This window comes from Lissotriton helveticus, chromosome 5_1 (genome assembly GCF_964261635.1).
Source record: "Lissotriton helveticus chromosome 5_1, aLisHel1.1, whole genome shotgun sequence".
Taxonomy (NCBI): domain Eukaryota; kingdom Metazoa; phylum Chordata; class Amphibia; order Caudata; family Salamandridae; genus Lissotriton; species Lissotriton helveticus.
In genome coordinates, this window is record NC_136065.1 from 1,714,509,313 (window position 1) to 1,714,653,491 (window position 144,179).

Here is a 144,179-nt window from a genome sequence, read left to right on the forward strand (position 1 = left end):
GCCAAAATGGTATTACATCTAATGCACCATTCACAAGCTGGTGCAAACAGCGCATATCACCAGTTTACCAGCGATAGCAGACTCAAAAAGCATTGTCACAGATGACCCCGGCAAATATCGGTAATGAGATGCAGAGTAGGCGTTCCCATGCAAAAAGCAGCAAACACACCACTTTGCTACTTTCTCAACCACCAGCAAGATCGGCAAAGAGAATACAAAACAGGAAATAAGGTGCTTTAGCACCAGGAAGTTTAGACCTGCTCTGACCTGGTGTAGAGTCGGACTATAACCTGGAACATGAAAGGGAGCCCAGCCAAAACAGCCACACCTAAATGACAACAGATGCAATGGTGCCAACAATCATGCAGCTCGGACACCCAACAGTGCCCCAAAACCCCCGCCACAAGCCCCTTGTCCGCCATCCACCCTGTGACCCCGACAAACAAATGTGACAGCAACCTTCCGAAATCTGGAACATAACAAATCGGCTGATGTTGCACAATTATAATAAAAAAGATGAATGTGAGGTTGGACAAATGAGAATCACAGTCATCTATGGATTTACATATAAAACATTTTATTTAAACAAAACAACAAAATAAAAGTAGGTACAGCCATGGCGTGTCATCCCTCGACAATTTGTGAATCACATCCTGCAAGCCAAAAAGCAAGATGAGATTCTGCGCCATGCGCCCATCAAAAGGGAGAGCGAGAGAGAGAAAGAGAGAAAGAGTGAGAAAGGGACGAAGAGAGAGAAAAAAAGAAAAAGAGAGATAGGAATACAGAGAGAAAGGGAGAAAGAGTGTGAGAGAGAGGAAGAAGGAGAGAAAGAGTGAGAGAGAGAGGAAGAGAGAGAAACATAGAAACAGTGTGAGAGAGAGGAAGAGAGAGAGAAAGAGTGTGAGAGAGAGAAAAGAAGAGATGGAGAGGGAGAGTGAGAGTGAGTGCGGACACAGTGGACAAAACCCTCACAGCTCACCTTTCTGCCACTGGTGTGTCTCCAACCATATGCCAGGATATAGTGCAGCCCTCAAGCTCACTCATCTGAAACATAGTATAGAATGAGTAATGGCAGAGTACATGCAACTGCACACGCCTAAATCGCTGTCCTGCCCCTGTGTACCCGGGATGCTGCACCCATCCACTCCCTCTGCCCAGAAGTATCTGCCTGCCCCTGCACACCCGGGCTGCTATAACCACATCCACTCCCACCGCCAAGAGGTGACTGCCCACCCCGGCGCAAACAAGCCTCTCTGCTCACCTTCTGCCACAGTGTGTGTCCAAGAGGGCCCACCACGTGCCAAAGCAACCTCTTCAGCTGTGGCGTACACGCGGTCCAGCCGAGCTCAAAATTTAAATCAGGTCTTGATTGCCAGAATGGTGTATGGAGGCCACGCATCATCGCAGACTGCACACCCGCTCAGCTATCATGGCACTAATTCAGTGGAACTGAAGTCATCGCCACATGGTGGGAGGCCTGTGTCGGGGGGGTCGACAATCTGTGAATCACAGCCTGCGAGACAAAAAGCAATGCGAGACAAAAAGCAAGATAAGATTGTTCGTCATGCGCCCATTAAAGGAGAGAGAGAGAGAAAGAGTGAGGGAGAGGAAGAGCAAGAGAAAGAAAAAGAGGAAGAGAGGAAGACAGAGAGAAAGAGAGAAAGAGTGAGAGAGAGAGGAAGTGAGAAACAGTGAGAGAGAGAAAGAGTGCGAGAGAGAGGAAGAGAGAGGAAGAGAGAGAGAAAGAGAGAAAGAGTGTTAGAGAGAGAAAGGAAGAGCTGAAGAGGGAGTGAGTACCGACACTGCGGACAAAACCCTCACAGCTAACCTTTCCGCCACCGGTGTGTCTCCAACCAGGTGCCGGGACATACTGCAGCCCTCAAGCTCACTCATCTGAAACATGGTATAGAATCAGTAATGGCAGAGTACACACAACTTCACACGCTTAACTTGCTGTCCCGCCCCTGTTCTCCCAGGCTGCTGCACCCCTTCCACTCCCACTGCCCAAAGGTGTCTGCCTGCCCTTGCACACCCAGGCTGCTACAACCCATCCACTCCCGCCTCCCAGAGGTGTCAGCCTGCCCCTGCACATCCAGGCTTCTGCACACCATCCACTCCCACCGCCCAGAGGTGACTGCCCGCCCCTGCACAAACAAACCTCTCTGCTCACCTTCTGCCACTGGCGTGTGTCCAAGAGGGTCCACCATGTGCCGAAGCAACCTCCTCAGCTGTGGCGTACACACGGTCCAGCCGAGGTCACAATTCAAATCGGGTCTTGATTGCCAGAATGGTGTATGGAGGCCACGCATCATTCCAGGCTGCACACCCGCTCAGCTCTGGTGGCACTAACACAGTGGAACTCAAGTCATCGCCACGTGGCGGGAGGCCCGTATCAGGGGGGGTCGACAATCTGTGAATCACAGTCTGAAATACAAAAAGCAAGATAAGACTGTTCGTCATGTGCCCATCAAAGGAGAGAGAAAGAGTGAGAGAAAGGAAGCATGAGAGAAGGAAAGAGTGAGAGAGAGAGAGAGAGAGAGAAAGGAAGAGATGGAGAGGGACAGTGAGTGCCGATACTGCGGACAAAACCCTCCCAGCTCACCTTTCTACCACTGGTGTGTCTCCAACCATGTGCTGAGGCATACTATAGCCCTCAAGCTCACTCATCTGAAACATAGTATAGAATCAGTAGTGACTGAGTACATTCAACTGCACACACCTAAAGTGCTGTGCCGCCCCTGCGCATCCAGGCTGCTGCACCCCATCCACTGCCGCCACCCAGAGGTGTCTGCCTGCTCCTGCGCACCCAGGCTGCTGCACCCTATCCACTCCCACTGCCCAGAGATATCTGCCCACCACTGCTCACCTAGGCTGCTGCACACCATCCACTCCCACCGCCCAGAGGTGACTGCCTGCCGCTACGCAAACAAGCCTCTCTGCTCACCTTCCGCCACTGCTGTGTGTCCAAGAGGGCCCACCATGTTCCCAAGCAACCTCCTCAGCAGTAGCGTACACGTGGTCCAGCCAAGCTCACAATTCAAATTGGGTCTTGATTGCCAGGCTGGTGTATCAAGGCCACGCATCATTGCAGGCTGCACACCCGCTCAGATCTGGTGGCACTAACTCAGTGGAACTCAAGTCCTCACCACGTGGCGGGAGACCTGGTTGGGCAAAGTGCCTCAGCTGCCACCAACTCTGTGTACTTCAAGTCATGGGAGAGAATGGAAATGGCCTCCAGCACCTGCGCCCGGCCCTTTTTATTGGTGTGGGTGTTAAACAGCCAAGAGGGAGTGGCTGTGACATTCTGACAACTAGACCTGATATCAGCAGATCACTACAGGGGAGACCTGGTACATGTAGCATTGTCGTTCCTCCCTGTAAATGTAAGTGGAGTGGGTTGGCCTGGCGTATGCCAGTCCTGCATGAGGTTGTGAACAATGACTCCGGAGCTCTGGGCGTGTTTCCGTCCTGGGCTGTATGAGGAATCAACTGATGGGGCTGTCTCTGTTGTAGTGTTGCCACCATGCGGGCCGCAGGGGCCAATGTTTTACCATGTGACCCAAGTCCCACAACATGGCCAAAAGGGAAGGTAGGGGGAATCACTGACCCTAATATTCATCCATACTACCACACAAGAAAGATCGTGGACATGACATATCTGTGTGGATTTGGAAGTTTATTGCACATTCATGGGATTCTTGCAGCTGTAGCAATACAGGGCAATGCAAAGCCTACATTTCAGTTTTGGGGCTAGGCTCCACCAACATATGTACTTATCCAATCACTTCGCCTATCTCCAAGCACTTATACATTCACTATACACTCTCCTTGCAGTACTCTAATGGTCCAGTCTGTACCTATGTACTTATACAAGGACCAACACAGTCACATACCCAAAGTTTTCACCACTGCCAGAGGTAACATGGTTGCGTGTGCTGTCCACAGCACAATGTAATGTGATAGGGCCCAGGGGCAGCATCATGCATACATAATAAATGTAGGAGAGTAGGATCTGCTTACTATGGTTACCCCCACTTTTTGCTGTGTTTCACTGATTTATTGACTTTAGTCTGGCTGGGGCTCTGCTAACCAGGACCCCAGCCTAGCTGCTTCCTCTCTAAATTGATTGCATGTACATTAGGTGCACTCCAAATTGGTTACTGGGTTACATTTGTGAGTCCCTAGTATATGGTACCTTAGGTACCAAGGGCATAGGTACCTCAGAGGCCTACCAGGGGCTGAAGCATGTATTATGCCACCCCTGGGAAGCCTTCCAAAATGACACCACAGGTCTGCTACTGCAGCCTGGGTAAGGTGGTGCTTGCACCTCTTACTTAGATATAGTATACCTATATCTACCTTTTAAAACAGACACATATAAACCTATAAGTCACTCCTATGGCAGGCCTTGACAATCCTGGAGGCAGAGTGATTGGTATTGTGTGAGAGGGTGCCCTAGTATGAACTAAGCCCCTCTGCAGCTTTTGGACTCCCTTCCTTTTAGCTGTTCTGTGATACAGCCATACCATATACTCTTAAGAACATTACAACCCCACGGTTAATGCCAACTTTGGAATGGCTGTATCAAAGCATGTAATGTTTGGTGTCAAACAATTTGGAATACTACCCCCCCCCCACCAGTTCTGGCGGCGGGGGTAGCATTCCACCCTTCTAGAGGGAGAAGACATGTCTACCCGGTAAAAGTTAAACAGAGCCCCAGCATCACAAAATGGATGGACAAAACTCTGGCAGGGGAGGCCTGGGCAATAGGTTTCCAGTCACAGGGAGGTGCAACCACCTCCCATACAGGATATAGTATATGGGGGCAGGGTGGTTGCTTTCAGTGAATGCTTGTCAGTCAGTGCCTGGGGCACCCAAGGTGTCCCCATGCATTTCCAAGTTCAAACCGGATGCTGGGGCACTCAGCCCCAGCTCTGGTATGAAACTGGACAAAGGGGAAGGGGTGTAACCACCCCCTCCCCAGGTCCTCCCATAGGTGGGATCTTAGAGTTAGTCCAACCCCTAAACTTAATATAAGTATAGGAACCCAGTCCCTAGGATTTTGGATTATCCTGGACGAAACTCTGCAATACATATCTTGGACCTTCTACATTCTATTTCAACTAAAAGACTGAAGAAATCTCCCTTGGTGTCAAGGAGTGACTCCCCGTTCACACAGGCACCAAAGAAGCATCTTGCCGGTCTGCATTTTCGAGGCGCCCGCCGGATCCCAAAGAATCTGCGACACAGGACACAGACTTACAGACATCTCTGAGGCCAACACGAGATCCTAGCAAAGCTGAGACCTGTAGCCAATATGAGAGGAGTGGGACCGGAACTCCTGGACATCCAGCACATTTGCTAGCGCATCAATTTCCCAAGCTGTCCCAAAGTTGTGCATTGGGCTACTTGTAGGTCAAGCCCTGAGAACCTTTTGCACTGAAGCTTGTGGGCCTACACTCCACGAGTGTTCCGTGGGCCCACTTCCTGCATATCTGCTCAAGGCCCCTTCGCAATCCCTGGTCCATCAGCTTGTGGAAAAGTAAGTTTTGCCATGTTCTGTGTCCCTACGTGTTCCCCATGATTATGTCATATGTGCATGATCGATATGCATGTATTCCCTTCTGATTGATTAAAGACGCAATTACAGTTGTATCCATCTCTAGTATGCCAGTTTCCAGTTTTCGTGAATACAACGAATATCAGGCCTATGTAAAGCTACGTTGCCACGTTTCACAGTGTGCACGTTAATTCATTGAATTATCCCCGTTTCTAGGCCTCAAAAGGGCCCGGACTCAGTTTCAGCTCCTGTTTCCTGAACCCTCTCCGAGGAGCGATACAGCCCCCACCTGTATCCCTGACCCTTAGCTTACTTTCATGCCTCACAGTGCCCGGCTCGGCCTGGCTCTGCCTCCAGTCTGCCAAGAGTATGTTATGTTTCTAGTTATCAGTCCAGCCCTCCTTCTCTGCATTCCTAAGCTACTGAATCGCATCAATAGTTTCCGTCATGGTCTAGCCTTTATGTCTCCATGTAAGAGAAATACTGTATTAATATTCATAGAATATTCCCCGCACACGCACTACATATAGGATTATGTATGCACCAGTCTTAATGTCTGTTAGCCTTTGCTCTGTTAACTTTTGGATTCTATCAACATGTTCTCTAAACACTAGATACTAGATATGCTTAGGTACATGTCGCTCTGACTCTCCAGACTTTAGTCTCCTCTTCTAGCGCAGAAGTCATAGCCCCCCAGTTCTCCCTAGTAACACGTCATTGTCAGTTTGCGCGCACCACTAGGTTAGAGGTCCCAGCTGCTCAGGTAGCCCCCTCCATGTTTCCGCCCCGTTTATGACATATTCTGTTACGGTTACATCACATGTCTATGTATACGCCCTGTTTACGCCTTCTTGTTGCATCAGTCATGCCTTATCTTTCGCGACTGCTAAAAGTTCCGCCTACTGCTACGCCTACTGCATTGAATACCATGTATTTTGTTTAACTATATATACCAATGTACTGTTATTAAACGGGAGCGCTCATCCTTTGTTCCTGCCCCCGGCAGCTGCCATCCCATTCCCGTACAGGCTGTCCTGTTCTTGTCCTTTATGCTTAATTAAAGCCTGTATACTCTAGCTACCTCGTATCTTGACTCTTATTTATTGAGCTATCTATTTGTATGAGTATCCTGAAAAATAGCACAGGTAATTAATTATTTATTTACCACATAATGGCGCCCGAACAGGGACTTGCCCTTTCCCCAAGCGCCGGAAAAGCCACGCAGGCCCCCTGATCCTCTGCAGCCGTGACGGAACCATACCGTGCACGTGCAGATATTTCTGCTTCAAGTATCCCTCAGGCCCACGGAGGAGTTGGAGGTTGCGGTCCAGCGTCCAGACGAGGCGGTGGAGGAACGCGGCGAGTCCCGACCAGAGCCCAAGCCGAGAGTCCAAGGTCCGAGGTATCCGGAGGCCCACCCGTAACAGAAGTCCGAAGTTCGTCCGTCCGTCGTCGTAGCAGTCCAGTCCAGTCCGAGGCCTTCCGTTCTTGCTGCCCGGTGAGTACCGTTGCTGGGGTAGTATCTAGACAGGGTCAATTAATTTGTCTCTGGTCCGTGGGTTTGGGTATGCAGATCCAACACGAAGTGTCCACTTAGGTGGATGCGGGTCCTGACGTGTCTCTTTACGAGACCGGTAAGTTCGTACTGTTTCAGCAGTGCATCTAGTCATTCTAGTCAGTTCTGTTCTCGAGAAAATTCATGTATTCTGTTTTCAGTATTTCAGGTAGTATTCTGTCCGAACCGTTATTTTTAAATGTTATTCCATGTGTTTTCAATGTCGTGGTATGAATGAATTGTTCTTTCAAGTTATTATTGTGTTTATTGTGTATTGTATTGTGTCCAGACTCCAGTCCAGTCATGCCTCTGTTCTCCAAGTTACGTCAGTTAAAAACTAGAAAAGGTCTGCTCGAAGAAGCAGTTCCTGTCCCGCCTAGGGACAGTCCAGGTCATTTTATGTATCAGAAGCATGGCATAAGTGCCATATTATATCTAGATTTATGGGTGGAATACACCAAACAATTAGAGGAAAAGTATAGATGGCCCGTATCAGGTACGTGGGATGCCGAGTGCATCATGCGAGTAGAAGAAGTATTATGGAAAAAGAAAGCCAGACAGTCCCAGAAAGATGCCATCGAGTTATGGCGCAAAGAATCTCATAAAAGAACAGAGAAAGAAATCAGAAAGTCAGAATTAAGTAGAGAATCCTTAGAAAGAGCCCAAGAAAGGGAATTGATCGAAGTAGGTGAACGAGTTAAAGCCGAACAGTCAGACAGACAGAGAAATGCCCTCATTAAGGGTATGTATCCTCTTCTTGCCGAGGGCTTGCCAAAAGCAACCCCGGAAGCACCATGTAATTTTCCGCCGCCATTAGTTCCGATTAAGCTACGTCACAAACCGACCGCAGCTGATATTTTTCTCTCGTCCTATTTGGACGACACAGTCCCAGAATATGCAAATCCTGCTCCGCCAGCTCCTGTAAATAATGTAATTCCTGCTCTTCCAGCCACCGGGGCACCTGTTACAGTACCTGTTACGGTACCCCCGGTCCAGCCCATAGTACAAGTTCCCGCTACATCAGTCACTCTACCAGCACGAAGAGTATCAGTCGACGATTCCAGTTTGGGGGCCGCGGGAGGAGGTCCTCCAGGTACCCCGCCGCCAAATAAACGTATAGGGTTAGTCGAGTTACATGAACGTGCGTTACAGCGTACGCCCAAATATCAGTCCGTCGCAGACATCAGGCGAGCTCTTACCGAATGCTGTTATGATCCAGTCCCTGGCGAGGATAATATGGTTTTATATTCATTGCGTGTAAGACGGGTGACCGAGTATCTGGCCACCCTACCGAATATGAAAGAAGATTTAGACAGAATGTATCGCTTCATCCGTACAGGAGAAGATCCAGAAAGTGTTGGCGAAATCATGTCTCTCAGAAAAGCTGAGACCCAGCTCATGCTATTAAAGTTTCTAATTCATTGTTTAATAAGGGAACAAGATTATCCGACTAAAGATCCGACCGAAATGAAAGTTCTGACAAGGTGGAGTGATAATATAGCCGAGGGTAAACACAGGACCATCAGTAGTATAGAGAGTATGTACAAGAAAATACGTAAAGAAATAATAAGGTTACACGAACAACGCAAAGAAGCACTAGTAAGCGAGAAAGAAAGTAACTCTGATACCGAAGAAGTAGAAGACGAGAATACCGCCAGAATAGCGTATGTAGGTAAATCTAGATTTCCAGACCGACATTCACGCCTAGAACACAAGAAAGTCTTTCATCTTCCAGCACCAGAACAAGGTTCTCTAGAACAAGTATTTCAAGCTACCGATCACATTCTGAAATCACGAATCGGTTATAGTGAATTTAGTACCATGCATGAACAAGAACTAGCCCGATCAGCAGTCCGATGGATTACTGATTCTACCACTTTTCCAGACGAAATAGTGGCACAAATGTTTCTGAAACTGCCCCCAGCCGAGCAGCGACTGGTGGGTATGTATATGATCCAGCACCTCATTACATTGTATGAGGGACAACATTCTGATCCAGGTCCGTTACATGATATCCTGAACGAGTTACTCCAGTATAAATGGAAAGGTTTAGGTACAGATTTGATTAGTGTCATTCTAGAACAGCGCCACAAATATAGAACGTTTCTGAACCCGCATTTTGTTCACGTCTCACCTCCAGAAAGTAAACCATTTTACATAGATAGACAGCATCCGTTACGAGAAGTGCATCCAGTTAGGACACCGGATGGTGAAATGCAACGAGTATTTGTTTACACTCCAGTCACAAAGATGGAACTCTTAGAGATGAAGAAATTAATTCCCTGTCACGACAAAGATCCAGCAGGGTTCCATCGAGAATTAAAAGACATGCTCCGTATGGGAGAATACACGTATCCAGATATTATTAAAATGTTAAAGGTTCTGTTGCCCGCAGGGGTATATGAGAAACTCAAGGAAAAAGAATGGGAGGTGGGAGAGAAAAAGATCGATTGGGCAGTTCTAGAAGCTGAAGATAAGATACGAGTACCAGGTACCGGTCTCGGGGACAAATGTAAAGAATTACCAGAGTTATTGATCCAAGTTTTGCCTAGGTTATTAGCCACGAAAAAGGAAGATTGGGATGCAATTTCAGCATGCAAACAGAAACAGGATGAAGACACTAGTGATTTTTATTCTAGATTCGATAAATGTTTTATTATCAACAGTGGTTTAAAGATAGGTAGCGAGTCATACCCTCATCTTTTTGTTACTAAACTAGTCGAGAATTCAAGTCCACAAGTTAAAAATCGAGTTTTGAAAGTCGAAAGTACTTGGCAAGCTAGTACCCCGTCCCAGATGTTACAGATGCTTCAGTATCACCAGAATAGAATCAGGGAAGAGCAAGAACACGAAAGAAGACGTATGAAAGACACGAAAATGAAAGTACTAGTTGCACAATCTGTCCCACAAGACAGTCAGAAAAGGGGTCCGAATCAAGCCAGTCATCCTGCAGCTCCCGTTAAAGGGACATGCAATTATTGTAAACAGCCAGGTCATTTTATAAACGAGTGTGCAGTTCTGAAACACAACATAGCCACTGGTAAGACTAAAGAAAGACCACGTCCGCCTAGACAAGAACAAGTTCCACAGACTTCTCAGTCACCACAGAATGCACAACAGACAGTTCCAGCACCGCAGCCTATCGCTGCAACACAGCATGTTACACAGCAGATGTACCAGTATGCCCAGACAGAGTATCCAGAGTATCAACCATATTCATGAAACAGCCTAGAGAGGGAGGTAGGCTTGCCTCTCATCGAGATACCTGTAGATCAAGAGGGTCCCTATGTACACAGTCAAGTATTAGGGAAAGACAGAAAGTTTTTGATTGATACAGGGGCAAGTAGGACTACTATCAGTCATGACGAGGTTCCAGGGGCTCCGCTCTCAGGCTCTAGAAATGTATCCCTTGGATTTTCAGGAAAGCCTATTGTAAACGAGATATCAAAGCCAGTTACTCTAGAAGTTGGTCCATTGTCCCGAACTACTGATTTGTTACTTACGAAGTCATGTCCCGAAAATTTGTTAGGTATTAAAACATTGAAAGAATTAGGTGCAGTTATTTGCTGTTCCCCAGAGGGAATACGCTTGTTTTTGAGGGATTTTAAAGGTCACTATGTATTACGAGATTTTGATCCAAGATTGTCTAATGTACCGCAGCATTTATGGGCGCAAGGTCCAAGTGATGTAGGTTTTATGCGAATCACACCCCATCGTGTGACTCTCAAGCAAGGTATAGTCCTGCCACGAATCAGACAGTACAGATTGCCACCTGAGGCTGTAGCAGCCTTATCCAAAATTATTGACGAGCTCATTGCTCAAGGAGTGGTTGTAGAAACTGACTCCAATGTATGTAATTCTCCTATCATTCCAGTCATGAAACGTACTGATCCAAATGCACCTCCAGTATATCGATTAGTGATTGACCTTCGAGAACTTAATAAATGTATCATACCCCAGTATCCAGTAGTCCCAGATATTTCATCTCTGTTGACAGCTATTGATTCTGAAGCTATATTTTTTACAGTAATAGACCTCAAGAATGCATTTTTCAGTGTTCCGATTCATCCAGATAGCCTGTACCTTTTCGGTTTTTGTTTAAATGGAAGGAGCTATAAATTCACACGAGCTCCTCAAGGTTTCACAGAAAGTCCTAGCATTTACAGTCAAGCACTCAAAAGACAACTAGACAATATTCACATGCCAACTGACACTGCCCTGCTCCAGTATGTCGATGATCTACTGATCACAGCCCGTTCTGAACGTGATTGCGAGCGAGCGTCACTTACAGTTCTGTATTTCCTAGCCGAGATGGGGCACAAGGTGTCCCCTTCGAAGCTCCAGTTCTGTGTCCAGCAAGTGATCTACTTAGGCCACTTACTGTCCAAGTGGGGTAGGCAGTTGACACCAGACCGTATCCAGTTAATAGCGAGTCTTCCACAGCCCAAGACACAGAAGGAGGTACGTGCTTTTATCGGCCTGACTTCTTACTGCAGACAATGGATTCCTCAGTATGCATTTCTAGCAAAGCCACTGATACAGTTAACGACACAGGAGGCAGCCGTATCGACTGTTCTCCCTTGGACATCTGAACATACACTTAGTTTTAATGAGTTAAAGAAAGCTTTATGCCAAGCACCTGTTCTAGCTACACCGAACTACAGTAAGCCTTTTACACTTTTTGTCACAGAACGTGATGGTACTGCATTATCTGTTCTCACACAAGATCAAGCCGGACAGTACAAGCCTTGTGCTTATTTTTCGAGCACATTAGATCCAGTAGCCAAGGCTTTGCATGCGTGCCTCAAGTCAGTTGCAGCCACAGCTCTAGCAATCAGAAAAAAAGGTATCCATAGTATTAGGACACTCCCTGACAGTACAAGTTCCACACTCCGTGGAAGTTCTTTTAAACCAAACCCAGACTCAGCACTTGACAATTGCACGTTTAACAGGTTATGAACTGACATTGTTCCAGCCACACATAGAAATCAGACGCTGCAACGTTCTAAATCCTGCTACACTGTTACCGTCAGTTACTTCAAATCCTGTCACACATGACTGTGTGGAAGTCATTAACACTATGACTAAGCCAAGACAAGACCTGACAGACATTGCATTACCTAATCCCGACCTGACACTTTATGTGGATGGTTCATGTATGAGAACTAGTACAGGAGAACTAGTAGCCGCGTATGCAGTGACTACTGACACTGAAGTTATTGAAACACACCGTATTGACACCCTGTCTGCTCAAGCAGCAGAGCTAGTTGCTCTGACCCAAGCCTGCATACGTGCCAAGAACCTGAAAGTAAACATATATACAGATTCACGTTATGCATTCGGAGTTGTACACGACTTCGGAGTGCTCTGGCAGGAGAGAGGTTTCATGACTTCTCATGGAACCAAGATTCAGCATGGTCTCCTCATTCAAGCTCTGTTAGATGCAATACATTTACCGACAGCTATCGCTATCATGAAGTGCAAAGCACATACGAAAGTTACTGACATTATTTCCCAAGGTAATGATCTAGCAGATCGAACAGCCAAGCTCACAGCTCAGACACCAGACATTCCAGTTAACAAGACACAGACATCCACTCTAGATCCGACTACATGTATGACAGTTAAGGACCCTACACAAGATGTCATAGACATACAGTTACATGCTACTCCTGAAGAAATCAAGAAATGGTCCGAACAAGGAGGGGTCCAGACAGATCAGGGATGGGTGACGAAGGGAAAAGCCACATGGTTTCTCCCCGACTCTATGGTTCAAGTCATTATCAATACAGCACATAGTCCAGCACATCTAGGAGAAAAAGCTATGTTAGACAGTATCCAGAACCTTTGGTTTAACAAGCATTTACGAGCTGCAGCCAAGCAGAAAGTCCGTACTTGTATGATATGTTGCCAGTTCAATCCAGGTAAAAGTGTCCCGGTGGAACAAGGTGGATTCCAGCCCCCTGACCACCCTTTTGAAGTCCTCCAGATGGATTATATTCAGATGGAGCGATGTCGAGGTTTCAAGTATGTCCTTGTAGTTGTATGCGCTTTGTCCAGGTGGACAGAAGCATATCCAGTTCCAGATTATACAGCAGCGACCACTGCCAAGCAGTTGGTTCGTGAATTCTTCCCCCGTTATGGACTCCCTAGGGTCGTGTATTCTGATAACGGCCAGCCATTCTCATCTGAGTTAATGAAGCATGTTTCCCTCTTGTTAGGGTACCAGTGGAAGTTCCATTGTGTACGCCATCCAGAAGCAGCCGGTCTCGTAGAGAGACATAATCAGACCTTGAAAATCCGTATTGCCAAGACATGTCAAGAGAAAGGTGTAGACTGGCTAGTTGCCCTGCCAGTTGCTTTATTCTTTATGCGCATGGTCGCACATTCCAGATCAGGTCTGTCTCCTTATGAGGTCGTATTCGGCCGCCCCCCAAATATGTGGGGTACACCTAGACCCCGCAGTATTACAGATGTTTCAAGTAATATGCTGACAGATTACCTAGCTTCCTTGATGTCTGCCCTACACTCTTGTCGTTCACAGGTTGCCGCCGCATTTCCAGACAATACTGAAGTGAAACCGCATGAGGTCATCCCCGGGGATTTCGTTTTGATAAGGAACTTTGATCGTTCAAGTCCGCTGGAGCCCCGTTGGAAGCAACCTCAACTAGTCCTCTTGACCACCCGTACGGCCGTGAAGTTGGAAGGCCGTAAGGGTTGGGTCCACCTGTCTCACGTCAAGAAATTTCATGGACTCCGTAACAAAACTTTTGCCACGAACATTTGCAAGGATTGTTCCTTTTCTAAAGACTGCCTGAAACCAGACTCTAATCCAGACACTGATTCAAATCCCGAATTGACAGTTCCTCTGTTAGAGAAAACTCCGCAGCAGGAGTCTAAATTAAAACTCCGGTCTAGTAAAATAAGTCAGCCAGTTTAATTGTCTAAGTCCCCCTCGGGTGAAACGGTTAGACAGGTATCTGACATGTATGAGATAGACCCCCATAGTGAGAGAGTTAGTCAAAACTCTATTCGATGTATCGTTTTTCTAAGTTTTCTATTGTTTCTAAGTTTGATGGTTACCTGCACAAGTTATGCATTTCATTTATGTTTTCCAATTTCTCATGTAAATATGTTTTCTAATGCTACAGTAGAGCACACGTTTAGTGATCTGCCTCCTCACGAGTTATCCTATCGTCTTGCTATGCGTAATAACACGTTTATACGAATGTTGCATTATTCACACCAGACCAGCAATGCTACTAATTGTTGGGTGTGTGGTCGACTCCCCCCTTTCCAGACACCGAAGGGAGTTCTGCCACTCTTTCCTTATCCGTTTTCACATAATGGTTCGTGTGGAGCATGGTCCATGTTAACGTCATCTTCAAATGATATGTCCTTTCTGAATAGAACATGTTTTCCAGACAAGCAAGGTCTCTCCCATAGAACAGGGTTAGATCTAGAAAATGAAGTTTATAATTTGGGTAATTATTCTTCGAATTTTATGGTCCTGAATGTTCAGTCTGATACTACTCCAGACTTACCTGCTATTTCAGTACTACCAGTCAAAGGCGAATTATGTGTCAGAAATAATGGTTCCGTACATGTAGGACATAGTGATTGTACTACTACTGTCGAGTATAGTGACAGTGGGAAATCTATTTTCAAAGCCTCACGTCATTCTTATTTTGTTTGTGGTCAGACCGCATATGTTCGTTTGCCCCTCGACTGGGAGGGAACATGTTACATTGCCTTCCTACTGCCACCAGTTTTTCTAGCCCCATCTGATTATCACAGAAACACACATCTAGTACACGTTAGACATAGAAGGGAGATTGAGTCCCCAATTGTCGATCAAACTGAAACTGCTCTAGAACAGTATACAGATTCCAATAGAGGTTTCTTTTTCTTTATAGGCCCTGTCCAGAATAGTAAGTCAATCCGTAGATTAACCAGAACCCTTGAAGCAGTAGTGAATGAGACTACTTCTGCTCTAGGTAATTTAACCGAAGAGCAATCTGCTATGAGATTTGTCGTGCTCCAAAATCGTCTCGTTCTTGACGTCATACTGGCCGATAGAGGAGGAGCATGTAGAGTCATCGGATCTAGTTGCTGCATTTTCATTCCTAATAACGCGCCGTCTGTTTATTCAGCTATAACTAGACTTCATAAAATTGCCCATCAGTTACACCATAATCCAGGCACCTGGACATGGTCCGGTTGGCTCTGGAGTATAATTTCTGCCTGGGGATGGAAAGTATTGTCATTTCTAGGTATTGCAGTAGCGATCATATTCAGTTGCTGCCTCTGTATACAATGTGGCCCTGCGATTTGCGGCATTTGTGCTACCTCTTGTATTCCTAGTCCCAAGTCCCGCTCTAAGTCCCGTTCCAAGACAATTCGAGACGAGCAAATGATGCTGTATGAAATGATAGATGGTATCATGAATATAGATGTTTCCTGATGGAAACGTAGTGACAAGGAGGGAATGTGGAAAAGTAAATTTTGCCATGTTCTGTGTCCCTACGTGTTCCCCATGATTATGTCATATGTGCATGATCGATATGCATGTATTCCCTTCTGATTGATTAAAGACGCAATTACAGTTGTATCCATCTCTAGTATGCCAGTTTCCAGTTTTCGTGAATACAACGAATATCAGGCCTATGTAAAGCTACGTTGCCACGTTTCACAGTGTGCACGTTAATTCATTGAATTATCCCCGTTTCTAGGCCTCAAAAGGGCCCGGACTCAGTTTCAGCTCCTGTTTCCTGAACCCTCTCCGAGGAGCGATACAGCCCCCACCTGTATCCCTGACCCTTAGCTTACTTTCATGCCTCACAGTGCCCGGCTCGGCCTGGCTCTGCCTCCAGTCTGCCAAGAGTATGTTATGTTTCTAGTTATCAGTCCAGCCCTCCTTCTCTGCATTCCTAAGCTACTGAATCGCATCAATAGTTTCCGTCATGGTCTAGCCTTTATGTCTCCATGTAAGAGAAATACTGTATTAATATTCATAGAATATTCCCCGCACACGCACTACATATAGGATTATGTATGCACCAGTCTTAATGTCTGTTAGCCTTTGCTCTGCTAACTTTTGGATTCTATCAACATGTTCTCTAAACACTAGATACTAGATATGCTTAGGTACATGTCGCTCTGACTCTCCAGACTTTAGTCTCCTCTTCTAGCGCAGAAGTCATAGCCCCCCAGTTCTCCCTAGTAACACGTCATTGTCAGTTTGCGCGCACCACTAGGTTAGAGGTCCCAGCTGCTCAGGTAGCCCCCTCCATGTTTCCGCCCCGTTTATGACATATTCTGTTACGGTTACATCACATGTCTATGTATACGCCCTGTTTACGCCTTCTTGTTGCATCAGTCATGCCTTATCTTTCGCGACTGCTAAAAGTTCCGCCTACTGCTATGCCTACTGCATTGAATACCATGTATTTTGTTTAACTATGTATACCAATGTACTGTTATTAAACGGGAGCGCTCATCCTTTGTTCCTGCCCCCGGCAGCTGCCACCCCATTCCCGTACAGGCTGTCCTGTTCTTGTCCTTTATGCTTAATTAAAGCCTGTATACTCTAGCTACCTCGTATCTTGACTCTTATTTATTGAGCTATCTATTTGTATGAGTATCCTGAAAAATAGCACAGGTAATTAATTATTTATTTACCACAAGCTGGTGGATCCCCATGAAGGAAACTCCTTTGTTTCTTGGGTTTTCCTGGTTGCTCCAGAAGTGCCCTGACTACCCTCCAAAGGGTGAGTCCCTCAGACCTCTTCTTTTACTTAGCATCTTTTACTTAACATTGTCTTTTACTTCGCATGCTTTTACTTAGCATGCCTTTACTTCGCATATGCCTTTACTCAGCATATGCCGTTACTTCACGGGATAAGAGTGGATCCATGGTTGATGGTGAAGAGAGGGACTATGGGCAGAGATAGGTAAGTGGGGCAGTGTAGTTAGGGTAGTGTAGTAGTGAATGTGTATTGTAGGGTGTAGTGTTTTAGTGTTTAGGCAGGGGCGTAGCTAGAGCTTGTGGTGCCCCGCGCTATCCTTCAGATTGCTGCCCCCCTTCGGGGGTGCTGGGGAAAAAGGACGGAGAGCACCTGAAAGAGGTCCGAGAGACACGTAGTATCGCTGCTAATAGTTACTTCGATCATGCAAGTTACATGCACATACATGACACGGTCCAGGGCTAGACAGCCCCTGTCCCCAAAATAGTGCTGCCTGGGGCGGAGCGCCCCCACCTAGCTACGCCACGGAAGGAAAAGCAGAAGGAAATCCAAAACTTACATCAGTTCTACCTAACCTGTTTGTGACATCTCAGTCATAACATCACATGTTGTGCAGGACCCTTGTCTCCTGTCCCCTGTCTGCCCCGTCCATGACCTCAGCAATGTCTGCAGACCGGTCCACCACACTGGGTTTGACCACGATTCCCCTGGCAGCACCTTCAGGATACTACAGGTGAGTCCAATGCGCCTGATTACTAGACTAACTTCAGTTCTGCAGTTCGGGCAGTACGATGCCTGCAGTGGAAGCCTTCTCACTCCACCCAAGCCCCCCATGAGAACTCAGTAGAAGCCATACCACGTGCCCATCCCACTACCCACTACCCCGCCTGCAGCACAGTAGGACACTTCAAGGAAACGGGTCCTATCCGGGGGTGTCAGGCGCCATAGCTGATTCACCCACCGTCATCAGGAAGTGGTGGTAGGGGTGCCAACAATCCGTGCATTTTCGTCACATTCTGAAGCATTCCAACCAAGTGCATGCAGAGACAGACACATAACTACATACCTTACAGCTGGCTATCACATCACGTCATACTTGTCAACAAAAGACAACACATAAAATACATTACAGTGAGCATCCCTCATAAAGATACACTGTGTAGCTGGCTATGAGGGGTGACTAAACCAGTATGAACCAAAGCATGGTACGTAAAACATCACTGAGCCTAACTCTGCCTTAGACGCTGAAACCAATGACGCCAGCCTGGGCCTCAACGCTGGACCGAGTTCAAAACCAGAGCACTTTTATTGGGAGTCCGAAATTGAATTCACACTCCACAGCCCTCCACAAGGTCATACAAAGCACGCCTTTATTCTTTTTTGGAATCTGAAACCTTCCAACCTCCGGCTGATACTGACAATGAAGATGAACCCTATGATGGAGAGACAATTGTTTTGGATTTATTTGATGCTAATGGCCTGGAAAACTCTTGAGATACTGTCCATTCTTCGCCCAACCAGGCTATGGTATAGAAGAGTCCACCTTCTTGGTCACAGTGATTAGGAGGGCGACAGAAGTTTTAGACTTAACCCTGCCCATGGCAGAAGTAAAAATAAATGTCCTGACCGAGGTGCTCAATCCAGGCCAAACAAGTCAATAACCTCCTCTTCTGTTTAATTAAGCCCTTGCACACATGCTGGTGTGCACCTGGCCCATGCCAGGATCTTTCCGTGTGGTAAATTGATTAATGGCAAAATGGCATAGACCTGCTCCTGGAATTCCAGACTTTCAGTTCAAACACCCAACTACAGAGATCTTTGTGGCACAGGCATCTTCTCGTCGACATAACACTAATGCATTCCCCACAACCCCTCCCCCCTCCAAAAGACCATCAAAGCGCATGGAGATATTTGCAAGCGTATGGTTTCTACCAACAGCCTTGACCTCAGGTCCAGCAATACTAATTGCCTCCTGGGCAGGTACGTGCTTGCACTGTGGGACAGAGTGATGCCAGCTGTCCCAGCAGAAATACGGCCAAACTTACAACCTTGGATGGTCAATACGCAGCAAACTACTCTACCTGTACTGACCTGGCTATGACTGACTTTATTTATTTATTTATGCATTTTTATATAGCGCTGACTTTACCCGAAGGCGTCAGAGCGCTTCACAATAGGAACAGTAATGATACATGAGGAGAAAATTACAAGTGAACAAATTACAAAAGCAGACGTTAAGTTAGTAAGAGTGACAATTGTGAGCAAACAAAATACATTAGGTAGCAAACAGTGCATTACAGGAGGCAAAAGTGACAAGTGTGCAGGTTACAAGAGAAAACAAAGTACAATTCGAGGTATAATACTGCAATATATGCTAGACACTCAGGCACAAGAAAAACAGTTACCTAGGCAATGGTGGCACTTGTGCAAGCATCAAAAGCAAACAAAATGTGAGAGGTAGCAAACAGTGGCTCTGGACCTAATTGAATGTAGAGGATGAAGTAGAGTCCTACCCAAGGGGATGCACCCACACCCCTCCTCCAGGCAGGAGTAAGTACTCCCACCTCTATGATAATAAAAGTCTGGGCGCTTGCAGAATTTCAAGGACGGAGTCCACTTCTAATAATATTTGTCAGCCCGAGCCCAGGCACGAATGTTACTGGAGGCTGGCAACTGCAACTTCTTAACTTTGTCAGCATGCGTTTAGGAGGATGATGGCTAAAATGGGGGTAAAGAAAAGCACACCGTGCAGTACCGAGTCCTTGTGGACTGTCTAGGAAACGGTGATTACCGTATCCGACAAGATCCGACACCAAGGCGTTCAGAAGTTAATAAATGCAATATTTATTGCCAGTTCTGACAATTTGGTAATAGGAATGACAAACGATGCGCTGTTTATTGCACCTGACAATTACAGAAGGCAATAAACAGCGCATCGTTTGTCATTCCGATTCCTGCTGAAATAGGTGTGTGAGTGTGTGCAGGGATTGCAACTTAACTGACTGTTGTTACCTGGATGTCAGTGGCATAGCGTGGTGCTTCGACACCATGCCTGTATTCGCTCCACGGCAGCACGCCCTCTCCCTGGCTGCACAGGAAGTAGTGGGCTGCTCAGACGTCACGCGCTGGAGCGTTTTGCAAGCAGGTCACGTCATGTGCGTAGGGCTTGCACGTCAAACGACGGCCGCGCGGCACTGGCCCGTTGCGGTCGCCTTTATAATTTATTTGGGTACACTGACTGACAGTAGTGTCAGTCAGTGTACCCAAATAAATTATAAAGGCGGCCGCAAAGGCCAGTGCCGCGCGCCCGCCACCGCCCTCAAAGTAGTGCCGCCTGGGGCGGACCGCCCCCACCGCACCCCCCAAGATACGCTAGTGTGTTTAGGGTAGTGTTGTAGTGTATGTGTAGTGTAGGGGGTAGTGTTTTAGGGTTTAGGGTAGTGTTGTAGTGTATGTGTAGTGTAGGGGGTAGTGTTTTAGGATTTAGGGAAGTGTTGTAGTGTATGTGTAGTGTAGGGTAGTGTTTTAGGGTTTAGGGTAGTGTTGTAGTGTATGTGTAGTGTAGGGTGTAGTGTTTTAGGGTTTAGGGTAGTGGTGTAGTGTATGTGTAGTGTAGGGGTAGTGTTTTAGGGTTTAGGGTAGTGTTGTAGTGTATGTGTAGTGTAGGGTAGTGTTTTAGGGCAGTGCTGTAGTGTATGTGTAGTGTAGGGGGTAGTGTCTTAGTGTTTAGGGTAGTGTTGTAGTGTATGTGTAGTGTAGGGTAGTTTTTTAGGGTTTAGGGTAGTGTTGTAGTGTATGTGTAGTGTAGGGGGTGATGTTTTAGAGTTTAGGGTAGTTTTGTTGTGTATGTGTAGTGTAGGGTAGTGTTTTAGGGTTTAGGGTAATGTTGTAGTGTATGTGTAGTGTAGGTGGTATTGTTTTAGGGTTTAGGGTAGTGTTGTAGTGTATGTGTAGTGTAGGGTAGTGTTTTAGGGTTTAGGGTAGTGTTGTAGTGTATGTGTAGTGTAGGGGTAGTGTTTTACGGTTTAGGGTAGAGTTGTAGTGTATGTGTAGTGTAGGGTAGTGATTTAGGGTTTAGGGTAGTGTTGTAGTGTATGTGTAGTATAGAGGGTAGTGTTTTAGGGTTTAGGGTAGTGTAGTAGTGTATGTGTAGTGTAGGGTAGTGTTTTAGGGTTTAGGGTAGTGGTGTAGTGTATGTGTAGTGCAGGGTAGTGTTTAGGGTGTAGGGTAGTGTTGTTGTGTATGTGTAGTGTAGGGGATAGTGTTTTAAGGTTTAGGGTAGTGTTGTAGTCTACGTGTAGTGTAGGGTAGTGTTTTAGGGTTAGGGTTGTGTTGTAGTGTATGTGCAGTGTAGGGGGTAGTGTTTTAGGGTTTAGGGTAGTTTTGTAGTGTATGTGTAGTGTAGGGGAAGTGTTTTAGGGTTTAGGGTAGTGTTGTAGTGTATGTGTAGTGTAGGGGAAGTGTTTTAGGGTTTAGGGTAGTGATGTAGTGTATGTGTAGTGTAGGGTAGTGTTTTAGGGTTTTGGGAAGTGTAGGGGCGTGGAGGGTAGTGTTGGGAAAAAAATAAAAATAGAATCTTTTTGCGTAGTACAATACTGCGAAGTAATGTACTGCTAAGTAATGCCAATTTAATGCTTTTATTTCATTTTGCGAAGTAATGGTATGCGTAATAAAATACTGCTAAGTAAAGGCATTTGCGAAGTAAAAACTTTGTAGAAAAGACATGCTAAGTAATAGCATGCTAAGTAACGTCATACATTCGTTCACCACAGCTACCACTAGGATAGCTTTCTATAAGGTTGTCTTTAACCTACCATCAATAAGGGGTCATTTGGACTGGTACAAGGTGCCCACTGGAATAGTGGACAGCATATGCCAGGCCAACATCTCACATTGGGGTGCAGCGTGTGGGATTCCAGCTTGCATTGTTTTACCAGATAATGTCAAGTGCTGATCATTTGAAAAACCACTAAAGGTACCATAGGTACATATAATACAAGCTTAAAACACAGTAAGTTCTACTGAACTTAGAGTTGCGGGTCAAGGGCTTAGCACACCCTTTCTACAACTCAAGAGAGTCCAGTAGGTACCCAACTAGAGTAGGTAGTGCATACACCACACCTCACTAGTTATGTCTTCAGGGGCAGGACCTAGTGTGTCCTTGCCAGATGTCAGTAAATTACAGACTTCCAAATATGACACATTCCCTTTTTCAGAGTTAAGGGCTCTGTGTACTATGAGGAAACTGAAGACTGTCAAAGAGGTATTGCTCTTAGATGACCTGAAGAAGGCTTCAGATCCTGTAAGGGTAGACATTGGGTTGGGAGCAGCAGATGAGGATGATCCTAGTGGTCCAATCCCACAGGATTCAGACTCTGATGCTGACCAGGAAGTTGACAATGAACTAGACCTGGAGAACCCAGCTCCTACTGGAGATGAGGAAGGCCAAAGAGGCCCTCTCATTGTCCCCCCAGGAAGAGATGATGGTGTGCCCAGAATACCAAGATCACCTGCGGTGGAATCTAATCATTGTGGCACATCTATAGGGACCTTCTCATATGAGAGCTACCTCCCAGGAGAAGAGGGAGTATCAGGTGAGAATGGAAGAGGCTCAACTGAGAATAAGGAGACAAAAAGTAGCGTTAGAAAAGGAGACCCTAGAGCTTCAAAGAGCAAGAAACAAGATGGGGCTAGAGCCCCCTGGTGGCAGCAACTTCCCTAGTGGTAGGGAAAGGTCTTATGACCATAGAAACTGTTAGATTTCAGGGTCTCTAGTTGGCACAGGTAGGTACTTGGGACAAATAGGGACCCTGGCCTCTAGTCAGAGTAAAGGGGATACACTCTTTAGATAACCCCTGCTCACCCCCTTGGTAGCTTGGCGCGAGCAGACAGGCTCCTCAAAGGCAATGTGTAAAGTATTTGTACCAACACTCACAGTAACACAGTGAAAACACCACAGATGGACTCCACACCAGTTTAGAAAAATAATAGTATTTAATCTAAACTAAACAAGACCAAAACGACAAAAAATCAACATACACAGTTCAAGAATATGATTTCAAAAGAGTACTTATGGTTGCGTTAAAATAATCCACGTTGCGTCACGTTTTAGCCAAAAGTACCTTTAGATGCGACAAAGGTTCAAAGTGAAAGCTGCAGCGTTGAAAAACAAGCGATGTGTCATTCCTGAGACCCTGGGGAGGCGATGCGACAACCCCGCTGGACGCAGCGGGCGTGTTGCGGTGACTCCGGTCTGTATGGGGAGGGATGAGATACCTTGTGTGGATTCCGGTGCGCAGGTTTTGTAGGAAGTATCTCGCAAAGGTACGATGCGGCGATCTTCGGGATGTCGACGATCTCAGGTGTGGCGGCGATGTGCAGTGCAGCGTCGATCTTCTCCTCTTGCGGCCCCTCGATGCGATGGTTCTGTGACGGCTCTCGCAGCGCCCTGCGATGATCTCGATCTTCGCGGCGGCGGGAAATTCCTCGCAATGTCGGGGATGCGCTCTGCAAGCGAGCGATGCATGAAACATTGCAGAAAATCTTAGTTTCTTCTTGTCCAGCTTCCCAAACATCATGTACAACATCCAGAGGCACCACAACTGGCTCAAGCAATCTAGGAAGGACAGAACTCTCTCAGTAGAGTTCAGAGGGGAAGCTGGTGGTGAAGTCTTTTTGTTCCTGGGACTTCCTAACAGGGAGCCAGCTCAGCTCAGGCCCTTGGAGATCTCTACAAGCAAGGGGACACAGCACAAAAGGAAAGTACTTCCCCTCTCCTTGGCAGCAAAGCAACTGCAGGTCAGCCCACAAAACACAGCAGAGCAGTCCTTCCTCTTCAGTATTCCAGCTTTCTACTTGGCAGAGGTTCCTTCTTGATTCCAGGATGATCTAATTTTCTGTAGTCTGGGGTCCTAAACTTATATCCCTAAAAGTCTTTGTTCCCTTTGTGCAGGAGGGCTCTGAGCCCGGCGGATCCAGTTCTGGGTGTTCCTTGAGCACTTTGTTTTCCTTGCTTCTCCTTTCCTTTCAGAGAGAGGGGCAGGCTCGTCAGCTGCCCAGCAGGAGGTAGAGCTAGCATTGTGGAAGGCTGGCACAGTTCAATTCAGGCCCAGGTGCTATCCCCTCTCACCACTCTAGATGCAGATGGCGCTATTCAGCCTAGGGATGGCCAACTCAGCCTCTGGGAGCCACTCAGCCCCTGCCACTCACAAACCAGTCAGTCAATTCACAAACAGGCCAAGGCACACAGAAAGGTCAGACAAGAGAACTACCACTTTCTAAAAAGAGCTGTTCTCAAACACAGGATTTAAAAAACACATTTCCTAAAAGATGTGTTATTAAATTCTGAGTTCAGGGATACCAGACTTTTATGTCCTATGGGAAGATATGCAGGTAACCACTGTACACAGCATTCCCCATTATAGCCTATGGGCAAGATAGCCATACAGCAGTGATAAACAAAAATGGCTGTAAATCATTTACGGAGCATGTCAACCACACTGGTACATGCTTTACCTCTCAAATACACTGCACCTTGCTCAGGGGGGTACCTCGGGCCTTCCATAGGGGTGTCCAATGTGTACAGAAAGGGAAGGGTTAGGCCTGGTCAGTGGGGACACTGTCCAGGTTGACATGGCAGTTTGCAGACTGAACACAGGCCCTGCGGTGGCAGGCCTGAGACACCACTTTAGGGATACTATTTTGGTTGGCACAATCAGTGCTGCAGGCCCACTAGTAGCATTTGAATCCCCAGCCCTGGGACACTCAGTTCATTTAACTAGGGACTTATTGGTAATACAAATATGCCAATCATGGATAACCAATTACAATAATAATTTACACAGAGAGCATATGCAATTTAGCACTGAGCAGCAATGGTAAAGTGCCCAGAGTCCTATTGCCAACAACCACAGGTCAGGAAAAATAAAGGAGGAAGAAGCAAAAAGTTTGGGGATAACCCTGCAAAAAGGGCCATTTCCCTCAGAAACCGTAACAAGATTGTCTCTCCCTATCAGACAGGGGATGACATCCACAAATGGATAACTGCACTGGAGAGGGCCTGCAAAGTACAGAATGTACCCCAGGAGCAGTGGGCCGCAATCTTGTGGCTTTCCTTTGCAAACAAAGGAAGAGACAAGCTCCTCACTGTCAGAGAAGAGGATACTGATGATTACAAAGTCCTGAAGAGTGCTCTGATAGATGGGTTTGGCTGGCTTAACCACCGAGCAGTATAGAATACAGTTCAGAGATACCCAAAAGGCACGGACTCAGGACTGGGTTGACTTTGTAGATTGTGCTACTAAGGCTCTGGAGGGCTGGTTATTGGGCAGAAAAGTTTGTGACTATACAGGATTGTATAATATGATCATGAGGGAGCAGATCCTTAATAACTGTCAAAATCAGCTATTGCATCAGCACCTGGTAGACTTTGATCTGACCTCTCCCCAAGAATTGGAAAAGAAGGCAGAAAAATGGGTCAGAACCAGGGTGAAGCAGAAGGTACAGAACCAAGGTGGTGACCAAAAGAAGCAAGATCAAAAAGGTAGGGAGAAGGGTAAAGACCAGAAGTCTTCACAAGGTCCCCAAAAAGCTTCTAATGGTGGGAATCCCTAATCTTCCAAATAGAAAGAAGGCCCAAGAAAACCATGGTGTAAAGTCTGTAAACAAAATAGCCATTGGACCAGTGACTGCACCAAAAAGGATGCAGCACCAGCCACCATTGCCCCTAAGGGGTACAAAAGGGGGTGGTGATGGATGGAACATCTGAACCAATCAAACACTCACACCCAGTCAACAGATCTGGGTTTAATCCATCACCGTTCTTTAGCCCACTACGCCACCCCAGTTCAGACATGGCCATATGCAAATCAGCCTGACCCTGTGCCTCATGGGAACAGTCCAGCCCGAACTGCCAAGCTATGCCTTCCCTGGACCGGAAACACGCTTCCGAGGACTGGTTTCTGGCATTTCAGCCGTCTTCAGACCAGCTTGCTTGAATCCAGTGGCAAAGTGAGGAAGGGACTCACGTCTGAGCATACCCTGCCAACTTATGGACCAGGTGCCTTCCAATGAAAGGAGCAGTAGGGTTAAGGCAGTGCCTTCCCCCCTGACTCAGAGTGATGATCACTCTATTGAGGGAGATGATTGTGAGCCTGAAGAAGGAACTGTCTAAGTGGAGCTTGAGCCTGATTAGGTTGAGTTCTTGGGGACAGGGGGCCCTTCCAGGGCAGATCTGAGTCATCTCTTTAACCCCTCAGACAGCAAGCTTCCGCTGAGGCTGCTGGGAATGCTAGTGAAAGAGTGGGGATTGACATTGTTGGCCCGATGGATCCTCAGACAGCATTTGGGCACAGGTTTATCCTAGTGGTAGAGGATCATGCCACAAGGTACCCAGAAGCTATTCCCATTAGGACCACTGGAGCACCTGTTGTGGCAAGAGCCCTCTTGGGAGTGTTTTCTAGTATCTGGCAGAGGTGCATACTTTATGTCTAGCTACTTGACTACAATGTGGAAGGAATGTGGAGTGAACTATACATTCACCACACCCTATCATCCACAGTGCAATGGTTTAGTTGAAAGGTTCATCAAAACCTTAGAGGGTATGATTAAGGGTCTCCCAGAAAAGCTCAAGCAGAGATGGGACATCCTGCTACCCTACTTTTTGTTTGCATACAGGGGGTTCCTCAGAAGGGGGTTGGCTGCAGTCCGTTTGAACTTCTGTTTGGGCACCCTGTCAGAGGACCACTCTGTCCGGTGAAGGAGGGATGGGATTTACCTCTCAAACCCCCTAAACAGGACATTGTGGACTATGTACTTGGTCTCTGCTCCAGGATGGCCGGGTACATGAAAAAGGCAACTAAAAACCTTGAGGCTAGTCAGGAATTACAGAAAGCCTGGCATGACCAAAAGGCTGTACTGACTGTTTACCAGCCAGGACAAAAAGTGTGGGTGTTGGAACCTGTGGCCCCAGCAGCTCTCCAAGACAAGTGGAGTGGACCCCACACTATTGTTAAACGAAAGGGAGAGGTTACCTATTTGGTAGATCTTGGAACTCCCCAAGCCCCCATAGGGTGCTTCATGTCAACAGATTGAAACCATATGTTGACAGGGCAGACATGGGCTTGCTAATGGCTACTGATGAAGGACAGGAGGAAGAGAGTGACCCTCTCCCAGACCTGCTCTCTCAGAACCCTGATAATGGATCAGTTGTTGAAGTAGCCTTGGCAGGCAGCCTCACTGATCAGCAGCAAACTGATTGCAGACACGTTCTAAAACAGTTCAGACATATGTTTTCCCGGACTCCAAGTTAGACTAACTGGTGCACTCATGAAGTGGACAATAGGGACAGTCTGCCTGTTAAAAGTAAGATTTACAGGCAACCTGATTATGTCAGGAAATGTATCAAGACAGTAGTCTAGAAAATGTTGGAACTGGGAGTTGTTGAACCCTCAGATAGCCCTTGGGCCAGTCCAGTGATCTTGGTACCAAAACCTCACACCCAGGGTGGTAAGAGAGAGATGAGGTTTTGTGTAGACTATAGAGGTCTCAATGCAGTTGATGGAGCAAGGATTCGCACATGAAGAGACTTGCTTGTACTCATGAACCTCGAAAAACGTTAATAAAGTAACCAACATGTTTGTTTTTACTAATTTTGCATATTTTACAACAATATTGGGTGTCCGAGTGAAACTTGCTTATGTGTTGAATAATCCTAATACGCTTGCATTTAATATGGCTGCTGCTACGCGAGGTTTCTACTGCGCATGCGTCTGTCATACTCACGTGACATGACGTATTCATTATTTTGGAGGGAAGCTGCAGCTTCTGCGCACTAGTGCTAATATGGCTGCTCTATGTTTTCACATGCTAGAAGCTTGCACTGCTGTTTTCGGCAAACTGTTCGTTCTGCCTAATCCTAATGCTATAGTTAAAATTAAGATCATGGGTATAGAGTAGAAATACACGGTATACAGTGTATTCATTTATTCTGTGTCCTAATAATGTTTCTTTCTACTTTTCATATATCGTAATCTTTGGGCTTGGGGGACGTTGTTACTCCATTTTGAAAGTCCTTCTGCGCATGACAAGCTCCAGAGAAAAGCTGAAGTCATTTGTCATTGAAACCAAGCCAAAGACAGTTACAGCCAAGATGTGTCTGGGAAACTGAACACTCACCTTGCAAGAGAAAGCTAAACTGTACCCGTTGTATTAGAAATGTATTAAATGTTAAATTCTCCAATGTTGGGTGGAATAAAGATGTCATGAGAAAATAAATTAATGGGCGGGAACATAAAATTAATATTCAACACTGAAGTATCAAAGTTTGGTGTGGTGTGACAACCTCTCCTCCTCCTTTGTCCAATCGAAATTGGGGATCCTTCCACTTGCAACATTGGGGGGTGGTACACTGACCTGGAAAATAGTATAACTAGCGTAGGTTTAAATTGTCTGACTTGTCCGAATAGCCGACCTGTCACTGACCCAACGCACTCAATAGGTGACTAAGAGCAGAGGGCTGCGGAGCACTCTGTCATAAGCTTCGCGGACCCAATCGGGGTCTGGGAAGTTGAGGTGCTGGCGGAGCACTTTGTCGGTAAAATTGATAACCCAATCGGGGTTCTGAATGTTAGCTGCAGAGAGGGAGTAGTGCAGGCGTTGCAACTGAACTGCGGGTGCTGGTCTTAACCTTTGGTGGACTGGTCCTGTTCCAAATCTGGATTATCTTGTCCTGATTCTGACCTGCACCTGCTGACCTACTGGCAACTGCAACTTTCGGGGTGCCCTAGTATGAGCTGAGCCCCTCTGCAGCTTTCTGAATCCCTTCCTTATAGCTGTTCTGTGATACAGCCATACCATACACTCTGTGTATGGCAACTGCAACTTTCGGGGTTTCTGTCCCTAACTGACCCGTGGCCAGGGTTGGTCTTCACACCATTCTAGGTAAATATAAATCTGTGTGGGTATCGTCGTTATATTACTGTTTGTCCCCTTCTTTACCTTCCCTAAAAATTGACAAAAGCTTTGATTGCATATGTTTCTTTTTTCTTACCCTTCCCTTTTTATGATAAAATCGTCATTTGATTTAATAGTGTGTTCCATTTTCTTACCTTCCCTATAGTTATATGCTCAAACTATTTTCCGTGATTGCATATTATGTTCCCTCTTCCTACCCATCCTTTGATAATTGCTTAAAGCTGTGTTATTTAGCATGCTCCATTTCTTTACCTACCCTTAGACAAATGATGCATGTTTGTTTAAATTTTAATAGCATGTTCCCTGTTCTTACCTTCCCTTTACATTGCTAAATGATTGGCATAATATATCTATTGCATAGCTATACATTATTTCTGATTTTCGTTATTGAAAGTCTTATTGTGTTCAATCTGTGGATCATGACCATTGATGAAGTTTAGATAAAGAGTTTAAAACTTTCCCGAGGCTGTGGTTATTATATGAGTGCATATGTTATTTGCTACCTAATTGATTCTAACTCCCTGATTCAATAGGTTACAGGTACCAGTGACAAGGATTGGTAAGTCAATGGTATAGGACCTCGTAGGTAAAATATCTGGCAGTTAGAGCATAGGTTACCTGATTTTAGAAATGTTAATTGATTATGGGCCCAGGTAAATATGGTAAATTTATAGTCGGGTGACCTGCGCGCTCAATCACAGTCACTAGGACTGATGCCAATCCAATTTCAAGAGCAGATGAGCTTATAGACACTTTGGTCTCAGCCAGTTTCTCAGCACATTTGATCTAACAGCTTGCTACTGGCAGATCAGACTAGCTGATGATGCAAAGCCAAAGACAGCATTCACAACCCCATGTGGACATTATCAATTTGTGGTAATGTCCTTTGGTCTGAAGAATGCATCTGCCACTTTTCAAAGGTTGGTGAATACAGTCCTAACAGGCCTGGAAGACAACTGTGCAGCTTATCTTGATGATATTGCTGTGTTTAGCTCCACCTGGAAGGATCACCTGGTCCCCCTGAGAAATGTTTTGGAGGCTCTGCAAAAGGCAGGCCTAACTATCAAGACTACTAAGTGCCAGATAGGGCAGAGTCAGGTTGTGTACCTGGTCTACCTTGAAGGTGGAGGTCAGGTTCAACCATTTCAGAGCAAAATCCAGACCATCAAGGACTGGATTGTTCCCACTACCCAGACTCGGGTCAGAGCTTTCTTGGGCCTGACTGGATACTATAGAACGTTTGTCAAGGGGTATGGATCCATTGTGACACCCCTGAATTACTTAACTTTTTGCCTATACTTTCCCCTGAGGCGGAAGCCGGGGGCTCTATACTCTTTCTCTGTTCATTGCTACTTTCACGATCCTGATTAGAAAAGGACTTGCATTTTAACTATTGTATATATTTTAACCGTCCAATTTTAACTTGCACTCCCCTGTACTTCGGCGTGAGATTTGTGTCGCACCGAAGCCGCCAACACCTCTTTCTTGCACGGCGCAGCCGATTTCAGGGCTGACACCGTGACTTGACCCACCTCAGCCGCCATCTTGCAGGGAGGAAAGGGTGGCGGTACAGTTGTTGAACGCCTGCCGCCCTCCCAGCACATTTAAGGGACGCATTGCACAACCGCAGTGACATTTGCCTATACTTTCCCCTGAGGCGGAAGCCGGGGGCTCTATACTCTTTCTCTGTTCATTGCTACTTTCACGATCCTGATTAGAGAAGGACTTGCATTTTAACTATTGTATATATTTTAACCGTCCAATTTTAACTTGCACTCCCCTGTACTTCGGCGCGAGATTTGCGTCGCACCGAAGCCGCCAACACCTCTTTCTTGCACGGCGCAGTCGATTTCAGGGCTGACACTGTGACTTGACCCACCTCAGCCGCCATCTTGCAGGGAGGAAAGGGTGGCGGTACAGTTGTTGGACGCCTCCCGCCCTCCTAGCACATTTAATGGACGCATTGCACAACCGCAGTGACATTTGCCTATACTTTCCCCTGAGGCGGAAGCCGGGGGCTCTATACTCTTTCTCTGTTCATTGCTACTTTCACGATCCTGATTAGAGAAGGACTTGCATTTTAACTATTGTATATATTTTAACCGTCCAATTTTAACTTGCACTCCCCTGTACTTCGGCGCGGGATTTCCGTCGCACCGAAGCCGCCAACACCTCTTTCTTGCACCGCGCAGCCGATTTCAGGGCTGACACCGTGACTTGACCCACCTCAGCCGCCATCTTGCAGGGAGGAAAGGGTGGCGGTACAGTTGTTGGACGCCTCCCACCCTCCTCAACACCTCCCACCCTCCAACATATATAAAAACACTAGACCGACCCGTCCGCAGCGGGCGCGCCAAAGGCAAGCCCGTCTGCGCCCGTCCGCGTCGGGACTGGGCCTAGGGCCATGACCCCTGGCCAGGCTCTGACTGATCACTATCCTGTCTATTCCCGTACATCTTTGATGGAGCTCCGATGCCCCCCCACTTCCCGTTGCATAGTGCATGATCCATCACTAGTATCAAGCAATGTTACTTCTACATGCCCGCACTGCAACAGTGAGATACCTATAAATAACACCAAACTTCACTCTAAATCACAAACCAATTTTAAAGAAGTTAATATTTTCATGGCACTCATTAACGCGCGGTCACTGTGCAAGCACAGTCAGGAAATAGCGGATCTTATTACGGATAATATTTTGGATGTCCATTTTATCACGGAAACCTGGACAGATGACTCGTCAGATCCCGACCTAGCGATCGCAGTACCTCAGGGTTACAAAGCCTACCGACAGGACAGGGTAAGAAAAAAGGGAGGCGGGCTTGTTCTTATAGCTAGGGAAGAGTTCGCAGTCAGAACTTTACCCATTCCAGTTACCTCATGTGAAGCCTTGCAGTTCGGTATTAAGCTCACTGCCCTCTCTAATTTTAAGGGAGTACTCTTATACCGACCTCCAGGAACAAAGCCAGGTTTTCTTGCCAATCTAAGCACTATACTGGAATCACTAGCCACCGAAGAGTCCTTCACAGTCTGGGTGATATGAATTTTCTCCTAGAACAAGATAATGATAAGGATACTTGTGCCCTCATTTCAGACCTGGAAACACTGGGTCTCAGACAACTGGTTACATCCCCTACCCATCAGGCGGGACACACCTTAGACGGTATCTTCTCCAATGTCGAGAGCTTCCATATATTAAATATTTTACCTATGCCTTGGACCGACCACTATGCCCTATTTAGTAAAATTACAATCAATGAACCCGCAAGTAAGAAAATTACTATCCACGCCCCGGGCTCCTTTAAAGTATGGAAGAACATAAATCAGACAGAATTAACAAAACAGCTGGACTGTACACGTCCCTCTCTGTCTATTGAACCCAACACTGCAACTCGACAATTTCAGGATTGGCTAGGCCACGCCACTAATCTTCTAGTACCCGCTAAATTCCAATCCAGGAACAGAACCACACCGACCACCCCGTGGTATACAGAGGAACTAAGAATGCAAAAAACACTTAGTAGGACTAGGAAAAGGCATTGGAGAAGAACCTATGATACAGAGAGTAAGACCAAATATAAAGAATCACTGGCCGTTTACAAAGCGATGATGATTGATGCTAAAAAAACATTCTTTTCGGAGCAAATTGAAAAAGCAAAAAATTCAAGCAGGCAATTATACGATATCACTAAAACTTTGTCAGGTAATGCTCTGGATCTTACCCCTCCCCCTTCTCAACTACTTTGCGATGCACTGGCCAACTTCTTTTTCTCTAAAGTAGACGATATCTACCAAGCTTTTACCTCAAAAACCAACACGACTATAGCGTCTCCTTATGATCTGCCTTCGGGAAATGCATTCACCAGGTTCAAAGCTCTCATGATTGACCAAACAAATATTATTGTCTCCTTGATTAAAACGGGATCTGCATTAGATCCTTGTCCTTTTTCAGTTCTTCTACCAGTGATGGACACTATCATCCTGGTCATTACTCAAGTTTGCAACTTCATATTGGGTTCTGATACATATCCGGATTCCCTAAAAAATACCCTGCTGAAACCACTATTGAAGAAACCTAGTCTGGACAAAGATGAACTAAAAAATTACAGGCCTATAGCAAGTCTCCCTTTTTTAGCCAAAGTGGCTGAAAAAGCCATGAATCAACAACTATCAGAGCATGTAGAGAAACATCGATTATTGGACGATACACAATTCGGTTTCCGCAAGTACCACGGTACTGAAACCGCCTTAATCAAAGCCGCAGACGATGTCAGAGCAATTCGAGACCAGGGAGGGACAGCAATCATGGTACTGCTGGATCTATCGGCGGCTTTCGACGCGGTCGACCATAAGATCTTGGTCGACCGTGTCGGAAAGATGGGCATTCCCCATACAGCTAGAGCTTTGCTCGCATCCTTTCTGGCTGATAGAACACAGGCTGTCACCCTGGGGCCATACCAATCCGCCAAGCTCTCGTTACCATGTGGGGTTCCTCAAGGCTCATCTCTAAGTCCGACACTATTTATTATCTATGTGTCGGACCTTGCTAATGTTATCAAAGCACATGGGATGAGTCTAACCTCCTATGCTGACGATACGCAATTAGTTCTGGCTATCAAAGGTGACGGATGTAAGGTGGCAAAACGCTTTAAAAATGGAATGCTAGAAATCGGAGAGTGGATGACATCTAATTGCCTTAAGTTGAACTCTAAAAAGACGGAGGTGGTCATTTTTGGACCCATCTTACCAGGTTGGTCAGCAGCCTGGTGGCCACCAGCCTTTGGAGCCCCTCCCAGCCCGGCCTCAAAGGTCAGGAATCTGGGAGTAACTTTTGACGAGGGTCTCAACTTTGTGGCACATGCAAACAAAATAGCGGCCACAGCCCACTATCAACTAAGAATGATCAGGAAAATTAGCCCGTTTCTGCCAGATGCAGCCGCTAAAACACTGGTCAGTTCTTTAGTTTTATCGTCCCTTGACTACTGCAATGGCCTATTCCTAAACGCCCAGCTCAGGGTAACTAATATGTTACAGACGATACAGAATGCAGCAGAACGTCTGCTCTCTAAAACACCTACGTTTTCGGCCATAGCGGACACAATTAAGAAATACCACTGGCTGACGATCCGGAATCAGATCAAGTTCAAATCACTTTGTATAGTGTACAAGGCACTCAACAACCAAGGACCGCATTTTCTCAAGGACCAGCTGATACCCTATAAACCTGCTAGACAGCTCCGATACTCCACTCTTAACCAACTAGTGGTCCCACGTTACAAAACAGTTTCCTGGGGTGACCGCCGATTCCTAGTTGCGGCACCTAAATTATGGAACACCCTGCCTCAACACATCAGGTTAAGCCCCTCACTCTTGCAATTTCGCAGGAGATTGAAGACTTGGCTTTGTAATCAGTAGTACTGACTCATAAACCTTCCGGAGCCATGAATATCTAGGGGAAGTTATGCGAATAGTCTAGTGCCGAGACGCCTAAGGGTATTCGTTCGCGCTCAATAAATGGCAAAAATAAAATAAATAAATATATAAATAAATGAATAAAATAACTTCTAAAAGGATGTCTAAGAAAGTCCAGTGGACAGTAAACTGTCAAAAGGCATTAGATGACCTAAAGCAGGCCATGTGCACTGCACCAATTCTGCAAAGTCCTAGACCATAAGCCCCTCTTATGGCTAAAACAGATGAAGGTTGAAAACTCCAAACTTTTAAGGTGGTCCATTTCCCTACAGGGGATGGACTATACACTGGAACATAGACCTGGGAGTAACCATGCCGATGCAGATGGACTCTCCAGATATTTCTACTTAGAACATGAAGACTCAACTGGTCAAGGTTAGTTTAATGTCCCTGCGTTTGTGGAGGAGGAGTTGTGTAGGAGAGTAGGATCTGCTTACTATGGTTATCCCCACTTTTTGCTGTGTTTCACAGATTTATCGACTTTAGTCTGGCTGGGGCCCAGCTAACCAGGACCCCAGCCTAGCTGCTTCCTCTCTAAACTGATTGCATGTACATTAGGTACACTCCAGATTGATTACTGGGTTAGCCTTGTGAGTCCCTAGTACATAGTACCTTAGGTACCAAGGGCATAGGTACCCCAGAGGCCTACCAGGGGCTGAAGCATGTATTATGCCACCCCTGGTAAGCCTTCCAAAATGACACCACAGGTTTGCTACTGCAGCATGGGTAAGGTGGTGCTTGCACCTCTTACTTAGATATAGTATACCTATAGGTACCTTTTAAAACAGACACATATAAACCTATAAGTCACTTCTATGGCAGGCCTTGACAATCCTGGAGACAGAGTGCTTGGTTTTGTGTGTGAGTGTGCCCTAGTATGAGCTGAGCCCCTCTGCAGCTTGCAGAATCCCTTCCTTATAGCTGTTCTGTGATACAGCCATACCATACACTCTTAAGTGCATTATAACCCTACGGTTAATGCCAACTTTGGAATGGCTGCATCAAAACATGTTGTGCTTGGTGTCAAACACTTTGAAATACTACCCCCCCCCAGTTCTGGTGGGGGGTAGCATCCCACCCTTCTAGAGGGATAAGACATGTACACACTGGTCTACCCGGTGAAAGTTAAACAGAGCCCCAGCATCACAAAATGGATGCTGCTGCCACAGACACAAGTCTGACCTCCTGCTGCTGGATGAAACTCCGGCAGGGGAGGCCTGGACAATAGGTTTCCTGTCACAGGGAGGTGTAACCACCTCCCCAGACAGGCTTTAGAGTTTTGCGTGAATGCTTTTCAGACAGTGCCTGGGGCACACAAGGTGTCCATATGCATTTACCAGTTCAAACCGGTTGCTGGGGCAATCATCCCCAGCTCTGGCACAAAACTGGACATAGGGGAAAGGGGTGTAACCACCCCTTCCCAAGGTCCTCCAATTGGTGGGACCTTAGAGTTAGTCCAACCCCTAAACTTAGTATAAGTACAGGAACCCAGTCCATAGGACTTTATATTATCCTGAACGTAAATCTGCAATATTTATCTTGGAGCTTCAACATTCTATATTGACCTGAAGACTGAAGAATTCACCCTTGTGGTCAAAGAGTGACTCCCCTGTTCAAACAGGCACCAAAGAAGCATCTTGCCGGTCTGCATTTTTTAGGCTTCCCCCAGATCCCGAAAAATCTGTGACACAGGACACAGACTTCCAGACATCTCTGAGGCCGACACGAGACCCCAGCAAAGCTGAGACCTGTAGCCAATAAGAGAGACGTGAGACCGGAACTCCTGGACATCCAACACATTAGCTAGTGCAACAACTTCCTGAGCTTTCCCAAAGTTGTGCATTGGGCTACTTGTAGTCCAAGCCCTGAGCACCTTTTTCACCGAAGCTTGTGGGCCTACACTCCACAAGTGTTCCTTGGGCCTGATTCCTGCATTTCTGCTCATGGCCCCTTTGCAATCCCCGGTCCGTTGACTGGTGGGTCCCCATGAAGAAATCTCCTTTGTTTCTTGGGCTTTCCTGGATGCTCCAGACGTGCTCTGACTCCCCTCCAAAGTGTATGTCCCTCAAACCTTGCTGGTCTTGACCGAAGCCAATCTTTGTATTCTGTGTGAGTTGCTGTTGCCAAGGCTTGTTAGGTCCAATCTGGATACTGACGCTGCAGCACTCGACATCCGACGTGGGACAGCTTGAATCCTGCTCCTGGTTGTCGTCGACGCCTCCTGGTCCTCGTGGCTGAAGAGTCAAGCTTCACCTACATCACCTGAAAACACCTGACATCGGCCGGCTTCTCCTTGTTTTTGCCTCCCTGGTCACTGCCTAGTGACCCTGACTCTGTCCCCTCTGCTTTCATGTTCTTCAGATCTCTGATTCACCCTTTGATCCATCCGGACACTCTTCATCTGGTCGCCTGTGTTAGGAACTGGCCTAGAAGTCCTCCTTCTCCTACCATGTACACAACACCCATGTGACGGGCCGGGCGGGGTTAAAAGGGTTGTTTTCCCTGTACCCGGTGCTCGTTATCTTGAATTGTGGTTCCTGGTTCGTGCTGGGAGCTGTTTGTTGTACTAAAGGATCCTTGCTGCATTCACGAGCTCGTGGCATTTTCCCATTTTGTTGGCTCCTGTTAATCCCTGTAGGTTCCTGTTAGTCCCAAACCTTCCCCCCCCCCCCCTTTCCTAGCTCCCCCCTGTTTTCTTGCTTCCCCTGACTTTTTGTTTAGTTTATTAGTGTTTGGGTCCCTGAGGATTAGTTGTTTGTTCGTCTTGTCTTGTTGTGTGTTAGACATCACGTTTTTTACTTTGGGGTGATTTTTATCCCGGCTGGGATTAAGAGGTGCTGGGGCTCCGGCGCTTCTTGTGGAACTTGGGTGATCCGGCTGGATTGTCCGGTTGTTCCTGCTGATTAATTATTGGTCCCGGTGACGCTAACGCTGTTCCGCACTTCCGCCTCTTGTGCAGGCTGTCCATCTCTTTGTGCGGAGGCGGAGTGCTGGTTTGGGCGTTTCCGGGTTTTGGAGAGAACACAACGGAGCGTTTGTGTTGTGCTACGAGTAGATCCTATTTTGCCCTGATTTTGATCCTATTCCAGGCGGCATGTTAGGGCGTTACAAAATTCCACAATTGTAAGGAGGTTTTTTTAGTCGTTCTAACGACTTTTTCCTCCTTTTATCATTATCCCCCATTTTGGTCTTTGGTTACCTGTGACAATTATCCCTGCCGTCCAGCCCACCCTCCCACCTTCTTTGATCCCGGACCTTTGATATTGCTCTCCTGCATAGTACTTGCTGGCTTTGGAATTATACTCCAGGACGGAGTACTCCACCCTGCGACTATTACAAGTAACGGTGGTAAGGAGGAGTGTCATAGGGTGGTGTGTGGGTGCATGAGGGGAGAAAAAGGGTTTCTTGTTTGTGTCCACATCGCTGATATCTGCTTTTTGTGTGCAGACACTGTTCCAGACTGTTCCTTGTGATAAAGTACGTGGAGTGACGTGGTCCCTGCAGTAGGACCTTTTTCCTCGGAGAGACGATCTGGGATTCCTTGTCTGTCCTTCCCTTATTCCCGCCCCCTGTCCCTTACTATTCTGTTGGCTCATGGTACTATTCATGGTATGTGCCACGGAGTGGTAGGTTCAGAGGAACGGGGCTATCTTCGCTCCTGCAGTGTATGGGCATAGCTGATCAGGAACTAACAGAATAACGAGCCCACGTAATAATTGCACTGCCTGAGCGACGATGGATGAGGACGGGGGGGCTACGGCTGGTACTACTCCCACTTTGCAAGATGTCATGGGTGCTTTGACTGCCCTTCAAAGCCAGATTCATGAGTTGCGACAAGAGAACGTGGCTATGAAGCAAGAGGTTGGGGCACTACTTAGTAGGGAAAGAGTACAGCTTAGGACTCCTCAGGCCCAGGTGATACATCCAGCCACCTTTCAATATTCTGGTGGGCAGGGGCAGGGAGCTAGTGGGGGGGTACCGGTGGCGGTTACCGTGAATACTCCGGTTCCGGTCCCTTTGGCACCACCTGAAAGATTTGTAGGGGATAGCGCCAAATTTGGCACATTCATGAATCAATGTCAACTGCACTTTATGTGCAAACCTACTGCTTTCCCAAATGATTCGGCCAAAGTGGCGTTCACAATTTCATACTTGGCTGGTACAGCGGCACAATGGGCTATACCTCTCGTAGACAGGGATGATCCGGTATTAACAAACTATCCTGCATTTAAGGAACTAATGCGTGGTTTGTTTGCAAAGCACGCCTTTATGCAGGCAAGTGACGCGGAATTGTTGAAGTTAAGACAAGGGCGCCAGGATTTATTGACATATATATCCACCTTTAATCGCTTGGTGTCAGAGACACATTGGCCCGAAGATAAGAGGACTTCTTTATTTTATCAGGGACTGTCCGAAGATCTGAAGGACATAGTCTCACAGGTCGTAGACCCCCCTACTGACTGTGCGGCTTTTATTGACCTCGTAGTTAAACTTAATCATCGCCTAGCAGAGAGACGGGGAGAGAAAAGCCGTTATCAGCCAAGGGGAGGGTTTGTGAGACCTGATCATAAGTCCTTGGGAGCAGGAGAGACAAAGAGTGTGTCTGAACCCATGGAGATAGGTGGAGTAAGGGGGCCTTTGTCTGATGAGGAGAAGAAACGAAGAAGAGAGATGGGTCTTTGTTTATACTGTGGCCAGGGGGGGCATTTTGCAAGGGAATGTCCCGTGAAACCCTCTGGAACCTCTTATGGAAAGAGAGTGGCCTGTTTGTATTATGAAGGGATGGACCATCAGTACAGTGTACTTGGAGCAGTAGATAAGGCCCCTAGGCACTTCATAATTAATGCTCATTTGGCGCTGTACAGCGGAAAAGTGCCGGTATCGGTTTTGTTGGATTCAGGGGCTACAGGCAATTTCCTTGACATTACGTTGGCTAAGAAATTGAATGTTCCATGTTGTGTAAAGGACCAGCCGGAACCTGTGCGGGCGATTGATGGCACTGAACTGACATCAGGTTCTATTACGAAAAGGACGGTACCGTTGTGTCTGGTGTGCGAGAATGGGCATTCAGAGATGGTGTGTTTTGACCTCATCGATGCTCCCTCTTTCGGGATGGTTTTGGGTGTGCCGTGGCTGCAGGAGCACAATCCCAGGATAGATTGGGTACAAAGGCTAGTGTCTCTTGATTCCTCGTATTGTTTGAAGCACTGCTATAAAGATGCAGGTGAAAAGGAGTTGTCGTTGTCCTGTGCTGCTACTGGCATGGACACAGTGCCTTTGCAATATCAGGAGTTCAGGGAGGTATTTGATGTAGAAGAGGCGCAGGGTTTGCCCCCACATAGATCATTCGATTGTAAGATCGATCTTATTCCCGGGGCACCTCTTCCGTGTAGTAGAGTTTATGCTCTCTCTGAGCCGGAGGAGTTGCACTTGAAGGTGTATCTTGATGAGATGCTACGTCAGGGGTTTATTCGTCCATCGTGTTCGCCCGTCTCTTCGGCTATCTTTTTCATCCCGAAGAAGGAAGGCACTTTGCGGGCGTGTGTGGATTACCGCACGCTAAATAAAGCCACTGTCAAGAATAAATACCCGCTTCCACTCATCCCCGTGTTACTAGATCAGCTGCGCAGTGCAAGGGTGTTCACTAAGTTGGACTTGCGTGGCGCCTACCATCTGGTGCGTGTGCGAACTGGGGATGAGTGGAAAACTGCTTTTAAAACAAAATATGGCCTTTATGAATACTGTGTGATGCCGTTCGGGCTATGTAATGCGCCGGCGGCATTCCAGTATTTCATAAATGAGGTGTTGCGGGAGTTCTTGGATCAGAGCGTGATTGTGTATCTAGATGATATACTGATCTTTTCTGAGACAGTGGCCGAGCATTACCACCATGTGGTTCAGGTTCTGCGCAAGTTGCGGGAGCACCATCTTTACGCGAAACTGTCAAAATGCCAGTTTAGTACTACTCAAGTAGAGTTTCTGGGATTTGTGGTGTCTGCTGGAGGGGTGCGGATGGATCCGCGAAAGATCGAGGCCATTATCACCTGGCCTGTTCCAACGTCCGTAAAACACATACAGGTGTTGTTGGGGTTCGCCAATTTCTACAGGCGTTTTATCTCGCACTTCTCTGACATTGTGGCTCCCCTGACACAGCTGCTACGTAAAGGGGTATCCTTTGAGTGGTCTCCAGAGGCGCAGGGGGCGTTTCGGCGGTTGTTGGGGGCATTTACATCGGCACCCGTGTTGATCCATCCAGATCCGGCTCTACCCTTTTATGTGGAGACGGACGCGTCTCTTTGTGCAGTAGGTGGAGTGCTGTCCCAGAGAGCGGCCGAGACAGGATGTATGCACCCTATCGCCTACTTCTCTAAGACCCTACTGCCTGCAGAGCGCAATTATACGGTGGCTGAAAGGGAGCTATTAGCAGTTAAGTTGTCCTTTGAGGAATGGAGGCATTATCTGTGGGGGGCACGACACACCGTTACCATCTACACGGATCATAAGAATCTTGAGTTCTTCCGTTCGGCGCGAGCCTTGACGCCACGCCAAATGCGGTGGGTTCTTTTTTTTAATGAGTTTGACTTCATCATTACGTATAGACCAGCAGCGCAGCAGGTTAAATCTGACGCCTTGTCCCGTATCCATGTGGATCCCAAAGAGCTATCTCAGGAAAAAGAGAGTAGGCCTATGATACCTGAGGACAGGATTGTTGGGGCTGTGGAAAGCGAGACGTTTACTACATTAGTTAAGCGTCAACTGCGTGAGATGGATCTTACACCCTGGTTGATTTTGCCTCAGGCATCAGTTCGGGATGGATTGTTGTATTATGAGGATCGGTTGTTTGTTCCCCCTGTTTTGAGGAGTCAGGTCATGGAGTGGTGTCATTCATCTGCCTTGGTGGCACACCCTGGAACCCCTAAGACTAAGGAGATGTGTACGAGATGGTTTTGGTGGGATTCATTGGCCAAGGATGTAAAGGGATATGTTGAGGCTTGTCCGGTATGTGCCATCAGTAAGCCTTCACATAGCAAACCATCGGGTTTGTTGCAGCCTTTGGAGGTTCCCCCTTCCCCTTGGCACACCATTAGTATGGATTTCGTGACCGATCTTCCGTCTGTTTCTGGGTTTACTGCCATATTGGTGGTGGTCGACTTGTTTACAAAGATGGCTCATTTCATTCCCCTTCCGAAGATCCCTACAGCTCGGGAAATGGCTTTGGTTTTTATGTCCTCCATTGTGCGAATCCATGGGTTGCCTTCTGCGGTCGTGACAGACAGGGGGGCTCAGTTTGTTTCACATTTTTGGAAGGAATTGTGTTCAGTGTTGCGGGTGGACGTCAGATTGTCATCCGCGTATCATCCACAATCTGACGGACAGACCGAACGCACCAATCAGACCATGGAACAGTACCTTCGGTGTTTAACGACATCACTGGCTTGTGATTGGGTTATGGCTCTTCCTATTGCTGAGTTCGCGTATAACAACAGTCAGCACTCAGCCTTGGGGATGACACCCTTTTACTGTTCATTAGGTTACCATCCCAGGGCGGTGGCAATTCAGCCTACGGGACGTGTGCCAGCCATAGATGATGTTTGTGACCGTCTGGGCAAGATATGGGCGATTGCCCGGGAGCAGTTGTTGACAGCTAAGGCTGCTATGAAGTTGCAGGCGGACAAACATCGTGTCCCTGCACCTGGGTATCAAGTTGGAGACCAGGTATGGGTAGCAACAAAGAACTTGAGGCTTGGGGGATCCCGTAAATTACAACCTAGGTATGCAGGACCGTTCCCGATCATACAGATTATAAATCCTGTTGCCATGAAATTAGCTCTGCCCGGAGATTATATGGTTCATCCAGTATTTCATACGTCCCTGTTGAAGCCCTATATACCATCTTCACAGGTCCTACCACCTCCTCCCCCTGTAATAGTGGACGGACAGAAAGAGTACGAGGTTCGGGCTATCCTGGATTCGGAAAGGCGAAAGGGGCGTCTTTTCTATTTGATAGACTGGAAAGGGTATGCCCCCGAGGACCGTACATGGGAGCCGGCTGGGGGAGTGCACTCTCCTCGCCTGATCCGTATGTTCCATCGGCAACATCCGTCTAAGCCCTGCCCAGTGGGGAGGATCGTTGGGAGGGGGTACTGTTAGGAACTGGCCTAGAAGTCCTCCTTCTCCTACCATGTACACAACACCCATGTGACGGGCCGGGCGGGGTTAAAAGGGTTGTTTTCCCTGTACCCGGTGCTCGTTATCTTGAATTGTGGTTCCTGGTTCGTGCTGGGAGCTGTTTGTTGTACTAAAGGATCCTTGCTGCATTCACGAGCTCGTGGCATTTTCCCATTTTGTTGGCTCCTGTTAATCCCTGTAGGTTCCTGTTAGTCCCAAACCTTCCCCCCCCCCCCCCCTTTCCTAGCTCCCCCCTGTTTTCTTGCTTCCCCTGACTTTTTGTTTAGTTTATTAGTGTTTGGGTCCCTGAGGATTAGTTGTTTGTTCGTCTTGTCTTGTTGTGTGTTAGACATCACGTTTTTTACTTTGGGGTGATTTTTATCCCGGCTGGGATTAAGAGGTGCTGGGGCTCCGGCGCTTCTTGTGGAACTTGGGTGATCCGGCTGGATTGTCCGGTTGTTCCTGCTGATTAATTATTGGTCCCGGTGACGCTAACGCTGTTCCGCACTTCCGCCTCTTGTGCAGGCTGTCCATCTCTTTGTGCGGAGGCGGAGTGCTGGTTTGGGCGTTTCCGGGTTTTGGAGAGAACACAACGGAGCGTTTGTGTTGTGCTACGAGTAGATCCTATTTTGCCCTGATTTTGATCCTATTCCAGGCGGCATGTTAGGGCGTTACAAAATTCCACAATTGTAAGGAGGTTTTTTTAGTCGTTCTAACGACTTTTTCCTCCTTTTATCATTATCCCCCATTTTGGTCTTTGGTTACCTGTGACAATTATCCCTGCCGTCCAGCCCACCCTCCCACCTTCTTTGATCCCGGACCTTTGATATTGCTCTCCTGCATAGTACTTGCTGGCTTTGGAATTATACTCCAGGACGGAGTACTCCACCCTGCGACTATTACAAGTAACGGTGGTAAGGAGGAGTGTCATAGGGTGGTGTGTGGGTGCATGAGGGGAGAAAAAGGGTTTCTTGTTTGTGTCCACATCGCTGATATCTGCTTTTTGTGTGCAGACACTGTTCCAGACTGTTCCTTGTGATAAAGTACGTGGAGTGACGTGGTCCCTGCAGTAGGACCTTTTTCCTCGGAGAGACGATCTGGGATTCCTTGTCTGTCCTTCCCTTATTCCCGCCCCCTGTCCCTTACTATTCTGTTGGCTCATGGTACTATTCATGGTATGTGCCACGGAGTGGTAGGTTCAGAGGAACGGGGCTATCTTCGCTCCTGCAGTGTATGGGCATAGCTGATCAGGAACTAACAGCCTGCAGCACTTCTTTGAAGCTCTCCAGAGGAAACGATGAAGAAACCCGACACGAAAGGACACCTATGCACCTGACTTCCCTGGTTGAGGTAACACGAGTACTTCAGTGCTCCTGTGGGTCTTGACTCTCGAAGTGTCCAGTACTGAAGGGGTCTGTTCCTAGTCCACTCCGCAGTGCCCTTAATCTTTAAAGATCTAATGGCGACTTTCTACATAGAAGTCAATGGTGATTCTTGGCTGTGTTTAGACACTGCATGCGCCCCCTGTGGGTCTCCTGTGTCCCTGCCTTGGGTGGTTCCTGGTTGCCCCAGCGGTTCTACAGGCCCTAGGCCTTGCTTCTATCACTCTTGTGGCTCTTATACCACTTTCTTAGTATATGGTTTTTGAGGCCCCTAGGGCAAAGCGTATACTGTGCTAATTTACTGTGTGCTATTTAAGTATGGATTTGAACTTTTACCTCTAGCCTCATAAAGAGACTAGAGGGGTGTGTTTAGAATAAATCCATATATTTTATATATATAACTGGTGTGGTTCTCCTTTCATTTGATCATTCATGAGATTATAGATGGTAAAAGAAGCTGCTTTACATTCCTTCAAGACTTAGCCTGAAGGCTGCTCTCCACAGCTACCACTAGCATAGCTTTCTATAAGGTTGTCTTTAACCTACCATCAGTAAGGGGCCGTTTGGACTGGTACAAGGTGCCCACTGGAATAGTGGACATCATATGCCAGGCCAACTTCTCACAATGAACACACGGACACAGTTAAATAGATAGTGGAACGAGGTACGGGCATGTGTGCTTGGCCCCTTATTATTACCAGGGTCACATGTCCAGTGACGTCTGTGCTGGATGCTTATGGGGTGAGTGTAAGCCAGCCCTCAGGGAATAGTTAGTGCTGGCAAAAAGTACAACAGTAATTATCGGACTTGTGCTGCACTAAGGAAGGGGCACCAGATGTGAAATAATACACAAAAGATTCTATCATACAGGGTCCATGACTTGTGGTGCACTGAGGTAGGGGCAGCAGATCTGAAATCATACACAAAAGTTTCTATCAAAAAGAGCCCATGAGTTGTGGTGCACTGAGGTAGGGGCATCAGAAGCATTCAGTGTGCGCACAGCCAGCGATGATGTGTGTTCTGGGAGGGCCGCACTGCTAGCAATGTCTGTTGCCTACTGGACTGTGTCATTTACAATCACAACTCGGTCTGAATCGTGAGCCCTGCTGTCCGCAGTGTAGATCGAACGCAGTAGTCAGCACAGACATCGAGGAATGCTTTTTGTCTCTTTCTCTTGAAAAAATCTGAGGACATAGAGTACAATTATCTCTGCAATTAATAAATCAAGACTGAATTTGAATTCTGAGCCCTGCTGACTGCAGTGTAGGCGTATGGAACAAAATATGAAATATATATGGGATACATTGTTGAAATATTCAATCTTCTGAGTACAATCTTGTAGTACGATATTTTGATGCTCGAATCTGTACTGGTCGTTTGTCGTATCATCTACCTTTTCCGGGGCGGAAGAGCTGTGGAAAACAATGAGCTTCCATTCTTCTTTCCCAAACACTCATGGGAGTCCCCTTCGCTTTCTTCATTATGATTAATTGAATAGTATTTCCAATCACTTCCTTTGAATGTTAAGGATGTACACTATAATGTTCATAAATTTCTTCACTTTGGAGATGTCCACTTTTTCAATTTGGCCACTTGAAATTTCGCTATCATCAACTAAATCGATTTCTTCTTCTTCAACATACACATTTCTGTAGTAAACATTGTTTTATGTGAGATATAACAGAGCCTTTTGCCCTTTGCTGACATCTACCAATTATTGCCATATTTTCTGACTCTTCGTAGGAACACCATTAACTAGAATAACTACAGGTTCAGTTTCCTCTTTCTCTACACAGATTGTTTCAAGATTTAAAAAAAATCTAAAGGTAAATACACAACTCTTCCTTTTAAGCCTCTTTGTAAATCTGATGGAGGCAGCTTACCTGTTTTAGGCTCTATACGAACAATAGCCAGAAACAGGTGTACTTTTGCCTAATGAATTCTGCCTCAATAAGGCCACATGGCGGTGACTTGTGGTGCACTGAGTTAGGGGCGAAGCCAGATGATGCGTGGTGTGGGGGGCTGCACTGGTAGCAATGTCTGTTGCCGGTAAACATCCTTTACAACGCAACTTTTACCACGCAGTGCCTTTACGATACAACTTTTACATTGCAAACCATTACAACGCAATGCGCTGGGGGGTGCTCTAGGATAGGGAATAGGTTTAATGTACTATCCAACACCTTCCCTACTATCCACGGGGACTGGAGTTGGAATAGTAAATTAAACTATTCACTATCCGGCGCCCAAAAGCACTATGCGTTGTAAAGGTATTCGTTGTAAATACCGCGTTGTAAAGGCATGCGATGTAAAAGCATGCGTTGTAATGCCTATATCCTCTGTTGCCTAATGCACTGCATCATCTGCAATTGCAACTCTATCTGAACTGTCAGACCTCCTGACCACAGTGTAGACCAGAGGCAGCGGTCAGCAAGGTCCAAGAGTCACGTGGCATTCACTTGAGCTGCACAGTTAGTGGCATCTGAGGCACTCAGCGTATGCGTATGCGCAGCCAGCGAAGATGCGTGGTCTTGGTGGGCCGCACTGGGAGCAATGTTTTTTGCCTACTGGAATGCGTCATCTGTAATCATGACTCAATCTGACTCAATCTGAATTGTGAGCCCTGTTGTCCGCAGTGTAGATCGAAGGCCATAGTCAGCAAAGACATCAAGGAATGCTTTTTGTCACTTCCTCTTGACAAAATCCGAGGACATAGAGTACAGTTTACTCTACAATTAACAAATCAAAACTGAATTTGAACTGTGAGCTCTGCTGTCTGTAGTATTGACTGCCATTAGCAAACCTACTGGACTCTTCAATTATGAATGAAGACTGAATTTTAATTGTGAGCCCTGATGACCGCAGTGTAGGCAGCGGTCAGCAAAGGCCCACAGCCACATGGCGTTGAGTTGAGCTGCACGGTTAGTGGCACCTGAAGCAACCAGCGTGTCCAGGGCCTGCGATGATGCGTGGTCCGGGCGGGCTGCACTGGTAGCAATGTCTTTTGTCTAATGAATTCTGCCTTAATAAGGCTACGTGGCGATGACTTGTGGTGCACTGAGTTAGTGGCACCGGAAGCACTCAGCGTGTGCAAACCCTGCGATGATGCGCGGTCCGGCGGCCGCATTGGTAGCAATGTCTTTTGTCTAATGAATTCTGCCTTAATAAGGCTATATGGCGATGACTAGTGGTGCACTGAGTTAGTAGCACCTGAAGCAACTAGCGTGTGCGCAGCATTCAATGATGCGTGGTCAAGGCGGGCCACACTGGTAGTAATATCTTTTGTCAAATGAAGTCTGCCTAAATAAGGCTACATGGCGATGACTTGTGGTGCACTGAATTAGTGGCACCTGAAGCACTCAGCGTGTGTGCATCCTGCGATAATGCATGGTCCGGGCGGGCCGCACTGGTAGCAATGTCTTTTGTCTAAAGAATTCTGCCTTAATAAGGCTACGTGGTGATGACTTGTGGTGCACTGAGTTAGTGGCACTTGAAGCACTCAGCTTGTGCACACCCAGTAATGATGCGTGGACTGGGCGGGCTGCACTGGGAGCAATGTCTGTTGCCTACTGGACTGCGTCATCTGCAATCACGACTCGATCTGAATTGTGAGCCCTGCTGTCCGCAGTGTACATTGAAGGCAGTAGTCTGTACAGACAAAACTCTGCATGCTGTGCCATTGGGTTCACAGGGGGCCTGTGTCGAGGTGGCTGCGGTCACATAAGCGGTCTCGTGGCAGGGTGTGGGCTGCAGCTCTGGCAGATGCATTGGCCTTCTCAGAAGTGAACCACACCCAGAGCCCTAGCCTATTGATAGACACTCCTACGCTGGAGTGGCATACGTTGGACCAGCCTACTCCGCTTCTGCTTCCGCTTACAGGGGGGGATGACACAGCTACATGACCGAGATATTCCCCACTGCCTGAGGTAACATGGTTGCATCCACTATTCACAACACGACAAGCACACATGGAGAGGTCTGTGCTCTGCATAGTGAGGTCTGTCCAGTACATCACTGCTACACTTGGCATTGTGTGTATTGTTATTGATGGGTGACTTGCATCCTTCACACATACTCGGTTGCCACATCTCCCAAAATTCAGCTATGTTTGGCTGAGGGGCCATGCCGTTTTGGGATGGTCCGCTGTCTTGTTCTGCGCTGCCTTGGTGGTAGTAGGGGGGGTGGTCCAGGGGGGAGGTCCTGGGGTGGTAGCGGTGGGTGTTGTGGCCTTCTTGGGTGTCGGAGCTGCATGATCAGTAGCTCTATGACATGTGTTGTTCTTCAGATGTGACTATGGGCTGGACTCCCTTTCATACAGTATGTAGTTCTCCTGTTTTACACCAGTAAAAGGCAGATGTTAAATTCTTACTGCTAATGCGGCTATTCCCCTGTTTTTGGATCGCATCACAGATTTGTCTGGTCTTTGAAAATATCGGGAAGTGGTGTTTTGTGTTATTTTTGCACGACAACGCTTACTCTGCATATCATTAGCGTTAGTTGTCGCTCTCGGTTGTGGCGATTTTTTGGGTGGAGGCTATCACTGGAAAACTGATGATATCAGCAATTTTCACCAGGTTGAGGATGGGATGATAATTTAAAATCACAGAAAAAACCATAGGTTTAATGAAAATTATAATTAGAAATTAGCATTTTTGCATTTAAAAAACCTTTGAAATTCACTGAAAAATCTATAGGTTTTAGGCACGTTATAGTTAGAAATTAGCATTTTAGAAACCTTAGAAATTTACTGAAAAAAACATAGGTTTCAGGAACGTTATAGTTATTGGACATTATTCTTGTACAAAACCATGGAAATGTCCCCGTTTTAGTTAGTTCAGCTCACTATATCTCGCGCACTCGCAATGCACTGCCGATGACGTCACATATTACATCATTCATGACATGGTCAGTGACATCACTGATGACATCTCTGCAAATCAGCAGGGATGCGCCAGTAAACTAGTGACATGTAAAACCACCCTTGAGCCACCACAGATGCGCCGCATTTACAATGCGGTGCGCCACGGCTCACGGATAGACAGATGCGTGTCGTATCTGCTGGCGTAAGGTTGGCGCAGTGCAGGAGTCGTGTTGCGGGCGCAACACAACTCCAGCACTGTTCCAAACAGGCCCTTCTTTAACAATGTATGTCACTCCTTATGCCTGCTTAGAGCAGGTGCAAGGTTTTGACACAGTGGCGTCGGAAAAGTGACTCAGTGAAAGCTTGTAGATTTCACTCAGGCCCTTTTCGAGGCTTTCCTGTGACGTAACGCACACACTGCGATGGTACGCCCACATTATACTTGACGCAGGTATGATGTGGTGTAGGGGTTTACTGTGTGACGCATCTCCCTAGATGTGTCACATTGTATATCTGTCACAGCGTGGTGCTTGCTTTACGCTGCGTCACATAAGTGACTCAGGGGCGGTGCAAATGTGTTGCACCGGGCTCGTAAATCTGCCCCACAGTCTTGATTTTTATACCATCATGTCCGACAGTTCACCTCACTCTAAAACAGCCCTTACTAATATCTTCTTAGAATTTGCACTCATCAATTGTTTTTAGTCTCCTCAAACCAGGCTATAATATATTTCTTTGCTATGCTGTATAAAGTGCTCTTCCACGCAGCGCACAAGGTTTTGATGTGTTGCATCAAGCACCTAAATAAATGAATAAATAACTAAACGAATAAATAAATAGGTAAAGTGCTGTCACAATAGGTATGCTTTTGAGTGCTCCCATGAAACATAAATCCATAGAAGGAGTAGTGATGCATTGCTGCCTCCTTATTAATTACCAGTTTCCATCTCCTGTCCAAATTCTAATAACACAATTTCATGCATCGGCTAATTGTAGAATCACTAATGAAGTATTGCAGTCATTACACTCCAGAGATACTCACTCCCCACAGGGCAGTTACAATGAAGCCAGAGCACCCAGAGGGTTTATTTACCCAGCGCTGGGCACCTGCCAAGAATATAATTAGGGCTGCCCAACCTGGAGCACCACATTCCCATTCTGGAAAGCAGCATTCTCCGTGTGCCTTAACAAGATAAGTGGGGTTTCTATTTCAATAAACACGTCGTGTGTAAGTTCTGCGGTTACAGTCATTCCTGTGTGGTCTCTGGCACAGAATCCAGACCATACTCAGTGTGAGGTTCCCCTCTGAGACTCATCAGAAACCAGACGCCGTCTCACTGCAGCTCTTGTTGCATCCTCAACGTGAGCGTGAGGTGCCTTTTTATGAGGTAAATAGTCAGCAATAAAATGACAGAAATCAAATACTTGACTTCTGGACAGGAAGAAGTGACGTATTGCATCTCTCGTAAATGTTGGGCGTTCCTTTAATTTAGCAGGGGCTGGTGTGTTCATTAACATCCTGTGCAGCCGTGAGCATGACTAGTTTTTTCATGGTTTTCAGGCATTAGAAGACTTTGCCAGTTTGATCCGCTTCCTCTGTTGATCACAGATTCTAGGTGTACCTCTTTCATAGCCTCTGTGTGGTAACCTCCTGGTTCTGTTCAGTTGAGCTCAGTAGTTCTCTTTAATTTGTGTACAATATCTCTGCCTTTAAATGATATGACATGGACGCAGTTTACACATGCAATCTTATACACGTTATAATGTTATAATGTAATGTTTATGGCTTTGATGCCCTTCTTTCTTGAGAAGCATAAACATATTCAACCAGTTATGAACACGAGCATGTACGAAACATTATTTCTAAATTCATGCACTCAGGGAAATACATTGATAGCATACTGATTAAGAAGGAGCTGCAACTGTCTCTTCCACTGACACAGGGAATTAAACAAACTTGGAATACGTGAAAAGCAATTTTAGTGGCAGTGGGGGGCCGTTCTGCCTCCCGATAATACCACAGCAGATAGGAGACACTTAGATATTTAATTCAGGCAGTTGGTAATGTCTCAATGGATTAAACTCGATGGATAATCGTCAATTGGCGTCGGTAATGACATCAACAACATAGGCAACTCATGCAATGCAAGAACAATTTGATGCTGAGGCCATTATAATCCAGATTACACCTATATTCAAGCAGTACATCACATACAGCAGTCTGTTGTACTTTGTCAGTATATGTGGCGAATATTTTATTCTATACAAAGTGAGTCTCGGTCCTCCAGAGAGCAGAGTGGATTGCTTGAAGTCAGCATCCAGCAAATAGATTTTGTCATCAGCAAACATGCTAAATATTCCATCTGGTATAGTGATTGTAAAGGTATTGTACTACATCAGATTGACGAATATTCATAACCTCCTTTATTGGTGTGTGTTGGACTGTCACTCGCATCTGTTTGCCGTATGCCATCAAATAACTGCGATTCACTACTCCTTATGGACTGTAAAAGTTTAACATCTGCAAAATGAAGCAGGAGATGGTTTGTGAAGGTGCAAAAACAGAGACACCTACTAATGTTGACCTGGGGTGATTACATTTTAATAGGCTATTATACATCCATGTGCGTATGTATTTGGTATTTATCTGTATAGTGCCCCATATGATTTTGTGGTGGGGTTGTGCCTGTACTACCTTTGTGGGGTAACCCCACACATAATAATTTTGGGCATTTAGTAGGCTACAAAAGCCACTGTGAAGGCTTTTACGTGGTTTAGTCAATACGATGTAAGTGCAGACTTGTGTTTTCTTTGCATGGGGTAGGCATTACATTGGTGAAGCAGAGGCATTCCCATGCATCCACCTATGTATTCTGAGGAAAATCTAGATTTACAAAAACTTGCAAACCTGGGTTTTCGCCAAAACGGTGCACCTACCCAACCGGGGTATCAAAAGGAGACACATCTTCTGCTCTTTACTCCCTGTTTCTATGTGTGCTGCATTCTTCAGTGCACAAAGTGGATTGTGCCCGTAAGGATTGCATATGTGCAGGAAGGAATTCCTTAACACAGGCACCCACAAGCACCCTTGCACTTTGGTACAAGGGTGCCTGCATTGGCACCAGGCAGCACTTAGTTTGCCAGCACAAGGAAAAAGCAGAAATGCTCCATATCTTTGTAAATAGTGAGGAATTGTACTCTCCGACTTCCATGCAACACAGTGCAGCAAGTTGTGTGAATTAATAGTAAATATGTCACCTACGGCCTAATTACAGCCTTTGGTGGGGTGGAGACAGGTGGCATGCCTCCGCCTGCTCCTGCACCACCAAACCTCACGACCGCCTGCCCACCAGATTAAGAGTAAAATAGTGTTCTGGTGGGTGGTGTGGCACTCCTGCAGCAGTGCAGTTTAAAGGCTCATATGTGAGCCTCAAACTGCACCAATGCGGTCAGCCAGTTCACATTCCTGCAGGGCATGGATTGTGCAGTCCATGCCGTACAGGAATGGGGTGCATGCACACATGGTAGCAAAACCATGGAGTAAGAACCTCAATGAGACCACTGGTGGCGAGGATAGTCTTTTTATGCTTGATGGGGGCGCAGGGCACCAGCAAGCGTATTGTGGCCCTCAGACCTCCGTGCTACTGCCAGGTATTTCTGATCCCTTGTGGTTGTGGTGGTGGCATCACGGTCCAACAGCCCAACTTATAATCCAGCAGTCGGACCACCGGTGCAGCAGTGGCCGGACCACCACCAATGTACCACTGTGGGTTTGGTAGTCCTCGGACCAGTAAACTCATATATAGGCCTTTAGTGTTTATGTAACCTAGCTAGAGACCAACAGAGCACTGTACCTTATGTGTGATGTTGGCAGATCATCAAGATCATGTACATTAATTGGAATTTATAAAATTATATTTTACATAGTTTGACTAGCTGTGAGTACCTTCACAGCACAGGCCATGGCATCCACCAGATAAGTGGAACAGCCTGCATTCAACCACAGTCTAAAATAATGGCCCTCTTCTTCTTCTCACTACTTTTCATATCCCTCTTGTTTGATGGTAGATTTTAATTCTGTCTGTTCCAAGAAGAATTACTCCGAGATTCCATAGTACTGTAGATGAGAGTGTTGCTTCCTTGTGGAATTTTCTTCCATTGACAGCTTTGGATAAAATACATAAATGGACCTAGTTTTTTAGAAATGCATCCACTTTGAAAAAATGTGGATGTATTGGCTTTGCCAGTGCTTTTTCCTTTTTGATATTCAGTGGACAACATAGAGGCATGTCTTTCCTCAACTTGAACTCTGCTCTATTTATAGTAGCATGCGTGTGGAATATACACATGTTATAGTGTGTGGGAATCACACGTTATAGATATCATTTTTTGTTTTGGCATTCAATACTGAAAAAGCAGCCACCAATATATTTGGAGCTTTATAAACTTTTGGGGACATATGTATGAAGCATTTTTAAGGTTCACAGAATCGGGCAAATTGCTACCACAAAAATGCTTTTTGATGCATAAACACCACACTGAATTATTGAAACTTTAATGGCTTTATGCTTTGAGACCTTTAGTGATGCTGATATATGTACATTACCTATTATGCGATTTTTAAATTATTTGATTTTATGAATTTTCACAAGCTAGAGCTTTTTTATCCATGTCTTATTTATAAAAAGGCACAGGATGAAGGTCAGAGCATAGACATTCCTTACCTGACGTTGCAACATGTGGGGGCCTCAATATTGAAATAGCAACTGGGTCTGGGATATGACCTACATGTATCCCATATAGGCGGTATACATAGCTCCACAAACAATTTAACACACATGACCCTGCACTTGAAGTACACAATACGCACTACTCGCAAAATTATTTACTGACCTGGACAACTGCACACTCACGGGGAAGATACTTACCCCACATCGTTACATCAGGAGAGCCGCGATCAGTGCGTCTTGTGGATTTCTGGCTCTTCTTGCACTAAACATTGGATTCTGGTCAAAGAATAAAAGACAACTCATTCTTTCACTCTCTTTGTTGATTCGAACATTTAGATATGAATTACAAAATACAGAAAATAGAGAATTTTTCTGTCCCCGAAGAAGTCCCAAGAGGGATGAAACACGTTGGCAGTCTTGTCTATTATGCATCTGTATTTTAAAGAAAGTGTTTATGGTTTAAAATAATAAAGACATCGTTTTCTACAATCAAAATCACAGCCTCTTTGCTCTTTCCTTTGGGAAGCGATCCATTTATAATCTATTTTGTTTCAAAGTATGAACAATAATCTCCTTTATAAATAGTGTATTTGTGTTCTTTGAGTGCAGGGTCATCTGTGTTAACATTATTTATATAAAGTCAATTGATGATGAAATATTTTAATTTGATCTGTCAAGAAACTTTGAAACTTTGAAACACCAAATTGTGATTCAACCGAATAGCAGTTTGGATTTAACCCCTTCCATGCTGATGACGTCTGCCGGCCGTCATGCATCACGGTCGGCGTGTGCTGATGACGGCTGGGGGCCGTCATGAACCCGCCCACTGTTTAAAAGTGACACACAGGCGCAGAATTGCGGCCGCGCCCAAGGGGTTAAAAAACGTTATTCGAAAGGGGCATGTTTACGGCGTTCCTTCCAAATCCTGATTTGAAATAATATGTATTCATGTTTTGCAACTGAATTATGGTAACAGAGCATTCCTTTTTTACTACTGACAGGTAGCAGTAAACATTCGAATCTGGTAGGGGATTCACCAGGGGACCCCCTTCCCTTTGACAATGTTAACAAAAATATTTTTAAGAGTAAGCAGTGGTCGCATGGACCACTACGTCCTCTTAAAAAAATAAAACAAAAATGTAAACGTTTTCTTTTTTTCTTTTGAAACACCTCCATTTTTCCTTCAAGGTTAACGGACTGTATTTCAAGGACAAAAAAAGTGCTTTATTTAAAATCAATTGCAAACAAGTGGTCTACTGACCCCAGCAGGCCACCCTTCCTATGACGGTTAGCAGGTGTAATGGCTGCAAACCGCAACCTAACTCAATAATAATCATGAGGTATGTCAATTTGTGACCAACCACTAATCGCTATTTCAAAAATAAAATATGCATACGTTAGGAATGGCAATTTCCTGACTGCGATTTACAGAAAATTGCAATTAGGAAATCACTATTCCTTTTTTTTTCCTAAACCTTTTCAATCACGTGCCTCCCCCCTACCCTCCCTACACCCACTCCCCGACACATAAAACATCATAATAGGCATTCAATGATGAGTAGTCTATTACAGATATTCAATGTCTAATATATTGAGAATGGAAAAATAACAGTGTAAAGAAGAGAAGAAAAAAGAAAAAGACACAAAGAAAAAGAGAAGAGAATGAAGAGAAAGCTGAGAAAGAATGGCTGATAAAAGTAAACATAACAATACAATATAGCTTATAACATTCAAGCTTATTTATGGCGTCAGCAGTGTGGATACGAGAATGTCTCCGCTAAAATCAAGCGACCTCAAACCTTATTGTGAGTACACTAAGTATCCCTCAGAATATCCGTGAAAAATAGCAAGAACTATTATTTGAATGGCCAAGCCCCTATTAAGTCTATCTATCTAAGCCAAGCGGATACCGGTTGCCAGATAGAAAGACCCTTTTTTTTCCCTATTACCCATTTTGGAGAACACAGCATTTTCCAATTTACAAGTAGAAGTCAATCAAGCTAGCCAGTGGAAGAAATTGAGGGTTAGGGTCCTTCCATGATGACGGAGAATGGTCATAGCTACAAAGATAAGTGAGCCCAGTTCTTTCTACTGACTTTGTCTTGCGTGCCTAATAAAACAGTTGGGGTGTTAGTTGAATTTCCTGTGATAGGACTTTACTAAAGAAGTGTTCTATCTGACCCAGTAGATTAATTTGGTAATTTGTGGACAAGTAGCGAACATATGGATCGAGTCCTGCCCCCGTTCCCCATTTACCAACTCTGCCCGGTGTAATATATAAGAAAAAAGCGGTCTTAAAAAATTGTGCCTGCAGTTTAGCTGATAGCAAGTCAATTCTGGCTGATTGCACAGCTTGGTTAAATGTATTAAAAGAGATATTTAGCTTTCTTTACCATTTATTAGCAGTGGCAAGCATATCGTCAGGCATCAAACTAACTAATTTAGTATACATGTATCCGATCTTGGGCAGGGTGGAGTTTTATATTTGATCAATGAGGTCTACTCTAGAAAAGCCAGCTGTTCCCGCGGTCTTATGGGATAGAAAGTCTCTTTAGCCATGTACTTAAAAGACTGATATTCTCCCAATTGAAATTTAGTTTTCAGGACACAAAAGGATTTAATACCATCAGTGGTTATCAAGTCTCCCATTTTCAATATAACTGCTAAATGCCATACAGGTATGTAGGAAGCGTCGAATATCGATGGTAAATTGGGGTTGTTGTTAAAAGTGTAGTAATTTAAACTATCCAGCCCAAAAGTGTTCCGTACATTGGAGAAGATTTTGTAGGCATTCATTAAGGTCTTACATCTTACCCGTTTGTAGTAGCCAAAGGAGAGCTGCTTCCAGAGGCATCCAATTGTCTCTTCCCTCAGGAGCAGTTGATAGGGTGATGGTAAGCCTATAACTGGGGCATGTAGATGTTCTTGTAGCAGCTCTGCCCTATATTGCCTAGCGGCTGCCCAATAATAGAATCTCAGATTAGGTAGCGCCCAGCCGCCCCTCTCTCGGGGAAGAGAAAGCAGTTTAAAGGTTCGTCTTGGCCAGGAATATGCCCAGATAAACTGAGAAAGAATATGATCGAATTTTTGTAGCACTGTTTTACTCATCTCCTAGGGGATGGCTCTAAAAAAATAGAGCAGTCTAGCGAAATAATTTATTTTAATGACATTGCATCTCCCTACAATGGTAAGATGCAAGGTATTTAGCCGTTTAAATGCCAGTTTGGTTTCAGTAACTAACAAGGTCAGATTTTTCTCTACTATTAGGTCGGTATCAGCCGGTAAAGTGACTCCCAGATATTTCGCAGACTGTACTACCCGGGTCTCTGCCCAGCCAATTTGAATATTATTATTAATCTGAGGTTTACCATTGTTAAGGGCATATCCTGATATTTCCCCACATTTGTTGGCCTCCAGTTCTAAAGCATTAATGGCACTAACAGGATCAGGGGGGACCACAGTCAGGTCACCGGGGTAAGCCATGATTTTGGTATCTAGCCCAAATCTGCTTACCACTCAAATAGTTTGATTGTTTTCTATAACCTTTAAAAAAGTGTCTATATATAGAGCGAATAGCAGAGGTAACACAGACAACCTTTGTGGCTTCCCCGTGAGATTTTAATCTGCTCCGTCACAGTACCATTAACCAATACATTAGCTGTAGGGTTACTATAGAGAGCTTGAATGGCTTGTATTGCTTTCGGTCCAAAGCACATTTTCCCTATGACAGCCCAAAGGAATAACCAGGAGACCAGGAGACCTGATCAAACGCTTTCTCAGCGTCTAGTAGAATTAGTGAGATTGGGTCTCTTGTTACTTGAGTTGCATACAATAAAGTGATAGCTCTACAAATATGTTTGGTCGTACTCTTTTTAGGGATAAACCTCTGTTGCCACTGCGAAACCAGACTCTATTCTCAATGATAATCTTGTAGCAAATACGTTGGCATACATTTTGGAGTCATAGTTAATTAGGGTGATTGGTCGATATGATCCCATTTCTAGAGGAGATTTATCTTTATTTGGGAATATAACTATCTTGGCATTAGGCCAAGAATCCAGAGGGGGTGCACCAGTGTAATAAGGACTCCACCAGTGTAATAAGGATGTTTTTAATCTGAGGGGCAAATATTTTATAAAACTCCACCGGTATGTGGTCTGCACCAGTTGCCTTCCTATTCGGAAGATTTCATAGGGCTTTAGCTATCTCTTCCTATCCGGAGGGTTCCTCAAATTGGTCATGGCCATCGTGACTAAGTGCCGCCAGGGTTTTCTGCTCTAGATATGCCAGACTTTCCTCCTCTCTCAGTTTTGATGTCCCTATGTTGTCTTCTGAGTAGAGCTTCTGGTAGAAATCACAAAATGCATTACGGATCTTACTTGCATCTTTTGTGGTCTCACCAGAGCAAAGCTGAATTACCTGAATTTCGCTAGCAGACACCTGTTGTCTAATTCTGAGAGCAAATTGATGGGCGATGTTATCATCACAGTTGTGTATTTTTTCCCTAGCAGAAACCCATTTCTTAGCAATTTTCTCCGCAAATATGGACCCTATTTCTGCCTTACTAGCTATTACTTCTAACTGAGCATTTTCAAATTCAGCCCCTAGATTGACTGCTAGGATTAGTTTTTCCTCTGCTTTTTTTCATTTTGGCATGTGCCCTTGCTAGCTGTGCTTTGTCTTTTTTGTTCTGTCTTATGAAATGCCGCGGGGTCTCACCTCGAATGCCCACCTTTGTTGAGTCCCATAGGGTTCTCACTGCTGCTGATCCTATATTGATTTTTAAAAACTCTTTGATCCACCCTTGCATATGTAAACGGTAAACCTCATCATACAATAACGCTTTCTCAAAACTCCAATTCCAGGTTCCCTTCCTAAGCCATAACCCATTGATGTTTTGAATAAGAGCGTTGTCATCTGACATAAATCGTGGGGCCATCTCAATAGAGCAGTTTTGGAGTTTTGATATAAACACAAAAAATGATCTAGTGTAGCAAGTAAGAGGTGTGTGGCTGGCAAGTATGTGCACCCCAATAGAGTGGGCTTTAAAATGGCCCAGACGTCACTTAGTCCATGTGTTTGTATTAAGTTAAGTAGGACCTGATAGACTTTGGGCTTCCTGCCTGTATAGGGCCAATGATCGGTTGCCTTCCAATTGCTGGGTAAATTGATATTTAGATCCCCAGAGATTACCAGACGTAGCGGCCAGTGGGAAAGTTCTCCCGAGATCCAGGTAATGACCCCAGCATCATCAGTGTTACTCCAATATATGGAGCACAGTGTGAAGGCCGAGTTAGGGGGGAGATGACATTCCGCAATAATCCACCTACCCAGAGGTTCAGATTTTACCCTAATTGAAGTCAATCGATGTCCATTTTGAACCAGCACTCCAACTCCTCTAGTCTTTGCTCCCTGGGAGGTTCCCCCAATGACCCTATACCCCAGTGTGTTTAATAAGTGTTTCTGGGATCCTTCCACATGTATTTCTTGCAGGGTGATAAGTTCAGTTCCTAAAAAACGAAGACCCTGAGCTGAGCTACTCTCTGCCTTTTCGAGGCGTCATTTAGACCACAGATGTTATTGGACACGATTTTTAAGGAACATTGATTATTCATATTATTTGACATTTTTTTACTGCTTTTCTCTTAGATGTATATCCTGTACCATCATACATTTGGTATGTCCCACAATATCCTAATGTTTTAGTTATTTGCACATTTTTCTCCCTTTTCCTATTTTCCTTTCTTTTGTTTTTTGATTTACCCTTCTTTTTTGTGTTCTGTTTTCATTAGCCAATATCAATTTTACCAGTACCGTGAATCCCACCACCATCCATTTGTGACCCACCCTTGCCCACCCACCCCCCACAATTGAAACAATCAGGGAAACCCTGAATGAAAGTTATCAGTTGGGAATGCATCGCTGCTAGCCTATCCCCTAAATTAAACAGGAGGCATTATCTGCATTATGCCTCAAATTTTTCTAAGCTTCGAGGGACAAGTCACCCACATTCACAGAAATAATCACATTACAACACCATATTGCTAGAGTTGCTTTTCCTGATTTATCATTTACGTTTTTTCCCCCTCTAGCCTTTATTTATTATCCTTTTTTGCCTTAATCTCCCCCAAGGTACTCCCCTGCCTTAACCTCAGACATTAAAATATGTATGGACCCATTCAGAATAACTTTCAGATTGGCAGGATTCATTAAAAAGACTTGGGTACCTAAATGTTGGAATGGGGTGATTAATTTGCGCAGGTGCCACCTGCGCTCTACTGTTGCATGGCAGAAGTCAGGTTTGGCAAAAAACATTACCCCATTAGCTCCTTTTAGAGAGTTTGGGCGGGCCTGATCATACACAAATTGTCTAAGGAGAAAGTTCCGAAAGATCAGTAAGAAAGCCCTAGGTTTTCCAACTGAAGGGTTGCTGCCACTTCTATTCCATTTGATATTAAAGGGGAATCGAGGCACTCACTGCATTTCATAGTCCCAGTTACAGTTTGTTTGAGTCTGAAAAGTTTCAAGTAGTAATTGTATGATGTAGCGCCTGGGGTCATCACCTTCAACTCCCTCCGGAATGCCTAGCAATCGGAGGTTGTTCCTACCTTGTCGATGTTCTTGTTCCTCCATTTTCATCCTGACATCTGCTAGACTCGCCTCATGAGCCGACCTCTGGCTCTTCAAAGTGGTTACCTCTGTTTCTTAGGCTCGCTGTACAAGCTTCGACCATGCTGACCCGGTCGCTTATGTCAGTATATTGTTTGTTTAATTTTTCGCAAACCCCCCTTTAGCTTTTTGGCTGCCCCCATAGTGGCTCGATTGTCGAAGTGAACCTCTTCTTGAAAATGTTATGTTATGTTATGCATTTTTTATTAGGCGCACAGCTGCTCCAGCGAAGGAGCGTCCTGGTGCCGCGACAAGGTAGCAGCACAACACAACAAGATAACACACAGTAAAATTAAACTAAGGGAACAGGAAGGTTTTCAGAGCACGGCGGAAGGAAAGCAAGTCCCTGAGGGCGCGAATCGCCAGGGGAAGGGAGTTCCACAACATCGCTGCACGAACTTGAAAAGAACGTCCGCCAGCTCTGCTGCGCTTGAAGCGAGGGACAACAGCTAGTTCTAAGTCAGCAGATCTTAATGCTCGCGCAGGAGTGTAGTGGGCCAGAAGTTTAGACAGAATCATGGCTGGAGACCCCTTGAGTATTTTGTAAGCGACACAGAGGACTTTAAACTGAATCCGCTGGGCCACCGGGACCCAATGCAGCGAACGCAAAGTACTGGAGGTAGGACATGATCTAGGTAGTCCTACCACCGCTCTCGCAGCGGCATTCTGAATCCACTGCAGGCGTCCAATTTCTACCTGGTTCAGACCAACGAATAGGGAACTCGCGTAATCCAGCCTGGAGATAACAGTGGCTTGGATCACAAGCTGCCGGGTGGCAGCATCAAAAAACTTAAGCACAGGACGGAGCCCCCGTAGAATGCCAAAACAACAGGCCGCCGTACGTTTGGTATGACACACAAACGTGAGGGAAGGATCCAGCCATACCCCGAGGTTTTTAGGCTCGGAGACTGGGATAGGTGTAGGACCCAAATCCCCTGGCCACCATCTCCCTCCCCAAAGTTCCGGTTGTTTGCCAAAAATCATGACCTCGGTCTTGCTAGCGTTCAGCTGGAGACAGTTGGACGTCATCCAGCCAGCCACCGCCCGCAGTCCTTGTTGGAATCTGGGTGCATCCACATCGGCATCCCCGCTGATCGTGACCGCTAGCTGGGTATCATCGGCGTATGACACCATTGTCATACCCCATTGCCGAACAACCTCAGCTAGCGGCCTTACGTATAGATTGAACAACGTAGGACTCAGCGAGGAGCCTTGGGGGACCCCCAGATCCAACGGATGGTGTTTGGACTGGTACGGAGGGACGGTCACGCTAAAGGTCCGATTGGCTAAAAAGGACCGGAACCATTGGAGAGCGATGCCGGTGACACCAGCCTCCTCTAATCGACGCAGAAGGATGGGGTGTGATACGGTGTCAAAGGCGGCACTCAGATCTAATAGCACCAGCGCCGCCGTTTGGCCCGCATCAAGCACGGAGCGCAAATGCTCCACCATATACAGCAGAGCCGTCTCCGTGCTGGGACCTGCTCGAAACCCATTCTGCGTCATATCGAGGATATCGGCTTGGTAAAGATGTTCCGAGAGGACCGCGTTGACATGCGCCTCAGTCACTTTGGCGGGCCACGGCAGAAGTGATATTGGCCGATAATTTTCGGGCTTGCTCCCATCCAGGCTAGGTTTCTTGAGGATAGGCCGGACCATGGCCTGCTTCCACTTGTGTGGAACTACGCCGGATGTAAGCGACGTGTTGATCAGAGAGCATAGCGGTGAAATGTCATGCATCGCAAGATCTTTAAACACAGCCGGACAGAGCGGATCTGCTGGGGATCCCGACCTCACTTGACCAGCCAATTTGCCAAGACTTTCAGTTGTTAAAATCGGAAAAGAGTGCAATTCCTTGAAGGTCAAGGGTTTAAGAGGTGTGTCTGCAGGTGGAATAGTCGACGGGAAAGCCCGGTAGATAGTATTGACCTTTTCCACAAAAAAATCCGCCAATATTTCACAATGCTCAACAGAGCTCTGGTGGATCGCAGTCACCTTTTTGGTGGTAAGGTCTTTCAACACCTTGAAGATGGTTTTAGAGGGGTTAGCACTAATCCGAAACTGTAAGGCATAGAAGGCAGCGCGGGTTCTGCGCACTGCTCGATGGTAGAGTTTCACAGTGGCCTGGTACAAGACCTTTTCCTGATTGTTATAGGTTTTGCGCCATGCCCGCTCTGCACGCCTACAGGAGGTCTTAAGTGCCCGCAACGCATCGTCGTACCATGGGCTGGTATTCCTAGCCCCTGATTTACACCAGACTATGGGGATGAGGGAATCTAATGCCCTAGTCACCCAGTTACAGAAGCCATCATAGCCTTGATCTACCGCCCCCGTTATATCTAGTGGGTCGGACGACAAGAGATGGTAAAACTCGTCCAACTTCAATTTGTTCCAGCGCCGTCTAGGAGTTGGACACACCACTGGTTTGGGCTGCGTGACAAGTACGGGGCACTGGATCTGTATCAAATAATGATCAGTCCAGGCCAGCGGTATAAGGCTAGTAATACTGGCTTCCGCCACGTTGGTAAAAAACGGGTCGAGAGTATGCCCCCCAATATGGGTGGGTTGTGAGACCAACTGAGCCAGCTGGAGCGCTTCTAGGTCTGCCATAAAACTAGACACTGACGGGCTAGAAAGATTGTCAAAGTGCAGATTCAAATCCCCAATAATGGAGAAATTAGAGCACCCTACAGGCAGTTTACTGATGGCATCTGGTAGTGCAACTCTAAAGGCCACTTCACTCCCGGGGGGTCGATAGATCAATAACCCCGACAGGGTAAAATTGGGCGTGATAGCTACCTTAAAGATTGCACTTTCACAACCAGAGATACTCTGTCCCTGCCACGTGCACGAGTAGCAGGACTTGACCGCAAGGGCTATCCCTCCGCTTCTAGAACCTCGATTAAGAGTGAATACCGAGTATTGAGGCGGGAAGGCCAGGTTGACAATGGCCGTATCGGCATCCTGCAGCCAGGTCTCTGTCAGACAGAATATATCTGGCGAATCATGGCATAGCAGGTCAGAGATGTCCAGGTGATGCTTTACCAGCGACCTGGCGTTCAAATTCCAGATGCTGATAAAAGAAGATGGAAAATCCTTGAAAGAAGCCAGAATTGAAGATAAGGAGGGTTCTGTCATAGGTTCTGTTGCTGTTGTAGATTTAGCATTATTCCAGATAGGTATCTGTTCATCTTCTTCGCATGGGGGATACGACATTTGCAAGTCTCAATAGTCCCATTTGAGCTGGCTCCGTCTCTTAGGGGGTTTTCTATTTTTTACCTGACGTTGTACCATTCCTGTGTTTTTAGAGAGGTCAGTACTAATGTCTTCGCTCTAATTAGAACTGATTGGTTCTCCGTCAGTAGAAGACAGAGAGCAGTCTGAGACCCAGTAGAAATTTTCACCACTCACCTCTTGCATCCAAGGTGCTCTGAGACCAGGATTAGGTTTAGCAAGGTGGTTTAGTCCAGTTTTGCTTGCAGCCATGCAGTCATATACTAGCTCCTGGTCATCACCGCCCTCTACCAAGCAATGCCCGGCTTGTACTTGTGCTGAGGAAAGCGATCTACATGTGGTCTTGTTTTGTCCAACTTACAAGGCCGCTAGGAAATATTGGCTTTTACCACTTATCAGAAACTTTGGCTGCAGGGAATACCTTCCGATGTACAGAATTTTAAAAACTGATGTTTCGGGACCACCTGTGTTTGCACTAGCTAAATTCCTTACAAATGTTTGGCATACCCGCACCCGTATTTTAAAATCACAGTTGTCCATTTAACTATGAGCATAGGAATTTTATGTACAGCCCTATATTGCACATGTCCAGTGGTTTTATATTGTATTATATGTGTGTTTTATTGCATATCTTTGATGGTCAAATTGGCCGAAATAAAGATTGAAAATGAAATGCTTGCAGCCATCATCTTGGTATGTACTGGGTCTAAGGAGATAGCAGCATCTGCAGAAGGTGGTGTAGGAGTAAGTAAATCATTGGGTACCTTTTCCAAAGTCACTAGGCCCTCTATATTACTTTGGCCTATAGCCTGCTCACCGAAAGGTGCCTCCCTTTGTTAAATAGTGCCACTTTCTTGAGAGTTAGCTCCAGGGTTCAGGTGCTCCCATACGTCTGCAAGCAGGTGATCTAGCTCGGGCCCTGCAGGGGTGTGGGAGTTGGGACATCATTCAGAACAGCATCAGGATTAATAGATAATGTCTTAGGTCCTGCAAGTATTTCTACAATTGTTAGTTGAGAGCCTTCCTTAGCCCCCAGGACACCCCCTCCGCCTCCAGTTTTTCCTATAACCCATTTTAAACAGTTAGCTTCCCTTTTACCCTTTATTGAGCTGTCCGGTACAGCAGCCTCCCCTGAAGTAATGCTGTTTGGCGTAGTCTGGGGGACCCTTGGCTTGTTGGTTTTCACCACTCTGGGGCCCCTGGACGACATTTTCTGCTTCTGATGTGGCTTTCTATTTATAAAAGTCAATCCTAGAGTGAACACCGAGGAAGCCAAGTAGCACAGTGGCAGGACGTGGCAGAAAATATAAAGCGCTCTTCCTAGCGCGTCACGTCTTCCTCTTCTCGCACTTCCCCGGGTTTTAAGGGCAGAGCTGAAACGCTTGTGAACTGCTCTCTCTCTGACTCAAAGGCGGAGATCTCAGAAGGAGCACTAGAATCAGTGACACAATGTTGCAGAAAATCAGGAGGCAAATGCAACAAGCAAGTGCGCCTGGTAGAGATCTGGAGAGTTTTTTACGTTTTTAACCTAACAGCAGCATTCTGCACTCACAGGAGCCTATACATTTCATAATCCAGTGGTCGATGTAAATGTGTTTTCTACTGTCAAGGCATGTAGAAAAGAAAGCAAGATCTGTAAGATTGTTGAGACAAGCTCAATACATATTAAATTTATTTGAGTTGTCTGATATCCAAAAAGCAGATGTAAGTGTGACTCTGAAGTCTCTCCAAACGTTTCTCAAAGTTCACTGCAGGAGCAAAGCATTGTATTATTGAAGTTGGACAAAGGGTGAAAAGTCAAAGAGGAGTAATATTTTTACAAACACTATTAATACCCAAGTGTATGTTGCTCAGTTTACCAACTTTTGAAGAAAGATTGATTTGGACCTTTCTGTATTCAGATCCATGACCATGTCAGTAGCAAGAATCAAATCCTAATATATTTTCCCGCTTATTTTTCTAATTCAGACAAAATCGATTGATTCGAGTGTCTTACTCTTGCCGTTTTGGTAGTCATTAATAATCCAAAGTAAAAAAAAAAAAACTAAGGTCACATTTTTGGAAATTGTTTTGGTTTGTGGAGTAGTGTGGCTCACTGGTTAGAGGCAGCAGGCCTGAGAGCAGAAGTCAGCCCGGGACCAGGGTTCAATTCCCGACGCGGCAGGGTCGTGGACCTTGGTCAGCGGACTCGATAATTCTCGCTTCGGTGCTTACTCTAATCAGGGGTTCCACTCGGCAACTCTGGGCATTAGCTTGCCTAATCTCCACAACGGCCCCACCAATTCCGGGGATGCCTGGCTCCACCTTGGGGACTCCCAGCAAGGGACTATCCCACAGGGAAAGCCAGGAGGGGTTCCCCAGAGTTATACAGCGCCGGGACGCCCCGTTGCTGGGGCAGCTGTGCGCTTTACAAGTATTACATTTACATTTGTCCTCAATAAGGGGGTTATTTTTCAAACTGTGGACACCATTATTATTACACACGTGTTGTATTTCTTTTATATATAAAATGTTTGCAATATTGGCAATTTTCTTGTATGTTAGAACACCCCCTACCGCTAAGCCTACTTTCCCACCACACATCTGGGAAGGTAGGTTTAGGAGTGGAGTCGTTTTAAGGCATGAATGAAGTGGGTAATTACCCAGATCCCCACATTCCAAGGGGCCAATGAAAATGACGTTTTTATCTATCATACTGCTGTCTATTTCCCCGTCTTAAACATAAATGTATACGTAAATATTGATCTGCATCATAAGGTTTGAATATGTAGGAAATCAGCACGAAAACCTCCAACTTTATTGGAACAGGGTTCCTGAATAGTTTTTGCCCTGGTCCACCAACCCTAAGATGATACTGCTTACTGGGAGTGGCTCTGGCATACCAGAAAATTCAACACTTAACCCTTGCATAGACACAATTCCATTGTTCTTGTTTCTGTGGGCAAAAGATTATAAATTTATGAATGACTCATTTTGTACTCAAGAAGTCAAATTATTGTTTATAAATTGAGTCCAACGAAATGAGGTCAGGTTTTCGTGTTAAATTTGCTTATGATTTGTTTAACCTGTGGTGATGTATCCATTATTGCAATGACTTATCAAATTGCTTATTCAGATTGCTCAATTTTATAAAAAAGAAAAGAGCACGTACGACTGAATAGAATATTAAAGTAAATACAAACAGTATAAATAATGGAGTTCTAATTATCCATGGAGCGAGGCAGTGCAAACAGCCAACTGAACTCAAAAGGGGAGAGAAAAGTAATATGAATTTAAAAAGAGGTAAAGATATCACTAGTCAATCTCATGTGGATAAATAAAGGGAAGATAAAATGTCAATTTACAAAGAGATTTCATTTTGTAATTATATGTGATGCACTCAAATGAAAATGAAATGAAATATTAATTTATAACGCGCACTAATACCCATGGGTGTCTAGGCACATGGGAACACTGAAAGGAGAAAGGTCGCAAAAGTCCAATGAGAAATATGGAAAATTGTTCTTAAAATGGAGTAGGGCATTCTATAACCACTAAGGCTGAAAGAGGCATTGAGCACCCACACTGCAATTTGGCACTACGGGGCCGATTAGAATGCAGCCTGTAACGGTTCCGACTGACGGTTGTAGCCTTACTGGCCGCATTGTAATGGTCCGCTCGGTTTACTTTCCAAGTGCCACATCATGATGCTTGCACTCAGAAAGTAAACCGGCTGGTCATTCTGGATGGCTTACGGCGGGTTCATGGATCCTGCCAGCCAGTCGGAGACGGCCTCGTAATCACAAAGGACGGGCCTTCCGGAAAGCGGGTTTGGAGGGCCCCTTTAGGTGAGTGGCCTGTGTTTGGGGCCGAGAGGGCACCTATGTTGCCCACTTGTTAACCCCTGCACCTTGTGTCAGTCACTTTGAGGTGTCTGCCACTGGATGCAGGGATGAACAGCTCCTTCCATTTTTTAATGGGAGCTTGTTTTACTGCTGGTTTATGGCCCTAACATGATCTCACATTGAGAAATGAGAGTATGCGAACTGAACAGTGTTCGATCGCATTGAAATTAGCTTGTTGGGACTGCTGACTGGAGATCAGTCGATTGAAGGCAAGTTAAAATACCCAGGCAAGACAAAAAACAACTATCTGGCAAAAATTAATCTTAGACAAATCAATTATCAACAAAAACATATAAGCAACACGAAAAAAGAGCAAGATGAACAATAAATTATATCAACGTATAAAATTTAATCATATAAATATATCTGATATACACATATTTGATATCATATCAAAAGCAATTATTGTTTAAAAACATTATCAAACAAACATACATTTCTCAATCATAATGTACAATCCTGGTAAATAATGAATTTTTGATGATTCACAGGATTAGTTGGAGAAATAGAAGACTGTCGACGCGTTTCGACACATGCAGTGTGTCTTCATCAGGACAATTTCAAATGATTTCTAAAATTTTAAAAAACATAAATTTAAAAAGTGCTCTTTTTCATATATGATTAATACGTAATCTGATGGCTGTTTAACATAGTCATAATCTATTTTTGATGCCAGATGGTTAATGATTTTGACAAATGGTACCGTTAAGAAGATTTACATACTATAATATTTACATATACACATATATATATACAATATTTACAATCCTAATTCCTCACGATCATCCACGAAAAAATTCAAAATACATAACGGTAACAGTTTTAGAAAGAGAACATGAATAAGAACAGGGACTGGTGCTAGGAAACCCTATTAGCCTCAGCTATATATATGCTAAATGTTTGTAGTTATCAGCATCACGGACCAGGAGGAATGGGCCCGGGGGGAGGGGAGGGGGGAATTTCAGAACCCTGTGTATCATATTATTAGCTTAACTAGTGCAATTTTATCTTACCGTTGAACTCGGAAGTAAGGATTTTGAAGCTCAAATAGAGGTCCTATGGGACAATATATAAGTGTTAGAAACTTCTCTTAGTGGGCACAACCAACGAAAACAGAAAAACAACAAAGCCCTATAGATCGACCTATTGCTATTCTGCGTATTATACTGAGAGGCCACATGTTATTTCGAGGTCGAAATGGTCATATTTTGTCCTATTTCTAACTAACCTATTCACTAAACAGGGTATATATGAAGGCCAAGTACCTTGATCGCATAGGTTCTCTAAGACGTCAGTTAGGTTGTATCAAACGGAAAGGAAACAAGCCATGAGGATCATCGATCTGCAGTTCTAAGACAGAATACATAACGTAAACATATCTTATTTAGGTCTAATAACGTAAAGACTTGGTAGACGTTTTAATCTTTATCCCGTGCACTTTGTTACCTGATAAGTGGGGCGGGTCAGAGAAAATCTTTACTTTCCACTTCCCATTAGGAATGTATTGGTGATACACGGGGCTACAACCACAACCGTCCTTTATTAATTGCGCTGTCAAATAAAATATAGAGCACAGCTTTATATGGAAACGTTCTGATGGTATACAGTCTTAACATATTTTTTGAACTAGTACGGCTACCCACATACCTTGCTCGATATTATGCTAGCAGCGTTTCAAATGTTTCCCTGAAGTAGCGATTATCAAAATCCCATTTCAATGATTCATTTTCACAACCGGCAAGCCGTGTTTTCCGAACATGATCTCACATTGAGAAATGGGAGTATGCGAACTGAACAGTGTTCGGTCGCATTGAAATTAGCTTGTTGGGACCGCTGACTGGAGATCAGTCGATCCCATGACCGATACAGCTTCCGTCCAACATTCTCATCAGGCCCTAAAGGGCCTAGTTACTAGCCTGGGGATCTGAAGACCGTCAGACCTGTGGTGGCCCGACCTCCCTGTGAGAAGTTGGCCTGGTATATGCTGCTCAATAGTTCTAGTGATCACCTGGTACCATGCCAAGCAACCCTTATGATGATTGGTTGTAAGTCAACTTGATAGACCAGCTATCCTAGTGGTAGCATGGACAAAGCAGTCTTAGGCTAAACTCTGTATAGGCATGTGAAGCAAGCTGTTTTACCATACACAATCCCCTTGAATACCAAATGAAAGGACACCACAGAGATATATATTGAAAATATATATATATTTATTTACTACAAAATCCCCTATACTCTTTATGAGCACAGAAGCAAATGCGTTAAAACAAAACACAGTTTAAATATACGAAAGTTGCACAATATGGATGAGCCCTAGGGGCCACCTAAACCATATACTAAAATAGTGGTATAAGAACCACCAATAGGAAAGGAAAGAGGCCTAGGGCCTGGGGAATCGCTGGAGCTGTTCGGGAATAGCAGTGATGAAGTCGGGAAAGGCCTGCGGGACTCGGGTGCAGCGCTTAAAGCGCACGCATGCACCAATGCAATGTCAATGGTGCGTAAAAGTTACAAAGTTAGTGTTTAAGGAACCTTCCGATGGACCTACAAGGACAAAACTTTCAACACAGGCATTAGAGGTGTATACCAGTGTGGGAACACCGGCGTTGCTGAGTTACCTCACCCACAGGAAGCGGGTGCACAGGTGCGAAGTAGTGTCGGGTTTCGTCACGCAGGTCGATGGTGCTTGGAGCTGAAGATGCTGCAGGCGGGTCGTCGAGGAAAGTTCCGGTGGATCCAAGGGTGGATCTGAAGAGCTGAATACCTGAAAGCAGAGGGGACAATGTTCAAAGTCACTAACCAGTGACTACCGTGGAACCAGGATGGAACCAGGCAATGTCGGGTGCAAACAGTTGAAGAAGTGAAGATTGTCTCTGCAGCCACATAGACACGAAGAGGTCAAGGACGTCCAGGCATTGGTCACTAGCTGTCCCACGAAGGCTCTCGCTGATGGCGGTGTCGGCAACTTGATTGGAGCAAACAGGCCTTGGCTAAAGCAAGCCACGCAGGAATCGATGCAAGCTTCTCACTCGGACCAGCAAGGTCAGAGCGGGTGCTCCTTTTCAGGGGAGCAAGGGCCAGTCTGGAGCAACCAGGCCAGTGGTGTTGTTTGTAGTTTTCGTTGCCAAGATGGCCGCTAGCCACGTGGCAAGTGGCCGGGATGGCGCATTGAGTGGCAAAGTGCAAAAGGGCTCCACGCAGATCGTGGAGAAGCTGTGGGGCTGATCTTCGGTGCAAACACTGCTCGGTGTTGGGGCTTCTCAAACCCAAAGCACAGCCTCGAGGGTACCTCGGGTGCTGCGCAGTCAGCTTTTTGGGGGTCTTCCAAGAGGTCTGGTCCCACGTCTCTCGGTGCCTCCACGGGTCTCTTCTTTTCAGGGACTGTGGATCGGGCTGTGAGATGTCTGGGAATCCAGGTCTTGTTGGGCTCTGGGCTCAGGCTCAGGCGGGAGGCGGCGGCAAAGCAGACGTCGAGTTGCTGGTTGGTGCCTGTATTCACAGGGTGGTCACTCCTTGGCCACAAGGGAGATTCTCTTCAGTCTTCTGTGCAGCAAAATGTCGAAGTCCAGTTTTCTTCTTAGTTTCAAGTCGAGTTCAGAATGATCTGAAGTCTTGGGACACAGCTCCTACTCTTATTCCAATTCTGGGGGCCGGATCACCTACTAGGTCCCTCCTCTGGGTGGTACCAGGACGGGGGGTGGTTACACCCCCTTTCCTTTGTGCAGCTTCGCGCCAAGACTGGGGCTGGAGAGCCCCAGTACCGGTTTGAACTGGCAAATGCACAGGGACACCTTGTGTGCCCCAGGCATGTCTGATTCTTTTCAGCACTGTCCTACCCAATACACAAAACCCTGTCTGGGGTGGTGCTAGCACCTCCCAAGGCAGGAAACCCTTTGTCCAGGCCGCCCTCGCTGGAAGAACTCCCAGCAGCAGGAGGTCAGACTTGTGTCTGTGGTGGCAGTATCCATTTTGTGATGCTGAGGCTCTGTTTAACTTTAACCAGGGTTCAGGTTAGGTACATGTCGTGTCCCACTAGAAGGGTGGAATGCTACCCCCGTCGCCAGAACTGGCGAGGGGGTAGTATTCCAATTCGTATGACACCTTACTCGACATGTTTTGATAAAGCCAAACCAAAGATAGCATTTAACCATGAGGTTCATAATGCACTTAAGAGTATATGGTATGGCAGTATCATGGAACAGCTAAAGGACGTGGTTCCGAAAGCTGCAGACAGGCTTAGCTCATGCTAGAGCACCATCTCACATATTTCTAAGCACTCTGCCTCCAGGATTGATGAGGCCTTCCATAGGAGTGGCTGATAGGAACATATGTGCCCATTTTAAGTTAGATATAGGCATACTATACCTAAGCAAGTGGTGATTACACCAACTTGCCCCAGCTGAGTGATCAGCCAGTTGTGTCAAATATGGAGGCCAGGTCAGGGGTGGTACAATACGTGCTGCAGCCCCTGGTAGGCCTTGGAAGCACCTATGCCCTGGGTACCTGGGTACACTGTTATAGGGGCCAATAAGGTGAACCAGTTCCAATTTCGTAATGCACCTAAAGTGCATTGGCATTAATTTAGAGAGAGAACAGCAGGCTGTGGATCTGATTAGCAGGCCCACAGCCACATTAAGTCATAAACCAGTGAAGCAAAAAGCAAAAAGTTTGGGGTGACCATAGGATAGCAGACCCTACTCTCCTACACAACCCCACCCCCCAAACGCAGGGACATTAGACTAACCTTGACCAGTTGTGTCCTCATTTTCTAAGTGGAAGTACCTGGAGAGACCATCTGCATTACCATGGTCAGTCCCTGGGCGGTGCTCCACTGTAAAGTCCATCCCCTGTAGGGAAATGGACCACCTGAGCAGTTTGGGGTTTTCACCCTTCATCTGATTAAGCCATAAGAGGGGTTTATGGTCGGTCTGAATCTTGAAGTGAGTGCCAAACAAGTATGGTCTCAACTTCTTCAGGGTCCACACCACAGCAAAGGCCTCCCTCTCAATGGCTGACCAACGTTTCTCTCTGGGGGTCAGCCTTCTGCTAATAAAAGCAATGGGCTGGTCTTGACCATCTACATTAAGTTGTGAAAGCACAGCTCCCACTCTCAACTCAAAAGCATCTGTTTGGACAATGAACTCTCTTGAGTAGTCAGGACTCTTCGGGATAGGTGCAGAGCACATGGCCTTCTTCAGGTCATCAAATGCCTTTTGATAGTTTACTGTCCACTGAACCTTTTTGGGCATCTTCTTAGATGTCAGATCATTAAGAGGTGTCACAATGGACCCATAGTTCTTAACAAACTTCCTGTAGTACCCAGTCAGGCCCAAGAAAGCTCTGACCTGAGTCTGGGTAGTTGGAGGGGACCAGTCCTTTATGGTCTGGATCTTACTCTCCAGTGGTTGAACTTGGCCTCCACCTACAAGGTGGCCCAAGTACACAACTTTACTCTGCCCTATCTGGCACTTGGTTGCCTTGATAGTGAGGACTGCCTTTTGCAGTGCCTCTAGCACTTCCTTCAGGTGGACCAAGTGATCCTCCCAGGTGGAGCTGAAGACAGCAATATCATCCAGATATGCTGCGCAAAAGTCATCCAACCCAGTAAGGACTTGATTCACCAACCTTTGGAAGGTGGCAGGTTCATTTTTCAAACAAAAGGGCATCACCACAAATTGATAATGCCCACCTGGGGTAGAAAATGCAGTTTTGGCTTCAGACTCCTCAGCTAACCTGATTTGCCAATAGCCAGCTGTCAAGTCAAATGTGCTTAAATACTTGGCAGAAGCCAATTTGTCTATGAGCTCATCTGCCCTTGGAATAGGGTGTGCATCTGTCCTGGTGACAGCATTGAGTCCTCTGTAATCCACACAGAACCTCATCTCTCTGTTGCCATCTTTGGTGTGAGGTTTGGGGACCAGAACCACTGGGCTAGCCTGAAGGCTCAATGACACCTAATTCCAGCATCTTTTGCACCTCAGTCTTGATACAATCTCTGACATGGTCAGGTGGCCTGTAAATCTTGTTTTTCACAGGAAGACTAACACCAGTGTCCACCACATGGGTACACCAGTTAGTCTGACTGGGTGTCAGGGAGAACATATGTCTGTATGACTGCAAAACTTGTCTACAGTCATTTTGCTGCTGGTCAGTGAGGCTGCCATCTAAGGCCATACCATCAACTGAGCCATCCTCAGGGTTCTGAGTCAGCAGGTCTGGGAGAGGGTCACTCTCTTCCTCCTGCCCCTCACCTGTAGCCATGAGCAAGCCCATGTCTGCCCTGTCAACATATGCTTTCAACCTGTTAACATGGAGCACCCTGTGGGGGCTCCTGGGAGTTCCTAGGTCCACCAAGTAGGTAACCTCTCCATTCTTTTCAATGATAGTATGGGGTTCAGACCATTTGTCTTGGAGTGCTACTGGGGCCACTGGCTCCAACACCCATACTCTCTGTCCAGGCTGATACTCAGTCAAGACAGCCTTTTGGTCATGCCAAGCTTTCTGTAATTCTTGGCTAGCCTCCAGGTTTTTGGATGCCTTCTCCATATACTCAGCCATCCTGGAGCGGAGACCAAGTACATAGTCCACTATGTCTTGCTTAGGCTTTTTGAGAGGTAACTCCCATCCTTCCTTCACCAGACATAGGGGTCCTCTTACAGGGTGCCCAAACAACAATTCAAAGGGGCTGAAGCCAACCCCCTTTTGTGGGACCTCTCTGTAAGCAAACAGAAGGCAGGGTAAAAGGATGTCCCATATTCGCCTGAGCTTTTCTGGTAATCCTTTGATCATACCCTTTAGGGTCTTGTTGAACCTTTCAACGAGCCCATTGCATTGTGGATGATAAGGAGTGGTGAACTTGTAGTTGACACCACATTCCTTCCACATAGCTGTCAAGTATCCTGACATGAAGTTGGCATCTCTATCAGATACTACCTCCTTAGGAAACCCCACTCTGGAGAAGACTCCAAGTAAGGCCCTGGCCACAACAGGAGCTGTTGTGGTCCTAAGTGGAATTGCCTCTGGGTACCTGGTGGCATGGTCCACCACCACCAGTATGAATCTGTGTCCAGATGCTGTAGGGGGATCCATTGGTCCTACAATATCAATCCCCACTCTTTCAAAGGGCACCCCCACCACAGGTAGTGGTATCAGGGGGGCCTTTGTGGTACCACCTGCTTTGCCACTGGCTTGGCAGGTTACACAGGAGCGACAAAACTCCTTGGTATCTTCAGACATGTGAGGCCAGTGAAAGTGAGGGACAAGCCTGTCCCAAGTCTTATTCTGGCCTAGGTGTCCTGCTAAGGGAATATCATGGGCCAAGGTAAGAAGGAAGCCCCTAAATTGCAGAGGTATAACCAACCTCCTGGTTGCACCAGGCTTGGGGTCTCTAACCTCTGAATAAAGGAGCCCATCATCCCAATACACTTTATGGGTACCTTGAGCATTCCCAGCAGCCTCAGCAGCAGCCTGCTGTCTGAGGGGTTCAAGAGAAGGACAGGTTAACTGAGCCTGCCCCAAGTCTGCCCTAGAAGGTCCCCCTGTCCCCAGAAACTCAACCTGATCAGGTTCAAGTTCTTCAGGGACAGTTCCTTCAGGGGTCTCAAGATCATCTTCCTGTGAAGGCTGATCCTCACTTGTAGGCAGTTGGGAAGGCACAGCCTTTACCCTCCTGGTCTTCTTCTTGGTAGGTGCTTGGTCCATTGTTCCAGGATCCAAGACCTGAGGTTCAGAGAGGCACTTTTTGGCCTGTGACCTGGTCACAGCAAGGACATGTGATGATATCCCTAACATCTCTGCATGAGTCCTGTACTCAACTTCTGACCATAGAGAGCTCTCCAGGTCATTGCTCAACAAACATTCAACTGGGAGATCAGCACTAACCACAACTCTTTTTAGGCCAGTTACCCCTCCCCAGGAAAAGTTAACAATTGCCACACTATGTGTAGTAGTGACATTGCTGGCATTGGTCACCAGGTAATTATCACCTGGTATGTATTGTCCAGGGTCCACAAAGTTAGGTGTCACCATAGTGACACTGGCACATGTGTCCCTGTATGCTTGAGCCACTTTTTCATTAATCAAAGGCGTCTGCCTGCACTTGCCCAGATTACTGGGACTGACAGTAGTGGACAAATCTATTTCCACATCACAAATCAGAACAGCCTGTGTAGGGGTTCTGACTAGGCCAGACTCTCCCTCAGTTCCCAAGGAGATACCAGCTACCCCTTTAGTTTGTGGACCAACACTGCTGACTGTACTATTGGGTGCAGGTGCCTTAGGGGCTGCAGTGTTGGGGGCTCCACCCATTTTACACTCACTTGTCCAGTGAGAGGTGTTTTTACAGATACAGAGGGGTTCCCCAGAGTTATACAGCGCCGGGACGCCCCGTTGCTGGGGCAGCTGTGCGCTTTACAAGTATACTACATTTACATTTACATTTGTCCTCAATAAGGGGGTTATTTTTCAAACTGTGGACACCATTATTATTACACACGTGTTGTATTTCTTTTATATATAAAATGTTTGCAATATTGGCAATTTTCTTGTATGTTAGAACACCCCCTACCGCTAAGCCTACTTTCCCCACCACACATCTGGGAAGGTAGGTTTAGGAGTGGAGTCGTTTTAAGGCATGAATGAAGTGGGTAATTACCCAGATCCCCACATTCCAAGGGGCCAATGAAAATGACGTTTTTATCTATCATACTGCTGTCTATTTCCCCGTCTTAAACATAAATGTATACGTAAATATTGATCTGCATCATAAGGCCCTAGAAGGTCCCCCTGTCCCCAGAAACTCAACCTGATCAGGTTCAAGTTCTTCAGGGACAGTTCCTTCAGGGGTCTCAAGATCATCTTCCTGTGAAGGCTGATCCTCACTTGTAGGCAGTTGGGAAGGCACAGCCTTTACCCTCCTGGTCTTCTTCTTGGTAGGTGCTTGGTCCATTGTTCCAGGATCCAAGACCTGAGGTTCAGAGAGGCACTTTTTGGCCTGTGACCTGGTCACAGCAAGGACATGTGATGATATCCCTAACATCTCTGCATGAGTCCTGTACTCAACTTCTGACCATAGAGAGCTCTCCAGGTCATTGCTCAACAAACATTCAACTGGGAGATCAGCACTAACCACAACTCTTTTTAGGCCAGTTACCCCTCCCCAGGAAAAGTTAACAATTGCCACACTATGTGTAGTAGTGACATTGCTGGCATTGGTCACCAGGTAATTATCACCTGGTATGTATTGTCCAGGGTCCACAAAGTTAGGTGTCACCATAGTGACACTGGCACATGTGTCCCTGTATGCTTGAGCCACTTTTTCATTAATCAAAGGCGTCTGCCTGCACTTGCCCAGATTACTGGGACTGACAGTAGTGGACAAATCTATTTCCACATCACAAATCAGAACAGCCTGTGTAGGGGTTCTGACTAGGCCAGACTCTCCCTCAGTTCCCAAGGAGATACCAGCTACCCCTTTAGTTTGTGGACCAACACTGCTGACTGTACTATTGGGTGCAGGTGCCTTAGGGGCTGCAGTGTTGGGGGCTCCACCCATTTTACACTCACTTGTCCAGTGAGAGGTGTTTTTACAGATACTGCACCAGGGTTTTCTTTGACCTTCTTTCTTCTTCTTCTTGGAAGTTTGGGACCCACCCTCAGTATTAGTTTGGGGCCCTGTTGAAGACTTCTGGTCTTTAGCTTTCTGCTCCCCACCCTTCTGGTCTGTTTTCTTCTGGTCACCACCCTGGTTCTGGTTTTGGTTCTTTTGCTTAACTCTGGTTCTAACCCATTTGTCTGCCCTCTTTCCCAATTCTTCTGGAGAGGTCAGATCTGAGTCAACCAAATGTTGATGCAACTGCTGGTTCTGACAGTTATTTAAAATCTGTTCTCTCATCAGTAAATTGTACAATCCTTCATAGTCTGTAACCTTACTTCCCAGCAACCAGCCCTCCAGAGCCTTAGGGGCACATTCAACAAATTCAGACCAGTCCGGAGTCTGTGTCTTCTGGGTGTCTCCGAACATTAACCTGTACTGTTCAGTGGTTAAGCCTAACCCATCTATCAGAGCACTCTTCAGGACCAGGTAGTTGTTAGAATCCCCATCACTAACTGTGAGGAGTCTGTCTCGGCCTCTACCTTCAAAGGAGAGCCACAAGATTGCTGCCCACTGCTCCTGAGGGATCTGCTGTACTCTGCAGGCTCTTTCAAGTGCAGTCATCCATTTGTGGATATCATCCCCAGCTTTGTAGAGGGGCACAATCTTACTCAGGTTTCTGTTATCAAAAGACCTGTCTTTATCCTTGGAGATAATGCTGCCACCAGTGGATCCTATTCCACCCTCTCTAGGCTGTCTTGCTCTAGCAAGTTTCTCTTTGGCCAGGGCAACTTCTAATTCTTGCTTCTGGATCCTAAGTTCAGCCTCTCTCATTTTGGCCTAATGTTCCCTTCTCTGAGGGCTAGTCAACCCCCTTCTGGAGTGACCATGAGAACCTCTAGAAGCTTGGGAGGTATTGGATTCACCTGAGTGATTCCTCCTCCTCCTGGGCTCCTGGTTAAGACCACTTGGGGGTCTGAATGTGTTGGACCCACCTTCAGTCCCAAATAGGCTTAAGTTAGTCTGGTTAAGCCTGCTGACTAACACCTGACTATTTCTCTCATCCTCAGACCCACTTTCTTCCTCCTCATCCTCTTCTTCCTCATCCTCAGGCTGAGTATCTCCAGTGTTCTGGTTTTCCTCATCTATCTGGATGACAGGGACAGGGGCATCAGTGTTATCATCTTCAGAGGGAGAGCCTCCATCTCCAGTCCCTGAGGGGCCTGGTTTGGAGGTCTTTAGAGCTTCAGACTTTTCTAAAAGCTCTCTGAGGTGATCTGCTGTAGGGGTAGGACCCGTTTTGATTCCTCTTAAGGAACACAGCTGCCTCAGTTCTTTAAAGTTAAAGATAGCAAATCTGGATGGTGCCCTTGGAGGGTCACTCTCAACAGAGATAGGTCCAGTGGATCCCTCTGCTCCAGACATTGCTCTAGTGTGGGTGGATATGTTGCAATCTACCTACACTGGTGTTTACCTACTAAACCTATCTAGTAGTTGTAGTCAGGGTGTGCTACTCCCTATCCTCTACAACAACTAAGATCAGTAGAACTTAAGTATACTAGTCTTGTTTTATATGTACCTAACAGGTACCTGTATGATCTATCAAATTATACTCTCAAAGATTGTAATGGTAAAACAACAGCAAGCTCAAATCCCAACCGCTGCTCACCAATGTGAGAAGTTGGCCTGGTATATGCTGCTCACTAGTTCTAGTGATCACCCTGTACCATGCCAAGCAACCCTTATTATGATTGGTTGTAAGTCAACCTGATAGACCAGCTATCCTAGTGGTAGCATGGATAAAGCAGTCTTAGGCTAAACTCTGTAAAGGCATGTGAAGCAAGCTGTTTTACCATACACAATCCCCTTGAATACCAAATGAAAGGACACCACACAGATATATATTGAAAATATATATATATTTATTTACTACAAAATCCCCTATACTCTGTATTAGCACAGAAGCAAATGCGTTAAAACAAAACACAGTTTAAATATACGAAAGTTGCACAATATGGATGAGCCCTAGGGGCCACCTAAACCGTATACTAAAATAGTGGTATAAAAACCACCAATAGGAAAGGAAAGAAGCCTATGGCCTGGGGAATCGCTGGAGCTGTTCGGGACTAGCAGTGATGAAGTCGGGAAAGGCCCGCGGGACTCGGGTGCAGCGCTTAAAGCGCACGCATGCACCAATGTAATGTCAATGGTGCGTAAAAGTTACAAAGTTAGTGTTTAAGGAACCTTCCGATGGACCTACAAGGACAAACCTTTAGACACAGTCACTAGAGGTGTATACCAGTGTGGGAACACCGGCGTTGCTGAGTTACCTCACCCACAGGAAGCGGGTGCACAGGTGCGAAGTAGTGTCGGGTTTCATCACGCAGGTCGATGGTGCTTGGAGCTGAAGATGCTGCAGGCGGGTCGTCGAGGAGAGATCTGGTGGATCCAAGGGTGGATCTGAAGAGCTGAAGACCTGAAAGCAGAGGGGACAATGTTCAAAGTCACTAGCCAGTGACTACCGTGGAGCCAGGATGGAACCAGGAAATGTCGGGTGCAAACAAGTGAAGATTGTCTCTGCAGCCACGTGGACACGAAGAGGTCAAGGACGTCCAGGCGTTGGTCAGGAGCAGTCCCACGAAGGCTCTCGCTGATGGCGGTGTCGGCAACTTGATTGGAGCAAACAGGCCTTGGCTAAAGCAAGCCACGCAGGAATCGATGCAAGCTTCTCACTCGGACCAGCAAGGTCAGAGCGGGTGCTCCTTTTCAGGGGAGCAAGGGCCAGTCTGGAGCAACCAGGCCAGTGGTGTTGTTTGTAGTTTTCGTTGCCATGATGGCCGCTAGCCACGTGGCAAGTGGCCGGGATGGCGCATTGAGTGGCGAAGTGCAAAAGGGCCCCACGCTGATCGTGAAGATGCTAGGGGGCTGATCTTCGGTGCAAACGCTGCTCGGTGTTAAGGCTTCTTAAACCCCAAAGCACAGCGTCGCGGGTGCCTCGGGTGCTGCGCAGTCAGCTTTTTGGGGGTCTTCCAAGAGGTCCAGGAACTGTGGATCGGGCTGTGAGATGTCTGGGAATCCAGGTCTTGTCAGGCTCTGGGCTCGGGCTCCGGCAGGAGGCGGCGGCAAAGCAGACGTCGAGTTGCTGGTTGGTGCCTGTATTCACAGGGTGGTCACTCCTTGGCCACAAGGGAGATTCTCTTCAGTCTTCTGTGCAGCACGAAGTCCAGTTTTCTTCTTAGTTTCAAGTCGAGTTCAGGATGATCTGAAGTTTTGGGACACAGCTCCTACTCCTATTCCAATTCTGGGGGCCGGATCACCTACTAGGTCCCTCCTCTGGGTGGGACCAGGAAGGAGGGTGGTTACACCCCCTTTCCTTTGTGCAGCTTCGCACCAAGACTGGGGCTGGAGAGCCCCAGTACCGGTTTGAACTGGCAAATGCACAGGGACACCTTGTGTGCCCCAGGCATGTCTGATTCTTTTTAGCCCTGTCCTACCCAATACACAAAACCCTGCCTGGGGTGGTGCTAGCACCTCCCAAGGCAGGAAACCCTTTGTCCAGGCCTCCCTCGCTGGAAGGACTCCCAGCAGCAGGAGGTCAGGCTTGTGTCTGTGGTGGCAGCATCCATTTTGTGATGCTGAGGCTCTGTTTACCTTTAACTGGGGTTCAGGTTAGGTACATGTCGTGTCCCTCTAGAAGGGTTGAATGCTACCCCTGTCGCCAGAACTGGCGAGGGGGTAGTATTCCAATTCGTATGACACCTTACTCGACATGTTTTGATAAAGCCAAACCAAAGATAGCATTTAACCGCGAGGTTCATAATGCACTTAAGAGTATATGGTACGGCAGTATCATGGAACAGCTAAAGGACGTGGTTTCGAAAGCTGCAGACAGGCTCAGCTCATGCTAGATCACCATCTCACATATTTCCAAGCACTCTGCCTCCAGGATTGATGAGGCCTTCCATAGGAGTGGCTGATAGGAACATATGTGCCCATTTTAAGTTAGATATAGGCATACTATACCTAAGCAAGAGGTGATTACACCAACTTGCCCCAGCTGAGTGATCAGCCAGTTGTGTCAAATATGGAGGCCAGGCCAGGGGTGGCACAATACGTGCTGCAGCCCCTGGTAGGCCTTGGAAGCACCTATGCCCTGGGTACCTGGGTACACTGTTACAGGGGCCAATAGGGTGAACCAGTTCCAATTTCGTAATGCACCTAAAGTGCATTGGCATTAATTTAGAGAGAGAACAGCAGGCTGTGGGTCTGATTAGCAGGCCCACAGCCACATTAAGTCATAAACCAGTGAAGCAAAAAGCAAAAATTTGGGGTGACCCTAGGATAGCAGACCCTACTCTCCTACACTCCCTATTACAACTTGTGCTGTCGCATCCTAATTGGACTGCTGACCTAGCAATGGAACCACCATTCCCTGCTGGTGGTGCAGCAGTCAGGGGTTATGTATTTTGCAGGTGGTGTTGCTGCGGCTCCCTCACGCATGTTACACGTTTAGGGATTGGCAGTGCCTCCATGAAAAGGGTGTTGGTGCTGAAACAAGGGGCGGTCCTACAGTGCCATGTGCCTTGTCAGCTTGGGCACTAGGGTTTCTGCACAGCATGGACTTTCAACTCCATGCCATGCAGGAACCCCGTGTGGTGTTCCAATTGTGGTGCCTCACTCAAAGGCACTGCCGCCTTTGAAAGAATCCGCACAGTCTACCATACCATTAAAACTCGTAATTTCGAAAAACAGAAATCTAATGATTTACCACAAATATTTTAGGACATATTTATTACTTTCTGTTTACAATAATATTGACGAATAGATCATTGAGAAAAGCGCCAGGGCTAGGGACCCCAAAAGAAAGCCATTTTGTTTTGTTAGAACTTGCCTATATTTTACGTTAGTGAACAAATTCTCAAAGAAGAAGAAAAGTTGTTGGAACATGGTAGGATGTATGTGAGAAAGATAATTGTTTTTTTATATACATAGGACTTCAAATTAAGTTTTGCTCTTTCTTAAATGATTGAAATTCCAGAGAAAATTATCACTACTGTCTTTGGAAGGATTGAAGTACATATTGACCTTACCAGGATTTCAATATGTGGCCTGTAGGTCACAGATGCCATCAACAGAAAGCATTTAGCCGTTTTGCCAACAAAGAGGAATGTACGAGATTTGAATGAAGTGGAGTGACTGTTCCTTGCCGCAAGCAAAACAAATACATCTTCAATTATATTTCTTTATATTGAAATATCAATATTGTTATTTTGTTCAAAGATCAGATATTTATGTGCTAAGACGCCACTCTACTTGAATTTATGGGTAGAGTGTTTTATTTGTGTTTGTTTTAATTGAGATTTGGGAAGAACTCCAACCAAAGTGGTGTACATGATAACAAGCTAAGGATAGGTGCAGAGTTTTTGTGTTATATCTAAATTATGTGAGGGTTCATGACTTGGATAATGGGAAGCTAAATGTTGTATGAAAGATACCGTTACAAGAGACATTATAAACCTGGGCAGGTTAGGTAGCAGTGGCATTACATCCTACATCCTTGACCAGGCACTTAAGTGGGCTGCATCCTTTTTCATCTAAAATAAATTGGCCATGATGACTGTTAGTAGTTGTTCAGGGCTCTTGGTCATGCATGTTGTAGATTCACTGAGCAGAGCTGGAAGTGTTTTACTCTCCTTCCTGGTATTCGTTTTCTGTGCTGAGGGTTGCACAGTGGGCAGTCTACCACTATCACCTACCATTTTTTTCAATGTAGGAGGAACCCGTCTATTGGTTTGCTGTTGGTTCATTTCATGCCTTACTTGGGTCTCATTTGAATGGCCACATCACACTCTGTGACAGATCAAATCTATTGGCATTCCAATGTTCATCATTTAATTTGTATTTACAAAACATCTCTGCTGAACCACTTGACTTGTCTTTAGTATACTCCTTAGGTTTCCTAAAAGCCAGCTTCTCTAGAATAAAGATGTTTTTCTTGAAGTTTGCCCTGCTGCTTTGCATATCTTGTGTGGAGGCATTGAATCAGGATAGGTCTTCATTCTGGAAGGGTTGTGAAGTTAGTGCAACATGCTTAACAGCAAATGAATGATCAGTGAGCATGGACGTAAACACCAGGTTTAGACATTGGCCCCTATATGTGTGGGAAACAACCTTTACAACGCAACTTTTACAATGCACTACCATTACAACGAAACTTTTACAACGCAAAAACTTTTACAACGCATACCATTACAACGCATGTTTTACAACGCAAGTACCTTTACAACGCATACCATTACAACGTAAGTATTGGTAAGTATATAATTATATTTTAAATGTTACATGTTTGGGTTTTTTAAGGGGTATTTTTAGGGTTCAGGGTCAGTTTGGGGTTTTTTAAGGGGTATTTTTAGGGTTCAGGGTCAGTTTTTAGTTTTTGGGTAAAGGGGTATTTTTAGGGTTCTGGGTCAGTTTTTAGTTTTTGGGTAAAGGGGTATTTTTAGGGAACAGGGTCAGTTTTCAGTTTTTGGGTAAAGGGGTATTTTTTAAGCATGGGCGGATTTTGCGTATCCACGATTCGCGGATTTGCGTATTCACGGATCGTGGATCCGCAAAATCCGCGGATTTTGTGGATCGGCGGATTTGGGGTGGGGCTTCCATGCCAGGACCATCGTGCCAGATTGAACCCTGCCCTTCATATTTATTCAAGAAGACGCCACCGTTTTGTGCCATACCTCTACTCAACTGGAGTACTTTCTACTGGCTGTGAGATAGTTCTCAACGATCCTGAGACATTTTATCTCAGGCTTCACAGCTTTTGGAAGAAAAGGCGGTGGTTGAACAACACCTTGTGTAGAGGCCATGACAGTTTGAATACATAAAACTATATTGAGGTCAGTAGCTTGACAATGTGCGGAGTAAGGAAAAAAAATAAACACACATTATCCGAATATGCAAATGCCTATAAAACGTAGAACACTCAAGAAGTTTGAGCCCTGCAGGAAGCTGCTCTGCTTCACGATCTGTGGCTGAGCATCAGTAACCCTTTCTGGCACTCAAAATGGCTGCACACTGGTGCAACGAGCTGACATCATCCAACGGGTGTACCCTCCAAGCTACAATGAGCCTTGGAAGACCTTACAGCGACCAGGTGTGTGTTACTATGCAATCGCGCCGAAGGGCGCAGGGGTCCCTTGAGTGAGCTATCATATTGGCTAAATGGCGGGAAGACGGTGCACACCTCGAGTGTGTGGGCGGGGCCAAACGGACGGGGCTTCCATGCGAGTGCACATGCCTCTTGTGTGTATAAAAGGTCAGAGACCGATCAGAGCAGCAGATAAAGATACAGAAGCTCCTGGCCACAGGAACAGCACGAGGATTGCGCTCGTGAAAGTCAAGGATGCAAAGGCCTATGTCCAGCATCACAGCTGATTTTCGCTGGTATATCTGGGAAGAAGGCACATCTGCCCAGCCTTGACAACGCTCACGATTGTTTTTGGGGCCGATGAATGAGTCACTGAATTTAAGCTTCAACTAGGGCACATGCTTAACTGATATCTGTAAGTGCTTGCGGTTGAGGTTTAATTTTTGTGCCAGGACCGTCGTGCCAGAATGAACCCTGCCCTTCATATTTATTCAAGAAGACGCCACCGTTTTGTGCCTGTTGTAACTAATTTACGATGGCGCCGGCAAGCTGCCAGCGCCATCCTAAAATAGTTACTAAATTAGCTTCAACAGGAAGCTCTAATTGATAAAATAAAGCAGGCGCTCGAGCCCCTGCTTTATCTTATCTATTAGAGCTTCCTGTTGAAGCTAATTAAGTAACTATTTTAGGATGCGCTGGTAGCTTGCCGGCGCCATCGTAAATTAGTTACAACAGGCCAGCAAGGCTTGAACTTTTGACCGAGGAATCCGCCGCTCGCGGATTGCAAATTTTCGGTAAATTCGCGAGAGTTCGCGGATCGCGAATTTACCGAAAATTTTGATCTCATGCTTAGTATTTTTAGGGTTCAGGGTCAGTTTTCAGTTTTTGGGTAAAGGGGTATTTTTAGGGTTCAGGGTCAGTTTTCAGTTTTTGGGTAAAGGGGTATTTTTAGGGTTCAGGGTCAGTTTTCAGTTTTTGGGTAAAGGGGTATTTTTAGGGTTCAGGGTCAGTTTTCAGTTTTTGGGTAAAGGGTTTTTTTTAGGGTTGAGGGTCAGTTTGGGGTTTTTGGGGTACAGGGGTATTTTTAGGGTTCAGGGTCAATTTTGGGTTTTTGGGGTACTGGGGTATTTTTAGGGTTCAGGGAAAGTTTTGGGTTTTGGGGGTACAGGGGTATTTTTAGGGTTCAGGGTCATTTTGGGGTGTTCGGGGTGCAGGGGTACAGGGTAAAACAAAAAAAATGTAAATTCATTTAATTAAATTAAAATAAATTATATTAATTTCAATTAATTTAAAATAAAAAAAATAATATATACTTACCAATACTTACGTTGTAATGGTATGCGTTGTAAAGGTACTTGCGTTGTAAAAACATGCGTTGTAATGGTATGCGTTGTAAAAGTTTTTGCGTTGTAAAAAATTTGTTGTAATGGTATGCGTTGTAAAAGTATGCGTTGTAACGTCATACATCCATATGTGTGGGTTGCTGATAGTTGTTCAAACTGCAGTACATACCCGATTTCAATTAGTTCAGCTATCAGGTTGTCATCGAGTCCACTTACTCACATGCTGAGCTCACCTGCTATTGGGATCTTGAGCTACGGTCAGTTGGTGCAACATCGGTTCTAAAATGTTCTTGAGAAATTTGAATTGCATCCTTCAATTCTAATAATTGCAATAACGAATAACTAATAATCTATTTGAGTCAGATTATTATTTTATGACCATATTATAAGTTGGGACAAATGTAACCATCAACCTAAGATGCCCATATTTAAATAGCTCAGGCCAACAGAGATGTGTTATGCTCCATCAATCTCAAACAAATATTAGGTGCATGGCTTTGCCGCGTTGCATGATGGCCGCATAGTGCACAAGCTCTTCCGGTAATCCAAATTCCAGTAAAGTCCAGCGACCATGGAGCCCATCTAGCTACATCACTGACGGCGTGGGGCACTGTGCCGCCAGCATTGCCAAGAAATGGCATGGACCCCTCGTGGCCAGGCCACCTTGAGTGCAAGAAACTGATGGAGGAGCGGAGTGGTGATTGCGGCCTGCGGGGGCCTACCAGCCGAGGACTTTCCCTGCTGTAACAACAGAGGCTGGCTTGTATCGGGGCTCCACTGAGAAACGAGTCCGGGGACCTTCCGATCGGCAGGGGCTGGTTGAACTAGTGAGCATGCATACCCACAGCGGTGCTAGAAACTCAATCCAGCCCACCCAGCACCATCCTGTGGGGGACCTACCCGAAGGCCCGGTGGCCATCTTCATCTGAGGTCTATCCGGCCTTGGCATTGAAGGTGGAGTGCCCTGCGTGAATACCGGGGAAGGACAGAGTGCAGACCCCATGGCAGTAACTGCCCTGGACGGGTGCACCTGAAGGTAGTAGTCCACCTGGGTGGAGGGTGCACCCAGTCAGGGTAGCCTATCCAACATGGGCGCTGCGGGTCGGGCCCTGGTGATGAGACGGACAGTGGAGCGACTGCTTGCGGGGCTGGTGTACGTTTGCGGCCCGGTGGCACCTAAACTGCAGCAGGGATAGAGGCAGGACTGTATCAAGGACCAACTTGAAGACTGACTGGGGAGCTGCCTGAAACACCCCCTGAAGAAACCCGAGAACTATTGGGGTCTTGTGGCTACCATGGAGCCAGCAGACCTGACAAATCTAACTATCTGATGTGACACTGACGGAGCAATCCAATGGAAGTGAAATCTTCCTGCATAGACACACGCTGCGACCCAGTAGCTCCCTATGACCAGATCCCACGGTAGGAGGCAACGGGGGGGGTTGCTGGGAGCCATCACCCTAGTGGCCATGGCACACATGGCTGGATCGCACCTCCCTCCCTGAATCTCAGACTCTGTCCTCACTGCACTGCTTTCATGGAAGGTACTCAATCTGTTTGTGGTCCCGGTGGTCGAGAGCCCTGGCGCCACCGGTAATGAAGGTTAGAGGTGGTGATGTGCCCTGGATAGCTGCTGCCCCCCATCGTCAACTTGTAATTCTTGCGCACGGGAGTTTCCAATTCAGGGCTGGTTGTCCCCCGAGCACCAGCCGGCCCACTCCCACCCACAACCATGGACAAGCCAGAAGGGAGACAATCTAAACTCTCCTTGGAGAAGAAATGCAGCATCAGGCAGGCAGAGCTCGAAGTGGAAAAGGGTACCACCTCACCCTCTCCGGTAGACACCGAGGAGCAGGAACTAGACCTGAAAACATCTTGCTGGGGGTAAAATCCAGCTTGAAGAGCATTGATGCTAAACTGAACCTGCTCACTGCAGGCCTGGACAGAGTGAAAAACAGAGTTGAAGCCCACGACTCCCGGCTAGACCACATAGAAACACGCGCGGGTGAAACGGAGAACAACCATAATGCTTCTTCCAAATGCCTTTTACGCATGGACAAATTATTGGATTTGATTAAACAAAAGAACAAAGACCTTGTGGCCCGATCGAGGCGTAACAACCTCCGGGTTATGGGGGTGCCGGAATCAACAGCAATCTCAAGAATGGAAGACTCTATAGGGACAATGCTGCTGGACCTCTTCTGTCCAAAACTGTATGAAGTTTTCATTGTTGAGAGAGCCCTCATACATAGGACCTCATCAAACAGGCTATCTTGAAGCTTTTGGCATTGTGCTAGCTTTGTTTGCCCTAAGTTGGCAGGGTATGCCCTAACATGGGTCCCTTGCTCACTTTGCCACTAGAGTCACTAGAGGTACCCAGAAACCGGTCCCAGGATGCTTGTTTCTGGTTCAGGGAAGATATGGCTTGGCAATTCAGGCTGGACTGTTCCCATGAGTCATAGGGTCAAGACTAAATTGCATATAGCTGTGTCTGAACTGGGGTGGGGAAGTGAGCTAAAGAACGATGATGTATTTAACCCAGATTTGTGTTTGGGGGTGAGTGTCTGAAAGGTTTCAGTGCTCCGGTCATCATCTCCTTTTGTTTGCTTTGTTCGCCCTAAGTTGGCAGGGTATACCCAGACGTGGGTCCCTTGCTCACTTTGCCACTGGATTTAAGCAATCCTGGCTGATGAGTCCTGTTAGCCTGAAACCAGTCCCAGGATGTTTGTTTCCAGTTCAGGGAAGACATGGCTTGGCAGTTCAGGCTGAACTTCTCCCATGAGGCACAAGGTCAAGGCTGATTTGCATATAGCTGTGTCTGACCTGGGGTGGCGAAGTGATCTAAAGAACAATGATGGATTCAACCCAGATCTTTGACTGGGGATGAGTGTCTGAAAAGTTTCAGTGCTCCGTCCATCATCTCCTGGTGTTTGCTTTGTTCACCGTAAGTTCACAGGGTATGCCCAGACATGGGTCCCTTGCTCACTTTGCCAATGGATTTAAGCTAGCCTAGCTGATGAGGGTTGTTAGCCCAATACCAATCCCAGGAGGCTTGTTTCGGTCCAGTTAATACAAGGCTTGGCAGTTCAGGCTAGAACGTCCCAATGAGGCACAGGGTCAAGACTGATTTGCATACAGCTGTGTCTGGTCTGGGGGGATTAAGTGAGCAAAAGAATGAGGATCTGTGACTGAGGGTGAGTTTCTGAAAAGTTTCAGCGCTCCGTCCATCATCTCCTTGTGTTTGCTCTGGAATAGATGATGATGGTGCTAATCTGTCAGTGGGAGGCTAATGCCCTCGCTAACAATTTTCTGATTTGTTTCTTCAGGCTTTTTCTTGAACCGCGTCCTACTAGGTTGTCAGTTGTACTTTGTTTGTGTGAGGAGGACGCTGGGTTGTACTAAAGATGCTGGACTGCTCTGCAATGCTCTTTGCGTCTTTGCGCCTGAGGGCTCTGCTCTCCATAGTCTACAATCGACCATCCAGCCCTATTTGGCGGGTTATTCCAAGCGGAGACTCCACTCGCCCCAGTGATAATTTCCAAATGTTGCAGTTATGGGAAAGGGTATCTCAACCTTTTTGGGGGGTTGGAGTGGGAGGGGGAGGGTTGGGATGGAAGGGGCTTTAGTTCTTCAGTTTATTGAGGTTTGTTTAATGCATCTCATAAATGTTAGCTTTCTGATGCGCATGTGCATCTCTCCCAAAAACACCAACCCAGGCGGGAACACAGCCCACAATACTACCTGTACACTGCAGCACCCCCCCCGAATCCCCACCCACTGTGGCAGCCATTGGCTTATGGGACAAAGATTGACAGTGTAGCCTCAGTTAAGCTTATAACATGGAACATCAAGGGTCTAAATGAGGCCTGGTACATGCTTACTTGAATAGCCACAAGATAGATGTTGGCTTAATTCAAGAGACCCACCTTGTTAGCCACGATCGCGCTCCGCTGCTCACCAGGGGTTGGAGCACATGCTATTCAGCCACATATTCTAATTAAACAAGGGGAGTCTGTATACTTCTCCGCAAGGACCTGGCCTGGACTACTAAACAGCGATGGGCGGTAAATGTTTCTGATAGGCACACTATGCAATCACCCCATAACCCTTGCAACAGTCTACTGCTCCAATGGGGATGATCCAGCATTTTTTTACCAATGTCTGGCATTTGATTGCCGGTACCAAACCACGGACAACAATCTGGTGCGGTGACTTTAATGTTCAACTGATAGATGAACTGGACAAGGCGGACAGTTCCAGGTGACCCCAACCCCAAGCCGCTTCGACTCTGGCCACCATTGTTGCTGACAATCACCTTATGGGCATTTGGCGAGACACAGACCATAATGTGGGTGAGGGTATATATTTTTCCTTACAACACTGAGCATGGTCCAGAATAGATTACTGGTTGGTCACCAGAGAAATGCTCCTGTGGTGACCAATGGTCACTCATTTGCCTAACACACTTTCGGATCACGGTCCCGTGCAATTGACCCTTCAACCCTCTAATGCGCTTCCAAACACCTTATCATGGTGATTGCCCCCTGGCACTCTCAGAGACTCTGTCTTCAGGGAAGAGATACACGTATCCATTCAAGATTACTTTGAGCACAATACTGGGTCAGTCCGCTCCCCGCTATACTTTGGGAAGCCTTTAAGGCAGGTATCCGAGGCGTGTGCTTAACCAAACAACATGGCCTCCTTAAATCTATACGTGGTACAATCACAGAGCTTGAAACTGACATCTCCGCACTCGAAGCACGGTTTAATAGCTCTGGCGACCCTTATACCTTGGTCAGCATACTCAAAAAGATGTCAGCATATCAAGAGGAGGCACCGCGGGAAGTTATGTTCTTGGGCAAGGTGACCCAGGTGCACTGTTATGGAGAGGGAGATCACCCTAGAAAAACTTTAGCCCAAATGCTTCAAAAACCGTATGCCGCATCCCAGATGGCCAACACCATTTCTCCACCCAGAATTGTTGGGAATCATGGGCGACTTCTTCACACGTCTCTACTCCACTGCCCAGATGATGATGCCCCCAGATCTCCAGGCCTACCTTGATACCATTGAGTTGGTGTGGCAATTGGTCTCTCAACAGGAGTTTCTGGACTCTCCTGTCTTGGCTGAGGAGGTCCAACAAGCAATCACTGAGCTTCCCTCAGACAAAGCCCATGGATTAGATGGGCTTACAGCTGCCTTATTTAAAGAATATTGAGATATCCTAGCTCCAAAGGTTCTAGACGTCTTTCAGGATGTGTTGGAAGCAGGCTTGCTCCCTTCTTCTATGCGTGAGGCGGGAATCTTTACCATCCTCAAATCAGAAAAATCTGCTCATTATTGTGACTCCTACAACCCGCGTCACACATGAATATCTACAATAAAATATTCACAAAGGTTTTAGCAAACAGACTGCAACTCCTGCTCCCAGTGATGATCAGACCCGATCATTCAGGATTTATTATGGGCCTTTCCACAACTCACAAACACCAGACTATGTTTTCAGTTATGCATTACTAGCATCCCCAAACCCCTGCGGGAGCTGAGCTGCTTGATGCCACATTAGCCTTTAACACTCGGGAGTGGAGCTATCTGTTGCCGCTGCTGGACAGAATGGGCCTCGGCCTTAACTTCCTTGCACAGATCCGTCTTCTGTATACCCTGCCCACTGCCTGGTTGTGGAGAACCACAGCCTTAAGGCCCGGCAGCGCAGGGTACGCCTGAAATCCCCGGTATTCACCTGCCTTGTCAGAAACAGAGACAAGGACTCTTCGTCTGGCATAGAAGATAGTATTTATTAGCTGCAGCTAGTACAGAGGTCTTAGAAGTCGTTAATAAAACGAGGTTCAAAAGAGACTGCCACTTAACTCCGTGGCACACAGGTTTTTATACGGTACAATACAATGCAAAATGCAATCACACAAAAACATGAGACATAGGCAAACATTATAAACAATGCTTTAAGTCTAAAGCAACTCAAGTTTCCCGGTTATGTTTGTCACTCTACCCCTTAAGCAAATTACAAATGAATCCACACAATTCGATTTACGATTAGAGAAAACACAGCTGTATGTTTTAGAAGGACAGTCGTGAAACAGGAGAATGCATGAGACATGTAGCGAAGGACAGCAGATAAGATAACTTAAAGGAAAGAATGGTGTAAACCAACAAACAGTCCGGACGGGCATTAATCAGCTCAGACAGGAATTAGTGTACTCGGCCAGACCCTGACACTTGTTAGTAAACATAGGCAAGGAAGTCACCTAAAACGTGAATGCAGAAACGACAAAAACATCGCGTTCGCCGCGCTGCCTGAGTGAGGGCAACATAAGATGGCGGCGTCTACAAAATGGAGGCTGAGCACGAACGAATTCGTAATTTATCGAACCTCAGACCCTCCTTTTGTTATTACTCAGGCAAAAACAAACCAACTCATGCTAATCTAAGTCGGAATCAGCATCGATGTTCATAAAATCCTCAAGCTGTTGCTGCACCATCATCCTAATATTCTCTGTCTTCTGAGTTGCAGGTTGTGGAACACATAAAGTAGCCAGTAGGCCACAAACTGCGGGACCACATTGAACACACAGACAACAAGAGAATATGATGGCCTAAATTGCTCCAAGGAATGTTAAGATCTTCCATCCCCAAGTTGACAATATTTCCCAAAACCATCCCATAAGAGACCAATCCCCTTCGTCCTTATGAATCGACTCGAAGATGGTATGCAATTTGGAAATGGGTTGGTATACTGCCGGAGCATCATCTAGAATATAAATGCAGCAGCTAGATCCGATCAATCTACAGACACCTCCTCGGTCTTCTAAGATCACATCTAGCGCAATCCGATTTTGCAACGTAATAAGACGGTCAGCCTGAAGCTCTGCTGTAATGTTACCTATCGCACCTGCAGTAACATTAATAGTGGTCTCAACTACAAGCACCAATTGCCTGATGTTTCTGCTGTTAACCATTGGGCCCCAAAAGGGAAGGAATCCTTTAAGGAAGTCTCCTCCCTCTTGTGCTACCGTGTCCTTGGCATCGACTATACCTCGGCTATATCTAACTCTGTGGTGGTCTGACGGAGCCGTATATGTAGGGGAAGAAGGAAAGCTATGTAACAGGTTCCAGAAAAGTTAGAAGGGAGCCAAGTGTAAGCTCTATCTTTACAAACAAAATATGTTCCTTCAGACGGAACCAGCGGAGGGAAATCAGAGGACGAGAAAATGTAGGTATACAAATAATTCTGCTTGTTGTCAGCTTTCTTGCTGTTGTCTTGGAGACAAAAGTTACCTTGATGGGGTACAGTCCATACAGGAGAAGACTCACCCTTTTTAGTTTTGTCATCAAGGCTAGAAACATAGTGGGTAACATTCCATCCTTCATAAGCTCTTTTCTCATCCAACGGAATCTTGCTATTTTCTACAATCTTAGCCATCACCACTATACCTTTAATCAAAGAGCTGTGGCTGAAATCCAATACATTCCAAGAAGTCTTTACAGGGCTTCTGAGTCTGTTGTGGTATGCGGCCGAAAACATAGTCAGGTAAGCCCAAGCTGAACCTTCATATGAGAAAGGAAGAACCAAATATGGCATCCCCTTTCGTGTATTGTGTGGCATAAGACCGCACACCCAACAGTCAGTCATATTAATAGCCAACTGGTGTTGGTGTAACAACTGAATAAACGTATTATTCATATATTCAGCTCTCCTTATCTGTTCATGAGGGGGTAGAGCATGCATTTTATGCGAAAAGACAGAAAGACGAGAGGGCAAAGAAGTTGTGGAGTTGGCAACATTTCTTGGGTGTAGAACATGTACAATCCAACCTATGCAGGCTAATAAAATACACAAAAACATAAAAATACACAAAGTTACGCCAAATCGACTACGCAATAATTTACAATATTTCAATCTCATTTCCTGCTTCCTACTTTCCCTACCTATAATTGTTGTACCATCCATCTTTATCTAAAAAAAAATGTCGCTCACGGCAATCTTCCTCAATCACTCAGCTACTCACTTCTGTATATCCTGAGGCACTAGCCACTTACTAAAAGAACGAAAAAAAAAAAAAACAGGTTACAGTCTGAGTCTCCTACCGTGACCCTGCGACGGAGACAGATGGCACATCTAATACTAAATACCATAAAAAAAATGTCTCCGGGCAATAAAAAAAAGTGTTCAAAGTGTTCAGTTCCTTTGGCCAGCTCTCGGCCTCAGATTGTAGCGGGTTTTGCTCGGCACAGTCTGGTCCTTAAACAGAGTCTTTGGATTCGTAGTGTCTATTCGAAGATGCGCAGGCACAGCGGCTTGAAGAATGTCGTCATCCACTTTCTCAGACTGAGTTCCATAAATTTGAGCATCAGTGAAAGGCACAAAACAAGGGACCGCTGCAGTATCCGATTCCCTTACACCACTGCGAATCCACTGGTCGAAGGGTAATGGCAATGGCACCCTCTTACAGTGCACTCCATGCACCCAGTTCCGTTTGCCGACCACTTTCACAGCTGTGCGGGTGAAGAGCAAAACTTGCGTAGGCGCGGACCAACGAGGCTCCAGATTCTTAGTCCATTGAAAGTTTTTGACGCAGACCCAGTCACCGGGCAAAATAGTTTGACCTGGGTCTGTGGAGGCCTCTGGCAAAGCACTTTGTACCTATTGACGAATACCACTTAATTTAGTAGTCAAGTCATGTAAATAGTCAATTAACAGAGGATATGGTATGTCAGAGTATTTCTTGGGACGAGGGACACCCCAAATATTAGCTGGGCGTCCGAATACCACTTCATATGAGCTAAGTCCCATACCAGAGTGCACAGTAGTTCTGGTTGACAAAAGAGCTAGGGGCAAGGCATCAGGCCAAGCAAGACCCGTACTGGCTTGAATCTTAGCTAGTTTAAGCTTGAGTGTACCATTATACCACTCAACCAAACCCGCTGACTGTGGATGGTTTGCCGCATGGAACTTCTGTCTAATACCAAGACCAGAACACACTTTCTGCAAAATTTGATCCACAAATTCACTTCCATTGTCACTCCAGAAAATTTGCGGCAAACCAAACCTGGGGAAGAACTCTTTAAGCAACCCTTTAGCAGTTGACAGAGCAGTGTTATCTTTCAAGGGGTAGGCCTCTATCCAGCGGGAAAAGGCACATACCACCACCAGAACATACTTAAGGTTGTTGCATCGATCCATATGAATGTAATCGATCTGCAACACCTCAAAAGGATATGACGGGGGAGCAAAATGACTTGCCGGAGTTGGGGTACCCTTTGCTGGGTTATGCATTAGACAAACAATACAATGCTTAACCACATTCTCTGCACATTTCGGAATTCCTTCATTCTGCCACATAGGAGCCAAAAGTTTACAAATGCCTTTTGCACTAATGTGAGCTGGACCATGAGCCATAGTCACAACCGGCAATACATAAGCGTCCGGTAATAACCATCGCTGATGTTCCGACAATTCCGTCCAACAACCCATCAAATCTAACATTCCCGTACTTTCTTTCCACGTTCTCAATTCCTTCTCAGTAGCCTCTCCCTGAATCGTTTTCACACTCTCAATCGTGTCTTCACACATTCCAATTTCCCTAACCCAGTTTGCAGGACCTGCTACATACATTCGGCTAGTGGTGTCTCTAGCTGCAGTTTTTGCTACCTCGTCTGCAAACGCATTTCCACGACCCACATCATCTGTGACTTTCCTATGCGTGCTGCACTTTATAATTGCTATCTGTGCAGGTAAGGTAAGTGACTCAAGAAGATCAGTCACTAACTGACCATGCTGGATCTTTGTCCCGTGAGAGGTAAAGAGTCCTCTCTCCCTCCATAACTTACCAAAACTATGTGCAACGCCAAAAGCATACTGACTATCTGTGTACACATTCACTCTCTTTCCCTTCGACAACACACACGCTCTAGTCAAGGATATCAATTCAGCTGCTTGGGCTGAAGTATGTCCACTACGTGCCATCTCAACAATTGTGCATAAGGTAGTGACAGCATAGGCAGAAGTAGTCTCCCCATTTGGAAGCTTAAAACAAGAACCGTCCACCCATAGGATCCCATCCGGGTCCTTGAGCGGAGTGTCCTTCAAATCAATCCTACCCTTCGTTTCTTCTTCCGTTCGAAGAAAACAATCGTGCTTTTCCTGAACGTCTTTCTCATCTGGGAGTGGCAACAGTGTAGCTGGATTTAACGTGTTACATCTTTTGATATGTACATGACTCGCCAGAAGTGTCAGCTCTTATCCAGACAAAAGAGCACTCGTAAGATGCTGTGTTTTTATTCTGTTCAACAAGGTATCCACTGCATGTGGAACCATAACAATGAGTGTGTTATCCAACACTAATCCGGCAGACTGTCTAATAGAAATCGCCGCAGCTGCCGTAGCTCTGAGCCAACTGGGCAAAGCTTTAGCTAATGGGTCTAGTGTAGCGGAGAAATAAGCACATGGTCTCTGCTTATCTCCGAATTGCTGTGTCAAAACTGACAATGCGCAACCCTCTCTCTCGTGGACGTACAGTGTAAAGGACTTGCTATAATCCGGGGTACCCAACACTGGAGCAGAAAACAGAGCAGTACGTAGATCAACAAAGCTTTTCTGACATTCATCCGTCCAAGGGAGCGGATGGGGCGTATCTTTCAACGTTAGTGCCAACAATGGTTTAGCCAAAAGTGAAAAATTGGGAATCCATTGTCTACAGTAGGAAGTGATACCCAAGAAGGCATGCACTTCTCTCTGCGTGATAGGTACCGACATCTGTGAAATAGTGTGAATACGTTCTGGGGTCAATCGCCTTCCCTCCTTTGACAAGGGATGACCTAGATAGGTAACCTCTTGGCGGGCATATTGCAACTTAGAGGGGGACAACTTATGATGTAAAGCAGACAAATGATGCAACAACGCAACAGTCACATTTTTACACACATCTTCCATATCAGCAGCCACCAACAAATCATCCACATGCTGAATAAGCGTAGCACCTGGAGGCAAAGAGAAAGCATCAAGTTGTGACTTAAGAGCCTTGCTATAGATTGAGGGGCTTTTGCAATAGCCTTGAGGTGCTCTCTTAAATCTAAAACTTCGGCCACCCAGAGAGAAACCAAAGATATCCCAACTTTCTTCAGCAATAGGAATACTAAAGAAAGCATTCTTAAGATCTATGACTGAAAACCAAGCTGCTGAAGCAGGAATCATTGTCAACAAAGCTGTGATGTCCGGAACAACAGGAAACTGTGGCACAACAATTTTATTGACTTCTCTAAGGTCAATAACAAAACGATAAACAGGAGGCTGTGAAGGATCAGTTCTCTTAAGAATCGGAAGAACAGGACTGTTACAAACATTGCCTCTCGTTTCTTCAACCATGCCCTTCTGAATAAAATCATCAACGATTGCCACAAGTGCTCTCTCTCCATCACTAGAGATACGGTACTGGGGAATGCGTGGCATTTTAACATTCTCTTTAACCATGACAACATACGGTGGGATCGCAAGACAACCCACGTCGTTCGGGCCTGTAGCCCAAAGACTTTCAGGAAGAGAAAGCAACTCAGGTGGAAACTGATCTCGGGACAAACACATGGAAGACGTCAGTTTCTTCCCTAGCGTAAGATGTACACCAGAAGGGGAACAATACATTGTTGCATGTAGTCTTTTCAACAAATCCAGACCCAGTAGATTCTCGCCACAACCAGTTGTCAGAATAAGTGGAGCATTCAAATCATAGGGACCAATCGAAATGAGCAAGGGACAAGAAACCGGATTACGAACTGGCGCACCAGAAAATCCTACAGAAGTATTTATTAAGCCAGACAAAGGTGCCCCAGGGAGTTTAGTATGCATAATAGAACTTCTCATCACACCAGTATCCAAAAGAAACGGTTCTGAAATACCCATAGTATTTATAGTGACATATGACCCATTTTGATCTACTGGAATCGACACAACTCCCTCACTTCGTCCATGGCTGTCCTATTCGATCTGAAAATCGTCAACCCTTTCTTCACAATAATCGTCATTATAATACTGGGTAGACTGAACTCTCTGCTGATCAAAGTAATTTGTAGTGGATGAAGGAAAAGAACGCTGCTCCTGAGAGGACACACCTCGTCCTCTACCTCTAGACAGACATCCCATTATGACGCTGTTAATAAACCGGACAATTATTCTTGAAATGTCCCTCTTCCCTACAGTACGGACATTGATGAGGACCGAAGACGTGGTGTGAAATACTCAGGTTTCTGGAACACTCTCTGAAATTGTGGGGGCTGAGAAAACTGAGGCTGTGCAGAACGCGGAGGATAAGCTTGCTGTAAAAGAACCTTTGTTTTCAAATCTTTATTTTTCTTCTCTTGTTTCTCCTTCTCCTCCTTATCTCTATTCTCATAATATTGTGCAGTAGCCAATATTTTGGCAGGGGAAGGGACAGCCCATGCACTTTCAGAACTCTTTAATTTATTTGACAATTCGGGAAGTAAGTTATATACAAACTTATCCACAAACAACCCCTGACCACCCTCTACACTCAAATCCTGACCACTATGGTCAATAAACGTCTCTTCAAAACGAGTGAAGAAATCCGAGACGCTTTCGTCTTTCTTTTGCTTGCATGCGGCCAGCTTATCCCAATTAACTCGCACCGCTGGCATCATAGTTCTCATCAATTCAATTATTCTGCCTGGTAGGGCCGTAATCAGATCATCGGGTTTCGCACCACCCACTTGACCTGCATCAGCGGCTCTAATAGCAGCCCAATCACCACCTAATTCACCAACATGATTTTTCTTACGAATCCTTGCCCATATTGCTTGCGGAACAACATTTCCAAACAACATATCAATATCGGCCAAATTCATAATACAGGCCTCAACTGTTTGAGACAATTCTTTATAATATCCAGCAGGATTTTTACGGGGGTCCAGAAGAGTTTGTTTAAGCACCAATACTTCAGACCTTTTCCAGGGTTCGTGGACCCATATACGCTGGAAATGAGCAGGGACAAGAGGCCAACCAATCACTGCTTCTCTCCATACGGGAGAAACTTCACGCATCGGATAATTCTTAATGCCTTTATTTTTGGCAGGATCAGTCTCGGAGAAGGACAAGGACAAAAACATGGTTCGGAACGCAACAAGTTTATTCACCGCCTCTTCAACTCGTGGTACAATAAAACCTTTATCAAAATCAGCTTGTAATTTCAGTAACTCCGAAGGAACTGTATCCAACTCCATATCTTCCCAACCTTTATTAAGAGTTTGACACATGACATTAAAAACATATCTTTGTGTGGGCTCTACCCATTGATGGAAGGAACTCATAATGTCCCCTGTACTATATTCTAGTCCATTCTCAATCCATTTACGAGCGAGAGATTCCAAAACTACTTTCTCGTCCATAAGAGGAAGTTGACAACGAGATTGTTGTCTAGAGAAAGCTGGAGACAGGTTCAAAGACCCAAGAAGAGGAGAAAAGAAATTCAAAACAGCGTCTGCTAGTCTCCTGTGTGAGGTAGGAGAATCCCTTAAGAGAATAGGAGGCATTGCAGATGTAGAAGGCAACGGGGACTGGAACGTAGCCGACTGAGGATCAAGGGCGGGGGATTGGAGAGGAGGTAGGGACTGAATTACAGGCTGTAAAGATGGAGCAGAGGCAGGCAAGGAAGAATTAATAGGCTGAACCGGTTGCTGAACAATCGGAAATTGAGCAACCACTGGTTGAGCAATAGGAGGGGGTAACAGAGGTGCATTAGGATTTTGGGCATAGGGCAGAGGTGAATTCAATAAACAAGACATTAGGGGATGTTCTTCTAATTCCTTACTTTTATCTGACGAGGAAATAGGCAGCATCGGATAGCATCTATTTATCGCCATTCGATGTTGTCTCTCTAATATCTCATTTGCACCGTCTACTTAATCATTTTTAAACTGCTGAGCAGCCTCTATAATTGACATGTTTTGCGCTTTCTTATCCTTTTTTGCTTGTTTAATTTCTATCTGTTTGGCTTCCTTACGCCAAAGGCGAAAAGAGTCAAACATTGCCGGCCGGGCTTTTCTTCGAAACAAAATCGTTTCCAAATTATATAATATGGCAGGGTCAAAACTACCATTTTGGGGCCATCTCAAAACTCCACTATTTTTCGTGTATCGGACCCATGTCTCGTTAAAGGTAATGGGACCAAAACCATGTTTAGAATAGAGCTCATAAGTGGGAGTTCCAACTGGAGGGATCGGACATGAATCCTCCAACTGGGAATCCCTCGTACAACCTAAGCAACAAATTCTTTTGAACTTACTCAGTCCAGGCTTCGTTACTTCTCTAGACTGCTCACAAACAAGGGGTGTAAATCAATGAAACAGTACAAACGTACTTACCCCATGGCTTCGGTTATTGCAATACCCGAATAAAACCCAAGAACAAAACAAAACAAAGGTTTGTGGGAGCGACCCACCAAATACTTAACTAAGGATCGTCCTACACCAGCGAAGGTCCGTCTATTGTCTCGCTTTACCAAACATCATCAAAAAGGGTCCAAGGCAGGGCGACAGTCAGGGCAGCAGCCGTCAGCAGCCGTCGGAAAGGAGTAGCCGCGCTGTCAAAGACCTTTGGTCCACTTCCGACATACAGGGGTCGATCACGTGGTGCGCTTCCTCCAGAATTTTCTTGCGGGGCTCCTCACGACCCTCGGGCTCAACCGCTACCGCTGAAGTCGCCCCACGTTGGGTGCCAGTTGGAGAACCACAGCCTTAAGGCCTGGCGGCGCAGGGTATACCTGAAATCCCCGGGATTCACCTGCCTTGTCAGAAACAGAGACACGGACTCTTCGTCTGGCGTAGAAGATAGTATTTATTAGCTGCAGCTAGTACAGTGGTCTTAGAAGTCGTTAATAAAACGAGGTTCAAAAGAGACTGCCACTTAACTCCCTGGCGCACAGGTGTATATACGGTACAATACAATGCAAAATGCAATCACACAAAAACATGAGACATAGGCAAACATTATAAACAATGCTTTAAGTCTAAAGCAACTCAAGTTTCCCGGTTATGTTTGTCACTCGACCCCTTAAGCAAATTACAAATGAATCCACACAATTCGAATTACGAGTAGAGAAAACACAGCTGTATGTTTTAGAAGGACAGTCGTGAAACAGGAGAATGCATGAGACATGTAGCGAAGGACAGCAGATAAGATAACTTAAAGGAAATAATGGTGTGAACCAACAAACAGTCCGGACGGGGATTAATCAGCTCAGACAGGAATTAGTGTACTCGGCCAGACCCTAACACTTGTTAGTAAACATAGGCAAGGAAGCCACCTAACAGTGAATGCAGAAACGACAAAAACATTGCGTTCGCTGCGCTGCCTGAGTGAGGGCAACATAGGATGGTGGCGTCTACAAAATGGAGGCTGAGCACGAACGAATTCGTAATTTATAGAACCTCACTTGCACCATCAACAGATATCAGATCCCTTTGCGGTAGGTAGGAGCAGGAGGCAGGGGTGTCTGCTCTCCCCCTACTCTTTGCTATTGCGATGGAGCTCCTGGCCACGCAGATGCAGTAACATCACGTGAATGGGGTTGGGATTTTCCACTTGTGGGGTTGTTGTGTCCCTTTCTGCAGAGGACATCACCCAGTATGTGAATCAACCCGAACACAATCTTTTACCACTCATTCGTGAAATTATACACTTTGAGGCATATCCGGAATTCGAATAAATTGGGCCAAATCCATGCTACTTCCCCTAACAGAGGCCAAGGCTCAATTTACAATGGAGTATCAGCTTTAATGGGCCACTGGCCCCATCAAATACCTGGGAATCTTTGTGCGAAGGGACATAAAGGACATCTGGAGGGCCAATTTTGGTAAAGCCATGACTCAGTACGAAGACCGAATCCTCATTTGCACTAAACTCCTGCGATCGATGGCAGGGCGAATCGTCATTACAAAACTGGTGGTTCTACCCAAATATCTTTATCTGTTCGTGAATATCCCCATACCAATTTCCCAGACATTTTTCAAATGACTCCAATCTAATCTTATCACACTGGTCTGGGCAGGGAAACAATGCCACTTAAAATATGAACTCCTAACACTGCCACAATCACAAGGTGGGATGGGTGCACCAGACTTACAGCTATACGTGCTATGTGCCCAGGCACAATTCCTTGATTAGTGGACATACCCTACACCTTTGATAAGAAATGTATATACAATGAAATTGCACCTTTTTTTAAATCAGTCTCCCATTGGTCAAGATGCGTTGGGGGAGATTCACTGGCTGAATTTCTTAAATGGCCTAATGCCACAGATCAGAACTTGAAATTCACAACCCAAAAAATTATGGAAAAAGTAGAATTCCTAGACATTATAATAAGACATCAACAAGGTGCTCTAGAATTTGATCTTTTTATTAAGCCAACAGCCAGAAATACATTGTTACATTTTCGTAGTTTTCAACTCGGAAACAAGGTATCCCATTTTCTCAATTTTTGGGAGTACGTTTAAATTGTACTAATATTGAAGACTTTGATAAACAAGCTGTGATTATGAGAAAAACGTTTTTAGAAAGAGGGTATCCACACCGGCTGTTCAGGGATTCCTATAAACGTGCTAGATTCTTTGATCGTGATCATTTTCTAAAAACAAATGCACGTAATGAAAACACACAGTTAATTTGCGTCACTTGACACTCCACTGTGGATGTCAAAGTAAAGCAGTACATAAATGCAAATTGGCATATTTTAAATAGCAATACGGAACAAAAGCCAAAACTTGTATTGGTGAAACAAAAATGTTAAGGATCTGATTGTCCACTCTCGCTTTGAAAAAACATCTAAAGATCTATCCTTCATTCAGAAATCATTTGATGGCAATATATCCATTAGAGGAACCATCAAATGTTCTTTATGTAAATCATGTGACATGATAATAGAGGGAGAAACTTGGTACATAATGGCTATACCATCAAAGGAACTCAGATGTGGAACAGTAAGACTCAGAATACCATATATCTGATCCTTTGCCCCTGCCAGCTAGGCTATGTAGGGGAAACTGCAAGAGCTTCCAGAATTACAGAACATCAGTCTGCATTAGAACTGCTAAACTTATGGCACCTCTGGTGAAATATTTTATTGAAAAGAACCACAAACCAGAGGATATTAGATGAAGAATTTTAAAGAAAATCAATAACCCAGATAACAAAGGTGGTCTTAAAATAGTCAAAAAAACTGAGGTTTTTTGGATTTTCTCTCTTAATACATTTAAGAAGGGACTGAATAGTGAAATACCCTGGGAGAATGCAATAATCTGATATCCCAAAAATTGAGTCACTAAATATAAGAATGGAATAGTCATAGGTAGTAAAATAAAAGAGGAAATATTTTCCTGTTATTAATTTAAAAATAAATAGGATCAGAGGGTCACTGGCTTTTCCAGGTGAATTCACCAGTGAGGCAATTTGTACCTTATTACATATAGATTAGGTGAGATATGATCGATGTTTTATAAGTTTGAACGTCAAAAAACATTTGGGTAAGATCGATCTTCACTGAGACCATTGATCGACATAAAACACAGATTAGTGAGATTCAGGATTAGGTTTATATGATGTAGTAAAGATAGATTATGCCAATTTTCCATTCTGGCATCCGTATTAGAACTTCTTTTCCTCCAATAGTGTCTCTAGTGTGTATAATTGACATTAGACAGACAGTGGATGATAGAAATATACTTAAAAGGAACAAGATTATGTAAACAGGAACAATTGTTAGTTTAAATAAAGTTAATTGAAGATCAATCAGTCTCACGATGTTAGTTAGGAAGTCCCTTCTCTATGTTTATTTCATCTATTCCTTAAATTGGGCTGTATGAAATCGGGTTAGGTAAAATACAAATATTAATACAATATATGAATTTAAACAGCATTCTTCCAAGATGAGTTTTTACCAACATAGTTGAGCATAGTTGGTTTCTATTTTAAATATATCGAGCATTATTGTGCTCATCTGGGTATGTCACATGATTGCTCTTGTAACTAATCATAGAGTATATAATACAGCAAAGACTGCCGGGAGGGCTTCTAATTTAAAAAAAAAGAAAATGCTGGTCTCCATTTCCAGCACGGATTTCTCACACAAAACAGCAGCAATATCAGGTAACTAAAGACTCGTTAAGTGAGCATTGAGGCGTGTTGTAAACAAGGCTACGTAAGTGAGCAGAATCTGTTAATTTCTTTTCCTTTCTTAGTAAGACTGCTATACGGTATACGTCCTCCGGTAAGCGATTATAGTTACACTTATACGATATACGTCCTCCGGTAAGCGACCATAGTCACGCTTATTCGAAGACAAGGGCAGTTATCAGGTAACTATGATAACTCGACGTAATTTGATTGTTCGACATTTTCAATGGGTGACCATAACATATCAGTGCCCTCTGTTTCTTTTACTACGTATAATATTTAATGGAGACCGAGAAACGTTTCCTGCTTCAAAGGTTGATGTCGTTGGTCATTGTACCACACTGTAATGACACATATTTTTATCAGGTATTTCACTTATACTATACAGTACAGATGTTGCGCATCAGATGATATAATGTAGATACAATTATTATATTTTAACTATCCGGAGAGCTTTTTATAGTAAATATCTAATATGGAGCATGTCCTTTATCATGGATCAGTAACTAGTCCTCCTACATAGGAACAGGAAATCGTGAAGCGAGAATTCTTTTAATCTTGAAAGTAAGTTTGCTCAAACAAATACATCTCTACATTATAGGAGAAACAACATAGGCTGACAATACTTAGCTTAACATTTCAATATTATCATATTGTATGCTTCATGAAAACTCAGAATTTCTGTTCGGAATTGAGTCGATTATATAACGAGCATCAGTCCATCATCCATAAGAACTGTCCTTACTATAGATCATTCGAGTAGTTATATGGATTTCCCCTGTCCTAGAATGAGGAATCCTACAATATCTCCTGTAACATTTGATATATGTGTGTTCTTCCTTTCAACTTTTTATCACTGAACTACTTTAGGTGAAACTCTATGACCTGCTTTTAGATCAATATGAGTACTCAGACATAATTATGCTAAGATGTAAATATGCATATATAGGAAGAATCATGTCAAGATATAAATGTAATGTTACATTTATAGGGAAATATGTGGAATATGGGGCTTTTTTGGAAATAAGATTATAGTGGGGATATCCGTTCCATTCGTCTACCCCCCCCCACCCTCCCACAAAGACACTTTACACAAACTTGGTGTTCACTGCGTAGCTTCATTACTTGTCAATAACCATCTTTATTTGTTATTAAACCACCAACTTTTGACCAATTTTATTAACCATCAAAATGCCATTACTGAACATAAGGAGGCGCAGTATCCATCTGCGCCACAGGTTACCATGTATTTACAATTCGTCAGCTCTAGATCCACTCGAGGCGTGTTGTACCAGCAGGACACAACCCAACCCCTTACCACTTAATACCATTACTAAACATAAGGAGGCACAGTATCCATCTGCGCCACAGGTTACCATGTATTTACAATTCGTCAGCTCTAGATCCACTCGAGGCGTGTTGTACCAGCAGGACACAACCCAACCCCTTACCACTTCGTCCATATGAGATACCATGTTGCTTCATCCAAGCACCGGCTACTAGGGTAGGGCCGGAGAGTCCAGGACCACCAGCAGGACGGCCCCCTCTCCCGCCAGCCCAGAGCCCCAATGACTGCCTCCCTGTTGCAAGGTCAGGCAGTTTCCGCATAAAGAAGTCCCCGGGCCATTTCCTCTTGTCCGGGACCCCGCCAAATCTACTTAAAACTTAGAGATGGGTGGGTGGGCAACTGTTCCTGCTGCGCCTTTCCGGCTACTCCACGAGGCGAGAGGACAAAGAGGGCTACTCGCTTGATTCCGGCTATTTTATCACCTAAGGGGAGGGACCGCCAATGCACCTCCTTCTTTAATCGCATTTCCGGCGTCCCTCCCCTTGCCCACTTTCAGGGAAACGAAACTGTTCCCTCGGCACTAAAATCCCACTAAAGGCACCCCTCCCCTAGATGCGGGGGGTGCCTCTCATAGTGGGGATATCCGTGCCATTCGTCCACCACACACACCCCCCCCACAAAGACACTTTACACGAACTTGGTGTTCACTGCGTAGCTTTATTACTTGTCAATAACCATGTTTATTTGTTATTAAACCACCAACTTTTGACCAATTTTATTAACCATCAAAATACCATTACTGAACATAAGGAGGCGCAGTATCCATCTGCGCCACAGGTTACCATGTATTTACAATTCGTCAGCTCTAGATCCACTCGAGGCGTGTTGTACCAGCAGGACACAACCCAACCCCTTACCACTTAATACCATTACTGAACATAAGGAGGCACAGTATCCATCTGCGCCACAGGTTACCATGTATTTACAATTCATCAGCTCTAGATCCACTCGAGGCGTGTTGTACCAGCAGGACACAACCCAACCCCTTACCACTTCGTCCATATGAGATACCATGTTGCTTCATCCAAGCACCGGCTACTAGGGTAGGGACGGAGAGTCCAGGACCACCAGCAGGACGGCCCCCTCTCCCGCCAGCCCAGAGCCCCAATGACTGCCTCCCTGTTGCAAGGTCAGGCAGTTTCCGCATACAGAAGTCCCCAGGCCTTTTCCTCATGTCCGGGACCCCGCCACAGGGCAAGTAGCCCACTGGCGCTCTTGCCCTCCCCCCCCCAAAGCTGCTCCACCTTCCATTTGCGATGCTCTGGGCTATACTTTTGAATGCAACTCCATAGCCCCCCCAGTATAGTTTGGACAAACAGCTCCAATCCTGCCCTGGACAGCTGCAATCCCTCTGCCCAATACAACTTCGAGTTTAATGCCTGCAGCATAATATGCCTACTGGGATGAATTTGGAAACCCCGCTATAGTTTCACTACCTCTCGATTCAGTTTTCTCACAGACGTGTTCGCTGCGTCTAAAGACACTCCATCACCCCAGACTCTACTAGCGACAACCTCTGACCATAAGATAATGGTGTCTGGCAATACTCTCTTAACCCATGAGAAGGTACAGAACAGGGCCTTTTTCATCCCCTCATGCCACACGCAACCATATTTTCACCCCCCGAGTGAATAACCAACACATCTGGAATGGGCAGACCACCGTCCAGCGCACTCTGCAAATGGCCTGCAACGTCCTCCACATGATGCCCATCAATACCTAACCAATTATGGTTGACTCCCATGGCCCTTTGCATTCCCAATTCTCCAGGCTCTGTGTATAACCGAATCACCACACCAACCTACCTGCGACTCCTTACTTGACACCACTGCATATAAGCCCCCAGACAAAAGACAGAAGAGGGCATAATTATCAAACCGCCAAAACCCCTGGTTCCTACCTACACCAGCTGTAGTCTGACATAGGCTTGATCTTAGCTGGACCCAAGCGGCTTTCCCTAACGGGTCCGTTTTTGACCTCCTTACTCTGACCTGCGCGCTCCGATATCCTGAATGCTCCTAAAAAGGCGAAGGAATACGCAAATCTCAGCAGATGTACTACCTATGACGGCCAACACACCTGAGGTAACACGCTCAGGATATTTACCCGGGTCTCCTGTTATCCTTCACGCTTGGAGCCAGCCTTTCCCAACCTTTGAGCCCGCCTAACTAACATACTTGGTAGGATCCGCTACCTCTTTTAATCCAGCAAAGAAGGCAATTTCCGACAACTGCCTCCTAACAATGGTCAACGACCACCCCTTCTCTTCCTGATGAGCTATGAACCGTAGCACCCCCTGTGTTGTGAATTCCACTGTGCTCCCATCTTTCCACACCTCTTCTATGTATACCTGCCATGCCTACTCATACATCCACTTAGTCTTGCGCGCCATCGACGCCGCTATGAGTTCGGGAGCAATGGGACCCCAAACCTCCATAGGCTTTCCGGGAAGACCGTCATCTGAACGCCCACCTGCGGCCATCGCGCTCTGAATTCTGTCAACTTAAAAAGAGATAGAGCCTTAGCCACTGCATTATCCACACCCGGTACAGGTTTGCTTAGCCACTGCATTATCCACACCCGGTACAGGTTTGGCAGTAAAATACACATTACGCCTGAGGCAACCCCGCACCATCTCTTGAAGCAAGCGAAGTACCCACGTGGCACCAAACCCCACACTGCCTGCCGCATCTGTGTAACCCTCTAACTCACCGTTCACCTGTGCTGGGTGTTGCCCAATCCCCGAACCATTGAAACACTCCAAAATTCTCTCCACGTGACAAAGTCATCCTATACCCCCACCGATAGCCTAGTGTGATGGTGTTTTTCCCTTAAACCTGACATTGCCCTGTCAATATTCCTGGAGAAGACCCTGGCAATGGGCATAATTCATAAAGCACCGCATCAGCCAGGGTGCACCTAAAGCCTGTCCAGCGAGCATCTTAGGTGAGGTTGGAAAGTCTATGACCACTGGCATGCCAGCACCCTTTCTCGCCCGCCTGGAGCCCGCTAAGCTCAATTGTACCTTACTGAAGCCTGTTGGGAGCCACACCAGGTGTCCCATCTCCTGGGTGCCCTCGCTCAGACTTTGCAATCTTTTAAATACTATAAGGATTTAACTCGCTGAGTGTTTGACAGACCCCTGTTTATGAACCTTTAAGTAAAGGCTTTACATTTGTGTTCAGTAAAGGCTTTGAGTTTTTGTTTAGAGCCGACGATACTGCACCCAGATCCTGTGTCCCTATAACGTGTCTTTTGGTAGAACTTGTGTAACTTGTGAAGCAAACTTAGTCCTAGGGCTTTAAAACCCCCAGTAATTCCTGGAGTTACTACCCTAGTAGTAGGGATTAGATCCACCCTGGAAGGATGAAAGGCTGAGCGAACCTATACCGGACTCCCATGGCTGCAATCCAGGATCCTGTATGACCCCACTGCGTCCTGTCTGAGTCTGTGAGTTATCTCCTTCTAACTCTACCAATAACCACCGGGGTTAATGCGGTCACCACCAAATGCAGACAGCTCATAAAGCGTTTGCAATACCTGTGAAGGGCCCCCAGTATGTTTTCCCCGAATCCCGGAACCTTGAAGCCCCAGCCTAGTGCTTCGTTCTCAATGGCTATGAAGACAACCGCCCAGGACGTGGAGAGGCGATTAATTTCTATTTAAATGGTATATACCTGTGCACCATAATACCTGAAGCACCAGAAACCCCTAGCACCCTGGCACTACTTAACAACTGCGTACCACCGCCCACGGATGGTACAGCGCATAAAGGAGAACTGCGCAACATGCCGGCTTGATACCAACCAATGCCAATGTGCGCCGGATACCAGGCGTGCTGCTGCTGATGAACATCCTGAACGCTGCATGAACCTTGCTGCCACCATCTCAGCGAGGACCAGATACCGGCAAGAGAAAAAGAAACAGTATTGTTAAGTGGGGGAAATGGGGACATTCCAGCACTATTGTAACACTCTAGTACAGTGCGTATTCCTAGCCATCAGACTCATGCCCCAATTACCATTTCCCTTGCGCACCCATCCTCTACCGTGCCGACATTTGAGTCCAAGCACCTCAATATATATATATATATATATATATTTTTTTTTTATTTTTTTTTTAACCGTTGTAATAGAAGCATTTACAGGGCTGTACCTGCCACTTTATAAAATTAGAAATAAACGAATAGCTCACCCAAGCCAGAGAACGTAATTATGTAAAACATTTTGTTACGCCTATTACTGGTGTACTATGGATTGGACCAACACAGCTGAAAACAGAAAGTTGAAAATATTCCCTTGAAACTGCCAGAGTTCTTACTGTAAAGAGTTTCTTACTGTCCACTCATCACAGACCAATTTTGAAAAAACTTATAGCAAACAATAAATTAATAAATGCCAAACCTCTCAACCACACATTAGTGAAAACAGCTACAAACACTCATACGACCTTATATATATACGGTAACAAAATATATAATGATATACAAAAAACTTTTTACTATAGATAAATAGTTGCTTAGTTTCTTTCGTTTGTCCTATATATACAGTTTACATACAGATAATTATTTCAGTGCAAAAATTCAATTATACACAGTTAATAAGAATACAAAAATTATATAACATGAAACATAGACATATATTACGGAAAGTCACAATGGATCGGTCAGTATTCTATTGTAGTAGGCAAAAGCGGTGAGTTTTGACTACGCGCGTTTCGGCATTCTGCCTTCATCAGGTGACCGTCATTCGCATATAGACTCAACAGGACAACAAATTTTTGATATATCGAGTTTGTTGATAGCGATGGAATATTTTATGGAGACCACATCTATTTTCTTTCTAGTTGATTTAGATCAGATGTAGCGACAATTTCTTTTAGTTGAACAATAGGGGGACAAAAACACCCTAGGGGATTCTCGGAGGCCAGGAGCAATCAGCACACCGCCGGGAGGTTTGGCTTCGGAGTACAACTATCTGTACAACGAATGTTTCATCATTTTTCTACATGGTGCACATCGCTATTTGAGAAGTAAATACGCAATAAGGATCCGTCTATCCTGTTAAGAAAAGAGGATCATCTCGATATATATCAAGTATATTTGCCGGCCTCCGAGAATCCCCTAGGGTGTTTTTGTCCCCCTATTGTTCAACTAAAAGAAATTGTCGCTATATCTGATCTAAATCAACTAGAAAGAAAATAGATGTGGTCTCCATAAAATATTCCATCGCTATCAACAAACTCGATATAACAAAAATTTGTTGTCCTGTTGAGTCTATATGCGAATGACGGTCACCTGATGAAGGCAGAATGCCGAAACGCGCGTAGTCAAAACTCACCGCTTTTGCCTACTACAATAGAATACTGACCGATCCATTGTGACTTTCCGTAATATTTTCATGTTATATAATTTTTGTATTCTTATTAAATGTGTATAATTGAATTTTTGCACTGAAATAATTATCTGTATGTAAACTGTATATATAGGACAAACGAAAGAAACTAAGCAACTATTTATCTATAATAAAAAGTTTTTTGTATATCATTATATATTTTGTTACCGTATATATATGAGGTCGTATGAGTGTTTGTAGCTGTATTCACTAGTGTGTGGTTGAGAGGTTTGGCATTTATTAATTTATTGTTTGCTATAAGTTTTTTCAAAATTGTTATTTCCCTACCTATAGCAAACCTATTAGTGTAGGGGTCCCCTGTTTTTCAAAAAGCACTCCTCACAGACCACTCATACCTTAACCGGCAGCCGACCCCTCTCAGATGTGATGTAGCCGAATCTTAGCTTAATAACATAAGCTAAAATCTGTGCTTAATATAGTGCGCCCCCTACTGGTATTTTGTTGTTTGTCACTGCATCCAAAGATATGATACAGCAAGTAACATCATACCTACGATAAGTTAGAACTATTGGCTTTGTCAATGGTAGTTAGTTGCGGAAAATAAATTCAGCGTCAACTACGGCTTGAATCTAATATTGAAAAAGCTTCCACTTAATGGCCCGGCCAAAGTAAAGCCCACCTTAATACTTGTTGCACTCTAATTTGCTAATGCCACATTAGTACATTAAACCCAACCTATTGACTTTGCCAATAGCAACCAACATATCAAAACGTGTATTTGCTACTGTTCGGTCCAATATCACATGTTTTCCCAGCAGTTCGTATCAGGGTTATTTTTTTTTTTGAGGCGAGAGGACAAAGAGGGCTACTCCCTTGATTCCGGCTATTTTATCACCTAAGGGGAGGGACCGCCAATGTACCTCCTTCTTTAATCACATTTCCGGCGTCCCTCCCCTTGCCCACTTTCAGGGAAACAAAACTTCCCTCGGCACTAAAATCCCACTAAAGGCACCCCTCCCCTAGACGCGGGGGGTGCCTCTCATTAACACTATATGATGTATTGATATGTTCAACATGTATTATACTAATTTGTACTAATTGTGGACTTGTTTTAAACATTGTGGAGTTATTTTAAATATTGCTTTTGAAATTTTGAGTATGTATTTGTAATAATTTCAGATTACTGTGTGGCTATTCCTGAAGAAGGCGTTAAATATGCTAAAACGAGCGTCGAGAAAACTTAAAGATGTGGCCACTTTTTAAAAGTTTTTAACTTTGTGTAAATACATGGTAGTATAAATGTGTGTGGACCAAGATATTGTAGTGTATTACGCAATTTCTATTAAAGGAATTTCTTAATAATTAATCATTAAAGTCTTAATCTATTTTACATATGCCTTTTCCTCTCCTTTTTGTTTCTCCTTATAATGCATAATTCATACTGTATTGTTTATATATTTAGCTTGAATTTTTCTGATTGCCTAGGAGTGATTTCTTCATATACATATACATGGTACACCTTTCCAGCCAAATGTTGCAGTGGAAATAGGACAAAGTCTCTCCATGGCCATTATCAACAGCGTTATTTCACTCCTCAGTGCCTGCAATGGGCATTTTCTTGGATGGCGCGTCGTGCAGGCACAAACATCTTTATAACCCATCTGTCCCAGTAGCAAAACACCCCACATTGCTGCCTCTGCATGACGGAGGTGCCTGCACTTGCCCTGGCAATCCTGGTATCCACACCTTTGCAGACCTCTACCCAATCAACTACTTTCTTGACCCCCCAACCCAGGAATCCACCACATGCACACCCTTGGAAATTCTCCTCTATTACCAATTGCGTGCAACATGCCGGACATTGCATGATACATTTCCAGCCCCTCACAAATACTTACAGCGTTAGAATACACGTATGCAACCAGCTAAGCCCGCAAGCTAATCATGTCCTTATACAACCACATCCAACGTTCTGCACCCGCGACAAACACACCTGCCCGGGAAGCGTGGGAAAGAGATCTCCCCATTCTCCTCATGGACGAGCAGTGGACATTCTGCTGCGGTCAACTTGATTTCTTATCTCCCAACTACAGATTACACCTCATTCATTTGAAATTTGTGCACAGCGTTTATGAGACCCCTGTCCAAACACATTGAATGGGGCTATCACAAACTCTCTTTGCTCACACTGCCAATCGGCTGCTGTAGACCTCCTCCACCTTGCTTGGCAGTGCCCCGCTATTGCTGCATACTGGGGGGAGGTCTTCATCATCACTAGGACAGTCATAGATAACCGACTATCCCCTTCTCTGTTGCTGGGATTACAGTTATGTGTCAGACTAACTGCTCTAATGTTGGTCCTCGCAAAACGCAAGGTTGCAATGAATTGGGGGTGCGTACATGCACCACGAGCCCAAGATTGGCTCAGGGACATTACATACTGTCATGAACAATTAGCCAACTACTGGGATCTGATTTCTTCGAAATCCCGTCTGTGGAGCCTTCATCTTAGAACACATGTTCCACCATGTATTTATGTGATATACTAGTGGCTTCTGCCACCCTCTCCAAATGTTCTTTATCATTGAAATATACCATGTTCCGGACGCGGTGGAGGGAGATGAGAGACCCTTCCTGAGGTCCCATTAATTTTTCTCCTGCTATGTCCTTAAACATTAACTGTGGTCTTGATGTATGTGCTATGTCGTTAAAGGCATCTCTAAATATCATATTTGTACCATTGCCAACGATTTAACCAAATCATTTTTTTAAATAGAAAATCACAGAAAAATATTATTTGATTCATGTTCATCTGTTTAACAATTTCATGATTCAGACTTTTCACCTACTTTTGCTGCATTAAGGGTACATTGCCACTTAGTAAGCCTACACTTAACAAATATGCCCACTGCATATGGTCCTGATAACACTGCCCTAAAATATTGTGTGGGCAGTGAAGCATTACAACTCTGGCTTTATACAATGGGAACATGTAATATGTCATTGCATTTTATTATGTTCTACTTATATCCCAATACAGACTATGCTGTTGAGTTAAACATTTATTTAAACTTTGCTAAAAATATTCTGTTCTAAATATAATATACAAAAGTACAACCCTATTGGAAATATTAAAATAAAATGTACAAGAAAAGGATGACATTTTTGTTACCAATATTTAACATTTTTGTAATTGATATTCATGACATTGCATACCCACTCAGGTTAGTTGTAGAGAGATATGGCCATCATTTTGTCAACACTTTATTATAATTCAGTATCAGAGTGAGCCTCATATGGCAGACCCACAGAGTAATGCACACTATCAAATTACATAATTTCACTCTGGAAAGGGCCTGATTACGAGTGTGGTGGTGTGGGAGCTAGGAAGCATGCCACCACCCTGCTCCCACAACCCAAACTTGACCACTGGCCACCTGCCAGATTACAAGTTTTCTAAATGTCGGGAGTATGGTCCATTGGTGTTCCCAAGGTGGTGCCTTTGAAAAATGTACAGCAATGGGAAAGCCAAAACAAGTTTCTGCCATGCAGGAACTAAGCTTGCATGCCGACAAGGGGGCACACCATGTGCCCCCTGCATGCACCATCATGCATGGGGCAAGGGGGGCCCTGTAGGTCCCCTTTGATTCCTGATCGCCCGCAGTTTGTCTGAGTAAGAAACTCCATGAGACCACTGGAGGACAGGAAACTTGTAATATGCAATACTGTGCTCTAGCGGCACTGCCAGCATATTGTGAACCCCTGACCACCATGCCACCTCCAGGGAACACAGTTTCTTATCAGTTGCAGTGGTCCAATGGTGGTCTAACTGCCAACGTTGCAAAATGGTGGTCGGACTGCTGGTGTATCGCATAATCAGCCCCCAACCCCTTAACATGTAGGTATTATTTATTTATGCATGTATATGGTGCTTCCAAAGTGCCCACCTAACCAAAAAGGCAACAGAGCAAATTAGATCAGCCAGATTTCTAAAACTACAAAATACAATGCCCTATTTGATTTACTGCAGTGAAATGCCCTGGAAAATGTAACACAGTTTGGTAAGTGCACAATGCTACACCCTAAGAAGGACATCCAAGCTCATAACTGTCTGATGTAGTTTGTTATCGTGGTGACAATTCACAATGTCTTGGTTCAGTCCAGTGCAGTAATATCTGAAAGATAACCATACCTACAACTAATATGTGTGAGTTTTACAGGATGCTTCATCATGAAACAGGTGCAGCTCAAGGCTTTACCTTACAGCAGAATGTTTTGGGGGCATATATTGGACCTAATACGGTAGTTGCGCAGTATTAATGCTAAAATATATTACATTTTGTCCAGGTAAGAAAGTTATAATGGACCACTGTAAACAAAACATAATGCCTAGTCAAAATATTTTAGTGTTGCGATGACAAACATGATTTTGACAGATGTATTCTATTATATCCTTATGACCACAATTGACAACCCATTTTGAAACACATATTCTGGAGAATTGCCCGTGCAGACTAGTCATGCTGCTCATTTAAAATAATTGCACAATTCATTGTTCAAGTACAAGCCAAATCAGGATTCAAGTGACCCACACTTGGAGGGGCTGACACATATTTTAGCAAAATGTAAACATAATTGAAAGTCCTGATTACTCCCGAAAATAAAGGTTGAAAAGGGGCAGATTCTGCCCCTTTGCAACCGGTATTTTTGCAGTTGGGATGCATCAACCCAAATGTAATTTTGCAATTTAGGTAATTGCAAATTTTCGATTTCCTAAATTGCAAATACATTTAGGGTATCACAATTTGTGATTCCTTAAATGCAATACATGATGCAATTCAGAATTGTGATTTTGCAATTTGGGATCTCAAATTACCATCAATTTAAAGTTGATGGTAATTTGACGAAAACTTTGAAAAATGCAAAAAAGTGCATTTTGAAAGTGCCATGTTGCCCACATACATGCCCTTGGGGCCTGTGTGTGCGCAACATGTGATCACATGCCAATTTCGGGAGTGCATCACAGTGGCCTTTTGGCCCACTTGCACCCTTGAAATTGCATGCGCAATTTGCAAGTACCTATTTGGTACTCGCAAATTGCGCATGCAATTCCCATTCATACCTATGGAATGAATAGGAAGATATTCCTTAATTGCGAACAGCAATTAAGGAATATGTAACAATCACTAATAATTTAGCTTAACCTAAATGCTTAAGCAATTGCGATTCCATAATTGCGATTCCTTAATAATCACAATTATGGAATTGCAATTGCCTACAACGATGCATGTGCCCCCAAATCCCTGAAAGATCCATGTGTGTTTTTCTGGTCGCAGTCAGTGCAAAGACAGTGACAGGGGTTGCAAAGGGAAATGCAGGGTTCACAAGCAGGGATTGAACCACCTAGTACCAGCTAAAGACCTTTTGCACCGGCACATGCGCCCCCAAGAGAATTTGAGGGGTTAAGAACCAATCGTTGCCCACAGGCGGGCAGAAAACCCACTCAATGACAGGAATTCTACTGGGCAAAAAATTATGGGTGGGTAGCCCGCCTTGACATAGAGCATGCTGTCAACCATCGGGAGGATGGTTGAAAGTGTTTACCACAATCTATCCTCTGGGGATAGAAAGCCCACTACACCCCTGGATTTTTTTTTTAAATAATGGATTAGAGGCTCACTTATTTTACCAAATCCTTAACCCTAAAGGCCCAATAGTATTTCTGGCCCAAGGAAAATTGGAAGGTTTTCCCCCTAGTCCGCCAAATGGGAAGAGAGCCCACTGGATGACATGGATCGTTTAAACAATGGGTTACTTTCTGCCATCTGTTCCTGAGAGCATTCCCATCACTAAAAGTGCCGAAAGGGAATTTGGATTCTTTGGGTATATTTTGACATGTGGGCCAGCAGCGATGGGTTAAACTCAACTTCTTCTCACATCTCATGGTGAGTAACCACAATTTTTGCAGTGGCAGTTGGTGACATTTGAAAGTTGTGTAGCATAAAAGTTCTGCATTAGTGTACCGTGGCAAGCAAGCATAGCGAGCAAGCCTGACTGTCATAAGGATTTTAGACAGACAAGGGAAACCCAGCGGGTAGCCAAGAACCATGGGTATGACTAAGTTATAGAAACAAAGGTTCCTAGCTTTTTTGAATTCTCTGCAATACAATATAGCAACACAATGGACTACTATATGATAACATGTTCCTGCCCAGCCGGACCGGAAGTTTATTTTTCAAACAATGTCAGTTTTGACGCAATATTTTCAAACAATTAGTATGACACAAGCCTGTGCCGTACTTAGAAGAGGAGAAAGTAGAAAAAGGTGAAAGGGGTGTCTTCAGGCAAGGAAAAAGAGCAAAACAGGGCACTTTATGATTGAAAGGAAATAATGACAGTGTCGCCTGGAGTGAAACAAACAATTTCAAATTATAAGGTGCTACATGTATGTACACTCATAGGTGTCGACGTTTCGATCCCTTCGCTCAATTAATTAATTGGGATCATCATCAGGACTTAACAAATTGGTTTGCCTGAATATAACAAAGCCTGTTGAGGAGATAAGAAAAACAAGCACAAGGAGAAAACTTTAGAGAGATTTTAAAAAAGAGCAGTAAACGCATGCCTTAAAATACCTTTTTCAACTGCGATCGCAACTTGTGACATGTGCTTGGTGACTGCGACTTTGTGAAGCCAAAAAACGGGTTCATAAACTATATTGTCGATTTGACATTTTATTTACATACTATTCCTCGGATTCGCAGTGATTCATGTGCAGAAGACGCTTGAAGTTTGTGCACAACGAGTGACTGTGGGGATTGTGCAATGGTATGTATAGTGACTATGGGATCCTAGTGGCTCAGTGAGCTGCTGTTGGAGCCGGGGCACATGCACATTTGGTTTTATTGTGATAATGGGCATTAAGGCACTGTTGGTCATTTCAACAATTACCTCTTTATTTAGTAGAGGTTTTGAATGAGGCGTCAGCCTTGTTAGGGGCGCCAAGGGGGAGCATCCAGCAGTTCAGTGCTCGAGGGTTTTAATTATTTCCCATCACGATTTATGGTCAGGCTGTGGGAAAAATTATATATTTATTTCATTGCCAGTTGATAGGTGGGGTAATCATTAGGTAAACTCTTCAGGATACCTACCCATTGTGGGCTCGTTTTGAAACACGTTGGTTTTCAAACGAATCTGGGGGCGAGGTGGCTCAAAGGTGGAAGATGTCGATATAAGCGTGCTGAAATAAATGATAATATTACAGGTTTTGACATGCCACAAAATGATTTGGGGGGTCTAATAGGGCCAAGGTTAGGGGCATTATTACCTTATTATTCTCTCTTGGGGGCATTGGGGGCTCGATGGCCAATGATGAAGGATCCGCAGATGTACACTTCATATACGAACAATGTCGCAAATACTAAAATACAAAATAGAAGGCAAAATTTGCAAGACGTCCGATTCGGGAAATTGGGTCAGAGTCAGCATGCAACCGCCGCTGGAGAGCCACTTACCGATTAAGGATAACCCTCGCGCTTGGTCGGGGTGCCCAGTGTCAATGCCGGTTACCGCTATCGTTCGCGGGCTCGTTTAACCTGGCGTGGCGTCCGGTCACGTGGGTGTGACTGCGGGCGCCATCTTGGAACAGGGTTCCAGTCATGCCTGGCTGTAAGCGATGATGGACTGCTCGGGCGCTAACATGGGCGCCATTTTGAAGTGTCCAGGAGTAGTAAAGTTAAAGTTGAAAGGCAATTTCCCACGATCTGGAATTTGGATTAGGATCCATTCTGGTGAATTTAGGCAGCGCAGATTGCTGGGCGATGGAATTGCTTGGTGTAAAGCCCACAGTCAGCCGAGATTAAGGGCTGCTGCCGGGGTATTCCAACATATCAACAACTATCGGAGTGATGGGTGAGGTGAAGGGTTCGCATGCATAACAGTGTGACATTTGTGAAAACATTTTATAATTAACTATATGTTCAATAAAAACTAGTAAAAACCATTAGATGGGAGCACTGAGTTTTTTCTTTGGAGTTCCATAAATCAGTATTGTATATTCACAGTAGAGTGGTCCAGTCCTCACTCCGGTTCAGTCCAGTGTGGATGGTGTTAAACTGTATGATAGATTTCAATTCCTCACGATTCAGAATTTGTTGTAGATTGCCGCCTCTTTGTGGTAATTTTACCGATTTCAAGACTGTCCATCTTAAATCTTCAGCCGTGTGTTTCATGGATGAGAAATGTTCCACTAGTGGGGCGTTGAGAGTCCCACATCTTATGCGGCTACGGTGTTGGCTTATGCGTGTCTTCACCTTCTGTGTGGTTTGCCCCACATACATTTTTGGACAGGGGCATAAGACCGCATAAATTACATTGTAACTGTTACAGTTTGTCAAGGTTCTCATTTCATTTGTGACATTATTGTGAGTGAACGTGCGCCCCTCCAGTGTCAAATCACACACAATACATTGTCCGCATTTAACATGCCCTATCAAAGGTGGTAAGCCCCAGCTGGACTCAATCGTATTGCTTATCGGTGTAGTGGGTAGGGCCGCCCTGACAAGATGGTCTTTTATATTTTTACTTTTTTTGAATGCAAACAATGGCTTTTCAAGACTGAGTTGGCCTGCGTTCAGGATTGGCCAATGCTGAAGGTTTGTCTTTCGAATTTGATTCGAAACTGGGGAGAAAGTGGTTACACAGGCAATTCTGTCAGTTCTCTCTCTACTCTTTGGTTCAAGTAAGACGTCTCGGGGGCAATACCAAGCTCTCTTAGCGGCATTCTTAACTAACCTTTTTGGGTATCCCCGTGCTCTAAGCTTTGATGACAGGACATCTGCTTTTCTGAAATAGTCCAGTTTTGATGAGCAATTGCGTCTTATACGAAGGAATTGTGAGTAGGGGAGAGAGTCTTTAAGGGCTTTAGGATGATTACTATCATACCTCAACAGTGTGTTGCGTTCAGTTGGTTTCCTGTACAGTCGGGTTAGTAATTCACCTTCTTCATGGTAAATTGTCAAATCGAGGAAAGGGATCTCTTTTTTGTGATGAGAGAGAGTGAACTGTAGGTCATCACAATTGTTATTTAGCCAGTGTAAGAAGGACTCTAGGGTCTTCTCATCCAGATTCCAAATTAGAAAAATATCATCTATGTACCGTCGCCAGATGGCGATCCCAGAGCGGAATGGATTGAAATCTGATAGGATCGTACCTGTCTCAAGTGCGTCCATAAACAGAATTGCCAGGTGGGGGGCAAAAATGGCCCCCATAGATGTACCCTTTATCTGCTGGTAGAATACCCCATCAAAGACAAAGAAGTTTTTTGTAAGACACAATTCCAATAGCTGGAGTATGAAAAGTGTCGGTACTCTATGGGGTCTGGGCCTGGAGTCAAGAATTTTTTGAATGACCAGTAGAGCCGCTCCTTGGGGGATATTAGTATAGAGCGACTCTACATCAAGGGTACACAGTGTCTGGGAATCAGGGTCAAAAGGGTAATGCTCAACTAAGTTAATCATTTCCATGCTGTCACGGACATAACAGCTGGTGGATGGCACAAAATCTTTGATGTGAAAATCCACATAAGAACCCAATGGTTCCAAAATGGAGCCACATGCCGAGACTATCGGTCTTCCCGGGGGCTTTTCAACGTTTTTATGTACCTTCGGGAGGGTGTAGATCACAGGTAAACGTGGACATTTGACATTCAAGAAGTTACACTCCTTTTTACTAAGGTAGCCTTCATCTCTGGCATCTGAGGTCAGCTTTTTAATTTGCGCTTGAATGTCACTAGTTGGATTACGCCCTAGTCTTAAATAATGTTCTCTGTTGTTTAGTTGTCGATTAATCTCATCTTTATACGAGTCAATGTTCTGCAGTACAATGCCGCCGCCCTTATCGGCACTTTTGATAATCAATTCGGCATTAGACTTAAGTGTGTTAATTGCTTCTTTTTCACTCTTTGGGATGTTGTAAGGTACAAATAGTTTTTCTTTTCTAATGACTCTAGGCCTTTGATAATCATTTTTTCAAAAGTTACTATCTCGGATGGGACCATACTGGCAGATGGCAGAAAGGTGGACGGAGGGCTGAAGGGTGTGTTGCGGTTTGATTGAGGTGGAGGGTGCAACTGAAAGAAAGCCTTTAGACGAATAAGTCTAAAGAATCTGAGTAATTCGGTTTGCAATTCCATAAAATTTGGACGTATAGTAGTGACAAAGGATAGTCCCTTTTTCAAAAGTTCTAACTCAGAATGTTGTAGTATATGGTCAGACAAATTGAAAATTGGAATTACCTCAGGATCATTCTGGAGGGAGGGGGCTACCATTGGTAGAAGTTGTTGCGGGTTTTCCGCTCCCCTGGGGCGTTGAACCATCTGCGCGGTTTTTTCACTCTCCCTCTCTGGGGGGTACCTGATTGGCCCCTGGATAAAAAATTCCCTTGCGGTGCTCCTCCACCTCTTCTTGAATTACTACCTCCTTCACCAGGGTCTGAGTGATCAGATGAATCTTCCGACGTATCGGAAAACCCAACTATATTTTGCCGTTTATTGAAGCGTCCCCACGGTCTGTTGTGGGGATTAAAGTTAGGTCTGTTAGTATATATCCACACTGGACTGAACCGGAGTGAGGACTGGACCACTCTACTGTGAATATACAATACTGATTTATGGAACTCCAAAGAAAAAACTCAGTGCTCCCATCTAATGGTTTTTACTAGTTTTTATTGAACATATAGTTAATTATAAAATGTTTTCACAAATGTCACACTGTTATGCATGCGAACCCTTCACCTCACCCATCACTCCGATAGTTGTTGATATGTTGGAATACCCCGGCAGCAGCCCTTAATCTCGGCTGACTGTGGGCTTTACACCAAGCAATTCCATCGCCCAGCAATCTGCGCTGCCTAAATTCACCAGAATGGATCCTAATCCAAATTCCAGATCGTGGGAAATTGCCTTCAACTTTAACTTTACTACTCCTGGACACTTCAAAATGGCGCCCATGTTAGCGCCCGAGCAGTCCATCATCGCTTACAGCCAGGCATGACTGGAACCCTGTTCCAAGATGGCGCCCGCAGTCACACCCACGTGACCGGACGCCACGCCAGGTTAAACGAGCCCGCGAACGATAGCGGTAACCGGCATTGACACTGGGCACCCCGACCAAGCGCGAGGGTTATCCTTAATCGGTAAGTGTCATAAAAATGATTATCAAAGGCCTAGAGTCATTAGAAAAGAAAAAACTATTTGTACCTTACAACATCCCAAAGAGTGAAAAAGAAGCAATTAACACACTTAAGTCTAATGCCGAATTGATTATCAAAAGTGCCGATAAGGGCGGCGGCATTGTACTGCAGAACATTGACTCGTATAAAGATGAGATTAATCGACAACTAAACAACAGAGAACATTATTTAAGACTAGGGCGTAATCCAACTAGTGACATTCAAGCGCAAATTAAAAAGCTGACCTCAGATGCCAGAGATGAAGGCTACCTTAGTAAAAAGGAGTGTAACTTCTTGAATGTCAAATGTCCACGTTTACCTGTGATCTACACCCTCCCGAAGGTACATAAAAACGTTGAAAAGCCCCCGGGAAGACCGATAGTCTCGGCATGTGGCTCCATTTTGGAACCATTGGGTTCTTATGTGGATTTTCACATCAAAGATTTTGTGCCATCCACCAGCTGTTATGTCCGTGACAGCATGGAAATGATTAACTTAGTTGAGCATTACCCTTTTGACCCTGATTCCCAGACACTGTGTACCCTTGATGTAGAGTCGCTCTATACTAATATCCCCCAAGGAGCGGCTCTACTGGTCATTCAAAAAATTCTTGACTCCAGGCCCAGACCCCATAGAGTACCGACACTTTTCATACTCCAGCTATTGGAATTGTGTCTTACAAAAAACTTCTTTGTCTTTGATGGGGTATTCTACCAGCAGATAAAGGGTACATCTATGGGGGCCATTTTTGCCCCCCACCTGGCAATTCTGTTTATGGACGCACTTGAGACAGGTACGATCCTATCAGATTTCAATCCATTCCGCTCTGGGATCGCCATCTGGCGACGGTACATAGATGATATTTTTCTAATTTGGAATCTGGATGAGAAGACCCTAGAGTCCTTCTTACACTGGCTAAATAACAATTGTGATGACCTACAGTTCACTCTCTCTCATCACAAAAAAGAGATCCCTTTCCTCGATTTGACAATTTACCATGAAGAAGGTGAATTACTAACCCGACTGTACAGGAAACCAACTGAACGCAACACACTGTTGAGGTATGATAGTAATCATCCTAAAGCCCTTAAAGACTCTCTCCCCTACTCACAATTCCTTCATATAAGACGCAATTGCTCATCAAAACTGGACTATTTCAGAGAAGCAGATGTCCTGTCATCAAAGCTTAGAGCACGGGGATACCCAAAAAGGTTAGTTAAGAATGCCGCTAAGAGAGCTTGGTATTGCCCCCGAGACGTCTTACTTGAACCAAAGAGTAGAGAGAGAACTGACAGAATTGCCTGTGTAACCACTTTCTCCCCAGTTTCGAATCAAATTCGAAAGACAATCCTTCAGCATTGGCCAATCCTGAACGCAGGCCAACTCAGTCTTGAAAAGCCATTGTTTGCATTCAAAAAAAGTAAAAATATAAAAGACCATCTTGTCAGGGCGGCCCTACCCACTACACCGATAAGCAATACGATTGAGTCCAGCTGGGGCTTACCACCTTTGATAGGGCATGTTAAATGCGGACAATGTATTGTGTGTGATTTGACACTGGAGGGGCGCACGTTCACTCACAATAATGTCACAAATGAAATGAGAACCTTGACAAACTGTAACAGTTACAATGTAATTTATGCGGTCTTATGCCCCTGTCCAAAAATGTATGTGGGGCAAACCACACAGAAGGTGAAGACACGCATAAGCCAACACCGTAGCCGCATAAGATGTGGGACTCTCAACGCCCCACTAGTGGAACATTTCTCATCCATGAAACACACGGCTGAAGATTTGAGATGGACAGTCTTGAAATCGGTAAAATTACCACAAAGAGGCGGCAATCTACAACAAATTCTGAATCTTGAGGAATTGAAATCTATCATACAGTTTAACACCATCCACACTGGACTGAACCGGAGTGAGGACTGGACCACTCTACTGTGAATATACAATACTGATTTATGGAACTCCAAAGAAAAAACTCAGTGCTCCCATCTAATGGTTTTTACTAGTTTTTATTGAACATATAGTTAATTATAAAATGTTTTCACAAATGTCACACTGTTATGCATGCGAACCCTTCACCTCACCCATCACTCCGATAGTTGTTGATATGTTGGAATACCCCGGCAGCAGCCCTTAATCTCGGCTGACTGTGGGCTTTACACCAAGCAATTCCATCGCCCAGCAATCTGCGCTGCCTAAATTCACCAGAATGGATCCTAATCCAAATTCCAGATCGTGGGAAATTGCCTTTCAACTTTAACTTTACTACTCCTGGACACTTCAAAATGGCGCCCATGTTAGCGCCCGAGCAGTCCATCATCGCTTACAGCCAGGCATGACTGGAACCCTGTTCCAAGATGGCGCCCGCAGTCACACCCACGTGACCGGACGCCACGCCAGGTTAAACGAGCCCGCGAACGATAGCGGTAACCGGCATTGACACTGGGCACCCCGACCAAGCGCGAGGGTTATCCTTAATCGGTAAGTGGCTCTCCAGCGGCGGTTGCATGCTGACTCTGACCCAATTTCCCGAATCGGACGTCTTGCAAATTTTGCCTTCTATTTTGTATTTTAGTATTTGCGACATTGTTCGTATATGAAGTGTACATCTGCGGATCCTTCATCATTGGCCATCGAGCCCCCAATGCCCCCAAGAGAGAATAATAAGGTAATAATGCCCCTAACCTTGGCCCTATTAGACCCCCCAAATCATTTTGTGGCATGTCAAAACCTGTAATATTATCATTTATTTCAGCACGCTTATATCGACATCTTCCACCTTTGAGCCACCTCGCCCCCAGATTCGTTTGAAAACCAACGTGTTTCAAAACGAGCCCACAATGGGTAGGTATCCTGAAGAGTTTACCTAATGATTACCCCACCTATCAACTGGCAATGAAATAAATATATAATTTTTCCCACAGCCTGACCATAAATCGTGATGGGAAATAATTAAAACCCTCGAGCACTGAACTGCTGGATGCTCCCCCTTGGCGCCCCTAACAAGGCTGACGCCTCATTCAAAACCTCTACTAAATAAAGAGGTAATTGTTGAAATGACCAACAGTGCCTTAATGCCCATTATCACAATAAAACCAAATGTGCATGTGCCCCGGCTCCAACAGCAGCTCACTGAGCCACTAGGATCCCATAGTCACTATACATACCATTGCACAATCCCCACAGTCACTCGTTGTGCACAAACTTCAAGCGTCTTCTGCACATGAATCACTGCGAATCCGAGGAATAGTATGTAAATAAAATGTCAAATCGACAATATAGTTTATGAACCCGTTTTTTGGCTTCACAAAGTCACAGTCACCAAGCACATGTCACAAGTTGCGATCGCAGTTGAAAAAGGTATTTTAAGGCATGCGTTTACTGCTCTTTTTTAAAATCTCTCTAAAGTTTTCTCCTTGTGCTTGTTTTTCTTATCTCCTCAACAGGCTTTGTTATATTCAGGCAAACCAATTTGTTAAGTCCTGATGAGGATCCCAATTAATTAATTGAGCGAAGGGATCGAAACATCAACACCTATGAGTGTACATACATGTAGCACCTTATAATTTGAAATTGTTTGTTTCACTCCAGGCGACACTGTCATTATTTCCTTTCAATCATAAAGTGCCCTGTTTTGCTCTTTTTCCTTGCCTGAAGACACCCCTTTCACCTTTTTCTACTTTCTCCTCTTCTAAGTACGGCACAGGCTTGTGTCATACTAATTGTTTGAAAATATTGCGTCAAAACTGACATTGTTTGAAAAATAAACTTCCGGTCCGGCTGGGCAGGAACATGTTATCTTATAGTAGTCCATTGTGTTGCTATATTGTATTGCAGAGAATTCAAAAAAGCTAGGAACCTTTGTTTCTATAACTTTGACTGTCATAAGGAGGCACAAGAAATATTTTTAGAAAAGAATTGGGCAAATTGTACATTTTCAAGCCAATTTGAGGAAGCAAGAAGGTTAACACCTTCACCACCACCCCTCACTTTTTCTGAACCACTCACCACCTCCCCTGCGTTAACGCACGACTCCCTGGCCCACATTATTGGGAGAGTGAAATCAGGGTCCTCTATAGACCCCTGCCCGCCCAAAATAAATTTTTAACATTCGCTGGCATCGAAAATTATGTCCTTTCACTCCTCAATCGATCCCTTGTTACAGGACAGGTGCCTTCCAACTTCAAAGAAGCTTGGGTTATCCCACTCTTGAAAAAACTCTGGGGCCAGTACTAAAAATCTTAAGAACTTTAGGCCAATCTCACAACTGCCGTTTCTTGCTAAAGTGCTTGAACAACATGAGTTAAAATCCCTGAGCAACCACATTGGAAATAACTATCTCCTGCAGGCTTCAGGGCGTACCACAGCATGGAGTTGGTGATGTTATCGGTCCCAGATGAACTTAGACTAAGGGCCGATCAGAAAAATCCATGTGCCCTGGTCCTACTGGACCTTTCTGCGGCATTCGACATGGTCAGTCATGACCAACTAATGTCGCGGATTTCGGAGCTAGGGATTCAGGGCACGGCCCTGGCATGGTTGACCTCCTTTCCCAAAGGGCGTTCGCATAGAACACAATTGAATGACCTTGTGTCCGATTTAGGTCTACTCTCATGTGGTGTACCTCAGGGTTCAGCATTATCCCTACTCCTTTTTAATGCCTACCTCCAGCCCCTGATAGCGGCACGAAATCAAATGGAGTGTCAAATTTACAACTACGCTGATGACACTCAAATAATTATTCAGATAGACAATGCCTTATCAGCCCACTCACGTTTTCAAAACATCTTAAAATTCACTGTGAATTGGATGTCGGCCAACGCCTTGAAAATAAACCCAGATAAAACGGAGGTACTGACCGTTACTTCTGACTCCAACCTATGGAAGGAGCTCTTCTGGTGGCATGAAATGGGTACATATCCAGAATCTGCGGGCTGGTGAAAAGCCTAGCAATCAAAATTGATGCTAAGCTCACCATGATCCAGCAGGTCTCGGCTGTGGTGGGAACATGCACTGGTTTGTTGAGACAGCTGTGCAAACTTGCCCCTATTCTCACATTTAAAACACTTCAAATGGCAGTTTCCGCTCTGATACTATCATGCCTCGACTACGGCAACTCCATATACATCGGCCTCCCGGAGAATCTTGTGTCCAGACTCCAGGTGATTATGAATGATGCTGAAAGGCTCATTTTCAAAGCACCCAGGCGAGCACATGCATCGCCTCTCCTCAAACAGCTGCATTGGTTCCCTGTCAGACAGAGAGCAAAATTCAAGGGCCTATGTATTGCACACAAAGCCCTGTATGGCAGAGCTCCTAGCCACATTAAAGACCGTCTTGCCAAATATATCCCCAGCAGGGCACTACGGTCCATGGATACTAGCCTCCTGACTTGCCCTAGATTCAACATGTCCACGAAAGGAGGCAGAGCCTTTTCATCATCTATTTCCCCCCCATCTGGAACAACCTGCCGGAGAGCCTTCGTAAGGAACATGCACTCCTTCCTTTTAGGAAAAAATTAAAAACAGTTCTTTTTGCAGAAGCCTGGATATAATCTTATCCCTCTGGCTAGGCTAGGACCTCTCTGACAGCGCTTACAGACCTGCTGGTGATAATGCGCTCAACAAATTTCAATTAGCAATAACAATAACAATAAAGCAAGCCCACAAGCCGAAATATGCAAATGAGGGAATACAAGTTCTACTCAACTACCTTTCTAATACATATTGAACACTTGAATTGATTGCTGAAAGAAGACTAGAAGAATAGTATTTGAAGCTTAGTAGTATTCTGTTAGTGTTTATTTGCAGCTCTTGTGCTATTTCAAGAGCAAAATGAAGGCTAGTCTCACTGATTGTGACCACTGTTTGAAGACTAGTGGTATTCTTTGTGAGCAATATCTGAATACTAATGGCAAGGATTGTAAAGGGGGATTCGTGCGGGGGGGTTCGTGTGGAGGAGGTTTGCGTGGAGGGTTCGCGCTGGGTGTTCACGCAGGGGATTTGCACAGGGGAGGTTCTCGTGGGGGGGTTCGCTTGGGGAGTTGGCACAGGGGGTTTGTGCAGGGGGTTCATGCAGGGGGGCTCGTGCAGGGGGGTTGGCACAGGGGGGGTTGGTGCAGGGGGAGTTGGTGCAGGGGGGATTCACGCAGGGGGGGTTGGCACAGGGGGTTAGCGCGGGGGGTTGATGCAAGGGGGTTGACCCAGGGGGTTTGGCGCAGGGAGGTTGGCGCAGGGGGGGTTGGTGCAAGGGGGTTAGCGCAGGGGGGTTGGTGCAGGGGGGGTTTGTGCAAGGGGGGTTTGTACAGGGGGGGTTCATGCGGCAGCTGGTGCTCCTCCTCACCTGTGTCTGTGGTGTCGGTGGTGGCTGCTTGTCTCCCGGGTGTGGCCTGCCTGTCCCGCGCTGTACTCCGGGCTGCAGACAGTCCAGACACAAAAGCGGTTCAGTTACAGTGACTGCCACAGCCCTGGACCCTGTCAGCCCCGCCTTCAATGACACCAGCTCAGTGCGTGGACGCCGGTGCTGCACCTCTGAGTACGGTGCGCGCCAAAAGAGGCAACTTGTCACTGAATATATACTTTTATGTAGTGCTGCCACAGTATTCGTTGTAATTAGCAAGTATCACTAACTTCAAAAATAGAATTAGTTAGTGAGGAGCTATTTTACGATATTTGGAGCCTTCTACTATCCTCTAAAGCGATGTGGTGCCGTTTAGAGCTACCCTTTTCCTAAAAGCAACGATATACACTTAAGCTAAATGCAGACTTATAGTATTTAGAGTAAGAGAGCATTTTCAACATTTAAATAAAAAAAATGCTGCCTATGATTTTCTCAATCTGCAAGTTTTACAAATTGGTTATGACTGGGGGTTATGTTTTGCTCTGCATTAAATCAAATTATAATCCAGCAAACATCATGTCATAACCAAATCAATTCTTTTGTGGGGTGTTCAGCATTACAGAGTTTTCCTCTGAAATATTGTGAAGTTTTTTCCAAATTTCCCAAATTTCGTGCACTTCACAAAAGTTCAGAAGATTTAAAAGATCGGGAGTTACTTCATAAGTTTATATTGGCATGAACGTTCCACATAAAATGTGTTACATTTGGGCTTTTAATGTTAGACAACTGTGGCCATCCAAGCACACTTTATCAGTGACCCACTCTGTGCCACTGCACACAGGGCAGGCAGAAAAAGAGGGGTAGTCATGCAAAGCAAGGTTTTAGTAGGTGACTGAGACCAAACAGCTCATCCTATCATCGCACATTTCCTGCATAAGTATCTGAAGCATAACCTGATATCCAGCTATTACGGACTCGAACCCGGGCACCCAGCTTAAAGTCAGCAGTTGTGACTGTAAGACCATACTATTGAATGTACGGCGATACAAATTCTCACATTCAATTGCTACCACACATGCTTTTTATTAAGAGCATGTAATTCATTTGAGCCTGAAGCGCCAATGTTGAGAGGGGATCTCAGACACGCTGCCTCAATTGGAAGTCCCACATTGAATGCCCTGCAGCGTCCTAAAAACTCACAAATAATGGGATCCAACATAGCTGTCAAAGTTTCGGATTGCTTATGTGTGGCTTTTTCTGAATTTCAGTGCAATTGTGAGTGAGATTTCAATAACTATCAGTGACACTTTCTCGCGAGCAACGAGAAACTCTAAGATCATCTTAAAACTGCTGCAAAGCACCAGGAATGGAAGAGCTTGACATAAGGGTTTTGAGTGGGATGAAAAACAAGCATTTGCAATGCAATAGGTCTCACATTTGCCAAAGTTTAAATTATTTGGCATTGTAAATGACAATGCCTTTTATTTATCTGTTTTGCTAATTAAAACAAAAAAATTGACAATGCAAATAGCTCAATCTCTTGGCAATGCGAGACCTTTTCAAAGAAGCGGCCGCAATTGTCCCGGGCTCCTCGGAAAGGAAAAGCATGCATGGCACACTGAATGTTGCAGGAAAGCATGTTGTGACTGCAGTAGGAGAAACTCATTGAAGAATATAGTGCTTACATCTCCCACAAATTACTTCACCTTTTCTTTAAACTAAGTATCAGACTATTTATAGTGTGAGTGGAGGACATTACGTCAATCACTGGGGAGAATGTTCCAACCAAGTTACAATTATGAAAATTGGGTGGCAGAGTGTTCTCTGTCATTTTTAAAGTGTGAATTATCCCCTCTGGAGAAGAAGGGGTAGTCCTCTAGTGAATATTCTGTCAATGCCCATCATTGATGAGTCTCCGTTATCTGATGTGGGGAACTAAAAAGCACCCACAGGGTGGGGTACATAGTAGTGATCACATAATTGCCCTCCCTAACATCCTGACTTTGTTAAATAATTTAGGGACACGACTGAACCTTCCCTGAAAGTATGAAAATATTTGCCTATGTAAGGTTTTCACAGGATTAACTGGGCTACCATGTTGAAGGAATTAACTCTAAACAACTAAACTGTTGGGGAGGTGGGAGGATTCTCCTACAGCACTACATCCACCCCCAGGTAAACAGTAAATCGAACTAGTGCACAACTGGATGTGAGAACTATGCTTGTTTGTGCGGATTCTCCTTGACTGCCCACCGCTAAATTAGGCTAGATATCTTTTTCATTCATCTTTAATAGGCATCATTACGCCTAGCAATACACATAAAAACAACATTCACAACAACTTTGGGGAAAATATACTTTGAATAATTTGCAGCTCTCCGTGAGGTGGAATTCTATGAGCTTACTCCAAATGAATTCATTTCCACGAAGATTCGAAGAACAAGCTGGGAGAGTTTCTTGACTGGTCGCAGTGACAGATAGAGGATTAACCCTTCCACGTTGCCATGTTCACGACGAGAGTGGTACAAACTACAGAGGCCTAGCAATGTTAAACACTAAAAATGAACAGCATTGAAGGCGAGCAGAACTGAAAGAAAAAGACTAGAATCTAGCACCTGGGCACGAGTGCAGCATCCGCTGTATGGCACTTGTTGCATATCAGAAGGGTGAAACAGGTCGAAGATTTGACAGAGAGATGACAAGAGACAGCTAAGAGAGACAGAAATGGACGGGGGGACAGGGTGTGACAAATAGGTAATAAGGTTGGAAGATACATCTGGGGAGCAGGTGCAAAAGAGACATCTGACATAGGAAGGACGGCAGGAGTCTATTCAGAGAGGGAGAATAGGAGAAAAGAATGAGACAGGCGATAAAAAGAGACTTATATGAGAGTGCTTAGGGAATTTAAGAGGGACAATAGACAGGTTAGAACTGGCTGAAAAGTGGAAAGTGTGGACAGGTGAGATGTACTTGATATAGAGACAGCCAGAGGTGAAAAACAGACATTTGCAGGGATGAGAGAGACAGATGAGATAGGTACAAGGGAGCTTGATGCCTCTGAGAGATTTTTTACAGGTAAGAGACAGACAAAAGAGAGAACATTTGGAGAGTCAGAGATGGAGAGTAGGAGGCAGGTGTAAGAGAGGTGACAAAAGACAGACATAGGAGGAAGAGAGGTCAGAGACAAAAGGAGAAGTGAGAAAGAGAGGGGTGATAAAAAGACTATCTGGTTATGAAGAAACATCTGGGAAAGTAGGGAGGGTGCACGTGTGTGGAGTAGATGATCAAGAGAGAAGTGAGGGTGAGAAGGGATGTGATGAAGAGATGAAGACAGGTGAGAGACAGCTGAGAGCAAATGAGATGTGAAAGAGTTGATAAAGAGACAGATGAGAAAGAGACAGCTAAGAGGAAAGAGGTGATAAAGAAACCATAGAGCGATATGATCAGAATGAAATAGGAAGACAGTTGAGAAGTAGGCAACCTATAGCTGAGGTGATTATGTGAGAAGTACAGCAAGGTGATAAGGAGACAGACCACGAGAAAGAGACAGTTGTTAAATAGAGATGTTTGAGAGGTTCCGTGACAAATGTTCAAGTGACAGAAAAAGGAGAGATGAATGTTGATCAGTTGGAAGAGATAGATGGAAGAGATGAAAATGGCAGGAGAGAGCAAGTGTGGGCAGGGCAATAAAGTAAGATGAGAGACAGAGTAAAGAATGGAGGAAAACCAAGACCTGACAGGAGAGATTTCAGAGACAGAAGAGAGATGAGAGACAGGCAAGAGAAAATCGACTTTGGAGGAAAAAAGTTATTTAAGCGACTAGTAGTGGAGAGGAAGAAAGCCAGAGCCGAGAAACAAAGGGGATGAAGATAGGCACATTCTCCGACAAATGTCTGTTCATAGTCTGACACAGTATGGCAGTTGCACTTTCTTCTAGTTTGAGATGGTGGGCATGCAGTCTGCACTGACCTATGAAACTAGGGGCAGAGTCCTTGGGTATCTCTGATGCAATCTGGGATCACTCAACCGATTACACACACTATGACCTCTCAAGTACAAGAGTGCAGCAGTGAAAAACAAAGCACTGCATTCCAACTGCTGCTTCGTCTGTCAATTCTGGTGGACTGGCCTACCTTTGATGGTATACCTGGATGGAACTCTCATTAACTGCACAATGTATCATCAGCATTATGATGCAAGCAAGGAGGGGCGTGGCTAGCCAGCCAAGATGGTGGCAGTGTCCAGATAGAGCTCCGGACCATCCTGGGGGAATTCACCCTGAAGGCGCGGCCCCTGAGATGCCTGTACCTGCGAGGTAGTGGCGGCGATAACACTGCTGCCTTTGTACCCCATCCCCGGGAGATTGCTCTGCCCCTGGAGATTGCCTGGAGGTGACGAGGTGAGACGAGGACTGCTCGCCGAGGGGCGGAGATGGAGGCCGGGCGCTGTGGTAGGAGAGGAGGCCGGGCTACGTGGAGTGTGTGCCCCGGTGCGTGGTCGCTACCTGCTGGACGGAACGGCAAGCAGAGACGTTGCCGTTTGCGGTGCTGGGTACAGCCTTGCGGAAGGAGTCTTTCCCACCACGCTTGTAGCTGCCCCGACGCAGAGACAGGACGGGACCCCCGACGGAGTGCGACGCAGCACATGACCCGTTGTTGTCGGAGAGGCCTATATTGCACGGGGCCTGCTACGGACTTGGAGTGAAGGCCTGTGCAGCGGATCGTGGAGGTGAGGAGCGGGGACGGAGAGTGACGGGGGCGATAGCACCTCGGCAGGACCTGGCTTTGCCGAGGTGGACGGCGTGGCTTACTGGCGGCTCTGGTAGACTGGAGGCTACGTGCGACTTGTGGCAGATTGGGCCTGTACGGAACTGCGCTGCAGATCGCCGGCCGTTGGAGGAGTGTGGATAGACCGGTCGAGGGCCTATGTGACTGAACGCGCCTGAGTGCTGGCCGCGAGTGTGGAGGCTTCCCTGCTGGGCCCTGACCACGGCCGCTTCAGGGTCGGCCGCTGAGTGTTGCGTTACGGCTGAGGGGCCGAGGGACTGTTGGAGATGTACGGGGCCCCGAAGGGCCTAATACTGCAGACCTCTTGCTTGGCATCCATGGCTGGGGGACGGATCGGCTGAGGGGCCAGTGCTGCTGAAGTGGGCCTGAAGGGATATGGCCTGTGACTCTTGCTGATACTGTCTCAAGCTGAGTGGCCGCTCTGGACATCTGAGTCTCTTCCCCCCTTTTTTTTCACACGGAGCACCTTGTCCAGAACGGATTGCCTGGTCTGCGACGGGAGCTGACCTGGACTGTTGTGAGCTGCCCTCCCCGGACCTGGTCCTTGGTCTGGGGGTCCTGGTCGGGATGCGTCTTCCCTGCGGGCTGCTATTTTGAGCCTCATCTGTGGGTTGCTAGCTGCTTGTCTCTATGGGCAGAAACCAGGCGAGGGGTCAAGACGGACGGAGTAGCTCTGCTGCCCCCCGCGTCATGTCGGGCGACGCCAGTGGGGGTTCCTCGCCGAGGGCCACCTCGATTGGTCACGAAGATGGGCAACCCCTGGACAAACTGGATTTGATTCTCCAAGAAATACGCGATTCCAGGATGGCGATGGAGCTACAGCTAGGCACACTTACTACTAGCTTGACGCTCCTAAAAGCAGACCACGGCAAGCTGGCTGATAAAGTTAAAGGCTGTGTCCAAACTTTAATGGATCTCACCCTGACGGTGGCGGAGCATTCCGCCTCCCTGAAGCAGCTCCAACTGCAAGTGACAATGCTCTTCGACCGGGTGGAAGATGCAGAAGGACGCAATGGGCATAACAATATACGCGTTATTGGTCTGCCGGAGCGCTGTGAAGAGACTAAGGCAGCAGAATTTATGGAACAGTGGTTTAGGGATCATGTGGCACCTGAAGGCCTTTCCCCATATTTCTGTGTGGACCGAGCACACCGTATCCCGACTGGACAACCTAAACCTGGAGCGCCGTCCCGCCCCTTGATTGTGACAATCCTTTATTATAGGGACCGGCATATTCTGCTGTGGAAAGCTAGGGAGAAGGCACTCATTCAATTTGAGAACCACCGGGTGTCCTTGTATCCTGACTACACGTTGAGGTGGGCTCCTGGTTTGTACCTCTACGCCACAGTTGAAGTCACTCTTCGAGCAGGCATTGTGGGCTGCAGCTCTTGGCTGTGTCCTTTATATGTACGTTTAAGGGCCAGGATACTGTTGATGTCTGATACGGGGTCCGTGGGGCTTCCGAATGTAGTAGGGCCTGGGTTAGGTTGGGCCCACCTAGCCACTCCCCCCATACTCACAGCTTTTATCTTCCCCCGGGATGGAGTAATTTGGAGCCGTCGGATATCTTTGGCTGGCTGCATAATGGCCATGAAGGCAGCTGGCCACCTCCCTCTTGGCGTACGCACGCTCATTTTCTTTTTGTTTTGCTTGTTGCAACATTGTTGGGCTCAGCGCGGTTCTGGCGCTATACCGGGTTTAGTTCAGGTTCTGGGGAATAGGGATTCCTGGTCACACTTACCCGAACACTCACCACAGGAAAATTTACGACTTTAACACAAAAGATATGGCATGGTCAATTGAACCTCATGGGTATTATAATTTGCTGACCTGGAACGTAAGAGGGTTAGGCTCCATACAAAAAAATCACTGCATCCATGCATTCCTCATTCGACACCAAACACACATCGCGTTCCTCCAGGAATCCGAGCTAACTGACACTGAAACTCAGAAAACTATTCAGCCTTCACTAGGGGGGCCGCTATTTGGATATGTCATGGGATCCCTTTCGTCGAGATTGCATGGCGGATGGACGATCAAGGGAGATACGTTTTAGTGAAGGGAACGCTAGATGGCTCCCTGGTGGTTTTGGGCAGCATTTACGCCCCTAATTTTGATCAAGACAGATTTCTACAGCAGCTGAGTCTGGCTCTGGCAGACTGGGATGGGGTCCCCTGGGTTTTGGGGGGGATTGTAATACGATACTGGATATAGGATTAGATACTTCACACCCCCCACTTCAGGCCTCCATCACGACCAGACTGACCAAACAGTTTGCCTCCTGGACAGAGGGCTGGTCTTTATCTGGCGCCTGGCGGACACTCCATCCCACACGTAAGGAATACTCCTTTTATTCTCCTATGCACAACCTCCATACCAGAATTGACCACTTCTTATGTTCTAGAGCCATTATCACGAGCATGGGTGGGTCGGAATATCTAGCTAAGACCTCTGACCATGGGCCCCTAACACTAAAGCTTCTCTGGGGTAGGGTGCCGACCCCGGTACCCACCTGGAAATTGAACCCACGGTTGCTTGAGGACGCTCCCTTTCGCTCTTCCTTGTCTACTGCTGTCTATGATTACCTGAGGGAGTATTGGAACACAGCCTCCTCTAATTTGATTGAATGGACCCCTTAAAAGTAGTGATTAGGGGGGGCTGTGATAGGACAACTGGTAGGGGCTAGGCAAGAGATACACCAAAAACTGAGGGATGTGGAGAACAAGGTGCAAATACTGGAAAGGGAGGCGGCCCTCGACCCGAGGAGGAGCGGGGAGTTACAAACGGCTTACATTGACCACGCTGAAACGTTAGAAACCCTTAGAGTCATAGACTTTAAGGAATACACGTGCTGGAAACACACTGAGGTGGATAGACCTAGCACACTGCTTGCCCGACTGGTGAGGGACCAGCCTGATCCACCTCACACCACCTGCATACGTAACCAGATGGGGGTTATGGTTCACACACAAACAGAAATAAACACTGCATTTCGTACTCATCTTCAAACGCTCTATGCATTCCCGAGCCAATAGACAGTGCAAGGATTAATGAATATCTACAAGACGTGCCATTCCCTACACTATCAGAAACCACTAGGAAAGATATTGATGGCCCCATTACCCAACCTTAGATCCATGCAGCGATTAAGAGCTTAAACCGCAATAAGACGCCTGGCATGGATGTTCTCCCCGTGTAGTTTTATTTAACATACTCAGACCTTCTGGTATTATAAGATGGCGTTTGAGACCGGTCGCTTGCCTGAGTCCACAATGCAGGCATTGGTTGCGTCGATACCAAAACCTGGGAGAGATGAATTAGACATGACCAATTAGAGACCCCTCTCTTTGCTCCAGACTAAATACAAGATATTAAGTAAGGCCCTTGCAAACCGGATCCAATCGCACCTCCCCACACTTATTCATCAGGACCAGTGCGGATTCCTTCCGAATCGTAGTACACCCCTGAACACCCGCCGATTACACTCGATTATGTCGGCTACTACTAGTGACTTCCCCCATGCGGGATGTATAGCACTTGACCTCAAACAAGCATTTGATTCCCTGTCCTGGGGGTTCATGTTCAAGTCCTTAAAACATTTTACGTTTCCGGAAAATTATCTGCGATGGGTCCGCCTACTTTATACATGTCCTACGGCCAGGGCTCGCACTGGTAGATACATCTCAGACAGTTATGAGGTGCACAGAGGCACCAGACAGGGTTGCCACTTGTCCCCGTTGTTATTCTTCCTTGCCCTTGAACCTCTGGCACTATCTCTCCGTGGGATGGCGAACCGCATGGGTATCCCTGTCAATGGAGCACACCATCTTATATCCATATACGCGGACGATATACTGTTATATTTTCGAGACCTTACAGCTAACCATGATCCGATACCTGACGTATTCGACACGTTTGAGCAACTGTCGGGCCTGGCGATAAACCCCGTAAAATTGATAGTTTTTTTTTTCCAAGAGACACCACACATCACTCACATACAGTTCGGTACCCATCATATGCCAGTAGCCCCTGACACCTTTAAGTACCTGGGAATACAGGTGTATAGATCGCCTGCTGATCAGATTGATGGGAACATCCAACGGGCAATAACCAGACTTCGGGGCAGCATAGGGTTCCGGACCTCTCTGCTCCTGTCAGTGATGGGACGCATTGCTATCTCCAAAATGGTTATGCTCCCTCGCCACTTATATTATTTTGAAAATCTACCAGTGACTTTCCCTCAATCTATATTTAGCACATTGGATACAATTTTGATCAATCTTATCTGGAGGACAGGCCGGAGACCGATAAGCCTCTGAAAACTTCAGTTAGGAACAAAGGCAGGCGGACTGGGGGCCCCTGATTTTCGGGGATACTATTATGCCAGTCAACTCCAGTGGCTGTTCTATTGGACTGCAGGTAGGAACCTACACGAGATCAGATTTACCCCGAAAGACTTGGCCATGGTGAACTTCACTCCTTATTGCTGCCTAGAGCCAGGCTCCCCCTGGACTGCCCTCCCCTGTTAAAATGCGCCTTAACTTGTTGGAGAAGAGCTCTTTCTTATACGTCAATGACCCCACCATATGCAGCAAACATTCCCTTGTTGGGCATCCCCACACCGCAGGGCAGACTCACACGAAACAGACTCCGAGACTGGAGAGATAGAGGGGTGGAAGATGTGGGTTCCTTTTTTGGAGATGATGCGTTATTAGACCATGACTCATTTGTGCAGATCACGGGTGCTCCACCGAGTTTATATCTGTTGCACGCCACGGTAGCACATTATTTTAGGACTACCTGGGTGCCACAACGGACTACACCCACACAACACGAACTTGTACACCTATTATATTACATGGGGCCAGGAGGGCATTTGGTCCGTTGGCTGTATACGGGGATACGGGCACATGCAGCGCTCCCTCTTGTGACCCTGCGAACACGCTGGGCTGATGATACATATGATATGGTGCTGCCCATGATTAGGCGACTACTGGTGCGCAGTATGCCGAACCCTAAACACCCTGACACAATTGCCGGCCCCTACTGAGGCTTTATCCTGCTTATTGGGGCTACGACACCACTCTGGGAAGCAGAAAGTCAGATTAAAATTTATAGACTTGGCCCATGTCTTGAGCATTAGGGCCATAACCATGAAGTGGAAGTCCCCCAGACTCCCCGCAGTGCCACCATGGCAGGCTGACTTGCTGCTGTGGGGTCGATCGCAAGGGGCGGCCCTCCGGAGAGAAGAAGAGAGGGGACTACGTAAACACCCTATAGCATTGGAGTGGGAAGCTATGCTGATTGCCCTTGAAGCAATGGACCTCTCCCCAACTTTAACAGATGGGTCCCAGTAAGGTATATTTGCCCTTAGACACCTTGAGGTTTGCGGCCCCCCTTTTTACTGACACAGATGAGCATTATTTCTCTTATGCACTCTGTAGTTTATGTGATGACGGGAGAACCCACGAGCCTTGTACGTTCGGGAGGGACTGACCAGGTCGGGGCGGGTAAGAATTAATAGGTTTGTTTATTGTAAAATAATGCACGTCATTATACTGGTAATCGGATTGTACTTAGTGTGATCCTGCAATGAATGGCTGGGGGACAATTACAATCTATTGTTTTTTATTGATCGATTATACATCGTACTGTACAGGTACAAATGTTGTGATTATCTGCTCTAGATGGACCTAAGATTGGGGAGATAACGGAAAATGATTGTAATGCCTCTAACTGCTCTGCTCTTGTGGAGAAGTGTGGCTCACTGGTTAGAAGCAGCAGACCCTGAAGCAGAGGTCAGGCCCGGGACCAGGGTTCAATTCCCGACGCGGCAGGGTCTTGGGCTCAATGTCCGCGGACTTGATAATTCTCGCCTCGGTGCCTACTCTAATCATGGGTCCCACTCTGCAACTCTGGGCAATAGCTTGCTTAATCTCCACAACGGCCCCAACAGCGCTGGGATGCCTGGCTTCACCTTGGGGGTGCCCTGCAGGGGGCATCTCACAGGGAAAGGCAGGAAGGGTTCCACAGCGGTATACAGCGCCAGGATGCCCCGAGATGGGGCGGCAGTGCACTTTACAAGTATACACACATTTACATTTATGTATCTTACCATGCCAATTTGCGCTCGATAATAAAGTGTGTTAAAACAAAATCTGCATTATGGTGCAGGCAAACAGGCAAGGAATTCATCATTTCCCGGGCGTATTAAGAACAGTCCCTTCAGGGATCAGCTGCCGCGACTGTAACATGTAAATGCCCTGGGAAATTGATGAAAAAAGCAATTGCAAGTTCCTGATGCACTTCCTGGGCATTTCAATCCTCCCCTGACCTATCCCAATAATCTGCATTTAGTCTTTGTCAAAATTATGGGCATATATTATAGAAACATGATTTGAGGAAATTCAACTGAAATGTTTTTGGCATATCTTTTGCAGTCTGGCTAAACATATTGTTTGAGCATTAACATTTTCTTAAAGTGTTTAGAGTGTAACCATTAAAACAGCTTAGGTGGATGGGGCATGTGAGCAGGCGGCACTTAATACTGGATCGCTTGCGGTGAATAGAAGTCATTTTTAAATTTGACCCTCTGTGATCTACCTAGGCTGCCTTGCATTCAGGGAGCGTGTGTGAGCACCATGGCAGTGCAACAATGAATACTAGACATTGGTCCTACTCCTAAAGGCATTCCCTTTTGAGGAATTAATACCATATCACAAGCATTAGCAGACTTTGGGTGTAACCATCACATCTTACCTGAACAAAGCAGGATGGCTAAATACAGTTGTCTTGCCAAATACAGCCTCATTCCAAGCTTAATACTTTTGAATACAAAGTGTTCCACAGCACAGACTCTAACCATAGTCTCCTTTCACAAGTCAGTCTGCACAAGCTTTCGTGTGTCTCCTCAAAATTTCATTTGTTTGAATCGCCTTTTTGCCTTTGAACATTCTCCCTCACTAACTCAGAGCCACAAACTGAAGCCGTCATCAAATCGGCATGGGCATCCGAAAAAGCCATTATCCCTCCCAATCAAACGGGCTTCCGTAAAGGCCAAGGGACAACAACCAACATCATGGCCTTGTCCCTATTGATGGGTGAAGTAAAAACTACTAAGCTACCGCTATTCCTCTCATTCATCGATTATACTGCTGCCTTTGACCACGTGGACCGAAACAAACTCTGGGAAAAACTATTTAATTGGGGCATTCCGAAACACCTCCTGGATATCCCAATACTGCTTCACTCTAACATCTGGGTTAAAATCAAACTTGGAACTGGCCAACACCTCTCGAAGCCGATTAGGACACATAAAGGATTAAAGCAGTGGTGTTTATTAGCGCCCATCTTATTCAATCTGTTCATTTCGGGTTTACCTGGAGAACTCGACAAATGCCGCAATCATGCACCCAAGCCAGGAAAAGCCACCCTCTCAAGTCTGCTATATGCGGATGACTTAGTGCTGATAAGCCGGTCGCCAATAGGTCTTCAGCATCTCCTGAACTGTACCCATGCCTTTTCGGTAAAGAATGCCCTACAAATAAACCTGAACAAATCCAAGGTCATGACAGTGAACTATAGGAAGAAAAGGATCCCTTGTTGGTACCTGAACGGAGAAAAGCTTGAACGGGTAGCCACATATAAGTACCTTGGTGTCGTGCTGGATTCTAAGAATACGTCTAAGCCTCAGCTCCAGTCCATCCGAGGGAAGGCAACAATGACCTACCTTGCACTAAAATCACTAAAGCCCAAACTCCCTGACCTCACCCTTAAACCCTTCCTTGAAATCCTCCGAGCAAAACTTCAACCAACGCTCACTTATGGGAGTGAATCGTTGCACTGTTGGACACAGTTATAGGCAACTCTTACAGGGCCATCTTCAACCTCCCCAAATATGCTTCTCCAGCCCAAATTCGTTTAGAATTTGGGCTTGTCAAACAAGCACTAGAAAGACGGAGTGCATATGTAGGTATCTGGCGCAAGATCCGCGACTCTGACTCTGACTCCCTAAATGCCAGCGTCTGGGAAGAGCTACTCAGACGCCGCACTTCATTGCCTAGGGACTACTTATTTGGATCCCTTGAAGTGCTAGGTTTATCTGACATTTGGGAAACAGCCATAGACCTCCAGTCCTTCAAAAAATTGGCCAAAAAGTCTGCACGGATAATCTCAACAATAGAACACAAGAAAGATCTAGCCAACAGAGCGCACGGATGGATAACGGTGGGAGATTACGGTAAAATACGGCCACAAGCCTATCTTAACATCGGGATGAAAATAAAAGTTAAAGAAAAGTTTCTAAAACTGCGCCTTGGGGCTATCCCAATATTATCGCACCTGCTTCCATGGGAGAGATCTTATGTCTCGGACTTGTGTCGCCTGTGTAAATCGGGCAAGGAGGACATTGTCCACGTGATCTGTATATGCCCGAGATTAAGGGATCTGAGGCACAAACTACTGCTACCATTTTTTAGATCACATGCTGTTCGGACCTGTAGGGAGGCAGTTAAACTGTGTTTCTCCACCAACAACATCAAACTGAACTGCCAGGTTGTGAAGTTCTTTGACCTAACAAAGGAAAGACTCAATCACACTTGAAAGACTCATTGGGACTTAGTAACAACCTTGAATTGACCACAGTAATTGTTGCATTTTAAAAAAAAGTTAAATTACTTTTTATTGTCATATGGCTTTTATACTTGTAAAGATTTTAATTAATCATATACAAATAAATATTACCACTCCGTCATCAACTCTTCCCTCTTCCCTCAAAGCCCCCACGCTCAGACAATCTTTTCTAATCGAGGAGATGCGAAAAGATCATTCAAACCAGTAATGGACCGAAACATTCTGCTTGCCACCCGCACACTTGAGTAGCAACAATAACTGATAGTGGCGCAGGGGGCCTGAAGGGCGAAGGCACGTCAAAGGATTGAGGCAGCACAGAGAATGCACCCGAGTAGGGACGATCTTGGACCGATGTACTTGCTGGCTGGCTGGCAGTAAGAAAGCTTAAACTTGGAGATTAAGACAAAACGAATGAGCTTCAACTGTTATTGTAACATGCATTTGTAATTCCTGGACGTGGGTCTACTATACATAACCGCTGGCATTAGAACACTTACTGGTTTTCATTCACTACAAACGTCTTGATAATCGCAGCATACTCACAGTTAGTTTTCTTTACCCCTGGCTTTCACTGGTTTTGTGATCGTGACAACTTGCCCGTTAATGTTGAATCCACCTCTCTCTCTACAAATCTCGTGAATGGAAAGAAAGTCCAGTTTGTGTGACGTATTCACCAACACTGGGTCTTAAACAAAGTGAAGTAGGTCCAAGTAGGCGGCCATCTTTGAGTCAGGCACTACTCATTTAGGCATTAAAAGAACGAATGTGAGTACCTTTCGTATGATACCTTGGCGTTTCTCTCTTCACCTTACCTTAAACAAGCGCTGAAAATGCAAAAGGTCTCACCATCATTTAAGTTAAAGCAATTCTGTTTATAATTAGGTGTTTTTTTTAGCTTTGCTTTTATTACTGTTTTTCAAACTTTCATGTACATAACATGCATATGTATACATATATTTACATGTATGCATGTATTTATATAGATATGCAGATGTATATATATTTTTATATATGTATGTATATTACCTACTGGCGGTCGCCAGTAGGTATATATAGTTAGGATTTTTTCTCTATGGGATTTTTGAAAATTCTATGTCTAATAACTTTGGCGTTTGTGGACGGAATTGGCTGAAATTTTCAGGAAAATGGCACATTTTGTTTCTGAGCAGCCCCTGAAAATTTTGGGGGGGTTCGTCAAGGGGGGGCCGAGAAAAAAGGGGGGTCCCAAAACGCGTTTTTCCCATGTTAATTTCCATAGGGCGGTTGGCCTCACTTTTAGCCCGAACGGCTGAATGGATTTGCACGAAACTTGGCAAAATTGTAGGGACTGGTAGCCCGATGTGCCTTTTGTAGGTCTCAATATATGTGCTCCAGTGGATTTTGAGAAATTAACGTTTAAAAAAAGATATATATCTGTAACAGCGGACCTGGCAGCGTCCCAGGACACGTACTTTACGCGCAACGGAGCTTTGTGAAGCGAAGCTGATTGGTTCTCCGGCGTCTGTCAACATTCCAAACAGTCCGTAGCGGCCGCCATCTTGTCTCTCGGTAGGATCGAGAGACAAGAGGAGGCGAAAGCGAAGGGGCAAATGACCATAAGGGGGAATAGTAGATCCTCGCTGACCCCCTAGGTTTGATGTGGAGGTTTTAAAAGGGCCCCGCGGGGCAAAAAAAAATAAAATAATAATAATCGAACGGCTGAATGGATTTGCACGAAACTTGGCAAAATTGTAGGGACTGGTAGCCCGATGTGCCTTTGCTAGGTCTCAATATATGTGCTCCAGTGGATTTTGAGAAATTAACGTTCAAAAAAAGATATATATCTGTAACAGCGCTCCGCTTCGCGTACTTTTCGCGTTACGGAGGTTTGCAAAGCTGATTGGTTTTTCGGCGTCTGTAAACATTCCAAACAGTCCGTAGCGGCCGCCATCTTGTCTCTCGGTAGGATCGAGAGACAAGAGGAGGCCAAAGCGAAGGGGCAAATGACCATAAGGGGGCATAGTAGATCGTCCCTGACTCCCTAGGTTTGATGTGGAGGCTTTGAAGGGGTCTCGCAGGGCAAAAAAAACAAAACAGTTTTTTTAGTTTTTTTGCGTGGAGTGCGCCCGGTTCGCGAACCGGGAAGCGTTCTGGGGAGCGTACTTTCTTGAAAATTAGTGAAAAAAGTTAGAGTAAAATAATAATTGTGAGTGATCAGATGTAGGGTAGCTCTGAGAAGAGCTTTTGGGTTTATGGTACATTTAGGTACTTATAAGTAGGTACCAATGCACATTCTTAAATTCAGAGTGAAAACTCTGTTGCCCTCATCTGAGAAGTGAACTCCATCTCCTCTGTAGATATCTTGCATGTAGTAACGCAAGTTATTGTTGTACAGGGAGCCCATTCCATGGTCTCTCATGTAAGCTGAAACAGATTTGTTTACATGCTTCCTCGACTTCTCAATTTGTGGACAAAATTGGTTCGACCACCTCCATTTCTGTCTTTGGCATATATTTGAATATACCAAGGCAGTCTGAGGAAAAAGTGCCATCAATTGCTCAAAGGTGTCCTTTAAAAGCATTTCCAGACCTACCCCAGTCAAAGTGCCCAAATCATTACCTCCACAGTGCACAATTAACAGGTCAGGTTTTGGCAAATGCATAAAGGTTTTCACCAATGGTATCAATTGGTGACATTTTAATCCTCTGTGGCCAAACCACTTAATTTCCACATCTTGTAAATTGAGGTTAGGTAAATTCCTGTTTTCAGCGTACCTTTGAGCCCAATATATGTAACTATGTCCAACAATCCAGACAGAAAACATGGTGAGAGAAGGTTCTGCTGCAGTCAGATGAAGTGTGGCAATGAAATGGCAGTTGAAAAAATGAGAGTGTAAAATGAAAAAAACTGAGGAGTTTCTGTGTTAATGAAGCAGTAAGAGTGATTGGTGGATTTTGATTGCTGAAAACAGAAAGTTAGTGTGCATGGATGAGTTC